We start from the raw sequence: 105,070 nt of genomic DNA, 5'->3' as shown, positions 1-105,070 counted from the left end.
AATTTGGTTATATGGTTACCACCCAGCATAGTAAATGGCTTCCTGGTGTACAGGAAACTATTTGGATTGTCACTTAGTGTAGAGTCACCCATAGAGAGAAGGAAGAGAAAAGAAAGACTGAAGAAGAAGGATGGAAAGAAGAAAGGACAGGGCAGGCACCCGAGAGCAGCTGTACATCGAGTGAGTGGATGTTGAGCGCCCCCTAATAATACATTTATGAATCAACAATTCCTACCATTCAAAACATGTATAGTATAGAATATGGTTTCCTTTCATCCTTTCCTATCAAGTTTCATGCTGCCTGGTGTTCCTTCTTACCTCTGTATTTCCTTTTTTGGCTGGAGGGTTTAGTGGGTGAGGGGGAGCCTTCCGCTCTCCTGTCCTTGCCTTTGACAGACAGAAGAGTTACATTAGTTTTTGTGTAGCAAACAGACTCAGAAGAACCAACTGATCTGTTGCTGTTTGCTTTCCTTTTTACTCCCTCTACCCTCATGGACATGGACACAAGGTCATAATGTATATTGCTATGAAATTATCATTATCAGTGTCCAGGCATCCTGGAATTTTGAATATATTCTTCAATCACCTGAAAAATTTTAATATTAATGTACATTGCTAATTCTTAATACAATTGTTATGTACAGCTTAACTCATGTATGATGAGTGAATGTGTACAGTACAATACAGTGTTTTATTTATGTGTGCAGTGTATTTAATTTACATATAAAAATATTGTTTTACATAATACAGTAGACCTATGCCAGCAGAGGCCGCCAGACTTCCATCGGCTATAGTGAACAAAGTGTATTAATCAGGCGCATCCATCCATCATCTAATCCCACGTCGCCCCATAAGGAGCGTAGAAGCCTGGGGCTAGACAAGTTGGTCCTGATGTTTAAGATGAGAGTGACCAGCCTCACTCATCCTTGAGTGGCATTACTTGAACAATAAACCCCAACAGGCTCAATCCGATTGGAGCACTTTAATTACGTACTTAACCGTCAGGTGCCATAATTTGGTTATATGGTTACCACCCAGCATAGTAAATGGTTTCCTGGTGTACAGGAAATCATTGGCTTGTTGCTCAGTGTAGAGTCACTCATAGGCAGAAGGAAGAGGAATGAATAAAGGAAAGAAAGGCAGAAGAGGGATTGTAAAGTCACCCATAGGCATAAGAAAGAGGAAAGAATGAAGGCAAGAAGACAGAAGAGGAAGGATGGAAGAGAGGAAAGGGCAGACACCTAAACAGCACTACATCGAGTGAGTGGATAGTAAGTGTCCCATCTACCACTCAAGCAGTGGATAGTAATACATGTGTTTCCAATCCTTTTTGCTCTAACATGGCCTGAAGTTGCCTTATCCCCATTGTGATGGCTGAGTTCTAATAAAAGACTATAGTAATACTGTTGTGAAGAAGTTAAATGACAATGATGTGAAATAAATTACAAAAGGGCAAAGTTATGGGCTAAGATGTGTAAAATGGGTATAGTTTTCCTTTTTAGTTCTAGAACATGTTATTTTACTCATTTATTTTCTAACATGTGCCAGAAATCCCACCTTACAGAGGAACCATCAGATATAACAGCTTTATTGGATCAGGCTTCCCTCCAGTTAATCCGATATAGCAAGGGTCTGCTGCATGATTATAGCATATCACATGTTTGTGGGGTAGGTTTTAACCATCATGTGTAAAGCATTGCTTTTCTTGTTCAGAGCTGTCTTACATAGGCATCAGTGTTAGAACTATAAACGGTACCTAGATATTTTAACTCTTAGGTGATAATTATCTCAGTTACTGACTTTATTCTTGTTAATGCTACACACACACACACACACACACACACACACACACACACACACACACACATATATATATATATATATATATACACACACACACACATATATATATATATATATATATACACACACACACACATATATATATATATATATATATATATATATATATATATACACACACGAGGTGCCACCCAAAAGTTCCAGTACAGTAATTTGAACAGGGAGCCAACTGTTTGCAGTTTTGCCTTTTGCCACTAGGAGGAGTCAGCAGCACCCCTTGTGCGTCAGTGTGGCCCCGGCTGTGTCTGTGAGTGGATGTGTTGTTGAGCTACACGTACTATTGTAACGTGGTGTGTAGGAGGTTTGGCAGTTTTGCAATGGCGGACCAATGGCACAGCAATATCAAGTCGCTGTTGATCGCTTTCTTTGATATCCAAGGGATTGTTCACAAGGAATTCGTCCCACCCAGTCGATCTGTCAGCAGAAAGTTTTACTGTGAAGTTTTGCAGCTTCTGAGGGAGAACATCCACTGCAAACGTCCAGAACAGTGGAAGAACAAGGACCGAGTCCTGCATCGTGACAACGCCTCCGCCCACACATCAATTGTTGTCCGGCAGTTCCTGGCTTCCACTAACACGGGAGTCATTTCCCATGCACCCTATTCGCCTGACCTTGCCCCCTGTGACTTTTTCCTGTTTCCCAAGCTGAAATTATGACTGAAAGGACGTCGATTTGACTCGGTCAAAGAGATCCAAACAGAATCGCAGGAGATGCTCAAGACCATCACACCTGAAGCCTTCCAGGGATGCATGGACTCATGGAAAAAACACTGAGACCACTGTTTACATGCCCAAGAGGACTACTTCGAAGGCAACTGTGAGAACTATGAGGTAAGGTTACTTATTGTCCTACAATATTCAAATTACTGGAACTTTTGGGTAGCACCACATATATATATATATATATATATATATATATATATATATATATATATATATATATTTACATATATATATGTATACACGTATATATATATATATATATATATATATATATATATATATATATATATATATATATATATATACAGTATATATATATACTTGTGTATATATATACGTGTATATATATATATGGAGCCTCTGTGGTACAGTGGTAAAGTGTGCGTTTTCATACACTGAAGAACGAGGGTTCGTGCCCCGCCAGGGTAGTAAACTTTGGGAGTGTTCTTCTGGTCATGTACTGCATTGGCGGACACAAGGGGTGCTGTGGTTGAACCAGTTATAAAGTATGCTTGCACCCAGTCGGCTTGCGCGGGCCAATTACACTTGGTTCACAGACTACACACACATCCAAAGCCACGCCAACACTACAATCACACTTACAAGCACTTCTCACCCTACATACGATCTTTACCAGACAGCCTAAGCCACTTGGTAGAAATACATTGGCTGTGTCGTCCCCACTTCGGTCAGGTTAGGCCGGTCCTGCAGTGGATACTCAAACGGCTGATGATGATGATGATATTTACACACACAGGTGTACCCTGATGTACGAAACCCCTAGATGTGATACCCCGGCTTAGCGATGGGGGTAGAAATACTACCATACCCCGCTTGACTATGGCTGCGCCCCGGTTTATCAATGTGCCCTCCAAGGTCTCTTCCACAGGCAATGGGCCAAACTTTTAAATCATGTGCGTTCCCACGGCCAGCTGAGCTCGCCTGCCTCCCAAGATGCACAGAAACGCTCACGCAGCCCCCACAGCCATTGGTCACCCCGCACTCACCTATATCGTTCTTCTCGCACCGGCCATCTTTGAATGAAGAACTGTCTTACACTCATCCACCCCTCATCATGTTGCATCACCAGTGTTACACAAGTCGCTATCATAGTGCATCGTAACTGTACGAGCAGTGATATTAATCATGTGTGAAGTGCAGTGTTTTGTGAATTTTAGCTTAAATAAGTGTGATCATGTCTGGTAAGGGTACTGCACGTGGTGGTGCTAGTGAAGGCCGTAGTCGGGGTGGTAAGCGGACAGCTAGTGTTGGTGCTGGTGATATTCCCGCAAAGCATGTTAGTAAAACTGTGTCTCTGGAAGGAAAGTTAGATATTCTTAAGCTTCATGACAGTGGCAAGGGTGCGTGTGCCATTGCCTTGGCTGTCCACCTGGCCCAGTTGACTGTCTCCTCTATTATCAAGAAGGGGAGGCCATCAAGGCTGCCGCTGGGGAGATTGTTACTTTATCCGCCTCCCGTATCACCCGCCATAGGGAGCCTGCAATGGACGAGCTGGAGTCGATGCTGCGCACGTGGGTGGAGGACCAGAACAGGAGGAAGGCACCCATGAGTCAGGCTATCATGTGCACCAAGGCTCTCTCACTGTGGGAGGAAATAAGGTGAGGTGGAATCTTGATGATAGCGAAACATTTAATGCTAGCCATGGGTGGTTTGATCGCTTCGAGAGGCACGCAAGCCTGCACCATGTGAAGACATATGGTGAGGCAGTGAGAGCGGATACGGCGGCGGGAGCGGCATTTCCCTACGAGCTGAAGAGCATCATCACGGAGAGTGGCTACAGTGCGAAGCAGGTTTGAATTTTGACAAGACTGGACCCTTTTGGAAGAGAATGTCCTCAAAAACATTCCTTGCAACAGAGGGGAAGTCTATGCCAGGGTTCAAGGCCTCTAAGGACTGGCTTACACTGCTGATGGGGTTCAATGCTGAGGGCAACCTCAAGTTCAAGTCGTTGCTGGTTTACCACTCCGAGAACCCCAGGGCTCTGGTGGGGTATGTGAAGGAGAATTTAGGGGTGATTTGGAAGTCTAACCGGAAGGCCTGCCTGACATCCGACATCTGTTCTTTTTATTTTCACTCACACCTCTCTTGTGTCCTCAAGAGGTATGCCTCCAGGGAGAAGTTAGCCAACAGATTTCTCGTGGTAGTAGACAATGCACTTAGCCACCCCCCCCCCTGCAATGGACTGGGCAAGCAACATAGGTGTGGTGTTCCTGCCCCCCAACACCACGTCCTTGTTGCAACCCGTGGACCAGGGGGTGATCGTGATGTTTAAGGCATGTTACCTCCATCACACTATGCAGCAATTGGTGCGAGCCTGTGACAGCGATGACAAGACAACATTGCAAACGTTCTGGAAAGGCTATAATATACGCTACACCATAGAGAACGTTACTGCTGCTTGGCGGGAAGTAAGCCAGCCCACCATGAACGGTGCATGACGGAAGCTGTGGCCGGAATGCGTTCACTCCTTCACCGGCTCCCCCTAGGGTGTGTAAGCACCGCTGGTGCAACATGTGCGGCAGGCAATTGCTCACACGAGGCAGGCTCGGGGAGGTCGACGAGGAGGACGTGGAGGAGGTCCTGGAAAGCCACAGGGAGGAGCTCAGCAATGTACTCCTCAATATGGAGATTCAGTGGATGCTCCAGGAGGCACAGGAGGAGAAGGTTGTCCTGAAGTGCTAGCCCTCAGTATGAAAATTCTGAGGGAGATGGTGACCAAGGTGGATGAGGTCATTGTGCTTGTGTGCACGCATGACACCCTTCCTGGACAAAGCAGGGATGCATCTGATTGACTGGAGGAGGGGAATATAGTGTACAAGACGATGCTGGAGGAAAAGAAGAGGGCAGCCAGGCAGACTACTATCACTGCCTTCTTCAAACAGTCCCGCATCATGCCAGTGACTCACAGAGGATCTCCCCAGCCCTCAACCAGTAGAGCATCTCCCCAGCCATCGACCAGCAGAGACACACCCAGGGCCTCCTCCCATCGAGGACATGCTTGGCCCCTAGTGCTGGACCTCACCTCCAGCCAATCCCTGTCTTCTGTTTTACCTGTGTCTCCACTGCAGCACTCCGCCATTCTGTTGTTGCCTTCCTCGCCCCAGCTTCCATCTCCTACACCACTTCAGCCTCTGCCATGGTCTCCCCCACCATCACGTGAGCCACCGCATCTGTCTTCCTCGCCACCTCACCGGTCATCGCAGCTGTCTCCCTCACCACCTCCTCTGTCATTGCATCGCATTCCGTCGCCACCCGAAGAACCATTGCATCGCACCTCATCGCCACCACCTGAGTCATTGCATCGCACTCCATCACCACCCCCCAGAGCCAGTGCATCAGTCTCCCGCTACCATCACCCCACCTAGCCAGGCTTCCCGCCACTTCCCCCCTCTGACCTTCTCCTGGAGATGGGGTTTGAGGGCTTTGAGGAGGATGAGTGAGTGCTAGGTAGCACTACGTGTCCCCTAGCCTCGGGGGGGATAGCAAAGATGACGACCAGGACCGGACATGGACTTACAAGAAGTAAGTGATGAGACGTGTTTGATATTTTCTGACCTATTTTTTTTTTTTTTTCCAGATTTTATTTGTTGGTTTTAGTGATTTATTTACAGGTGTTAGGCTTAAGTTAGCCTCTTTTACAGTTGTTAGGCCATTTAGATTGACTTTAAACTTGTTTTTGGCCTCATTTGGGTGGGTTTAGGACTTGGTTGGTGGGGGGAATCCGAGGCTGAAAAATGCATCCCCATATTTTATATGTTAAATCAACCTTGATATACGATACATCGCCTGGTGATGGGTTTTTACCAAACCAAATGCATCGTTAAACTGGGCTATACCTGTACAAACATTTCTTTCAGTGCTTTGCCTGAATGTGGGTATAAGTAGGGGGTAATGTATGTGGGGTACAGTGGTAAGAAGAGTAAAAGTGAGGGTGTCGTGGATTTCGGGTTTAAATATTCCTGCCCACGACAGCACATTTTTTGTAAATAGTTTTTTTTACTTATAATTGGGTAAAATATTATTTATCACTAGAGATAAATCTGGTCATGGAGAGAACAACGTATTTAGTTATATTCATTGGGTATGTTGTTTCATTTGATTTACTTCGTGCACGAAGCTGATTAGTTCTTTCCTTGCCACCAGCTAGTACAGACGTGCCTTAAGCATTCTCCAAGAATTATCCATTTCTCTCTGCATTTATTACCGTCAACACCACAGCTAAGTACTCAGCATATTTATTAGGCCTAGCATATTTATACAGAGTACTGATTAAAACGCCATATTCACATACCGTATATTATAATGGTGAGTTGTTGTTTTGCTTTATGTTAGTTTACAATTAAGACCCCCTACAGTGATAATAACTAACAGAGGGTTTTGGAAAGTTGCCAGAACACACTGTACCATTATACATGCAAGCATATTGTTTGAGTGACAGGTTTGACTAGCACGGTCCTTGTCCAGTCCCTATTGTCCGCATTGCTCAGTGATTGAGTGTGTATACAGTATATCAAATAAAAAATCAAGAAGAAGGAAATACCGCGGGACGTGTAGCCTCACTCACCCTCGGACTCCACCCGTGCTGGTCCCTATGTGCAACCCTCCAGGCAGTGACTCTTCTTTCTCAAAGTATCGCCCGACGGAAGTGATTGACCTGCTCCAGCCATGAGTTACATGGGCTTCTCCTTGGCCTCCTTCCCCCTGGTTCAACTCGTTCAGAGACCACCCTACCACCCTGTGAGCGGGATCAGCCCCAGGAAAGCTGGCCATGTGCCCATATAGCTGGAGTTGGCGTTGACGCATCATGTGGGTAATAGGCCTCCATTCAGTCTCACAGAGTAGTCGCTCATTACGCATCCAGTTGTACCAGCGATATCCAATAATCCTGTGAGGACACTTAGTACCAAAGGAGTCAATTTGCTGCTTCAAGTCACTGTTTACTGTCCATGTCTCACAGCCATAAATTAAGACAGGGAGCACCAGTGCCTTGAAGATGCGAACTTTCGTCCCTCTACTCAAATAATGACAGTGCCCAATACCCGAATTGAGTGAATCCATAACCCTATAGGCCAGACCAATGTGACAAGAGATCTCCCTGCCTAATCTGCCACTATTATGGACCACACCACTAAGATAAGTGAATTCTTCCAAGCCTTCTATATCCTCACCACATGCTTGGACAGACTGAACTGCTTTGTCCAACTAGCCACCAAATGCCTGGACCTTGGTCTTGGCCCAAGAGACCTTTAATCCCAATGCCTTCGCATTCTCGTGAAATTCCTCGAGGGCACTCAGTAGTATCTCCAGCAGCTCTGCTAGGATAACTGCATCATCAGCAAAATCAAGGTAGGGAACCCTGAAACTGCCAATTGATACCCCACAATGACTTTGACTCACAGCCCAGTCCAGTACCCAATCCATATGTGCTGGGAAGTGCGGGGGTAGGGACACATCTCTGTCTTACACCAGAATGTACTGGGAAGAAGTCGGATATTCCCACCCCCCCATACTTGACAGCACTCTCAGTGTTTGAGTTTGAGCAAGCAGTCAGTCAGATTATCCCTGCTGGGATCCCACGGAATTGCAGGTGTGTATGTGTGTGTGTGTCTGTCTATCTATAAATCTCTCTATGTATATATATATCTCTGTCTATATGTATAGATATATAGATATATATACATATACAAGTGCTCGTGGGCCCTTCGGGCCACTCGCACTTGCTCTTGCGGAGGGCTTTCGCGCTGCTATGGCTAAAGCAAAAAATTCTACAGAGATCCTATGCTGGGCACTGGGAGCGGCGTTCTTTGGTCAAAATGTGATCGCTCATTAAATATAATAAAAGTTTTTCAATCGTGATGGGACCAAATTTTTTCACATCAGCGATTTTTTTTGTGATTTTTGTGCCGATTTTGGTGCGATTTGAATGTGTAGTTTCGGCTGCCCAAAGTACACACACACACACACACACACACACACACACACACAGCTAGTGCTATAGTATATTAGGTACAATACCAACACCAAGGGGAGACCACAGGGAGGCGCAGAAAGGGCCCAAGCAAACGGGCATACGTCCTCTGCCACCATGCGCCTCTCTTCCCCTCAACGGAGCCCGTGGGAGGTACGTCACTCCGCTGCACTACTCTATACCCAGACCAGCACTCATCAGGATCTGGGTGGGACTTGTGTAACCACAGTCCCAAGCAGGACCGCAGCGATGCCCACCGTGCTCGTCGGGGGAAGGACGTCCACCGTGCTCGTTGGGTAAAGGACGCCCACCGTGCTCCTTTTGCCTACTGCCCCCTGTAGGACCGCGACAACGCCCACCATGCTCATCAGGAAGGGAAAGGCCACCGTGCTTCCCTCACCTGCAGCTCCCGCTGGGAGCAGGACTGCGGTGACACCCACTGTGTGCGCCGGGGAGAGGACGCCCATTGTGCTCCTCTCACATTTAGTCCCAGGGCATAGTAGAACCGCGGCGGTGCCTACCGTGGCCACTGGGAAGGGAATGCTCACCGTGCTTCCCTTGTCTGCCAACCCTGTGGCACCCGCCAAGGGTCACGCCCCTTGCTCGCCTCACTCCTCCAGAGGCCAAGCGGGATGCCCCTCCCACTTTCTCCACACCCCGAGGGGCAGAGCCAGCTCCCCAGCAGAGTTGCTGTTGGAAAGGCTCTGGAGCAGCCCTGTAGTGAGCCTGGGGGTACGCTCACTGCAACCAGCACCCCTACGTTGCCCATTGCTGTTGGACTCCTGGGGAAGGAGAAGCCACAGGCAGCCCCTGTCAGACTACCGACAAAGGCAAGACTGCAGCCCCCAGTCACCAAGGCACGCCCCCAGGACTCCTGGCTGAGACCTCCCCAGACCAACTGGCAAGCCATCCTCCACCAAGGGTAGGCACAAGGCAGCACACCTACTCGCTCTATTCGGCCCCAGCCCCAAGGGCTGATGCACCTACAGAGGCCCCTGCAATGAAAGGCTTCCCTCTACACTGCTCAGCGGCCCCCAGCTGACGATCTGGCGTACAACAGTGGTCCTGCACCCCTACAGAGAGCGCACATCTGACGAGACCCCTCCTACACCTGGGCGTCACCTACAGTTACCCTATCGCCCTTAGTCATCCTTGTGTCTGCCATAGTGTGTGTAATCCACCACATTGTATTGTGCCCAGCTACTGTGTTCTTTATGGTAAAATACGTGTAAGATTGGTTAGCCTGTGTTTTTGAGCCCTGTTCCTCTGGTTGTGTGCTCTGGACCCAGCCTTGGAAAGAACCCAAATCAGACCCTCGTACTCAGACAGCAAGGAGTTGAACTCTGAGTACGTGGCATAACAGTATTTGTGCAGGTTCATAATAACTAATTAAGTGAAGATGTGAATACTGTACATTCATATATTTTGTGTTACGTGTGTACAAGTAGTTTTATATATGGAAATTAATATACCGTGTGTTTTTTATATCAGCAAAGGGAACACTTGGTAAGAAGTGGATTACAAAGGATACTAAAGCAATCTGGAGGTCAGAAAGGTGATTCAGCATTTGATCTATGCAGTAGGTCAGTAGAGATGTGCTGAAGTGGTATAGAATTCCTATCTTGGAGCAGTGATAGACAAGATATGATGTGTACTACAGAAAGTCCTCATCATCAGTGATATTTATGTTCTCAGATATCACTACTTTTTTCATACAACTGGCATTGTTGTGCTACCCCAGGCTGTTTGACTGAGAAGACCCATCAACATCTGGCAAGCATTCACCTATGCAGGGCCGTCCCATGCAGTGAACCAATGTTCCCCTGCAGTTGACAGCGCTTTGTTTGCCTTAGCTAGGTACGGAGATTAGTGTCGAGGTTTGGTTCCTGAGTGGACGCCATAGTTGTGTCCCCACCCAGTTAACCCACGGGCTGTGGCTAGGGGCTTTGCAAACATTTTCTCCCATGGTGCATAAGTTTCCTTTTCAACCGGTTCTGGGTAGAAGTCATCATTCTGTTTTTTACCATATTCTTATCTTTTAGCACCTTCTAAAGGTATCTTTCCAAAATATGATGCCTGTTATGCCACGTACTCAGAGTTCAACTCCTTGCTCTCTGAGTACGAGGGTCTGATTTGGGTTCTTTCCAAGGCTGGGTCCAGAGCACGCAACCAGAGGAACAGGGCTCAAAAACACAGGCTAACCAATCTTACACGTATTTTACCATAAAGAACACAGTAGCTGGGCACAATACAATGTGGTGGATTACACACACTATGGCAGACACAAGGATGACTAAGGGTGATAGGGTAATTGTAGGTGGCACCCAGGCGTGGGAGGGGTCCCATCATGTGTGCGCTCTCTGTAGGGGCGCGGGACCACTGTCGGATGCCAGAATGTCGGGTGAGGGCTTCTGGGCAGCGTAGAGGGAGGCTTTTCACTGGAGGGGCCTCCATAGGTGCATCAGCCCTCAGGGCTGGGGCCGAAAAGAGCAAGTAGGTGCGCTGCTTTGCACCTACCCTTGGTGGAGGACGGCTTTCCGGCTGGTCTGGGGAGGTCTTGGCTGAGAGTCCTGGGGGTGTGCCTTGGTGACTGGGGGGCTGCGGTCTTGCCTTCGTCAGGAATCCGACAGGGGCTGCCTGCAGCTTCTCCTTCCCCAGGGGTCCGACAGCATCGGTTGACATAGGAGTGCTGGTTGCAGTGAGCATACCCCCAGGCTCACTATAGGGCCACTCCAGAGCCTTTCCAACAGCCACTCTGCTGGGGAGGTGGCTCTGCCCCTTGGGGTGTGGGGAGAGTGGGAGGGGCATCCCGCTAGGCCTCTGGAGGAGTGAGACGAGCGAGGGGCGTGACCCTTGGTGGGTGCCACAGAGTTGGCAGATGAGGGAAGCACGGTGGGTGTTCCCTCCCCGATGGGCACGGTCGGTGCCGCCACGGTTCTGCTTTGCCCTGGGACTAAAGGTGAGAGGAGCACTGTGGGCGTCCTCTCCCCGGCGAGCACGGTGGGCGTCACTGTGGTCCTGCTTCCTGTGGGGGCTGCAGACGAGGGAAGCACAGTGGATGTTCCCTCCCCAATGAACACGGTGAGCATCGTCGCAGTACTACAGGCAGCAGTAGGTGAAAGGAGCACGGTGGGCATCCTTTCCCTGACGAGCACGGTGGGTGTCCTTCCCCAACGAGCATGGCGGGTGTCGTCATGGCCCTGCTCCCAGTGGGGGCTGCAGGTGAGTGAAGCAAGGTGGACATTCTCTCCCCAACGAGCACGGTGGGCGTCGTTGCAGTCCTACAGGGGGCAGTAGGCAAGAGGAGCACGGTGGGCATCCTCTCCCCAACGAGCACGGTGGGCGTTGCCATGGTCCTGCTTCCTGTGGGGGCTGCAGACGAGGGAAACACGGTGGGTGTTCCCTCACTGACGAGCACGGTGGGCGTCGTTGCAGTCCTACAGGGGGCAGTAGGTGAAAGGAACATGGTAGGCGTCCTTTCCCTGATGAGCATGGTGGACGCTGCCGCGGTCCTACTTGGGAAGTCTGTTGGTACACAGATCCCGTCCCGATCCTGGTGGGCGCTGGTCCAGGTAGAGGGTAATGCAGCAGGGTGACATACCTTTCGTGGATTCCGTTAAGGGGAAGAGGGGCGCATGATGGTTGGGGACGTATGCCCGTCTTGCTCAGGCTCTTATTGTGCCTCTCTGTGGTCTCCCCTTGGTATTTCAATGCCATAATACAAGGTAATCTGTACATACAGTAGTTGCATCACTGCCATCTGCTCGCCTTCATAGCTGACGTAAGGAACCTCAGCCCATTCCTTGACACTGATTTAGATGTTTACTTACTTTAGGCTACACTTTTTTGCTATTACTTGTTTTATTTTGCTGGATCATCATTTAAGCCTAAACGAGCTTGACCCATAAATAGATACAACTCCTGAGCGGAACTCAGGGATATACGTCCGACTCGTGTGTTGTCTCCCGTGTGTGTGGTATATGATGTGTATAGTGTATGATGCATATGGTATGTATATTGTATGATGCATATGGTGTGTGTAGTACATGATGCATATGGTATGTATGGTATATGATGCATATGGTGTGTGGTGTATGATGCATATGGTGTGTGGTGGATGATGCATATGGTGTGGTGAATGATGCGTATGGTGAGTGGTGTATGGTGCACATGGTGCCTGATACACATGGTGCACTATATGGTGTATGATGCGTACGGTGTGAGTGGTGTATGGTGCATATGGTGCCTGATGCACATGGTGTATTTTATGGTTTATGGTGCCTGATGTTCATGGTATACTGTGTGGTGTGTGGTGCATGATGCACATGGTGCACTGTGTGATGTGCGGTGCATGATGCACATGGGGCACTGTGTGATGTACAGTATGATGTACGGTGCATGATGCACATGGTGCACTGTGTGATGTACAGTATGATGTACGGTGCATGATGCACATGGTGCACTGTGTGATGTGTGGTGCATGATGCACATGGTGCACTGTGTGATGTTTGGTTCATGATGCACATGGGGCACTATGTGATGTACAGTATGATGTACGGTGCATGATGCACATGGGACATTGTGTGATGTATGGTGTCTGATGCACAAGGGGTATTGTGTGATGTATGATGTACGGTGCCTGATGCACATGGTACACTGTGTGATGTGTGGTGCCTGATGCATATGGTGCACTGTGTGATGTGTGGTGTCTGATGCTTATGGGGCATTGTGTGATGTATGACATATGGTGCGCTGCGTGCAAGGTGTAGGTGATGTGGCCTAGTGTTTGATATTTTTATAATGTGCATTGTGTGTATGGTGTATAACGTGTATATGATGTACAGTTCGTATGGTGTATGGTAAGCATGGCATATAGTGTACATTGTAAAGTATGTGAAATGACAACATCCAACAGCAGCACGACACCCCCAGGGGGCGACAACAGAGGGTTAGTCGGAGCGAAGGAGACGTCCGTGCAATATGGGCGCAGGTCCCTAGTAGCCATGCACCCCTACTCCCTGAAACCGGACCGAACCGAACACCTCAGCCCAGGCGCATTACCCTCTCGCCAGCCCAACCTGCATCAGGATCAGAGTGGAGCTGAACCTTACACTCCATACAGCGCCCCAGCAATGGCCTCCAGCCACTCTCACCAGGAGATGGCCTCCAGCCGCACCCCCGTAGGACGTCCTCCTGCTGCTCATACCAGAAGACGGCATCCTGCCTCTCGTACCAGGAGATGGCCTCCAGTGGCTCCACCTGGACCACACACTCCACCTGCAGGGGCTGTGACAGCCTCCAGCTGCACACGGGGGAAGAAGGGTACGTCCCCGTTCCACCTGCAGGAGACACGGAGGGCACGACACCGGCGACGGCCTCCTGCCGCTCCTGCAGACGAGAGACGGTCTCCAGCCGCTCCACGCCCACGTCGCCCTTCATACAGGACTCAGGCAACGGCCTCCAGCTGAGCCCCGTCTGCGGTCCCGCCAGGAAGTCGGGCCCTGGCGACGGCCTCCTGCCGACCAACAGGGTTGGGATGGCCTCCAGCCGCCCTCCTCCTGTTGCCCAAGGGACCTCGGCGACAGCCTCCTGCCGCACCAGGGAGGGTAGCTACCAAAGCCCCTCGCCCCTGTGACTTCACAACGTCTCTTCCCCCTACAGCTGTAGCAGAGTCTAGTGTGGCAATCCCCAGACGGAGAGTGACCCGATCGCGGACTGGTGGCGAGGCACTGTATTATCCCCAGGGCTGTTCTCCCTGCAACCGGTGCTAGAAAACGACCTGCCCCTGATGGCCCCCTCCCTGGGACAACGCCACAGCCCTGCCCTGACAGTGGGACACCAGGAAGGGGACCGCAGTCTCCGGGATCCTGACGGCGCCCCCAGCACCCTGGGGCAAAGCCTCCCCAGTTCCCACCTCAAACGACATCGCTCTACCACCAGGCGTATACGGGAACACCTGGGGAAGCTGTTTGGCCCATGTCCTGTGTGCCAGACCTCTGTCTACCGCCCCCAACACGAGGGGCCCCTCACCACGCCCAACCCGAAGGAGACGACCCTCACCCTTGTCCAGGACTAAGTGACTAAGGTGTGTGTATGCGAATAAGTGACTTATAGTGTCGAACAGTGCCAAGTGGACAGACGTGAGAACTCCCATTCAGTGCAATAGGGACAAGCCATCTGTAATCTCTTTCTTTCCCCCGTCCCCTTGTGATAGTGCCAGCCTATCGTGCAACTTAGCTCTCCCATCCCCACTCCCACCCCCAGTGACCAGACTCACACTCAGTAAGACTCTTAGAACGAATGTTTAACAGTGAATCAAGGAACTCCCACAGAACCGGGAGCCACCAAAGCGAGAGACTGTGCGAGGGAATATCTATAAATCTAACCCCCCCCCCAGCATAAAGCACTGAGTTAGAGACAGTGATCTATCCCCACACGCACTCACCCTGATATAATAATACCGATTGTCTCTCATATCCTATGCGATACGCTCAAACTGATCAGCAGTCCAAGGATTGATGTAACATAAATATTGTGAGACTGTCTGCCGTTCTTGTAATTTAAAATAGGTGAATACACGTGTAGGTTGTTGCCCGGAGTTATTATGACCTGTTCCTCTTATGTTTGTGTTCTAGACCCAGTCTAGAAAAGGACCCAGCTACAAGCCAGGTATTTCTAGGACGAGAAGCTGACCTAAAAACACCCAGCATAACAGTGTGTATGGTAGGTGTATATCGTGTATTGTGCATATGGTGTATATTCTGTAGTGTGCATAGCATGGACGGTGAGCAACAATAGTCGTGTCGCAGTTTTGTCCGAAGATTAAATGTAACTCGTGAAACATCATGCACCTTCTGTATGACAGCCCGTCAGCTTATGTTTTCGTCAAATTTCACGACACGACTATTGGCGCTCACTGTACATATCGTTTGTGTATTTAGTGCACGTAATGTGTACAAAACACATATGGCATATAGTATATGTGTAAACAGGTATAGCACGTGTATGGAATGAAATCAGTAGCAATAGTTACACATACTACTGATTTGGCTGTGACGATGGTGCCCGTCTTAGGGGTGTTGCTGTGGCAGTTGCTGCACATTTTGTCTTGTGTCAACAAGGTAACTCCGGTTGATGAGCGTATAATGCTGGTGAGACTGAAACACTCCTTGGGCTTCATCTCTGTTATTGCAGTGTACGTACCAACTGAAATGAGTGATCTTGAAGAGAAAGAGCTATTCTGCACTAAACTTTGACTCTGTTGTGGGACAGTGCCCCTCATGGGATACATTCCTGGTCTTGAGTGACTTTAATGCAGTTACTGGCACTGACAGGGAGAGCTTAAGGGATTGTATACGTCCCCATGGCTCTGGAATCAGGAATTCCAATAATTCTAACTTGGATTTTGCAAAATCCCGTAAGTTAAGAATTGCTGCACCCGGAGGGGTTGCTATGGAGATTGATCACATTCTTGTTAGTACTCGCTGGAGGATCCTTCAGAACTGCAGGGTTTTCAAGAGTGCAGAGTTCTTTGCAACTATCACAGGCTTGTTGTTGTTACTCTACAACTACAAATCAAAACTCAGATTCTCAATATGCCACCAAAAAAGGTTCCATCTTGAGAAACTCGGGGGCGAGGAGTGTGCATATGAGTATGCAGTGGCAATCTCAAATCGGTTTGAAGTGCTCAGTACTGTTGAGGATCCTGTTGAACGATGGGATACCTTTAAGCGTGCTACCCTGGCAGCAGCTGATGAGTGTACTGGAGACCGCCTGAGATCAAGGAGGGGATTCTTCTTGAGGAAAATCTGACCACAATTGAGGAAAGTTGTGCTACCAGGTTGGCTGGGGATCGGGAACAGCACAAACTTCTATTTCGTAAAGCACGAGTTTCTCTGAGAAGGGAAATCGCTGAGGTGGAAGGCTATTTTCACGCAAATGACCTTGCGACCCACCTACTGAGCCCTGAAGAAGCTCCACTCAGACCCAGCTCTCAGGTTAACTCTGTTCGGACAGCATATGAACGGCTCATGTCGGGGGTATTTGAGCATAGAGTTCGTTGGGCTGAGTATTTTGAGCAGCTCTATATGGCTGAACCTCCCAGTGGAGAGCTTCCGTCGGCTGATGTACAACTTTGACTGCTGTCCCACCAATTGACGAAGCCGTGCCTTCTCTAGTTGAAATCAAGAAGGCAGTGGCTAGGCTGAAAAGTGGTAGAGCAGCGGGTGTTTGTGACATCCCAGCAGAAATTATCAAAGCCTGGGGCAAAGCCATGATCAGGGAGTTACATACACTCACTGAAGCTGTTTGGCAGACTGGCATCATTCCTCCTGACTGGACAAAGGGTTTGGTTACCCCTATCTGGAAACGAAAAGGAGACCAGCGTGACTGTAGTAACTACTGCGGCATTACAGCGCTCAATGTACCAGACTAAGTTCTTGCTCACATTCTCCTGATACGTATCCGGGCTGTGTTGTTGGTTTCGTACCATGTGTCTGACCAATAACATAGTGGTGTACTCCATTCCATGTGCAGTATGTGATAAGGTATACATAGGTGAAACAGTGCGTGATATAGAAGAGAGAATAAAAGAGCACAAAATATGCAATGAGCCGGCACAACACCAGCAACACATGTGTAGCTCACAGATTTAATACAGGTCATGTAATGATATTGGGAATGCAAAAATTTTGTACAAGGAAGCAGACTTAAAAAGACGCAGGTGTCTTGAGGCAGCTGTAATAGCACGTTCCAATACTGCTGAACAGAATAGTGGATCTTATCACCTATCAAATTCTGTTGCCAAATATATTGTCAGTAGGAAATCTTCCTCACACCATCCCCTCCTAAACTCAAAACATCACCCTTCCTTCCATCTAGACCCCTCCCCATCCGTCTCCATCCCTCTTCACCCAGCTTTCAGCTTCTTACACACACACGCACACACACACACAAAACCGTGCTGTTATCGGCAATCCCTTTCCCCTGTGACCTCAGTTTCCACATCTGAACCGTTCCTTCCCTCTCCCAAAGGACTTCCCACTTCACCTGTCCCTCGTTTTTCTTTTCTTTTCGTCCTTGTGCCGAGATCTATAATACTTTTCCCCCTGGGATCTCACCTTCCTTACCCCACGTGCCCCTTCCACCCCCCTGCCAGTACCTCTATCCCCCTCATACTCCACTGCCTTCTGCTATATAGTGTATAAGGGAAATATGGTGTTTATTCAGCAATTGTATTCTGAGAAAGCCGTGAGGCAAAACGTCAATACATACTGTCCCACATTGGTGTTTCTTTCTCCAATTTGTATACAAACATTGACTCCAAATTACCTTTGGGGAATACACCCAATTTTGTTGCTGACCCATGTTCTTTTGGCGCCAAAAGGCTCTTTGTCTATTTGAACCTTGCCTGAATTAGACCAAATAACATTATGCATGTGGCAGTTGGCAGTTTCTGAAGATACTCTTCAGAGAGCCATCTAGTCCACCACTCTCCTTTAGGAGCAGTGGCAGAAGGTTATTTGCCAGATGGCAGCACACAGCTTCATATTCATCGCCCTCTAGAACTTTGAACCAACTTTCTGAGAGGATGACTGGCCCAACTGTCCTAGCTCCTCAAGAGTTTTCAAGAAAGAATTAATCAGAGTCCTTCCACGACCTTGGCATTTTCCAGCTCCTTGTTAATTCTGTCCAGCACCCTTCATGCCAAGATACTATCATCTGGCTATGACTGGAATCCAAGCATCCTTGATCAACTGTTCCACTGGCGCAGATTTATTCCAATCCCACGGGGTGGGGAGTGGGGGGTTATAACTGAGAAGAAGGGCAACAGACAAACAAGTTGCACATAAGTGTAATGATTAGCATGCAGTTATGGGTGAAGAGGTTCACATTAAAGGTAATTTAAGTGACTAGCCAGTGTTGTTTTGCCATATCACTGTGACTTTGTTTAACTACGGCAATCTGTGGATATGGAAGCCTAACTTTTGGTCATCATCATCCGGACCTCCTTTCCCACCCTAGGGCAGGGTGAGGAGAAGCACGTCCAGACAGTCAAAGTTTGCCCAATCCAATGGGCCACGCTTCCATTCACTCATCACTCAAGCCCCCGGAATCCTGGCTGTATCTGATATGCCAAAACATTCACCATATTCTGTAGCTTCACATAAACGTATCCGATAGAGTCAACTTTTGGTACAGTATGGATACTATAGCTCTGCAAGAACTAAATCCTTCAAACCTTTGGATGGAGACTTTTTTCTTCAAGAACTTGCCACAGTCTACCATAATATAATAAAAAGTTACTAATCATGGCATAAACAGCAGTACATACTAAGAAATGAAAGGGACGTATGCAGGAAAGTATCATAAGTGTGGCATTCTTACAAACATTAAAAAGTTTATTTGTGTCCATATCCTGACCCAGGAATATAATACATTTTGTATTCTAGAGATCACAGCTGCCTGAACCATAAATTAATAATCTCATCACTCACTTGGCTAACTGAAATGCCTAAGTTCTTTTAGCAAAATAAATAGCCACATAGTCCCTACCATCCTTTTTTGGGTGCAGGGAACCTAGACTGAGCTACCATTGTCCAGAACATTTTAGGGAAGAAGACCAACCTATGCACATGGTTGTATAAAAAAAAAAAAAATAAAAAAAAATAAATAAAAAGTCTGGGAGATTCGAACCGTTGCATATAAGGCACGGTCGTCACTCTGACTCATGTACTATAGACCACCAGGCACCTTACTACAGTATATTTACAAGTATTTAACAGTAAACTGATCAGGAGCTCACACTGTACACAGGATGAAATATTTCAGACACGCAAGTGCACTAACATGTTGGGTAATACAGTAGGTCATACTGTAAGCACACACTTTCATGTAACTGATGCAACAAATCAGCTCTTGAATGTAAAACTGATCACAATACTTCCTGACATTCCCTGTGCAAATACAGGAAACAAGCTAATATTAAGATCTGGGAAGAACTAATGTCCCATATTGTAATATTTTTTTGTCATCAGCCAAAAAATATTATCATGAAATAGTTTCGTTTAGCAATATATCCACACTGTGCTCAAGGCACATTATCACAGTTCACATTTTACTTGAAAAAGCTGGAATATTGGCAGTTGACTGGATTATTAAGCACATGACTCACTGCACTGGGTCAAGATGGAATGTTCATCACTGCATGGCTCATGCTTAAATAATACTGTACAGCATTCAACAACAGTTTGAGTCCTAGATCTGACCTAGTTTTGTTATAATTGTAATACATATTCCCATCCTGTCACCAGTACACAGAAATGTTCCTTGTAGTATATTACATTCCTGAGAACAAAACTATGACTAGATCTACATTTTAACAAGAAAACACAACTCACATAATTATGTTTAACAATGAGGTCAACAGAGTGAAGTATATTCCATATAATTCGATTCTTATAAGCCAGTGTTTATTAGCCTTCCTTGCACTGCTTGGCCCTGATGGTATGAAGAGGAAATATACCTCCTTACCAAATCAATTATCATGCCTGGACAGGAAACAACGGACTAGCTAATGTTACACACTGGTGTTTGTTAGCCACACAGAGCAACACTGGCGGTGATGACAGAGTATAAATTGGTCTGATTCACAGAGTTGAAATTATTAGTCACCTTCTTTGAGTCAGAGTGAGCTGTGTGGATGGTGGACAAGATGGAAATCATTTTGCTAGTACAGCTATCAAGCTGCAAGTTAACACTGTTTGTTGACAAAAACTTTGTCAAGTAATACACTCAAACATCGATTAATGCGGCACTGGGTAACACAGTTTTGAAGTTAAGTGGCCGCCTACTCTGTGACTATGCTCAAGTAACATGGAGCTTGTTTCAAAGTTATGCAGTTCATTCCCATGCAGTGACATCACACGTTCAGCTTGCTGCGATTGGCTACTCAGGAACAAGCAGACCATAGTGTGGCCATCATTCCAAGTGGAGTTAGGGCATAGACAGACATGTTTAATGCCAGGATCAATGCCCACCAACAGCAGCTCAAAATCCAATTTCTTCAAGTCAGACAGCAAACACCTCCACAACAGGAAGAACTCCGATGACTCTGACCCTGGCGATATCTCTGAACCAGATGATGAGATCAATTCTATTGTCTCGGCTCTGGACTTTAAAAGATTTGACTTGGATGATGAAGGAAGGGGTGCAGGAGCAACAAGACCTCAACAGTAACTGCAACATCAGTGGTGGGGGTGGGGGGGAGAGTATCGGGGAGATAGGCAACATCATTATACCAGTAAGCAGCCTAACTCTGGTGACTGTTGTGTTAATGTTTTATAATTCTCATGCGTTGTTATAGTGATTACATGATGATGGGTGTCGGTCAAGGTCATTTATGTGAGGCAGGGTGGTCAGAAAGGGTAAAAGTGGGACTTTTGGAAAGTGTCAAGACTGGGTTGTGCAAGTACATATGTAAACATGTTGTCTGAGTGACACAGTTTTTAGTACCGCGGTCCATGTCTGGGCAATACAGTATTTACCACGTTAATCGAGGTTTGAGCGTACAGAGAAATGCACCGGCAAAATTACAATGGTGCTGATCTACTTAGATTATTTTTCACAAGCCTTGTACTACAAACTCTTAGAACTGAAAATATATTTGATATACAAGGAATCATGTTTCCATTTGGCTCAATGTTAAAATTTGTTGTTCATTCTTAAAATATAACTTAAATTCACAGAGGTTGACTCCCTGAGAGATACTTACTGACTAAACCTGTTTCTGAGTTAACATATGCCATGTATACTGTACAGTACTGTAAATAACAAATGATTTTCACATCCTTTCAGTAAAACTATTTTCTACTGTATAGTACTTGGCATTTTTAGCATTAAACTGTCATTTGAATTCTTAACCATATTCCAGCACTGAAATATTATAGAAGTACTAGACTAGAATATTATTGTAGTACAGTTATGAGATGACTAACTGTATTGCTGCCACACTGTCTTACTAAAACAATATTGTTCAAAATAGTGAAGCAAGGTCTGGTTGTGGCTGCCATTTACTTTCATTATGCAAGTCTCTCATTTTGTACTGAAATCACACATCATTACAAGCTACACCAAACACTAGGGGTCATTTACTTCTCAGCAGCCCAAGCACGTATCTGCCAGAGTAATATTCAACAATGGTAAAGAAGCAAATAATAAAACTTGATTCTGCACAAGGTTTTGTAAATACAATATTCTCTTAAACCATGTTCCTGTACACTGTACTGCATAAAGTCTTGGTCAAAGTTGCAGCTTCTGAGGTATGGCAATTAATCCTCTCATGGCCCAAACAACTGTCTTCTACTACAGCTAACTCCATATGATTTTATTCAACTGAGTCACAGGATTCTGTGAGTTATTACTATTACCATTAACTTTTTCAAGGTCCAGAAGAGCTCCCCTATTACAGGTAATTCCATATTATTTTCCTGATCTGAGTGAGCCACTGGAGAGTGAGAGTTACTACTGTCACAAGTAACCCTTTCATAGTCCAAACAATTCTCATACTCTATTCCAGCTAATGCCAGATGATTTTACTCAACCAAAAGTGAGTCACAGGAGCCTGTTAATTTCAGTGTAAACTTCTGATAACCATGTAAGAGAAGGCTATGAAGCATTTATTCACATTTGATTTCTCAGTGCCTTACCTACCCTGTAACACAACCCAACACGTCTTTTACATTTCATGCGATGATAATAATGTATCAGTATTATCCCGTAGAAACTTTCTTGATATACATTTGGTCAATTACTCATATGGAATGTTTATATAGTACTGTACAAGTTCAGTACAGGTTTCCATATAATAGTTAACACAATAAAACTCACAATTTCAAGTTATAGCTTTTCACAGAAAGGATATTCTGATGTGAGCAACAGATACCCCTACTATGTACAAGTATATATTACATTATACTCGAAGAAGGGATAAAATGGACTAGCCTTCTTACTTATAAATTATTGCTGAACAGTTGGTGTAGTGACATACTTTGACTAACATCAAAATAATTATATATACATATATATTAAGCCTCACCCAAAAACTTTAGTATAATATTGCAGTAATCAATATACATCATGGTGTACCTTTGAGCAAGCCCCAGAATTCGACAGTGCTTCAGTATTCACAACCACATGACAGAAGTGGTCTTTCCACTGTTAGGTCTGTCAATAATTTCACCCAAACAGCACAAACAACACTCATTTTATAACAAATATAGCTGTTCTGTAAGTTCACTAGTTCTTACTGTAACTTCCATAACTGCACGGATAAGAAACTAACACTTAGTGCAGTTATCATTATTAACCTGCTTAGCCCAGGAATGTCTTTCTCATTTCATCTGACAATTTTATTCAGCTTAGGACAGATTTCTTCAACAGGAAGGATCACGTACAACATTACCCCTCTCAGGGTTTTCATACATGTTACTCATGTATGATCAATTTCTCTCACTCCTAATGCAGTTTTTCATCATATATATTATTCATGTATGATCAATTTCTCGTGATGGGGTTTTTCATAAGCATTAAAAGTATATGATCTTCCATGGCAAGTATGAACTCACTTCATATTTTATCATCAATAACGATTAATAAAATACCATGTGCATTCACACTTACTTAGTATTGCTACACCTGGCAGTGCAGCACAATAACAGTCTGTGCAAAGGAGGATGTTTAGAACTATGTCAGGAGGATGGAGAGGATGGGTGGGAGGGTACCAAACATATTTTGAGTAATGAAAGCAAAACTACCAGGCACGTTAATAACAGTCTGGCCCTGAACCCTAACAGGATTCATAAATCCCTCCAATAAGAGAAGCCTTTCCTAAATTTAATAAAATTGTCTGGTTAGAGCAAGACTAGTCTAAAAAGGACGTCACCCGGATGGAAGAGGTTAAATATGGTGAGAGAGTGGCTGACAGGTGTACTGCACACAATCACAACACGCTTCTTGTTCCCTAACATCACACACTGCACTTCACTACTTCCAACATATATTAATAATCTGCTTTCCCTGTGAAGCATGTATTTCACTACCAGACATACAGTATTGTGATTTCCATGATACACCTCTGTAAAGATTACTTGAGGAAAGCTGTGTACTGTTCACACTCTGGCATACAGCCATGCACATGATATACAGTACTCTGTGATGTAAACCCCCTTTATAATAACCTCAATTTACCAAGGTTCAGCTTTACAGGACTCTTTATGTCAACCAAACAATTTCAAGCATCAAAAAAGGTTTTGTGCATATGGCTGACTAAGTGACTGACTGACTGACTGACAATGTGATGGCTTTGCACACTGCAAAATGTGCACATAGAAAATAAAAACATGTGAATGCTTACAGTACTGTAAACTAACTAACAAACTAGGGTAAGTAGGCTCTAAAGCCAACCTGGGTTTGTAAATTATGACGACTACTGAAATAAGACTTAATGGAACTTTCAAATTAAATGGTCCATGATCCACTGTCCCCTCCAGTTCATTATAATGAGGGTTTACTGTAATGTAATAACCTCTTTCCACTTTATATACAGAGTTGCTCTATTATTATGATGCAGATTTTTGCAAAGTTTTCCTAGTTAACAATACACAAACTTTACAGAAAGTTTAAACACTGTCTGGCTGTACTGGGGAAAAACTGGGACTACCAATGCTGAGGCACTTGTATAACCAAGTGACTTACTATACATGTAGTAATATTCTGATAGTCACAATATGCCTGACTAAAAGAAAGGGGACACTTAATATAAAGCACCTTTACAATGGACAACCTTAATTATCCTCCTAAGAATACAATCTGTTACATGTTATGGTGTCCTGTCAATGTACTATATACTTAGAGCATCTAATCACAGCCACATTTTGATAACTTAATACTACAGCAGTAAGTGTCTAAGTGTGTAAGAAAGTCAGAGAAAGGCACTAACACACCAAACCGTCACCATTGGAATACATTTGTGTACCTGACGTCATCTTAAAAGCGGTACCAGTTAACTCAAAACTCCCTACCACTGCATCATCCACATCAAATTAAGGAACAGAACACACATATACTGTGTATATACATGCATATATATTATATGCATATATATATATATATATATATATATATATATATATATTTACACACAGTAGGTATGCACAGTACGTGAGCTCACAGTACGCAAATCGCATAGTATGTGAGGACCTATTTTTTATCAAATTTTAGTGTATTATTTAATAGTACGTGAATTGAACTCATAACAGGCAAGACGGCAATGAAGAGTCGCCCAAATCCGGGGTTACCTCAAGCACACAACATTGCCACCCCAAGACACGCCAATGGTTGATTACGCTCCACCTAGCACCAGTGATGGAGAGTGGAGACTTGTCGATAATGGGGATTGGCCAGGTACTGTATGCCCCAGATAAATTCAAGGAAGAATTCAAGGACATCGAACACTGTCAGGTGCGAGTGGAGGAAGTGATGACTTCACTGGACAGAACCTTCCTCTACTACACAGACAGGCACAACCAGGAAGTAAACAGAAGGACGCAAACCCTCATCACCCATTACCTGCAGCCTCAAGAAAGTGAGGAATCATTCTCTTCAACATCAGAAAAGCCATATCCTGGAGAGGATCAAGAGGATGATGCGATGTCTGAGGTGTCAGAAATAGACTGTGATGGGTTTATGAACAAAGTGAGTGCATTAGCTAGTGAAAGTGTCGAAAATGCTGGTGATGAGAGTGGTGAGGAAGATGGTGTGTCGGGTGGTGTGTCAGGTGGTTTGTCAGGTGGTGTGTTGGGTGGTGTGGCAGGTGGTGCAGGAGGTGCACGCTAGGTGCTCACCCTGCCTCAGAACCCCTTCTTACGTCTATCAAGCCTGTTGTCCTCTTGGGTTAAGGTGAGCAGCCATAATCTTGTTGGTATATTTAAGCCACATCCTTGTTGATTTAGCAAAGCAATAATCTTGTTGGTTTACTTTATCTCAGGTAATACGTCTTAGATAGTTCCCCTGTACAGTACAATACTTAGGTCTGAAAGAAGTCTCAAGGGTCACCAATGAAGGGGGGTGCTGCCCATATGTAATTTTTCCCATGAGTACATGTATTCACAGTACGTGGAATCCTAGTACACGACCTCCTCTGCCGTCCATAAACTCATGTACTGTGCGTACCTACTGTGTGTGTGTATATATACAGTATATATATATATATATATATATATATATATATATATATATATTATATAATTACTGGCATTAGAGCAGATTACTTCAATTATCACTATATCTTTATAATCAACAAAATAGTGCCCTGCTGTTGTCATATTAAAGTGTAAACAACAGGTTAAAAAAAAAAAAAATCTGATACATCATTTGCCTATAATGGAAACTAATATGAAATATCTATCATAACTTCTCCATGCAACCAATTTACAGTTTCATGCAATGCTTTACTAACCCTTTTAGGGCAAGGAGCTGCCTTTAGTGAAATAAAATCGAACTCTTTTAAAGTTTCCCAGCCATCTCAGAGGTGAAGCAAAGCTGAACTCTCCCTGATTTACTGGTAACTATAACAACTTCCCTGCTACTAGGCACTTGATGTTGAGGATCATGGTATTTTCTTTTCATTATCAATATTCAAACAGGTGTTTGCACACACACTGGATCCAGTATATACTGTACTACTGTATACTACACCCTGGTATGTGCTCTCACAGAAAGCCTAGTGTATACAGCATATAAACTTATTTGTATACAACTGCCTTTACCTTCATTTTAAAATGGAGGGCACACAGTCTTTTATATTCCCTGAAACATTGTATCAAACGGCCACAATCATCCCACAAATGTCAGTACAGCACCTCCATGAATTTCTTGGGTAGTACAGAAGAAATCTGAGAATTTCTGCAGAGTCTGGTTAACAGTATCTTGCCTAGTACACAAAATAAGAAGGAAATGAGGCAAACAGGTGTGATTGCTGAGAAACTCTTGCTCTTCTGAAGGTCCTCTGCTTGCTCATTCCAAATCACTGGCCACTCTGACAAAATAAAGGCACTGGTAAGTTTTACAAGCATATGACAACAAATGCTAACACAATAAATCACCATTAACCTCACCAAACGCCATCCTTGTATAAAAAGATATCTGTTTGGGTGGCCCATACAGGGAGAAATAAAAATAAACCAATAATATTTCATATAGTAATTTTCTAAAATTTAAAAAATTATATATTTTTTACTTACTATACAATACAGTACATATAATATATACACAGTATGCACAATATGTGAATGTTTTTTGGCGGATCCGATAGACCCACGATTCCTGGGGCTTGAATGATGAGTGAATGGAAGCATGGCCCATTGGATTGGGCAAATTTGGGCTGTCTGGACATGCTACTCCTCACCCTGCCCTAGGGTGGGAAAGGAGCTCCAGATGATGATGATGATGATGATGATGATGATGATGATGATGATGATGATGCCCAATATGTAGTACTGCATTAAACAAATTATTCTACTGTTTCTGTTCCCAATGCAATAGTATCACAAGTATATATATATATATATTTATTACGAAGGGAAGACAGTGTAGATCACATATTCATTCTTAGGTATTTAGTTGAAAAGTTTCTAGAGAAGGGAAAGAAGTTGTATGCGGCTTTCATGGATGTGGAGAAAGCATATGATAGATGGATAGACAAGGACTGTGCAAAATATTAAGATTATATAGGGTAAATGGGAAGCTGCTGAATGCTGTGAAGAGTATGTATGATGGTGCTAAGGCTGCAGTGCGTGTGGACAGTGAACTAAGTGAATTTTTCTACTTGAAGGTTGGATTGAAACAGGGGTGTGTCATATCCCCATGGTTGTTCAGTATGTATATGGATGGGGTTATAATGGAGATACAAGGTAGGACAGTGGATGTCGGAGCAGCCCTAATGAGAGAGGGCAGTGTCTGGAAGCTCCCTGTACTGTTGTTTCCAGATGATACTGTGTTGTTAAATGAAGACAAAGGGGAGCTGCAAGGCTTGGTGAAAGAGTTTGGGAGTGTGTGTAAGAAATGGAATCTAAAGGTAAATGTAGGGAAGAGTAAAATTATGGTCTTTGAGAGAAATGAAGTCACAGAATGTACAGTGAGGTTGGATGAGGAGGAAATGGAAAATGTGAGTATGTTTAAGTACTTGGGTAGTGTGAAGAGTAAGGATGGAAGTTTAGAGGGTGAAGTGCTTGAAAGGGTACAACAAGGAAGACAGGTTGCTGGTTCTTTGAAAACAGTGATATGAAACAAGGAAGTGAGCATGAATGTGAAAGAGTTGCTGCATGACAGTATTGTGATACCAACTCTAACGTATGGAAGTGAAGCTTGGACGTTGTTGGAGGGACACAAGTCAAGAGTGAGGGCAGTGGAAATGAGTTATTTGAGAGGAGCCTGTGGAGTCACATGGAGAGACAGACTGACAAATGAGGAAGAGAAGGAGCATTGTGATGTGGATGTGATAGGACGCGTTAGGAAAAACGCATCGAGGTGGTTTGGCCATATGGAAAGGATGGAGAGTGAGATACTGATGAGGAGAGTGTGTGGGTGAAGTGGAGAAAGGAGGGGAGAGGGAGGGAAAGGCCAAGGATGAGATAGAGGTGTGGGGTGGAGAGGAAGTCATCTCGCCTAAAGTGCGCCTTTGCAAAGTGCGTCTCACTTATGTACAACGGGGGCCTGACAATAATTAATTATTTGGAAAGTGCATTTGCCACTTGCAGTGTGCGACGGGCATGAAAAATTTAAGCAAATATGGTATTCTCTCACGACTCGCGAGCATAATTTGTAGCATGCGATGGGTAAGGGTGGGGCTGGCGAGTATGTGTGGTGGAGTGCAGCTGGTGTGTGAGTGGTGGCCACAACAGCAGGATGATGACGTAATGTCTGTAGTGTCTGACCTGAACTCTGAGGGTTTCCTGGAGCAGCAACAGGCAGCACTTAACCTAGTGCAAACTAAGAGGTGCATCCATAAAACTGGCCACACAATATTGTGCTTTAAGAGCATTCATTAATCACCGGTGCAATTGTCACCAGGGTTGCCATTTGGTATTTTTCATTACCAAATGTGAGGCAATTTGGTAATGAAAAAATCGATCGGTAATCATCCAGAATGATTAATTACCAAAAATTCGATAGGTAATGATTCAGAATGATTAATTACCAAAAATATGATCGCTAATGATTCAGAATGATTCATAACCAAAAAGATATTTCACATGTATGGGTGTACCAAGGGTGGAGATGGTGGATTATCTTTTTTTTTTTTTCTTTTCATGTAAGAAAGAAAGAACCAAAGGCTGAGGCAACAAACTGTTCTTTCAAAAAATATATATACAGTACTCGTCAGAAGTATTCAGCGTTGTCTGCCGGGCGCACAATACTTATGGCCCAAAAAGAATCACCCATTTTTGGGGGCAAGAATTGAGCCACAAGTTTGAGCTCCGAGCATGACGTCACGGTAGCCTGAGGCCTTCCGACGCGCTGGTTGGTTCCCGCCTCAGTCGCCCACGGGCTGCCTGAGAGAGAGGAACTCCGCCGAGTGTCCCCCTCAAATTGCGCCATTTTTTACCGAGCGTCCCGCAGTGTTTTGGCCTTCAAAACTTTGTTATGGCACCTACCCGTGAACTATCGAGTGAAATCATATCCTAGATCATTGCTCTAAAGGAGGCAGGCCACCAGACAAAGGAAATTAGTGAATTGGTTGGTGTGGCACGATCAACAGTGCGTCGTTGGTGTGCGCGGTTTCGGGAGGAAAACAGTGGTGAAGTTCCCACAAAGAAACCGAGGTCTGGTAGGCCTAGGAAAACTTCCCCAAGGTCTGTTAATGTTTTAAAACGTGCAGTGGAGTTTAATCCTCATGTGAGTGCAAGGAAAATTAAGGAGAGCAACCCGGAAGTGTTTGGTGAGGTGTCAGTGAGAACAGTGTCTCGTAGGGTGCATGAGCTTGGTTACACAAGTCACAGGCCTGTGAAAAAGCCTCTTCTCTCTAGCAGCCAGAGAATTCGTAGGCTTGCCTTTGCTAATAAATATCTAAACTGGGGTGAGGAGCAATGGTTGTCAGTGTTGTGGTCTGATGAGGCAACGTTTAGTGTTACCTGTAACAGAGGAGCATGCAAAGGTAGTGACCCACTTGACCCACGGTATGTAGAAAGCACAGTTAAACATCCTGATTCACTCATGGTATGGGGTTGTTTCTCAGGGAAGGGTTTGGGGAAGCTTGTTGTACTTCCCAAGAACCTCAGAGTGAATCAGGATGTTTACCTGGAGCTTCTGTGTAATCATTTACCAGACTCCTTCGAGCTAACAGGTGCACGAGTGTTTCAGCAGGACGGTGCACCTGCTCACAAGGCCAAATCGGTCACCAATTGGCTTCGTGACTGCGAGGTATCATTCATGACAGACTGGCCAGGAAATAGCCCAGACCTCAACCCGATTGAAAACCTCTGGTACCTCGTAAAGAAGAGTCTCCAAGGGAAGGACGTGAGCTCTTTGCCTAAGCTGGAAGCCGCCATTCGTGACTCCTGGGACAAAATACCCCTCCAGCACCTCAGGAGCCTCGCCCTTTCACTTCCAAGACGTCTCAGGTCCGTGAAGAAATGTAAAGGCTACCCTACGAAGCACTAAAGGTAAATAAAATGCATTACATATTTATATGTTTTTTCAATGTTGAAAGGTTTGTTTCTCGGGAGGGACGCAGGGCGCTCCATACTTCTGACGAGCACTGTATATATGTATAAAAGAGAGCCCAAAACCCCTCCAGTAGTGATGACGATGAAAGTGCAGAACAGCTGTTGAGTGTTTTGATTCAGTTTACGGGGTTCGGGTTCGGCTGTCACAACAATAATTCGCATTATGTACCCTCTGTCCTGTGCTTGTAAGGTCTTGAATTTTCATAATAAATATACAGTACTGTATTACTCATGCATGTTTCTATTGTAGGTTTTCCTTTTGCATTTTAGTCAGGGGTAGGTATTGGTGAATCAGTATATGAAAATTTAGGATGTGTCGCCAATAATGCCATTTTAACATGGGATCCTATGCTTTGCAAAGTGCGAATTTTTAATGTGCGACGTGCTGTGTCACCCATATTCACTCACTTTACACTGGATGACTGTATATGAGAGAGGGGGGTGTGAGCTGGAAGCAGGGCAGTGAAATGGAGGGGGACAGAGTGACATGGAGGCAATTTGTCTGTGGTCATCCCTTACAGGATTAAGGCATCTGGTGATAGATAGACTGACAGACAGATAGACAGACAGCCAAATACACACATACACACACACACACACACAAGGGAAAAAGAAAGTCAGAGACATGTTATTACTGAGAATTTAGGACTTCTGTCTTCTTTCCTTGATTCTTTCCTCATCCTTCTGCCTACAGGTGATTTTACATTCCCACTTCTGTCTTTCTTTCCTTCATTCTTTCCTCTTCCTTCTGCCTGTGGGTGACTCTACACTAACCGACAAGCCAAATGGTTTCCTGTACACCAGGAAACCATTTACTGCGCAGGGTGGTAACCATATAACCAAATTTTGGCGCCTGGTGGTTTAGTGGGTAATTACAGCGCTCCAATCGGATTGAGCCAGTGAAGGTTTATATTGCAAGGGGTGGTTGGGGTTTATTGCTCATGTAATGCCACTCAGGGATGAGTGAGGCTGGTCACTCTTATCTTAAATGTCAGGACCAACTTGTCTAGCCCTGGGCTCCTATGCTCCTGAAGGGGCAACGTAGGATTGGATGATGGATGGATACCTATTTACATATACTGTAGATCATGTTTAAATGAACTTTAGATTTTGGCTGCATACCTGCCCTTGGGGTGGTAGGTGGGGGCACTAATCATTTACTCACCTGATGTTGTGCTGCCTATTTATTTCTTTATAGCTGTCATCCCTCCTCTCTTCCTATTTCTCTATCCTTCCTGTCAGTAATTATTACTTTTCTTTCAACTTCAGATGGCTCTACTCTGAGTGACAAGCCAAATGGGTTTCCTGTAACTCCGGAAACCATTTACAATGCTGGGTGGTAATCATATAGCCATATAATAGGGTGATGTGCAGCCTGCTGTGGTGCCCCTGTTAAATGGATGGAGATGCAACTGCTGCATCAACACTGGAACCAAACCTCCACACTAATCCCCACGACTCACTGTGTGAAGCATGGCATTATCATCACTATCCCTAAACCCAACAAAGACCCCACGTTACCTTCCTCACACTGCGCCATCACACTCCTCTGCACCCCATCTAAAGTCACTGAACGACTGGTACTACAACTATTCACACCTCACATTCCCCTAGCCCAATCACAACATGGCTTTAGGCCACTACACTCCACAAACACCCTTCTTACAAACCTTAAACAGAGAGTTTTTGATGGCATAAATTCAGCCAGGCCACCACACAGAACACTCCTAGTCACATTAGACATCAGCAAAGCTTTTGATGCCATCCTGCACCACAACCTCACAAACAAAATACTTAACACAAACATGCACAATAACACAAAAAGATGGTTGGCAAACTACTTAGCAGGCAGATGTGCACATGTAACATTTGCCGGTCAGTCTTCTAACATCAGAAACTTCGCAAATGGCATCCCCCAAGGATCTGTTTTGTACCCTACACTCTTTAACCTATACATGCACAACATATCCACACACCACAGATACACATAGCTTCCTATGCAGATGATATTTATAACACTTACGTGTACGCACCAAAATGCAAACACAGCTGCACACATCCTCCAACCTTGCCTCAACACGCTACACGAATGGTTCACCACAAACAGGCTCAAAATAGCCCCAGCCAAATCTACAGCGACCCTTCTCACAAACTGGACAGCAGAACAGTCACATCCCACATCTCACCATAAACAACACTCCCCTACCACACACACACACACACACACACACACACACACACACACACACACACACACACACACACACACACACACACACACACACACACACACACACACACACACACACACACACACACACACACACACACACACACACACACACACACACACACACACACACACACACACACACACACACACACACACACACACACACACACACACACACACACACACACACACACACACACACACACACACACACACACACACACACACACACACACACACACACACACACACACACACACACACACACACACACACACACACACACACACACACACACACACACACACACACACACACACACACACACACACACACACACACACACACACACACACACACACACACACACACACACACACACACACACACACACACACACACACACACACACACACACACACACACACACACACACACACACACACACACACACACATGCAAAATCCATGGCATAACATACAATACATCAATGTCATTTACACAACACATCACAATCATTAAGAATAAGATAACACCAAGACTCAATGCCTTGAGGTCACTTGCCCATACAACATTCGGACACAACAAAGAAACCACCACCACAGTATACAAACTACATACATTCAGTAATGAATTATGCAAGCCCTGCCTCAGCTTCTAACCTCACCAAAACACACTATAACACTCTACACACCATACAGAACAAGGCCCTAAAAATAATCACAGGCTGCACAGCTACTACACCCACAGACCACCTACATCAAGAAACCAAAGTCCTCAAAGTCAAGGATCACCTAGACATGAGAGGCACACAGTTTCTTGCTGCAGCCTCCACAAACCCACAACATCCACTACTGTACATGGCAGCACATCCACCCACACCAAGGAACATCAAAACAACACCCAGCACACGATACCATACACAAATACTGTCATCTCTCCCCCCTCAGACCAGCTTCCAGAAGCATATCCACACTCAGATCACTCGCTGCTCCATTCAGTCACTTAAAGACAACATACAGCTACATGCACGGCCTCCTGACATCCACCCTTCTGAATCCTATCTCCCTCATGAGGACAGGGTCCACCTGGCCAGACTGAGATGTGGGCACCATCCAGCCCTCTTAAGCTACCAGAAGAGGCTGGATGACTCCGTCGCTGATGCCTGTCCAGGATGTAACACAGCACCCCATACTATTAAGCACATCATGAAAGACTGCATTGCACACAATTACCTATGCCAACAACACAACATACACTCTTTGAGAGCTCTGTGGGAAAGCCCAGCCTCAGCCATGGCCTTCCTAAGGGACTCGGGGCTGTTCGGCCAGACTGCCTAGGGAACAACTATTACTACTACTACTACTACTATAGTCTCACCAATCTTAAACCAAGGTTTGGGTGGGGTCTGGCGCTGGGTGCAGCCATGCCATACTTCCTAAATGAGCGATGAGTAGATTCTGTTATATATGTAATAGGCATCACAGATAGGTACACACATACTAATACAATATAAACGTAAGTATTCTAGCATATCAAAGGAAGGTAAACTTGTAATGCATATGGCTCTTGTACATCAATAAAGAAACGTGGCATACATATTTTACAGTGTTGCTGAAAAATATGTAGTTACTTTTACCGACTTTCACGGTAGTTCTAAGTTGGGTAAGTAATGTAACAATTACGTTTATAATATAATTTGAAGGAATCAGTAGAACATACGCTATTTTCTTAATAGAAATAAATAAGTTAAAACACTCACGAGCGGCAACACCAGGCCCATACTGGGAGTTAATCCATTGGAGGGAGATTTAAGCTTCTGTCAGGTGCTTCCACTATTCACTTTCTATGTTGATGCAGACACAATGGCAGCAACGCCAACTCGCTCGCATCTACATAGTCAAGCCAAAGAAATGGCCTTCAACGTAAGCCAGTATTTTCTGCAGGAGAAGCAGTACGGAGGAATTTTCGATGACGTTTCAAGGGCAATTCATCGAACAGCTGCAGCAACAGGACTTAGCAAGAGCAGGATTGAAGCAATACTCAGAGAAGCAAGAGATAATGAAGAAAACAACTCTCCAGAGTTTACGTCTCCCAAGAAAAGGCAACGTGTAAAACCAATTGCAGACTTTTTTGATAACTTCAATGAAGATGTGTTACGCAGAACTGTTTTAAATTTCTATGACAGAAAAGAAATCCCTACCCTTGAAAAAATCCACGCAGAAATGAAGAGTAACCTTTCTTACCCCGGCGGCCGTGAAACTTTAAGAGAAGTTATGAAGAAAATAGGATTTCGGTACGCAAGCGTTGATGGACGGAAATTTCTAATGGAACGCAGCGACGTAACCTCTACAAGGTGCAAGTGTTTGAAAGAAATGAAGGCACTTACAAGCTCTGACAAGACTATCGTCTACTTAGATGAAACTTGGATAAATCAGAACCACACAGTTTCTAAGTGCTGGGTAGACAGCACCTCAGGAAAAGCCGAGGGAGTGCGGGTACTGACAGGGAAAGGTGGTCGCTGGATTATTCTGCACGCCGGAACCAAAAATGGATTTGTTCCCGAAACTGCCCTGATATTCCAAGCAAAAAATGTCGGGGATTACCACGATCAGATGAATGCCGAGACATTCGAGAAGTGGTTTCAGGTACAACTGTTACCTAACATTCCTCCCTCTTCAGTTATTGTGATGGATAATGCATCCTATCACTCAAGGAAAAAGCATAAACCACCAACAGGTTCCAACAATAAAGCAACGATAATAGAATGGCTGGAGAAGAAGGGGATAACAGTACCAGAGGGTCTCCTGAAAGTGGAACTTATGGAACTTGTGACTCGCCACATCACTGCTGCCGATACAAATTACGTCATCGACAATACTGCCTCAGAGCACGGCCATCGAGTTGTACGCCTGCCTCCTTATCACTGCCAGTATAACCCAATAGAACTCATATGGGCTCACCTTAAAGGCTATGTATCAAAAAGGAATACATTCCGGAATGCTGAAATGAAGCCACTTATTCATGAGGCAATTGAGAAAATTACATCTGAAAACTGGAGAAATGCCGTTATACACGCAGAACAAATTCAAACAGATGATGCAAAAAGAGATGTGGCAATTGATAATTTCATTGATTCTTTCACTATCACTCTCACCTCTTCTGATGAGGAGGATTCATGATAATTTCTTAAATGCTGTAAGAGAAGAGGAATAGGCCTATCGGGGAAACCTCTTAAAAAAAAAAAAAAAAAACGCGCCGTGACTTTTACCTCTTGGGTGGTGTGGAAAGAAAGTCTAAGTTTTAATATGTAGAGTGTAATTTAAAGGCTATAACCAGGTAAAAAATTATAAATTATATGAGAGAGAGAGAATGCGACTTTTAAATTCATTATTTTGGTTATATTTATAACTTAAACTAGTTTGTCTTTACACACATACACATACACATACACAAACACACACACACACACACACACACACAGAAGTGGGTGAAGTCATGTCAGGCCAGGTGGCGAGATGTTAGCAGACGAACTCTAACGATGTCAGGTCAGCCACTAGCCAATGAGAGTATAGGAAACAAGGCAACGCTGTGCGCCGGGAAATCCCCGGCTAGACTCCACCCAAACCTTGGTTTTAGATTGGTGAGACTATACACGCTGTGCGAGGAGCTGTCAACTGCATGGGAACATAGTTCACTTCATGAGATACCCCTGCAAGGGAGGCTGCTTTGCTTGTGGTTCATGGGTCTGCTCAGTCAGACAGACTGCAATAGCACAACAGTCTGCCCTTGGCTACCTAGGAAGCAACTGCCTAGCTGTTTTTTGCTGCAGTTATGCATATTTGTTTTTAGGGATTCTGTTGATAAGGAGGTCTCAGTACAGTCAGGCCTCGTCACACTGTACATCTGCTCATTTCATTCATTCATTCATCATCCAATCCTACGTTTCCCCATGAGAAGTGTAGAAACCCGGGGCTAGGCAAGTTGGTCCTGACATTTAAGATGAGAGTGACCAGCCTCACTCATCCCTGAGAGGCAATAAGTGAGCAATAAACCCCATCCATCCCTTGAATATAAACCTTCACCGGCTCAATCCAATTGGAGTGTTGTAATTACCCACTAAACCATCAGGCGCCAAAATTTGGTTATATGGTTACAACCCAGCATAATAAATGGATTCCTGGTGTACAGGAAACCATTTGGCTTGGTAGAGTCACCCACAGGCAGAAGGAAGAGGAAAGAATGAAGGAAAGAAAGACAGATGTGGGAGTATCAAGTCACCCGCAGGCAGAAGGATGAGGAAAGAATGAAGGAAAGAAAGACAGAAGAGGATGGAGGGAAGGTTGTGATAAACTGCCAGAACTACGAATAAAATGTTATCCCCAATTTTGTTAACATCATCATCATCTGGACCTCCTTTCCCACACTAGGGCAAGGAGTCGAGTAGCAACGTCCAGACAGCCAAAGTTTGCCCAGTTCAATGGGCCATGCTTCCACTCACTCATCATTCAAGCCTTCAAAATCCTGGTTCCTTCTGATAGGCCCAAAAAAATTTCACCATGTTCTGTAGCTTCACAAATACCTATCTGACAAAGCCAATCCAAACACAGTCACATTAAAAAGGGGTACTAAATCCCTGGTCGTACACTTCTCTGCACAAAATTCATCCAGCCAGCTCAATCACTTGTCTGTCCCTTAGCCTCACCGACTTCCATACCTCTCTTCCTCATACCCTCATCCACCACATCCCTTCACCTTCTTCTTGGCCTACCTCGCCTCCTCCCTCCTTCATATTAGCTCAGATGTACCTTTATCACCACTCTATTGTCATCCATTCTCTCCACATGACCATACCATCCTAGTACACTCTCTTCAATTCAAGCGTCCACAGACTTCCTCATTCCACATCTTTCACGAATCACGTTGTTCCATATCCTATCCACTCTCTGTAATCCACATACATTTCCTCAGTATTCTCATCTCCACTGCTCTTACTCTTGACTTTTCATTTTCATGCCACATCATAGGCACATTCGTATGTTAAAGTTGTCACTAACACACCTTCATGTAAGCCTCCCACAGCTGCAACACTCAAGCCTCTGTTTCTTATCAGGGCCTTCATAGCACCAGCTACCTTCCTTCCTTATGTCACTCTACTATCCACTTCTTTTGCAAATTTTCCACTCTTTTCTATCACTGTACCCAGGTATTTAAACTCTCTCACCAATTCCTGTCTCTCTCCATTCACTGTAACATCACACTGAGAGTCACCTTCTCTCTCAATATCCATCACTTTACTCTTTTCTACATTTACTCTAGAGGCACGACACTTGCAAACATCTACAAAATTCTGCACCAGTTTACCAAATTCTTGTCCGGTATTTGTACGTAGCACTGCATCATCAGCATACAACAAATTTAAGATATTCCATTCATTACCAACGCCATCCCTCTCTCCATTACTCGTGTATTTACTTCTCTCATCACCCCATCCATATATACCGGTATATATACTGAACAACCATGGGAACATCACACACCCTTGTCGTACACTCACACTGATCGTGAACCATTCACTTAAATGCCCATTTACCCTTACACATGCCTCACTACCATCATAAAAACTCTTTGACAGCACCTAACAGCTTACCATCTACACCGTACATGTGCAAAACTATCCATAATCCTTCTCTGTCTACTTTGTCGTATGCTTTTTCCAGAACCATAAATGCCATAAACACCTTATAGCCCTTCTCACAAGCCTTCTCCACTATCCGTGGTGAAAAACTGTAATCATGAATTCACCAGAACAATAATTCTGGTGGCCGCGAACTACAATCCTGTGCGTACACAGTGCCTCACATGCAAGACTAGTCAACTATTTTAGCCAATATGGACACCAAGCGTTTACATTTGCTGTGATTGTTCCACTTCATGAGTTCAAGGTCACTGAAACATCGCTGCTATTATCAAATAACTGTGCAAATGCATAACAATTTGTGCAGTGTGCAATAGTATGTGAAGTGATAACTTTTTGTGTATAAACTTGTAACTTGGATATCATGTCTCACGTGTGTACATGATGCCTCCTGCACAAGCTGACAGTCAACTGTTTGAGCCAAGATGGTTGTCTAGTGTTTACATTCTCTAAGATCATCTCTCTTTCCTACCAGTTCGTACATGCAAGACTACTGAAACACCAATGCTATCGCCAAATAACAGGGCAAGTGCATAATAAATAGTGCAGTGTGCAACATTAAGTGAAGTGATAACTTTCTTGATGTGAAATACAAAAACTTGTGACTTGGAAATCATGTCTGCCAAGGGCAAGCCCACGAGGGTAAGATTTTTGCCTAGATTTTAGGTTATGTGACCATAAGCCCCCCTCCCAATCCTCCCTGAACCCACGTTATATCAGTCTTGCTATACAATAAATCACTATGTGATGGGGTTTTCACTTGACATACCTCACTGTATAGCATGGGGTGACTGTACTGTGCTAAAAATTTAGTTTATGTCTACTGATGCTGATGTAGTACATCCTGGGGGGATTCCTACCAAAAACCATTTATAAAAAGTTGTGTCATTTCTAAGGTGAATGTCTAGGCCTTGGTTATCAGTCCAAAAAGTGGATAATTAAGGTGAGGGTCATTTAAGGCTATGTGATGCAGACGAAATGAGCTAGGCATAGTGATGAAGTGCATGGGATGAAGTGATGAAGTGTGGGGGATTAAGTGATGAAATTAAATAAGACTGAGTGAGATGTAATGATGAATCAAGATGAAGTAAAGTGAGTATGATGAAGTTTGTACAAAGAGTTAAAGGTACAGAGAGTGACACCTTACCTGTGTGGATGTTGTGACATACATGAGCCCCTGTAGTGATGACGCAGTACCAGAGGCCTGGAGGGGCAGTGACAGGGGCACCCCCACCACCTCCTCACCCAGCTGTACCATACTCTCACCACTTCGTACCTGGAGGACACAATGCACTCTGCATTAACCCTCTCACTACATTGAAATTTATTTTTAAAAACCAATGATCACGGTAACATGTGCACAACATTTTACCTGTTGACAGCTCTTCATGCATCACAATGTCAAGCTATAACTTTGCTCAGTTCTCATACCCAGAGGCCTCCATGCAGAACTCTATCACTCCACTTCCAGTCTGCTTCTAGATCCGAGGAATATGTGGGGTGAGGTTATAAACAGAGTTAACTAGAGTAAATGCACCAGTTCCATTATCTCAACAAAAGATTAAAGTTTGCTAAGACTGTTTAAAACCTCTCAACTCTCAAAGGGCTTCCAAACACATAATGTGTATATATGTGTGTGCATATATATATATATATATATAGTAATCCCTCCACTATCCGATGTAACAGAGCCAAAGGCATGTCCGGATAGTGATCCTGTCCGGATATTGAGCCCCAGCCTCCTGGACTTGTACCTAACTCAGAAAAACACCTATACAACTCCCTCTGGACATGCATTGCACCTATTTAAGACCCAAATCACACCAATAAGGGACATAAAAGACTGAAATAAATGCAAAAGAACCATAAAATGAGGTTTTAGAGGTGACTTTATACAATATTAAACATTCTGGGTACTTACAAGAAGTCCCTGGCTCCTGGACTGGTTTGAATTGCCAGCTTGCAGTCCACAGTTAATCCTTTGAACTCTAAATTCTAATTTCTTAACACTGCACAAAACTGTAAATTCCCATGTGTTCTAGTGGCGAGGTATTGCAGTTTATTCACTGTTTACTCACAAAAAACGAGCACCTGTGGCTTGCAGTGCTATAAGCATCTGCTCTTGATCGGAGTTAGGCTGTGACTGTTGATGATAGCAGTGTAACAGAGTTGCCAGATCGCAATGGCCACATTACCAAACTCCTCAATTTTCATCACCATTTTTAACTTTCATTACCAAATTCGTAAAGCTAGCATCTATTCTTCACTAATTATATACACAAGTGGAAATACATGTAATCACTCTTCTCATAATTAACAGCATGTTGATTATTATCACACTATTTAGGCTACCAAATTAATCAGAGAGAGCAAACAATCCACCATCTCCATCCTGTGTATCCTCATACATGTGAAAAATCCGTTTGGTATTGTATTATTCTAATTCATTACCAAACGAAGTTTTCATTACCAAATTGGCCCACATTTGGTAATGAAAAATACCAAATGGCAACCCTGACAGGGGAGGGGGGAGGGGGGAGGAAGGAAGGGGTGAAGGGACCATGGTGTAACAGCTGTTCAGCGCCACGCGGCAATTTCAAATTACGGGTGGGAAAAAAGTCGGATTCTTTTCGAATTTTTTGCTGTTTTTGGCCCATTTTGGGAATATCAGATCCCGGGACGAAAATATCCAGTTATTGGGGATGTCCGGAAAATGGGCATCCAGATATTACAGGGATTATATATATCCCCCCTGGGGGTAGGTTTTTTTTTTTCAAGAATACTCTCCCAGTATCCCTGCTTGTTGTAAAAGGCGACTAAAAGGGTTGGTGGAGGGTTAGTGCCCCTCCCCGGAAAACAATTAACTAAAAAGACAAACAATAAGCCTCGGACAAGGACTGACCAAAAGATGACGACCAAGGACTGGACAAAGGACATGGTAATTGGAATGTGGAATGTAAGGGGAGCGAAAGATGAGGTGAAAGAGAGAGAGATTGTCCAGGTGCTTAAGGGTGCAAAAGTTGATGTATGCAGAATAACTGAAATGAAATGGAGAGGTGAAATTGTTAGAGAGTGGGAGTATGGATGGGGTATATGTGCAGGAGTAGGTGAGAATGAGAGGGCAAAAGAAGGAGTATGTATAGTTTTGAGTAAAAGATAGAAGAAGAGCATAAGAGAGTATGGATCAGTTGAGTCAAGGATTGTGTGGGTAAGATTGAAGGTTGGAGTACAAATGTGGGCGATTGTGTGTGTGTATGCACCATCGCAAAATCGTGCAAGCAGAGTGAGAGAAGAGTTTTCGACAAATGTGGAAGTGTGCATGGAAAAGTTTGAAAGGAATGAGAGAGTGTTTTTGATCGGTGATATGAATGGTAAAGTAGGGAATGTGTAGGTGGATGGAACAGTTGGTGAGTGGGGTGTGCCTGCTGAGATAGATGAAAATGGCAGTGCGTTAGTGGACATTTGTGCTGGGAGGGGGTTGGTGATAGCCAATACCCTCTTCAGGCACAAAATGATCCACAGGTATACATGGCGAGTGATGAGAAGGGTGGGTGGTGAAATGAATGAAAGGAAGGCAATGATTGATTATGCATGTGTGGATGAAAGGATGCGAAGATGTGTAATGGATGCAAGAGCTTATAGAGGTTGGGGGAGTGGACTTTCTGACCACTACTTGGTGGTGGCCAGAATAAAGATCCAATTAGGATGGAGAAATAGAAGAAGGGAAGGATGGGAAAATGGAGTATTTGTAAGGAGAGTGGAAAGGTTACAAGAGGATGAGAAAAAGACAGAATATAAGAGGGAAGTGGAGGAACGATCAGGCAAATATGAACTGGAGCAGATGGGGGACGTGGAAGGTGTGTGCAGGATATTTACAGAAGAAATATGTGCAGCATGTGATGTGGTGTGTGGGGTGAAGAGAAGACGGAAGGTGTGCAAGGAACAGTGTGGTGGAATGAAGAGGTGAGACAGGCTGTGGCACAAAAGAAGAAAGCATACAATGAATGGATGAGAAATAGAGGCGTGGAAGAAGTTGAGAGGTGGAAGAGAGAGTTATATGTAGAAAGAAAGAGAGAGGTGAAAAGATTAGTAAGAGAGAGTAAGAAGAGAGCAGATGAGGAATTTGGAAGGAACCTGAGTGCAAGGTGGAGGGACTGTAAGAAAATGTTCTGGAAAGAGGTGAAAAGAGTAAGGCAGGGTGGAAGTGAAGTTAGCAGAGGGGTGAAAGATAAAAATGATGGATTACTAGTGGAAAAGGGAGAAAAAGTGAGCAGATGGAGAGAACACTTTAAGGAATTGTTGAACATACAGGATGGAAGTAATGCGAGTATAAGTGGCTGGGGAATGGCTGGGAGAGGGAGGGAGGTGAGAAGACAGGAAGAAGTCAGTAGGATAGAAGTTGTGGAAGCAATGAAGAAAGTTAAATTGGGGAAAGCCCCAGGAATTGATGGAGTGTGTGGTGAAATGCTGAAGTATGGAGGAGAGATAGTAGTAGAATGGACGTGGAAAATGTGCAGATTGGCCTGGGAGGAAGGTAGAGTCCCAGAGCATTGGAAGTCTATCTATCTATCTATAGCCCGACGCCCTAATCCCGCAAAGGGTGGCCGCAGACAAAACGCCTCCAAGTCACTCTGTCACCCACCATTTGACTACCCTCCCCCCAACTCACCCCCCCCTCCCTCATATACCTCTCAACTCCATTCCTCCACCTCATTCTCGGTCTACCCCTCCCTCTCTCTCCCTCCACCTCACCTACATACACCCTCTTAATCAGTCTTTCATTCTCCATTCTCTCCACATGTCCAAACCACCTCAGTGTATTTCTCCTAATCTTCTCAACCACATCCACATCTATCCCACAACGTTCCTTCACTTCTTCATTCGTCAACCTGTCCCTCCACGTCACTCCACATGCTCCTCTCAAGTAACTCATTTCCACTGCTCTCACTCTTGACTTGTTCCCCTCTTGCAAGGTCCACGCCTCGCTTCCATACGTCAGGGTAGGGATCACAATACCATCATGCAGTGACTTCTTAACTTCCATACTCACCTCCCTATTTCTCATCACTGCTTTCAGTGTACCAACAACCTTCCTTCCCTGCTGTACCCTTTCACGTACTTCATCCCCCAAAGTTCCATCCTTACTCATCACACTACCCAAGTACTTGAATGCACTCACATTCTCCATATCCTCACCATCCAACCTCAATGCACACTCTGTGACTTCATTCCTCTCAAACACCATAACTTTACTTTTGTTCACATTAACTTTCAGCTTCCTCCTCCTACACACTGTCCGAAATTCATTCACCAAACCTTGCAACTCCCATTCATCTTCACTCAACAATACTGTATCATCAGCAAACAGCAACACCGGAAGCTTCCAAATCTCACCCTCATTCATTAGGGCCACCCCCACATCCACTGCCCTACCTTGCACCTCCTTTACAACCCCATCCATATATATATTAAACAGCCATGGAGACATCACAACCTTGTTTCAGTCCCACATTGAGATCAAAGAACTCACTCAGCTTACCATCCACTCGCACCGCAGCCCTAGCTCCCTCGTACATACTCTTCACAGCACTCAACAATTTCCCCTTCACTCCATATATTCTTAATACCTTCCACATACCTTGCCTATCTATTCTGTCATAAGCTTTCTCCAAGTCCATGAAGGCAGCATACACATTCCTTCCCTTCTCTAGATACTTCTCCACTAAACATCTTAGAACAAATATCTGATCTACACACCCTTTTCCCTTCCTAAATCCCCCTTGTTCTTCTCCAACTAGCTCCTCTGTCATATGCCTAACCCTATCAATGAGTATTCTACCATATATTTTACCAGTCACACTAAGAAGGCAAATACCCCTATGGTTACCACATACTTCTCTCTCCCCTTTTCCTTTGTACAGAGGAACAATTATACCTGATTTCCAGTCCTCTGGAACCTTTCCCTCTTCCCAGGCCAATCTACACAACTTCCATATCCACTCCACAACAATCTCACCCCCATACCTAAGCATTTCACCATACACTCCATCAATTCCTGGGGCCTTTCCCAGTTTAATCTTCTTCATCGCTTCCACCACTTCCGCCCTACTGATCTCTTCCTCCCTCCTCTCATCTCTTCTTCTCCCAGCCATTCCCCAACCACTTACACTCACACTGCTCTCACTCTCTACATTCAACAAATCCTCAAAGTGCTCCTTCCATCTCCTCAATTTCTCTCTCTTCTCCACCAGCAATCTATTATTCCTATCTTTCACTCCCCTATTATTTCCCCTTTCACACTGCCTTACTTTCTTTACCTCCTTCCAAAACAGTTTCTTACTCTCCCTCCATTTCACACTCAGATTCCTCCCAAACTCTTCATCCTCTTTCTTCTTACTCTCCTTCACCAGTCTCTTAACCTCCCTTCTCCTGCTCACATATACCTCTCTCTTCTCTCTCTCATCTTCTCCCCTACCTCTACTCGCCAACCATTGGAAGTCAGGTATAATTATTCCCTTGTACAAAGGAAAAGGGGAAAAAGAAGTGTGTGGTAATTATAGGGGCATCTGTCTTCTTAGTATAACAGGAAAAGTGTATGGTAGGATTCTTATTAACAGAGTTAGAGAAAGAACAGAGGAATTAGTTGGAGAAGAACAAGGAGGCTTTAGGAAGGGAAGAGGTTGTGTAGATCAGATATTCATTCTTAGATCTTTAGTGGAAAAGTTTATAGAGAAGGGAAAGAAGTTGTATGCAGCTTTCATGGATTTGGAGAAAGCATATGACAGGGTGGATAGACATGGATTGTGGAAAGTATTAAGAATATATGGAGTAGATGGGAAGTTGTTGAATACTGTGAAGAGTATGTATGATGGTGCTAAGGCTGCAGTGCGTGTGGATGGTGAACTGAGTGAATTTTTCTCTTTGAAGGTTGGGTTGAAACAGGGATGTCATGTCTCCATGGTTGTTCAATGTGTACATGGATGGGGTAATAAAAGAGGTACAAGGTAGGGTAGTGGATGTTGGAGTGGCCCTGGTGAGAGAGGGTAGTGTCTGGAAACTCCATGTACTGTTGTTTGCAGATGATACTATGTTGTTGAGTGAAGATGAAGGAGAGCTGCAAGGCTTGGTGGATAAGTTTGAGAGAGTGTGCAAGAAATGGAATCTAAAGGTGAATGTAGGGAAGAGTAATGTGATGGTCTTTGAAAGAGGTGAAGTCAGTGAATGTACAGCAAGGTTGGATGGTGAGGAACTGAAAAATGTGAGTACGTTTAAGTACTTGGGTAGTGTGATGAGTAAGGATGGAGGTTTGGAGGGTGAAGTGCTTGAAAGGGTACAGCAGGGAAGAAAGGTTGCTGGTTCCTTGAAAGCAGTGATAAGAAGCAGGGAAGTGAGCATGGAAGTGAAAAAGTTACTACATGACAGTATTGTGATACCAACTCTAACGTATGGAAGTGAAGCTTGGACGTTGCTGGAAGGACACAAGTAAAGAGTGAGAGCAGTGGAAATGAGTTATTTAAGAGGAGCCTGTGGAGTCACATGGAGAGACAGGCTGACAAATGAGGTTATAAAGGAGCGTTGTGGTGTGGATGTGGATGTGATAGGAAGCGTTAGGAGGAATACACTGAGGTGGTTTAGCCATGTGGAGAGGATGGAGGGTGAAAGACTGACGAAGAGAGTGTCTATGAATGAGGTGGAGGGGGGACGAGGGAGGGGGAGACCGAGGATGAGATGGAGGGATGGGGTGGAGAGGTATATGAGAGAGGGGGGTGTGAGTTGGGAGCAGGGCAGTGAAATGGCAGGGGACAGGGCGACGTGGAGGCGATTTGTTTGTGGCCACCCAGAACGGGATTGAGGCGTCTGGCAATAGATAGATAGATAGATATACAGGTATACCCTGGTTTAACAATGCAATTGGTTAGGTAAAAACCTATCGTTAGGCAGGGCATCGCATACTGGAGTAGTTTTAACACGTAAACAAAGTAATGGGTTGCATTTTTCAGCCTTGGGTTTCCCCTCTAACCAAGTCCAAAACTCACCCAAATGAGCCCAAAAACAAGTTTAAAGCCAATCTAAATGGCCTAACAGCTATAAAAGAAGCTAGCCTGAGCCTAACATCTGTAAATAATTCAATAAAACCAACAAATAAAATCTGAAAATCATCAAATATAGGTCTGGAAAAAATCATGCTTACTAAACTGTATCCCAAAATGACAATGTTCACCCCACCAATGGCTAAAACACATTAATCTAAGTCTAAAAACTTATTATAAATCCACCTAAACACACAATTTTAGTCTAAAATATCATCAACGTCAGTAAAAAAAAAATCAAAACCCATTGTTAAACCAGGGTTTGGCCATCGTTAGGCAGGGTATGGTGGTATTTCTACCCCCATTGTTAAGCTGGGGTATCGCATCTAGGGGTATTGTATATCGGGGTATTACTGTATTTATGTATATAAACACGAGTATATATGTATGTATGTATGTATATATATATATATATAGTAATCCCTCCACTATCCGATGTAACAGAGCCAAAGGCATGTCCGGAAAGTAGTCCCGTCCGGATAGTGGGTCCTAGCCTCCTGGACTTGTACTTATGGACCCTAATGTACCCTGACTCAGAAAAATACCTGTACATCTCCCTACTGGACATGCATAGCACCTATTTAAGACCCAATTCACACCAATAACGGACATAAAAGAATTAAATAAATGCAAAAGAACCAGCGAATGAGGTATTAAAGGTGAGTATATACAATATTAAACATTCTGGGTACTTACAACAAGTCCCTGGCTCCTGGACTGGTTACCTAAGGACTTTAACCTAGCCTAACTCAGAAAAACACCTCCCTACTGAACATGCCTAGCACCTAAGACCCTATTCACACTAATAAGGGACATAAAAGAGTGAAATGAGGTTTGAGAGGTAAGTATGGAAAATATAGTACAGTATGACATTCTGGGTACTTACAACAAGTCCTTGGCCATCTCGATGAATAACCCGGCTCCTCTCAGACTCTGACAGTAAAAAGGAGTACCTGAAGCACCTGCAGTACAGTGTACATGAAGTCTTGCACTGAACTTAGTCATTTGCACTCATAAATCCATTTTCTTAACACTACACACTCTAATCTAATTTGCGCTCCATTGTACCTTAATGAAATAAGTGTTGCACTCTGCACTTAAGTCTTTGCACTCATAAATCCATTTTCTTAACACTACACACTCGTCTAATCTGCGCTCCATTGAATGTCCATACAATCAGTGTTGCACTCTGTTCTTAAGTCTTTGCACTCAGAATTCTAATTTCTTAACACTGAGCACTGTTTTTTTCACTGCACAACATTGTAAATTCCCGTGTGGTCTAGTGGAAAGTTCTTGCTGTCTATTCACTGTCAGAGTCTGAGAGTAGCTGATGCAGGTGGCCTAGGGGTGCGTCACTGGGACGTGGTGATGGACTACCCACTGCAGACGACTCTGAAGACAGGCGCAAACTCACGACCAGTGGCGACTCCACTGTGCCTGATGTGCTGGGCTGTAGCTCGGAGGATGAGGGCCTGTCTTGGGGAAGCAATGGTGTGAAGCCAGGGCTGGGCACAGCAGGGGTCAAGGGTCTGAAAAAGCTGTCAATGGTTGATTGATGCAAGGAACGACGATTTTGACAATTAATGATGCACTGCCTGAAAGCGTGCACTTCCTCCACAAGTCCCAAGGGCCCCATCTCCCTGTCGCAGTCCAGGTGTTCCAGGTAGTTGAGAACGAACTCTACGTGTTCCAGGAGTGCGCTCAGCTTGGGGATGGCTGGAATAGTGTCACGCTGAGAGGAGTCCACATCATCGTCGCCGTCCTTGTCCGAATCTTCAAGTTGGGTACTGACACCTGCAACTGAAGATGCAATCTCGGTATCAGACATGGTCTGATACCCAGGATCGCCCTCGTCATCATCCAACCACTCACGCACGTCGTCCACATCAACATCGTCGCCATGCGCACGTAGACGTGCATGGAAATCCCCCACGTCAAAACCTAGGAAACTGTGCTCCACATCCGTTCCAAGAAGCAGATGAGACCAACCATTTTCTAGAGTCTTAACAGGGATTTCCTTCAATGCACTGGCCCAGTTGTAGATTGCAGACTTGATGATGGTGTGGCGAATGTTTTCCAAAGTCCGCTGGCCTCACGTGTCCCGTCCCTCCCTGCGCTCATCCTCGTCCTCGAGAACAACCATCACCTTGTCCAAAAACTTCCTTCGGTACAGCCTCTTCCTTGCCACAATTACTCCTTGGTCAATTCGTTGGATGAGAGCAGTCATATTAGGTGGCATAAACATGCACCTAATGCGCCCATTCTCAGCCACCAAGTCCTTGTCGCACGGGTGGGCAGGTGCATTATCCAACAGAAGGAGGGCCTTTACCTGGTCGCACGGGATTCCCAGTGTCTTCGTATGGTAACTGATGACCTCCTTGACGAAATGGCGGTGGAACCAGTCTTTGAAGATCTGGGCAGTGAACCATGCCTTCACAGAATGGTACCAAACGACAGGAAGGGCATCCATCACTCCATGAAGACACTGAGGCTGCTTTGAGCAGCCAACAATAACGGGCTTGAGCCGGTGCATGCCATTAGCATTGGCACCACACAAGGCAGATATCCATAGCTTGCAGAGCTTGCGGCCAGGTACACACTTCCCCGTATCGTTGGCTAGAGTGTTCGTTGGCAAAGAACGATAGAATAAACCAGTTTCTTCAGCGTTGTAGACTTGATCGAGAGTGAGGCCCTCCCTGTCGATCAAGCCCTTCACCTTGTGCCGAAATTCCTCTACTCCATCCTCATTGGCATCCAAAGCTTCGCCATGAGACTTATGGTTGGTAAGGCCATGTCGTAACTTGAACTCAAAGAGCCAACCCTCGGATGCCTTGAAATCTGGGGCGTTGTGAATCCTTAAGAACTTCTCAGCAGCAGTCTTCAGCTCCGTGCCATGCACCAGCACACCAGCAGCACGTTGCTGCCAATTCCAAATCAACGTGGAGCGGTCGACTTCAGCATACCGGGGAGTAAACATCATCTTCCTCTCCACGTTGCATTTGTTCTTCGACGAGAAGTCAGCCATGTACTACATGAGTTTGTCACGGGATCTCTTGATATCAAACAAAGTAGATCAGGGCCAGGTGGAATTCACGGAGGATGCGTGAGGTTGACTATCCCACGTCCATCTTGTCCAAAATCTCCCTATTCTTCTCCAGAGTCAAAACCACTCTCTTCCTCTTCTCAGGCGGTGGGGCCATCATCACACACACAAAGAAGAGGCAGGAGACCAGCAGGAGAGCCTGCAGCAGGTAGGGCACCACCACAAAAGCGAGCACGTGGGCGGCCACGATGAAGAGCGTGCACTCACAACAAGAGACTGGCGGTAAGTGGGGAGAATGCAGGAGCGCTCTAACGGACGACAGAGGAACTATGCACCAAAACACAGCTTGTCCGCGCCGCGCGCACCAAGTTCAAATTCAGAGGGGAAAAAATGTCAGATTTTTTCTAATTTTTTGCAAATTTGGGGCAATTTTGGGAATAATAAATCCCGGGACCAAAATGTCCGGTAAGTGGGATGTCCGGAAAGTGGGCGTCTGAATAGTACAGGGATTACTGTATATATATATATATATATATATATATATATATACAGGTCTCCCTTGTTTTACGATTAGTATGCGTTCCTAGAAAGGCAATCGTAAACCGAAATATCGTAAAGCGAAATTAAGGTTTAATGGGAAAAATAGGGATCAGTTCCTGGACTCTTGTATAAGGAACCCAAGACCCATACAAGTAATCTAATATGCAATAATAATGATGATGCTTTATGTATTGTAGTGCATCTGAATCACATATGTATGTACATTTGCAAACATAAAGACATGAAATAGCAAAAACAACATGAAATACAGCTGTACAGTACTGTAATGTACTGTTATGTACCCTCCTACCGTACTGTAGCTCCGTCCACCCTTAGTTGGTCCCCCCCCCGAGGCTGGAGGACGTAATGCCTTAATGTCTCCTCCGATGCCAGGAGACATCCTGGGCCAAAGCCCATCACTCGTCAACACAAGAGGTGGAGAGGGAGGAAGCAGGGGTGGTGCAGGTTTGGGTGGCAGGGGTGCATGAATCAGGAGAATGAGAGGTGGTGGAGGTGGAGGTTTGGGCAACTCTCAGCTGATCTGCCTGTGAGCATGGGATTTCCACATGTCCAGTCGTAAATGCGAGGGAGCTCAATTGTAAAATGAACACTTGGTACTAAAGAATAAGGATCATAAATGCGAAATATCGTAAAACGATACAGCCTAAAAAGAGGGAGACCTGTGTATATATATATATATATATATATATATATATATATATATATATATATACATACTGTATATATATATATATATATATATACATACTGTATATATATATATATATATATATACATACTGTATATATATATATATATACATACTGTATATATATATATATATATATATATATACATACTGTATATATATATATATATATATATATATATACAGTATATATATATACATACTGTATATATATAGTGGATGTTCGGGTATTGGGCGTTCGGATATTAGAGGGATTACTACTGTATATATATATATATATATATATATATATATATATATATATATATATATATATATATATACACAGTAGTAATCCCTCTAATATCCGAATGCCCAATACCCGAACATCCCCACTAACCGGACATAATCATCCCGGGATCCAATATTCCCAAAATGGTCCGAAAACCGCAAAAAAATTGGAAAAAAAAAACTATTTTTTCCCGCCCGTAATTTGAACTTGGCGCACGGGGCGCGGGACAGCTTTGTTGTGGCGCGTCATTCCTCCGACGTCCGCTAGAGCGCCCCTGCATCCTCCCCACTTTCTGCCTGTCTCTCGTCGCGAGTGAACGCTCGTCATCATGGCTGCCCACGTGCTCGGTTTTGTGGTGGTGCCTTACCTGCTGCAGGCACTCCTGCTGCTCTCGTGCCTCTCCTTCGTGTGTGTGATGATGGCCCCGCCGCCTGAGAAGAGGAAGAGAGTGATGTTGACTCTGGAGAAGAAACGGGAGATATTGGAGAAAGTAGATGCGGGGTGGTCTTCTTCCCGCATCCTCCGCGAATTCAACCTGGCCCGATCTACTTTGATATTAAGAGATCCCGAGACAAACTCATGCAGTACACGGCTGACTTCTTGTCGAGAAGCAAATGCAACGTGGAGAGGAAGGTGATGTTTACTCCCAAGTTTGCTGAAGACGACCGCTCCACGTTGATTTGGTATCGACAGCAACGTGCTGCTGGTGTGATGGTACGTGGTACGGAGCTGAAGGCTGCTGCTGAGAAGTTCGCCAAGCTTCACGGCACCCTAGACTTCAAGGCATCCGAGGGTTGGCTCTTCGCATTTAAGTTATGGCATGGCCTTACCAACCGTAAGGCTCGTGGCGAAGCTTTGGACACTAATGAGGATGGAGTTGACGAGTTTCAGCACAAAGTGAAGGGCTTGATCGACAGGGAGGGCCTCACTCTCAGTCAAGTCTACAATGCTGACGAAACTGGTTTATTCTATCGTTCTTTGCCAACGAACACTCTAGCTGAGGAGATGGAGAAGCGTGTACCTGGCTGCAAGCTCTCCAAGGAACGGATATCTGCTTTGTGTTGTGCCAATGCTAACAGCATGCACTGGCTTAAGCCCGTTATTGTTGGCTGCGCAAAGCAGCCTCGGTATCTTTGTGGGGTGATGGATGTCCTTCCTGTCGTCTGGTACCATTCCTTGAAGGCATGGTTCACAGCTCAGATCTTCAAAGACTGGTTCCACCGCCATTTCGTCAAGGAGGTCATCCATTACCAGACAGAGAAACTGGGAATCCCACGCGACCAGGTAAAGGCCCTCCTTCTCCTCGATAATGCACCTGCCCACACGTGCGACAAGGAGTTGGTGGCTGAGAATGGCCGCAATAGGTGCATGTTTCTGCCACCTAATACTACTGCTCTCATTCAACCAATGGACCAAGGAGTGATCGTGGCAAAGAAGTGCCTATACCGACGGAAGTTCCTGGACGAGGTGATGGTTGTTCTCGAGGACGAGGATGAGAGCAGGGAGGGACAGGACACGCAAGGCCAGAGGACTTTGGAAAACCTTCGCTGCTACAACATCAAGTCTGCAATCTACAACTGGGCCAGTGCATAGAAGGAAATCCCTGTCAAGACTCTAGAAAATGGTTGGTCTCATCTGCTTCTCGGAACGGATGTGGAGTACTGATTTCCTAGGTTTTGATGTGGATGACTTCCATGCACATCTACGTACGCATGGCAACGATGTTGATGTGGACGACGTGAGTGAGTGATTGGATGACGACGAGGGCGATCCTGGGTATCAGACCCTGTCTGATATCGAAATTGCATCTTCAGTTGCAGGTGTCAGTACCCAGCTTGAAGATTCCGACGAGGACGGCGACGATGATGCAGACTCCTCTCAGCAGGACAGAACACCAGCCATCCCCAAGCTGAGTGCACTCCGGGAACACGTAGAGTTCGTTCTGGACTACCTGGAACACCCGGACTGCGACAGGGAGATGGGACCCTTGGGACTTGTGGAGGAAGTGCGTGCTTTCAGGCAACGCATCATTAATCGTCAGAATCGTCGTTCCTTGCGTCAATCAATGATTGACAGTTTTTTCAGGCCCATGACCCCCGCTGTGCCCAGCCCTGGCTCCACTCCGTTGCCTCCCCAAGACAGGCCCTCATGCTCCGAGCCACAGCCCAGCATATCAGCCACAGTGTAGTCACCGCTCAACGTGAGTTTGCGTCTGTCTTCAGAGTCGTCTGCAGTGGGTAGTCCATCACCACGACCCAGCGACACACCCCTAGGTCACCTGCCAGCGATACTCTCAGACTCTGACAGTGAATAGACGCCAAGAACTTCTCCACTAGACCACATGGGAATTTACAGTGTTGTGCAGTGAAAAAAAACAGTGCATTGTGTTAAGGATTTACAGTTGTGAATGAAAAGACAAACAATTTTTGGACTAAATTTAACATAAATAGACTTGTGTGTTTTTGGTTTAGAAAATGGTTTTAAGAGTGAAAAGACTTAAAGTGCAGGGTGCAACACTTATTAAGTTACAATGGAGCATAAGTTAGACAAGAGTGCGCACTGTGAAGAGAATGGACTTCTGAGTGCAAATGGCTAAGTTCAGTGCAAGACTTCATGAACTGTGTACTGCAAGTGCTTCAGGAAATCCTTCTTACTGTCAGAGTCTGAGAGGAGGTGGTTTTTCATCGAGATGGCCATGGACTTGCTGTAAGTAGGCAGAATGTTTCATACTGTACTCTACTGTATTTTCCATACTATACTTACCTCAAACACCTCATTTCACTCTTTTATGTCCCTTATTGGTATGAATATGCTGTGTCTTAGGTGCTATGCATGTGCAGTAGGGAGGTGTTTTTCTGAGTTAGGCTAGGTTAGGGTCCATAACTACTAGTCCAGGAGCCAGGGACTTGTAAGTACCCAGAAAGTTGAATATTGTATGAACCTACCTCAAAAACCTCATTTTATGCTTCTTTTGCATTTATTTCAGTCTTTTATGTCCCTTATTGGTGTGATTTGGGTCTTAAATAGGTGCTATGCATGTCCAGAGGGAGTTGTATAGGTGTTTTTCTGAGTTAGGGTCCATAAGTACAAGTCCATAAGCTGGGGCCCACTATCCGGACAGGACCACTATCCGGACCTGCCTATGGCTCTATTACATCGGATATTGGAGGGATTACTGTATATACAGGCAGTCCCCAACTTATGAAAATAATTGGTTCTTAAAGGTCTTTTGTACATCATTTTTATCATAGGTCCATCTCTCATTCTTATACTCTCTCTCTCTCTCTCTCTCTCTCTCTCTCTCTCCATCCCATCCCTAATCCCGCAATTACAAAGGACACAAAGTTCTTTCCCTCTACTCCATCTCCTTTATACTCCATACCAACTTCTGTGCTATCTCCCCCCCCATCTCTCTCTCTCTCTCTCTCTCTCTCCCTCAGCACCCAGATTAACCCCTAGGATAGGCAATTTGATCGACCGAACTTCCCTTAAAACCTGTACATGGAGCCGATTTTTTTACTCTTACAGAAGTAAAAAGCTTTATGCCCAAGGTTTAGAGCTTGAATTTACACACCTTATGCCGCAAACCAAAGCATTCTAGACCAACTGGTTACTGAGCCATAGCCTGTCAAAGATTGTCAAAAACTGACACTGGCAACCCTTGCATACAGGCAGAGAGAAAAAAAATTGCACTGACATTAATTTTGGTATTACAGAATGAAAGATCTTGATTTTACACACCAGAAAATGTATATATCATTCTCATATGTCAAATGATTACCACGTAACCACAGCAAGCAAGTAGCTGGAGGTGGAGGGAGTACAAAGGGGTGGAGGGGGGAGAATGAGGGAGGAAGGTGGAGGAAGGACGGTGAGGGGAGTGTGGCATGGAAAAATCAACTTTATAGAGTTGGCAGGAGGAGCTGTGAGTCCAGTCACAAGCGAGGGAGGGGAAGAGGGAACAAAAGGTTTGGGGTAGAGGTAGGTAGCGAGAGGGCGGTGGGGGAATCACCCCCCCCCCTTGGATCCTCCCCCCTCCCTTCTCAGGATTTAGTTCTAATTGGTTTACATCGATATACGTCACAATCGGGCCAAAGCCTAGTGTCTGCAGTTTTTTATAAAGGCTCCTCTATTGGTCCTATTAGGCATCAAGCGAAATTCTGGAAAAGGACTGATCAATCCTATTAGTACTTTAGAGGTTAAAGCTCATTATTGTCTCCACTCCTCCACTTATCCCCTACCCTTCCCTGAACTGTATTTATCACCTCACCTCCTTGTCAGTGTCTTCACCTGACCCCATCCTTCCTTGCTATGACTGACCTGCCACACACAACACAAACAAAAATATGCACAAACACACACACACTATCTATCTATCTATTGCCAGATGCCTTAATCCCGTTTGGGGTGGCCACAAACAAATCGCCTCCACGTCGCCCTATCCCCCGCCATTTCACTGCCCTGCTCCCAACTCACACCTCCCTCTCTCATATACCTCTCCAACCCATCCCTCCATCTCATCCTTGGCCTCCCTCTCTCTCTTCCCCCCTCCACCTCACTCACATACACTCTCTTCGTCAGTCTTTCACCCTCCATCCTCTCCACATGGCCAAACCACCCCAGTGTGTTCCTCATAACGTTTCCTATCACATCCACATCCACACCACAATGCTCCTTTATATCCTCATTCATCAGCCTGTCTCTCCATGTGACTCCACAGGCTCCTCTTAAATAACTCACTTCCACTGCTCTCACTCTTGACTTGTGTCCTTCCAACAACGTCCAAGCTTCACGTCCATACGTTAGAGTTGGTATCACAATACTGTCATGTAGTAACTTTTTCACTTCCATGCTCACTTCCCTGTTTCTTATCACTGCTTTCAAAGAACACACAAACACACACACAATTATTTTTGTATCTAAGGTTTTATTGTAAGTTGATCCTTCCTAAGTAGGGGTCTGACTGTATATCCAACAGTCCCCTGAGGTAGGATTTCAAGCACATGTTTGAAAATAAATGCGTACAACAGCATATTCTTGAACTAAATATGAAAACTATGCCCATTTTACACTAAGTTCACCCTTAATTTCACCCTTTTGCAGTTTATTTCACATTCCTGTCATTGCACTTCTTAATGAAACACATGCACTGTGACACATTGTGCCCAATTTAACACACGTTATTCATTGTGGACGACAGAGGTCCAGTGACTTCACAGTGTCCATTAAATCTGATATCTGGTCTATCAAGCTATATTAAATCAAGGTTTTACTGTTTAGAAGAACTACGCCATTGACAGAGGGGCAGACCAAGGAAGACATGGGACAGGGTGGTGTGTACTGATCTCAGTTTCTGAGCTTTAACTAGTGACCTGATGCAGAACACAGTGAGGCTGAGTGCTATCAGATGAGCCCATTTGACCTACACTACAAGGAAAACACATGCAAAACCCAAAATGATGATGATGATGTTATGCATACTATACCTTTTTCTCCATTATTTTGGTTAATGTTGTTAAAGTACCGTATATGTTCAGCATTGCTGGTGCATGCACACTACACTTTAAAATCATTTTCTCACATAGTTGCACTTGGCATTTTCCCCATATAATGAGCTGTGCTACAATATATCACAAAAAACTTTGATAACATGAGTGATCACTTCTAAAATTCTATCTCATCTACAGCCAGATGCCTTAATCTTGGAGGGGCTGGACATGAACAAATTGTCTAAATGTTGCTCTGTCCTCTCCTAGCAGGTTGCCATCCCTGCAACTCACACTACTCTCAGTCATATACCTCTCCATTTCATCCTTGGTCTCCATCTCCTCTATTTTCCCTCCACCTCACTCACATACTCTTCTAGTCAATCTCTCATTCTCCAGTCACCCCACATGGCCAAACTGCCTCAATGTAGTCAGCACACTCCAGCACATCCACATTAACACCACAGCTCTCACTTTGTCTGTCTATCCACATAATGCCACATGTTCCTTTCAGGTAACTTATTTCCACTCTTCTCATGCCTTGTGTCTTCGTACAAAGTTCAAGCTTCAATTCCATACATTCGTATGGAGATATTACTATTGCCATGCAATTACTTCTTTGTTTTCATGCTCACCTCCCAACATAACTGTAATTTTTCTTTCCTACAGTACCCTTCTCACATTAAAATGTGGCTAACATCAGGGTATGTTATCATGTATTAGTCTGAGTTAGTTAAAATTTACAGTGCAAATAAAAAAACACAAATGTTGTCAAAGTGAATAAAACTGTTTTGATAAGATGATATACAAGAATGTGAATCTTGGTGTCCCACCTGAGACAGAACAGAAGAATCAACTGCGTAGATATACTGGTCTGCCATTATGATTTGGCCTGGCACTGGCGTCTGCAATAAAGGATCGTAAAGTTACATGAAGCCCAATGATGGAGTAGGGTGGTAAAAGAGTGGCTTGGAATACTGGTAAGTAGTGAAGGGTGGTGAGTGGTGATCCATGGAATATTTCTGCATTGCACTAGTTGGCTTGGCTCACATATGCATGACATACACAGACACTAGTTTTAAATTTAAGTCATATTTTATGGGTCCTGAAAGACAAATCATCCATGAAGCCAAGAGACAACAATTTGTCACCAAAGAAGTGACCAATCCCCAGCCATTGCTTTGCACAATGATATAGTATCTCGTGAGAAATCTGTGAGTTGGAGAGTATTGATGTGTGATGGTAAGGAGGCACTTTTTGAGGTCATCCTACATGAACTAAGGGATTCATGGTTGGGCACCAGATTCTGTTGGTACTCCTAACTTTAGTCTCAGAGCACTTTAAGGTCTGCCTACTGCCTGATACTGCATTCTGTGAAGAGAATTCTTGACAAAAAGGACTGCTCCGCATTTGTGTTCTTACACGGTAATGACCCCTCCTCCCACAACAGAAATCCCTCATAACCCCCCCATCCTATCCCTTAAATTCAATAGTTGTGGTTGATATTGTTATTGCTCAACCCCAGCCATGCCTGTCCCAACAGACCCATTGACTGCAGGTAAATAGCTGCCTTTATGAGGTTGTCTTTTACATTTCCTAACTGTTGATGTGCATGTGGCATGTGTTGTATACTGCACTCAACCCAAATCTAAGCTGGTTATTGAGAAGGGTTGAATGATGTCCTGATCTAAGCCCAGCTAGGTGAGCTGAATCAGCTCTATCTATGGATACCTTTGATGGGTGGATTTCAGGAAAGGGGCTTGTGGTAAAGTTTCATTTTGCACCATATCGTTTAGAAAGACTCCAACATGCTTGTATGCATAGGCCTTGCCACCCAAAGGAAGCTCTCCATGCTGCTTGATCTCTGACAGCACCCCCATTCACCTCCCGCTCTGAGGCCACACCCCACAACCTTGTTCCAGGTCTTCTCTGGTCTATTCTAATCAAGGTTCTGTACTGCCCTGCATGTGAAATGAGTACATAGGTGTTGCTAGTGTTGAAGTGTTTGGTGGAAGGATGTTGGAAGGATGTTGTTGAAGAGGGTCTGATAATGTTTGTGTGCTGACTTTTTTGTGTCTTGTTGTGTTGTGTGACATAGCAGTGTTGTATGTTAGCACAGATATTTCCTAACATGGAAGATTTTGGTTTCTAAGTGTACTATAAGCTTTGTGAGATGTGCTGGAACAGCCACTAAGGATGCATAAGGCATTGTTCTGTATGGTGTGCTAGGTGTTATAGTAGGTGTTTGATAGGATGGGGGCCTGCAAAGGGCATCACTGACCTAATATATAGTTTATAGGGAGTGTTTCTTTTTGTTACCCCATGTCTGTATCTATAATCTCCCTGGGTGTGGTGAGTCTGATGGTGCACTGCCGCTTAATGTCTTGGATGTGGTCCTTGAAGGTGAATCCAGCCATGTCACTTCAAGGATCTTAGTGAAGGGTGCATGTGTGGCACAGGTACAGTAAAAGTCCTCCAGTCTGACCACCAATAATTCAAATGTCCCAATACTCCGAATTTTTCAAGGTGAAAATTTTTGAATTTTTCTGGCCTTCTTTCAAAATTTTCTGAGTTTTATCTAAGGATTTATCTGGCTTGGACTTGCTCTTAGCGTTTGATGTGCCTGCCTGCAACTATTCATTTTCATTTACAATTCTATGGATTTCCAGTGAGTAAAACAATAACCCATATCATTTGAAGTGTTTGTTTAATGATCATGTACATATTTCTAATGTTTTCAGAAGTCCCTCTCAATAGTCCACAAAAACCAGTAGTCCAAAAGACCCTCAGTCCTCTGCCATTCGGATTACAAGACTTTTGCTGTACATTGTTAACTCTTACACACTGGGTCCTCCCAAGCAACGGGGTGGCGCCGCCCAGGCAGCTCTGGATCCCATCACTCAATGCAACTACTCTTGTGCCATTGTTTAAATGCTTGTCCAGGATTTTCCCCCACCCTTTCCCTCTCCTACAATCAGATAACACAGCACAGTGCATCACTTGACTCTATTAGTTACTTTCCCATCACCACAAGTGATTGTTGTTTTGGAGCAATTTGGCACATTGTCCGAACCCTTGTCCGCTTGGCCAGGCCATGCAATGTCTAAGCCTGCAAAACACTGCACAAAGTGCTACTTTATCATACACTGGACAAACTCTAGTACGTGATGCGTTAGTAAAAACGATAATGATGCTCGTGAAACAGTAACAACAGTGTCACTGGTGAAATGATAATGATAGTAATGTTTGTGAAATATATGAATGACATTTGTGTTGTTTTTACAAGAGTGATGTTTGCATTATATTTACAACAGTGATGTTTCTAAAATATTTATAACTGTTACGTTTGTCTAGTATTTACGAGTGATGTTTATGAAATAATTATGGTGGTGACAAGTGATGTGTTTTCACGAAAGGGAAAGGATTGGTGAAACACTTATGATAGTGACCTCTGTGTTACATTTACGATGTAGAAGTTTCTGAATCATTTACAATGTTGCGGTCTCTGAAGCATTTATGCCAGTGACAAGTGATGTGTTTTCATGAAAGACAAAGTGATTTGTGCAATATTTATCCCAACAGTGATGGCTTGGAAAACAGTCAGCTGGTCATTATTTCAGTCAGTGTCATCTCAGTAAAAATGAAGCTTATGACAGCAAAAATTGTGCGGAAGTGAGGCCTTCGGAAATCTTACGACAGTGACACGTGCATGAAATTGTAAATACCATGTATAAGTAACTGTATATAATAACTACACACAGAAAATAAGTGAATTAGTCATAAGTGAAAGGAAGTAAAAATCAGTGATTAGAAAGTATGAATTTACAGTAGTTTCGTATGCCTCTGTGCAATAAGGAAGAGAACGGGATACTTCTACAGAAAAACTGGTCAGGGAATATTTTCCCTAGTAATACACATGATCATTCATGTTGTTTGTTTACAGCAGCACACATCTCAGTGCACAGGGACAGCATGGCAGCATAGAAAAAGGGAAATGTTCCCCCAAGCTAGACCTTATTAGATCATAATAGCCCTGCTAGGTAACAAGAGGGCACTACTCCTCCTGGCATGGCAGCTACCGGGCATGGCTTGAACTCATGACCCCCTGGTCCTGAGTCTGACACTCTATTACTAAGCTACCCTACTCTCATGGCAGCATGGCACAACGGGTGGGGGGGGGGGTGTAACCATGAGCTAAGGCACCAAGGTGTTGAGACATGACTCAAGACATCAGCAGAAGTAGGTAGGGAGTCCTGAGAATGACTAGGGCTTTGCACATGGTGGACAAGGATGTGAAGCATGGGCTGGCTTGGCTCTCTCTCTCTCTCTCTCTCTCTCTCTTACACACACACACACACACACACACACACACACACACACACACAGAGGCCGTAGCCGGGCACACCTATCTGAATGCAGGCCTGCCAAAAGCCAAAAATTGCCTCCAATCAACTTGTCCTCACTCCAAAACACCATCACCTAGCAACCTGGGGATACCTGCACTAGAAAGTGAAAGACTTAATGAGCAAAAGAAGCATTACTTGAATTTCCAATGTGGTAGTTATGGTTGCTAAGCCAGGAGTGTGTGTAACAGAGTCATTATGTGAAAACTGTCTGAAAGCTGCGAGGAAGCAGTGCAAAAAATGTCCCGAACCTAAGGGTTAAGTGTGATGTTAAAGGTGTACCTATGCTCTCATGATTGGTGCTGGTAATGAGTGTAGTGGTAAATTTGGCTGGGGCAATGCCAGCCTGTTGTCCTTGACCCATGCCTCAAGTGTTATGGTAGTCTTGCTCCAGTGTGTAGGCTGTATAAGTGATGTGGTGTGTGGACGTTAAGGTAATGCCATCTGTATGTGAGGCAATGTTTGTGGGTAGTTGGACTGGAGTGTCATGCATGTACTGGCCGAAAAGTGTGGGTGAAGGAATGGACTCCTGTGGAACTCCATTAGGGAAGTTTTGTGTCCGTGATGACTTGCCTGTAAGTGTAACATGTGCTTGTCTGCCAGATAAGCAGCTGACATGCCAATATATGATGTTCTCCAAGTTTGTGTTGTAGATTTTGGTGGTTAGTTTGCAGCAAGGATGGCAGCTGAGGCTTTACTTGCATCTACTCTCCATATGTTAGTCTAAAGGATCCTTCACAAGGTGATGTTATCTTGGGATGAGAGAAAAATACAATTCCTGTCTGGAAACCAAACTTCTTCATCCTACCCTGCATTTTGTGAGGAAGACCCTGATCTAACCTAGCAGAAAGCCATCTCCCGTGTAGGAGCAGCTGTTCTCTATACTATTTTCTTTCTAACTTAGTAGTGGTTAATGCAAACTGGAGAATGGCCAGTCCACTTACAAGGTCAAGCACAATGTCTATAAAAAAGTACCCTTACTTTTTCTGTCTTTACAATTTGAAACAACAGGTGAGATTATGAAAATATTTTGAATTAGCTTCATATGCATATGTCTGTTATTTCTATTAGTACTGCACAATGGAACTTTACTTAACATGTAAAACACACTTTACATTCAGAAGTAAGTGTCCTACAAGAAAGAAATTTAAAAAATGCAAACAGCAACAGTACTCACTGAAAATATAAGAGTCGGGACACTTTTTTTAGGCACTGTATCACAAATATTTCATCTCTTCCTCCACTGTATCTCTTACTTCACTGTATGTTGAAGGGACATTACAGTAAACAGATCTGACAATGATTATGCAATTTAGGAGGACTTACTTAAAGGCAACAAAGGACTGGCTCCTGCTGTTACAGTTGGCTATTACTAATACCAATGTTGGGTTAATACAGGGTTAGCTGTTACTGTTACCAATGTAGGGGGTATGAAAGGGCTGCTGTTACTGTTACCAGTGTGGACTGACCTGAACTGCAACAGCATTGAGGAAGTCTGAGTGGTTTGGACTCTCAACCGTGAAGGTGCCACTGTTTACATCAATGTTTACCACATGTGGTGCTGCAGGGGGTGTCAGATCACTAAGTATGGCCTGCACAGGGGAGTCACAACTGTTAGCATCATCAAACTTTAAATTATTAAAGATATTCACACTACTAGTATCAACATATTTCACATTACTTGACATGGTCAAAGCACTATGGTTCGTTCACCTTAACCTGGTGGAATATTTGTCTTTTTGCAGCTCATTTATTGCAGGTCTATGGCTGAATAAGACACTACTGCATCTGTACATCCTTTCCATAGCACTTTTTAAGAACAGCCCTGTATGTCACTGTAAATCTCCTTACAGCTCGGCATTCAAGATGAAGACAAGGCAATTTTAGGCCAAGTTAAAGGCAACAGAAAATAGCATCAACACAATTCAAACAAGCAAGGAGAAATCAGAAAATGCATCACCTACATCTTGAACACATTCTAAGGCCAACCTCACTCTGCCCTGTGGCTTTCACTTTCAACCAGCTGTTCTCAAACTTGAAAATTACTTCAATCTTGCTTTGATCCTTCCAACAAGTTTGATCTAAATTGGATCAAAAATGTTAGCTGACCCTGCACTGCGACCCAGAACTATGACCTATTATTTTGAAAATAAAATGAATTACTTAATCTCTGACTGAACTTGAACCCTTCCACCAAGTCTGGTCCTAATTCAATTCAATTATTTGGGTTAAAGGGCCAAATTCGAGAACCTGTCCTACGAATTTTACCCTTGACCAATTGCTCTCAAAACTGAATCACTTCATCTTTCTCTGAGCCTCATCCCTACTCCCAAGTTAGATCTTAATCAGATCAAAACTGTTGCAGCTGACCTTTCCTATGGTACTGACTATTTTTTAGTCAAAATTCAGTCACTAGTTTCTCTGCTTTTCCCCAGCCATCATTCTAACCTGGGTACCATTTCATCAAATAGTTTTCCATAATCTTGCTAGGAGACAAATAGGCAGAAAGACAAACCATACAATTTGCATAACCCTCTGTGCTACATGCACCTGTGTAATTACTGTATTACATATATTCCCTGCATTGCCACCAACACACTTCACATTATAACAGTCTGCCCTCACTTGGATGAGTGCAGACCAAATGCTACTTTACATAAAGCAACACTGAGCCCTTCACTCTAGTAATAGAAGGATACATTTTTCATTTATCAGGTCACCATCACACAATTTTGTTCATGTTTGGGGAAAATTTTCAAGCTGAAGAGGTTTGATACAGCCATCATTAATCCCTAAATGGCTCAAATAAAAGCATCAGGAGGTCTCAAAAATAGAATTTAAAAATATATCACCACACTGCAAAAATATTTTCACAATTAGCAACAACTACTGTACAGGAAAAATGTACCCAGCTCGAAGTTATACCTTCTCATTCCTTCCCCTCACTTTGAATGAGGACAACACAAAAAAACAATTTTCCAAAGATTTTACCCACATCACTTTCTTTTTTTATAGAAAAATAAGGTCAAGATAATGACTACTCAAAGCAAGCTCAAGATGTGTTTCCCAGTATTTATAGACATCACATTTTTAGAGCACTGCTGAGTTAGGGCAGTGGAAAAAATTACAGTACCCCAGCTGGGCTTTTGGTGTGGTTTCCTCATATTTATGTTCACCATTTTTTGCTACAAAATAAGCTTAGAGTAATGACTGCTCACATCAGGCTTATGTTGTGGTTTCCTAATAGGTATGACGGAGTATGCTGCCTGTCTCATGCGCTTGGCATCCGCTCGGCTGTGTTCTGCCACATGAGCCAGGTAATTGTCTCGCTTCACCGTCTTGAAGGAGCACACCCCACATGTGAACATGATCCCATCGAGTTGAGCTGATGAGTAAAAAACATGGAACTAGTTAGTGAACAAACAACGCGCGCACATACCTGCGCACGCACACACACACACACACACACACACACACACACACACACACACACGTTTACATACATAAATGAAGACATGTTAAGAAAGATAATAACATCATTCATCAGACCAACCCTGGAGTATGCATCAGTAGTCTGGAGTTCTCATCTCAAAAAACATAGACAAGATTGAAAAAGTTCAAAGGGCCGCTACAAGATGGATACCAAGCTTAAGGGATCTAAGCTATGAAGAAAGACTAAATAAACTGAAACTACCAACACTAGAGGAGAGAAGGAAAAGAGGTGACATGATTATGCTATATAAATGCACATCAGGGAAGGAGAAAATAGACATAAATGATTACTTAACGTATGGGGAAGCATCTGCAAGAGGACACTGCAAAAAACTGCATAAAAATAGAGGTGATAAAGAGGTAAGGAAATTTAGTTTCCCAAATAGAGCAATTGATCAGTGGAATGCACTACCGAATGAAATAGTGTGTGCCAAAACAATTCACAAATTTAAGGATATGTACGATAAATATGGTTTAAGACACAGGACAGTACGAGCTTGACTCATTCCTGTAAAGATACAATTAGGTAAGTGCACGCACACATACATACACACACACACACACACACACACACACACACACACACACACACACACACACATGTATGAGCATGCACATTCATCACATGCCTGTGTGTGCACACACAAATGTGCACACATACAACATGCACACATATCATATGCCTGTATGAGCACACACACACATAAGGAAATTTAGTTTCCCAAATAGGGCAACTGATCAGTGGAATGCACTACTGAATGAAATAATGTGTGCCAAAGCAATTCATAAATTTAAGGATATGTACAATAAAAATGGTTTAAGACAGGGGACAGTATGAGCCTGACTCACTCCTGTAAAGATACGATTAGGTAAGAACAATTAGGTAAGAACACACACACACACACAGACACACACATATATATATATATATATATATATATATATATATATATATTTGAGCAAGCAAAAGCAAAGAAGTGCAGTCCAAAGAAAGTACAGTGCTCCCTCCATGTTCGTGGGTTCGCTATTCGCGGATTCACACATTCACTGATTTTTTTCCTTATGGTGCAAAGGCGGCCGCAAAAGAAGTTTCATGGCATCACTCTACATATTCATACTCCGTTTCAGCCTGTTGTTCCTGCCACCACCACCACACTACGGCGTCACCCATGCTCCATGTTGCCCATCCTGCGTGCCCCTCAGCCTGCATCCCAACTCTGTCTCAGTCGTTTGCCTGCCTATGCAAAACTTTCCACGAGTGAATTTTGTGCCCTAAACGTTAGGTAATTGCACTCTCACATTTTCTAAATGATATATGTGCAGTGCTGTGCTATCTGTTGAGTGAAATATCGCCCAACTTTGTGATACGCGGTATTTAACGAGGAAAACAGTGAAAGCAATTTTCCCTGTTGTGTCTTTGTTTGAATACCAAGCAAGCATGGGGCCTAAGTGTGGTGCATCGCCTGGTACTGAGCACACCACTACGCGCTCAAAGATAATGAGCCTTGAGCAGAAGGTGAAATAACTCGATAAGTGCAAGGAGGGTATGAGCTATGCCGCTGTAGAAAAACTGTTTAATGTGAACAAGAGCACGGTGTGTTACATAGTGAAAAGTGAAGACAAAATCCGGCAGGCACTAGCATCCACTGCCCCACCCTCAGCCAAGCAAGTGTTGGTGGTGAGAGACACTGCCATGTCTAAGATGGAAATGGCATTGTATCTAGGGATTCAAGATCAAACTAAAAAAGGGCATCCCATAGATAGCAATGCCATAAGTAAAAAGGCAAAGTCTTTGTATGAAAGGATGACCATACCCGACCCCATCACCCCAAGCTCCAGAGCTGACCCTAGACCTGCTGCCCATCCAGAATTTGATACCAGTGAAGGTTGGTTTGACAAATTTAAGCACTGTTTCTCCCTACACAACCTGAAAATAACGGAGGACAGTAGGTTGGCTGACCACGTGTCAGCAGCACCATTTCCCACCACACTGAAGAAAATCATCGAGGAGCAGGGTTACCTTCCTGGGCAGGTTTGGAACACGGACGAAACAGGACTTTATTGAAAAAAGATGACGGATAGGACCTTTGTTGCAAAGGAGGAGAGGAGGGCACCAGGATTCAAATGACTGATGCACCTTACTTCTTTGTGCAAATGCTGCCGGCTACATGATAAAACCAGGGTTTATTTATAACGCCACCAACCCCAGGGCACTGAAATGGTGGAACAAGAACCTACTGCCAGTGTTCTGGATGCATAATAAGAAAGCCTGGGCCACCAGCAGCATCTTTATGGAACGGGTCCACCAGTGTCTCCTGATGGAGGTGTGGACCTTCAGGAGAAGGGGCTACCTTGTAAATTCCTGCTGATCCTGGACAACACACCAGGCCACCTTCAGTCCATCAAGGCAATGTTTGATGATATGGAGGTTGTGTTTTTGCCGCCGAACACAACCTCCCTCATACTGCCCCTCAACCAGGGTGTAACTGCCGCCTTCATGGACAAGTATACCCGGAGGAGTATGCAGAGGCTCCATTCTGCATTAGACGCCAACCCCAACCTTACCATTATGGAGTACTGGAAGGGGTTCACCATCGCTGACTGTCTCACGGTGGTGCAGGACTGCCTTAAGGGCAAGCGCCCTGAGACAGTCAATGCTTGTTGGTAAGCTCTGTGGCCGGAGTGTGGCTGGGATTTTGCTGGATTTTCACCTGAGGAGCAGGTGAACCTGGCCATAAAAAAGATGGTGGAGCTGGCAATGAATGTTGGTGGTGAAAGGTTCAAGGATACGGAGGAGGGGGAGGTGAGGGAGCTGGTCAAGGCACATGCCGTGCCTCTCACCAACGAGGAGTTGGTGGAGATCGTGCGGTCGGTGGGTGAAAAGGAGGAGGAAGAAGAAGAGCAAGGTGACGATGCACAGCCGCCGCAAGCCCTAGCCTTAGAGAACCTGGCTGAAATAATGAGGATTGCTAATCACCTTAAGCAATTCGTCTATGACACAGACCATTGATGGTGAGTGCACTAAAAGTGATGGACAACATTGACGAGGTGATGACCCCCTACAAGACCCTGCTTGACGATATAAAGCACAAGCGGTCACAGTTGCCTATCACCATTTTCTTCCAGCAACCTGCTGCTGCCACTGCCACCCCAGAGTCATCCTCCTCATCTTCCCCCACAATCAGTCCTCCAGCCCTTCCTGTGCCTGAACCTGAACTCAAGGTTGACCCTGACGACACTGATGACCCACCACCACTTGGCGGTGACGTTAGAAGTGGTGACGAGGGTGGGTCTAAGCACAAGTAGACCCATCATGCCATGCAGTGACAGTCTCTGCATCATCTCATCCAGTCATTTGTCATCGGTAACTGCATGGCTAATCATCTTCAAGTCATCATTGTCATGTTCATCATCATCATCATCACAAGTCATCAGGGATTGTCTGCCATGGCCTAAGGGACAGTGGTAAGTACCCAACAGTAAACTAAGATTTTAATGGCTCTAAGGGACAGTGGTAAGTACCCAACAGTAAACTAAGATTTTAATGGCTAATTGTAAGATGTGTACGTAAATTACAGAACAGTTTACGGTATAGCTGATGACCGATGCTTGGGTAGTTACTATTTATGACATTTTAAGGTGCTTTCAGGTTCCAGAAATGCTTTATTAGGTAAGTTTATGTGTAGACTTGCTCTCGAGTGTTTTTTTGCGGGTCTAGGGGCTTTTCACTGGGGGGGGGGGAGGCACCAAACATTCATGGAAATTTTCCATTCATGGGGGTCTGCATCCCCTAACCCCCACAAATACAGAGGGAGGACTGTACTGTATTCTTATTGACATATTGTATAGCCCTGTGCATGAACAGGAAGTAGGTGTTTCTTCACTGCCAGTGCTAGAATGTCTGTAGTTTGATGGTACAGATAATTCCTATCTATCTATTGCCAGATGCCTTAATCCCGTACGGGGTGGCCACAAACAAATCGCCTCCACGTCGCCCTGTCCCCCGCCATTTCACTGCCCTGCTCCCAACTCACACCCCCTTCTCTCATATACCTCTCCACTCCATCCCTCCATCTCATCCTCGGCCTCCCCCTCCCTCTCCCCCCCCTCCACCTCACTCACATGCACTCTCCTCATCAGTCTCTCACCCTCCATCCTCTCCACATGGCCAAACCACCTCAGTGTGTTCCTCCTAATGCTTCCTATCACATCCACATCCACACCACAACACTCCTTTATATCCTCATTTGTCAGCCTGTCTCTCCATGTGACTCTACAGACTCCTCTTAAATAACTCATTTCCACTGCTCTCACTCTTGACTTGAGTCCTTCCAACAACATCCAAGCTTCACTTCCATACATTAGAGTTGGTATCACAATACTGTCATGTAGTAACTTTTTCACTTCCGTGCTCACTTCCCTGTTTCTTATCATTGCTTTCAAGGAACCAGCAACCTTTCTTCCTTGTTGTACCCTTTCAAGTACTTCACCCTCCAAACTTCCAGCCTTACTCATCACACTCCCCAAGTACTTAAACGTACTCACATTTTCCATTTCCTCACCATCCAACCTCACTATACATTCACTGACTTCATCTCTCTCAAAGACCATCACTTTACTCTTCCCTACATTCACCTTTAGATTCTGTTTCTTACACACTCTCACAAACTCATCCACCAAGCCTTGCAGCTCCCTTTCGTCTTCACTTAACAACACAGTATCATCTGCAAACAACAGTACAGGGAGTTTCCAAACACCGCCCTCTCTCACTAGGGCCACTCCAACATCCAATGCCCTACCTTGTGTCTCTTTTATAACCCCATCCATAAACAGATTGAACAACCATGGAGACATGACACATCCCTGTTTCAACCCAACCTTCAAAGAAAATTCACTCAGTTCACCATCAACACGCACTGCAGCCTTAGCACCATCATACATACTCTTCACAGCATTCAACAACTTTCCATCTACTCCATATATTCTTAATACTTTCCACAATCCTTGTCTATCCACCCTGTCATATGCTTTCTCCAAATCCATGAAGGCTGCATACAACTTCTTTCCCTTCTCTAGAAACTTTTGCACTAAAGATCTAAGAATGAATATCTGATTTACACAACCTCTTCCCTTCCTAAAGCCTCCCTGTTCTTCTCCAACTGATCATTCATCATCATCATCTGGACCTCCTTTCCTACCCAAGGGCAGGGTGAGGAGTAGCTATGTCCAGAAAGCACAAACTTGCCCAATCCAAATAGGCCACACTTCCATTCACTCATCATTCAAGCCCCTGGAATCCTGGCTCCACCGGATACGCCAAAAAACATTCACCACATTCTGCAGCTTCACACAAACGTATCCGGTTGAGACAATCCGGATGCTGCCATGCTCACAAGGGGTGCCAAAATCCCTGATCATGCTTTTCTCCTCACAACATTCATCCAGCCAGCTCAATCTCTTGTCAGTTCCCTAGCCTCACCAACTTCCAAACCTCTTTTACTCAAACACTCATCCACCATGCCTCTCCACCTTCTCCTTGGCCTACCTTGCCTCCTCCCTCCTTCAAATTCGCTCAGGTAAACTTTTTCACCACTCTATTGTTATCCATTCTTTTCACATGACCATACCATCTCAGGACACTCTGCGATTCTGGTGTCCACCAACTTCCTCACTCCACACCTTTCACAAATCATACTATTTCATATCCTATCCACCCTCTGTACTCCACATACATTCCTTAATAGTCTCATCTCCACTGCTCTTACTCTTGACTTTTCATTTGCATGCCATACCATTGTCTCACACCCATATGTTTGAGTTGGCACTAACACTCCCTCATGTAAGCCTCATGCAGCTGCAACACTCAAGCCTCTGTTTCTTATCAAGGCCTTCATTGCACCAGCTACTTTTCTTCCTTGCGTCACTCTACTTTCCACTTCTTTTGCACATTTTCCTCTCTTTTCTATCACTGTACCCAAGTATTTGAACTCTCTCATCAATTCCAGTCTCTCTCCATTCACTGTGACATCACACAGGGATTCACCTTCTCTCTCTAGAACCATCATTTTACTCTTCTCTACATTTACTCTCAAGGCATGATGCTCACAGACATCAGCAAAACTCTGCACCAGCCTACCAAGTTCCTGTTTGGTACTTGCAAGCAGTACTGCCTCATCAGCAATCAACAAATTTGAGATATTCCACCCATCACCATTCATTAACAACGCCATCCCTCTCTCCATTACTCGTGTTTTCACTTCTCTCATCACCCCATCCATATATATATATTGAACAACCATGGGGACATCACACAACCTTGTCGCACACCCGCTAATTCCTCTGTTATTTCCCTAACTCTGTCAGTAAGTATCCTACCATACACCTTTCCTATTACACTAAGAAGACAATGCCTCTATGATTACCACACACTTCTTTTTCCCCTTTTCTTTTGTACAGTATCCTCGCATCCAACATGGTAATATTGTCATGCACAGGTCCCGTGTTGGACCAAAAACCTGTTGGACAAACAACAGAGCTTATGGGGAAAAATGAATTATGTTAGCAACCCTAGGAAAAGTCACCCTAAATACCTACCATATACCTATACATATATTGATACTACTGTAATTATAATAAATGGTGCTGTACTATGAATGATAACTAACCTTTTAGGATAGTGTTGGTGGGCTTGCTGGGAATGGAAGGTGGTGTCCGAGGCTGTAGGTAGTCCTCCTGGGTCCCCGGAGGATGGCTGCTGGCGCCACTAGCAGGTAATGGCAGCTGCTCCTCCTCAACCTCCCTCATAAATTTTTCAAAATTCCTCTCCCCTTACTTCTTTCTCTCGATGATTTCTAGCTTGGTGGCCTGAGGGAGGTACCGCCGTTTCTTGGGGTTTTAAGAAGGCTTCCTAGGCATTGTAAGCAGGGTAAAATGCAGTGGCATGGGCAGAAAATGCAGGGAGAGAAGAGCACTGTCCAATGCGAATTGTGTGACTGAGTGGCGCTGTGGAGGGAGAAATTTAAACAAAACATCACGTGAAAGCAGAAGCGATTTTAACTGGGCGACGTCACGATCACGTCACAATAGCAGGCGGGGGAGGCTACTTGATCGGAAGTTTTGATTGGCTGTCAGCGTCACGAGAACGTCCAGTATGACCGTGTTGGACCGAGGGTGATCGTGCTTAAGGTGAACTCTGCGCATTTCGCCCACTTCTCGGAGCTCCGTCCGTGTTATGCTAACGCACCCGAGTTACAGTTATTAAATCGTATTAAATCGTACTAATTTTTTGCTCTCTGTGCTGGACGCGAATCGTGTTGGACAAACGCGTGCTGGACGCGAGGGTACTGTACAAGGGAATAATTATACCTGACTTCCAATCCTCTGGGACTCTACCTTCCTCCCAGGCCAATCTGCACATCTTCCACATCCATTCTACTACTATCTCTCCCCCATGCTTCAGCATTTCACCACACACTCAATCAATTCCTGGGGCTTTCCCCAATTTGACTTTCTTCATTGCTTCCACAACTTCTATCCTACTGATTTCTTCCTGTCTTCTCACCTCCCTCCTTCCTAAACCACAGAATACGTACTGTACTTGGATAGAGTGTCTGAGACAAGCATCACAATATTTGTTTAACCTGGGTAGTGCTGTATGCTGGGTGAAATGTCTCAGTTTGACTCCAAAGAGAAAATGTAGTCTAGTGAAAAATGGATGATTCTGCTTGGCAACACCCACAATACATAAGTTTTTTTGTATCTTTTCTACCGAAGTAGCTGATATATTAAATGGAAAATGAAATTACAGTACTGTGCTGTACAAGAATACTGTACCATGTTTTACTATTATTGTCATTTGGGTCATATACAAATAATAATAATAATAATAGTAAGGAAAAAAATTGAACTTACAATATGTACTCACCAAGGCCAGGGTGTTTGTCTTTGAGATGAACCTTAAATGTGGTGGACTGAATGGACGCATAGTCACAGTAAGGACAACGGTATGGCCTCACCCCCGTGTGCTGCATTTTGTGCCGTCGCAATGAGTTGTGGTCTGATGTGCGGTACTTGCACTTCTCACATGCAAAGGGTTTCTCTCCTGACACAATAATAAATTAAAGTCAGCATGTATAACTCACAGCAGGAATTTCAATAACTATGGTAACATAAACACTGCATGTTATAACTGTAATCTCATAAAACAATGAAGGCAAACCTTGGGTACAAAAACATCATTATCTATCTATCTATCTATTGCCAGATGCCATAATCCCGTAAGGGGTGGCTGTTAGTCTTTGTTAGTTGTTTCACGGGGAGGGGCACTAACCCTCCGCCAACCCACTTGCTGACACGTAGGGAACATGTATGGGTTGGTTATATGGTTACCACCCAGCGTTGTAAATGATTTCCTGGCTTACAGGAAACCACTAGGCTTGTCACTCAATGTAAAGCCACCTGAAATGGAAAGAGAAGTAATATAATGCGACAGGAATGATGGGCGAAATAGGAAGAGAAGAGGGCAGACACGGAAAAAAGAGTGATAATGGTGAAGGCAGAAGTAAGCAGCACAACAAGTGACTGGATGATGGTGAGAAATAGGAAGAGAGGGGACAGACAAAAAAAAGAGTGATAAGGGTGAAGGAAGAAGTAGGCAGCACTACATCAAGTGAGTGGATGATGGTCGCCACCACCTACCACCAACGTCATTATCATCCTACCTAAATTTCCTGTGTTTAGATGGGGTGGGAAAATCTGTAGCAGGACACCTAGATATCCATGATAACAATAATCAAAGGAAAAATGAAATCTCAGACACAATCCTCCCCTTTCCCATGCTGCTGCAACAACAACACTACTTGTCACATCAGTGAATGGAAGTGTGACTTCCTATATTCCTGCACTAAAACACGGAGGGAATTTTCCAGTCCCAACCTCCTGCCTCATAAGTCAATGTTTATGATACAAAGAATATGCAGGTAGTATTTTATCTCCTATTCACTCATTATAAAATATGATTTGGTACCTCTTTGTTACCACCCTTCTTCCATTTCTGGAAACGCCTTCTTTTCTCCTTAACTGCAGCTTCTGCACCCTCATTCCACCACCAGGTTATTTTATGTCTTGGTGGGCCTCTTGTTCAACCACATACTGCATCAGTAACTCTCAAGAGATTGTTCTTAAGAGCTCTGTACTGTTCATTAATGCCTCAGTTTATTAAATGATTTCCTGGAAAATCATTTGGCTTGTTACTCAATGTAGAGTCACCCTGGAGTAGCCTTACACTGAGTGAGTAGATGATGGGCACCCTTATCCACAAGAATATATGAAAACAATTAATCAATACAGATGACAGTAATGACAGGATATGTATACTGTATATCGTACCTGTGTGCTGCCTCATATGCATCTTGAGTGTTGAGCGTGAGGCAGTGGAGTAGCCACAGTAATTACACAGGAAAGGCTTCACCTTCTTGTGAACTGACTCTTGGTGGTTCCGTAACATACGCTTGTCTGAGAATGGTCGCTGACAGATCTCACACTGGTGCTGGGGGGCATCATTTTTTTTCATGTGTAAAGCCTGTTCAATGAGAACAAAACTAGAGCCATGTTACAAACACACTTAAATAGACTAAACATACCTATATTGTACTTAGAGATTACAAAACCAACACAACTAAAGAGTATATAGTCTTAAATGTCGGGACCAACTGCTTAGCCCCGGGCTCCTACGCTCCTCATGGGGCAATGTAGGATTGGATGATGGATGGATGGATGGATGAAAATCATGAACAAATCAAAATAAATCCAGCTGGTACCAGTGAACACAAACATTTTAAAGATTTCTAGTGCCTGCAGTATCTTCCACAGCATAGCTTCTGAAACCAACAGGAGCTTTCACACTCTCCTTAAAGTTGCCAATCTTCACCTGATGTCTTAATTTGAAAAATAAAAATGTGGTCAACTAAATTAGTTTTGTGTTTCCTTCATCACTTTGTTCGTAAGTATAATTTTATGAACATATTTACTCAGTAAAATGAAGAAGAGAAGCTTCAGTATGATACAGCTGAAGGGAGTCACTAAACTAATTAAATTCACCATCTAAGCCTCCAGCCAAATATATTTTGTGGCTTAAAACTGATTACTTATATGCCCAGTCATGTCTTTCAATATAGTGTTAATCAAGTAACACTTTCAGACATTCATGTCTGTATATAATACTAACATGAAGTTGTCTGGCTGCAAAATATTTAGAGGAATCAGATGAAGATTGTATGCACACGCCCACGCCAAATTTTTTTGTTGTCTTCCTGGAAACATTGGTACAGTACTTGGGAAATCGGTCAGCCGCTTCGTCTTCGCATGATTTCGGCTACATAAAGTGTGCCTTTTTTATAATGTTTAGTTGGTATTTTCTCTTCAGCATTTGTCAGATGAAACATTAATCTCTTTGATAACTAGATGATAAGTACAGTATTTCAAATTAAACATGCAGTGAGACTTCTAATAATATGTGATGAATGCTAACAGACATTTGTCATTTTAAGCATTCTAGTGACTGTCCTGCAGTATTTTATTTTAGTAAATCATATACAGAAAACTTATATAATAACCAATGATTACAGTATTGAAGAATTTACATACTCATCACTAAATATTAAGGAACGGATGTTAGAAGATATATGACAGTGTGAGCTGGGAGTAGTTGACTGAGTTTCTAATTAAATTACCCAGCAATTATTGGCAACTACTGAGTTTGTGAATGTGCCCATTGCAACAGCTACATTTCCAAGTTGCTGTAACGAAAATTTTTCTGACAGGACATAGTAATCGCTGCATGTCTACCCTATACAGCAGTACACAAAGATGAGATACCTTACACCACTATGGTGCTTCTGTCATAGGCAGATCCACTCCAAGCACTGTAAACTCTTCCTTTGCTCTTTTCACCTTAATGTGGTCCAGGTTTTCATCCATTTGCAGCTTATTTCATGTATATGAATGACAGTAAAAGACAATACCTGTACTATGGCACTACATCATTTTTACAGTAGCTACTGGTGGCTAGCATCATATTCTGGTGTCAGTCTACTGTTACACATCAGCACTGAAGAGACGGCAAATTTAGGCAAACTTTTTAAAGTGAAAAGAGCATACGTGATGCCAACCTTTAACAGATCCTCCATGAACTGCATTTCAAAACAAAAATACAAATCACACAAAATGAATCTTTCAGTCTCTTTTTTTTTTTTTTTTTTTCTTACTACCACTGGATGAAATTTTACTGAACTTAGAAGAGCTCAATAAGAGAGAAATTAATAAATACCATATCTAACACCACCAATTCAAAAAAATTTATGTAACATTGAATAAAATGATCTGGAAACAACAAAAATAAAACAAAATATGTCATGGGACAGAAGTGATGGAGTTACGAGTCTGCAGTTATCAGGCGAGTGGTGGATGCAACACAGCAGCAGTAGTTCAGTTGGTGTTTCCTCTAGGGAATGTAAGTCACTGTTGTAAGTCCCCTTTCTTCACATACTTTTCTGCTACTGCCATCAGTAAATTGAAGACAAATTTGCTTCTAAAGTTCTACTGCTATCTATGAAGCTACAGAAGCACTGTATGGCAATTTCCTTGAATTTACAGTCGTAATAATATGAACAAAACTAAGATATTTTGAGAAAATCCCTTTCATGTCTCCATCAAGCAAAAAACATCGCAGCTGTTCCCACACTCAGTGAGAGACATGTTGGGTCTCCATGCTAAGTAATATGAGTTCCTTACCCTTACACAGTACTCCCCCTCCCCCCCCCCCAAAAAAAAAAAACATTCACCTGTTGCTAATCCTACCTTGGTGTATTCTGCTCCCTAAGCGTGAAAGGATGATCAACTATACAGTAATCCTTTGGTTTTTGTGCATACCTGGCACCACGCCTGGTGCTTAATAATGAAACTGCGCAATAATGAAAGCACATCATCATCATTATCATCATCCGGACCTCCTTTCCCACCCTAGGGTGAGGTGAGGAAAAGCAATGTCCAGACAGCCCAAATTGGCCCGATCCAATGGGCCACGCTTCACTTATTCATGCCCCCAGAATCCTGGCTCTAACTGATATGCCAGTAACTTTCACCACATTCTGTAGCTTCACATACGCATATCCACGAGAGTCAATCCGGACGCTGTCACGTTAAAAAGGGATGCCAAATCCCTGATCATGCACTTCTCACAACATTCATCCAGCCAGCTTGATCTCTTGTCGGTCCCCTAGCCTCACCGACTTCCATACCTCTCTTCCTCACACACTCATCCACCATATCCCTCCACCTTCTCCTTGGCCTAGCTTGCCTCCCTCCCCCTCCTCCAAATTCGCTCAGATATACATTTTTCACCACTCAATTGTTATCCATTCTCTCAACATGACCATACCATCTCAGTATACTCTCTTTGATTCTGGTGTACACAGACTTCCTCACTCCGTATCTTTCACGAATCACATTATTTTGTATCCTATCCACTCTCTGTACTTCACATACATTCCTCAGCAATCCTATCTCCACTGCTCTCATTCTTGACTTTTCATTTTCATGCCACACCACAGCCTCACATCCATATGTTAAAGTCGGCACTAACACTCCTTCATATAAGCACTGTGCAGCTGCAAAACCAGCCTGTTTCTTATCAAGGCCTTCATAGCACCAGCTACCTTCCTTCCCTGTGTCACTCTACTTTCCACTTCTTTTGCACATTTTCCTTTCTTCTATCACTGTACTCAGGTATTTGAACTCTCTCACCAATTTCAGTCTCTCTCCATTCACTGTAACATCACACTGGGTGTCACCTTCTCTCTCGATTACCATCACTTTATTCTACATTTACTCTCAAGGCACGATGCTCACAGACATCAGCAAAACTCTGCACTAACCTACTGAGCTCTTGTCCGGTATTTGCAAGTAGTACTGCATCATCAGCATACAACAAACCTGAGATACTCCATCCATCACCATTCATTACCAACGCCATCCCTTTCTCCATTACTCGTGCCTTTACTTCTCTCATCACCCCATCCATATATATATATACACTGAACAACCTTGGAGACATCACACAACCTTGGTGCATGCCCACACTGATTGTGAACCACTCACTTAGATGCCCATTTACCCTTACACATGCCTCACTACCATCATAAAAACTCTTGATTGCACCTAACAGCTTACCATCTACACTGTACAAGTGCAAAACCTTCCACAATCCTTCTCTGTTTACTTTGTCATACACTTTTTCCAGATCCATAAATGCCATAAACACCTTGTAGTCCTTCTTACAAGCTTTCTCCACTATCTGTCTCACTGCAAATACTTGATCCACACATCCTCTGCCACTTCTAGAGCCACCCTATTCATCACTCACTAGGACTTCTATCTCTCTCACTTTCCCTATAATAAGTCTTCCATACACAGTACCTTCCCCACAACACTCAATAAACTTATGCCACAATAATTCTTGCACTCACTTCGCTCACCTTTATTTTTGTACAGGGGTACAACCACAGCCTTTTTTCACTCTGTTGACAAAGTTTCACTTATCCATGTCTTCTTACATATGTCCAAGAAGTACTTCATTCCACTCTCACCACTATAATTAATCATCTCTGCATATCCCTCATCAACCCCAGCTGCTTTCCCATTTTTCAGCCGCTTCATGAGGTTCTTCACCTGTGTGACTGTCTTATTTCCTGGCACTGCAGTCCTTCTCTGTGCACCCCCAAAAATCATGTTTAAAGCTGCTCTGCTCTCTCTATTCCCATTCATCAGGCTTTCAAAATATTCTTTCCATCTGGTCCTTACTTCATCCCCATGGGTTAATAATCTATCACTTACATCCTTCACACTCTCATATTTCTTTCCACTGTCACTTCTACATTTCCGCACCTCTTTCCAGAATAACTTCCTATTTTCAGAGTAGTTTGCATTTATTTTCCTCCTAGATCACCAGAGGAGTGAGGTGGACCAGGAGAGACAAAAGCAATCAGAGAGAAAGACTGATAGTCAAGCAGCTGAGGATCAAAGAAATGGCAGAGGAATACAGGACCAAAGTAGGGGAGGAGGTGGAATCAGTGAAGTGGAATGAAATGGATCTGGACAGCCTGTGGAATGCATATAGGGACTGCTTAGTTAGGAACGCTAAAGCAGTGTGTGGTGTGGCAAGAGTAACAGAACAGGGGTTCAATTGAAATAAGAACTGGTAAACCTATATTTTCCTCTTTATGACAATTTAGGTCCACTATATACATACATAAATACACTCTCATCTTAAATCACTCTCATCTTAAATGTCAGGACCAACTGCCTAGCCCCGGGCTTCTACGCTCCTCATGGGGCAACGTAGGATTGGATGATGGATGGATAGATGGATGAATACTGTTATGGTATCAGAAATATACACAGGCATGGTTAACAGAAAATGATGAAATGGGCACAATAAGGAAGAAATATACCAGACAGAGACCTGAAATGGACTTGAGGTAAGGAGTTGAGAGTTAGTGGTCTCCACCACCTCAGATTAACATCTTGAGTAGGGCCTATTTTTGAATCTCTCAGGGCCATCAGAAACCATAGATTCTGCACCACCATTTTCAGCAGATACCAGCTCATGCATGAGATAATTTTTTTTAGCCGAGAAATGCATGAAAACAGCAGGAATGCAGATTTTCATCTAGCAGTAATAATGAAAACCGTTATAACCAAGGGATCTCTGTTTTAGACTTGGGTTATGTACTACCGAAAAATACATTCACTACTCTCTACTCTTCCAGGGACTCCTATGGGCCCAGGCCCTGGTGTTTTAGTACCATCAACACCCTCCTCTCTTGGCCCCTGATTGTCAGCACTCACCTTGTGGTTGCGCAGTTGTTTTGGTGTCTTGAAACGCTTCCCACAGGTGTCGCACAGGGATGGACGTTCGTCACTGTGGATCTTGTGGTGAACATTCATTAACTTGCTGTAGCTGAAGAAACAGAAAAAGAGTATATATACCATGTTAGGAGTACCCTGAGATGGTTTAGCCACATGGAGCAAATGGAGAAAGACTGAAGAGAAGTGTATGTGAGTAAGGTAGAGAGGGAGATAAAGGATTAGCTGGAGGGCCAGGGTGGAGAGTTACGTGAATAACTGGTACAAGATGGATAGGAGGCTGCCTAATGACAGACGACTGGGCAACATGGAGGCAGTTTATTATTCTGATCACCCCATCTACGATTAAGATATCTGGTTATGTCGTTTAGTTTCGTTTTGTTTATAAAGGCTCCAATATGCTTGCATGCATTGGCCTTGGTCACCTAATGGCATCTCTCCATGATGCTCAATCTCTGGCAGCCTCCCAATCCAGTCCCTTACTCCTGAGGTCACACTCAAAGACCTTGTCCCAGGTCTTTTTCAGTCTACCTCTCACAACCCTATCCCTAATATCATTTTGTTTATAAAGGCTCCAACATGCTTGCATGCATCAGCCTTGGTCACCTAATGGTGTCTCTCCATGCTGTTCAATCTCTGGCAGCCTCCCAATCCAGTCCCTTACCCCTGAGGTCACACTCAATGACCTTGTCCCAGGTCTTTTTCAGTCTACCTCTTGCAACCCTATCCCTAACGTTAACACTTCTCACTTTCTGCACCCAACTGTCAACCCCTATCCTCTCCACACGCCCAAACCATCTCAATCTACCTCTCCCCATCACAACACCAATACACTCCAGTCCCATCCTCCCTCTTAACTCTTTTAACATAAACCTAGCCCCCCAGGTCTCACATTCAAGGACACACTGCACATCCACCTAATCCCTGTCATTTCAGTATGTTTGAGCCAGAAAATATCCTAATCCTTTACTGCCCAGGTCTCACTACCTTACGGCATTACACTACAAACACATGCCACATACAAAGATCCCTTAGCATGGAGGAAGAGCCCTCTCAATGCCTGGAGAGGCAACAGCTCCCTGAACTTCTTGCAACCACTTCTCACTCCAGCCACAGAGCAAGCTCCTGTCCCACCTCCGGCACATAACATGTCTCCCAATTAACAAGATTCTTCCACACACTTCAGAGGCTCACCAGCAAGATCAATCCTTTCACACCTGACAATCTCCACATGCTCTCCCCGACACACCACACACATGAAATTAGCGTTATTTTGCAGTCTACCTCTGCTACCACTACATCTCTTATGTACCCATACATCACAGACACTGCATAAGATGGAATTACTTCCCACATCCTTAAGGCAAACTGTATATGGTCACTTTCCCTCTTCTTTGACAGTACCACCACCAACCCATGATATCATCACCTTTGTTTTATCTGCATTTATGCTCTAGCCCTTGTGCTCCATACCACCTCTCCACTTCCTAAATCTTTTCTCCGCTTCCCTTTCATTCTCTGCAATCAACACCAAGTCATCGGCGTACAACATCTCCCATGGGAGTCCATTTCTGAAGTCACGTGAAAGGGCTTCATGAACCACGATAAACAACAAGGGGCTCAAGACTGACACTTAATGCACACCAACATTCACAGAAAACTCATCACTCAAATCTCCATTCACTCTCATCTGGGTGCGAGCACCCACATAGTAGCCATAACCATTCTAGTCAGCCACTACTCAATCCTAGCCTTTCTCATTGCCCACTTCACCATCTCCCTTGGGACTCTGTCAAAGGACTCCCCACCCCCAAAAGGCTCCCTTTTCAATCCTATATATTTTTCTTGAAGCTGTCAGAGAATGAATATGGCATCACTGATTCCTTTGCTTGACATAAACCAAAACCGAATCTCATTAATATTCACTCCTTCCTTTATCATACCTTCCATACTCCTCATAAAATATCGAGATTGTTTGGGCATTGTCCCTCACGGGAGTTCCCCCGGCTGCCTCTCTGCCAAACCTGTATTAACACACACCTCTCTGTCTCATGTCAGCTAATTACTACTTCTAAATGAAATTTATTTACAGTATATATATATTTAATTCTCTAATAAGACTATATAGTGTTATAAATGTCTACTTTTTAAAATAATAACAATGATATTTTATAAATACCACAATACTTAGCAACGTTGCTTTCCGATGCCGTCATGCTTGTAGGGTGAGTCAGCGAGGGTGGGTCAGGTGACACAGTCAGACTGACCGTGTAAATCCACAGGTCACTTCCTCTCAGGCCGCCACCCAAGATGGAAGCTCCTACCCCTGCTACTCGCCCTCGTCTGCTCCACAGTTGAGTAAAAGAACTTATTTACAGCGTAAATAAGTACTTCTTAGAAGACAAACAGAGGACCTATAAATGATCCTTCAAAAGCTGTTGCCCGAACAGCAAAAGCCACAGGTAGACAGACAGAGTCAGGAGGCTTTTCCTCAATTTCTAATAATTCATAAAACTGTAAAGACTTTTTATAGAAATAAATCTACATAAAATGTAGATTTTATCCAGAGAGAGAGAGAGAGAGAGAGAGAGAGAGGTGGTGTGCTATGAGCGAGGGTTGTCCCTTGCATTTTGTCTCTAATCCGATAATTTGCGCAGTACAATGTTTGGCAGCGCCGTGGGCCGGGGAGTCCCCGTGAGGGACAAAGCCCAAACGATCTTGATATTTTAGAAGGAGCATAGGACTTTCTCCATTACCTTCATTATCTGGTCCAGAAGTTTTAAGTCTCTATAATTTCCTCTTTCTTGGGCATCATCCTTCCACTTGTACACATTTACAATCATGTTCTTCAACCAGTCATCTGGGACAACATACCGGTACTCATATATATCTGAATTTATCAAATCAGTAACTAAACCCACTCCTATCTTTATTAGGCCTTCAGCATTTCAGCAGTCAACCAAGACAGACCTGCAGCTTTTCCCAACCGCATCCTGCACATTACCCTGCCCACATAAGCAAAATCAATCAAAGATCAGGGACCAGACACTGGATCCACTGACTCCAAATGTTCTCAGTTCCAGTGAACTCCTCATTCAGCAAACAATTATATTGCTTTCTCCAGGCATCATTAATATCCTTAGTGATCACCACTACCTTTCCTTCATTATATGTCACACACTGTTCACCTGTGACATTCCTGTTTACCCTCTTCATCTGATTTGCCACCATAAATACCACATTCTTCCTTTCAGCACTATTTAGATTATACAGTAAAAGTCACTAGGACTAGGATTATGCCCTGTATACAGTACCTCCTTTCTAGCCCTACACTTGGCAGCCAAGTTAATAAAAAAAAATAATAATAGCTGGCTCATTGTATCTTTATATTTAAATATTATATGTTGCATTATACATCCTAAATACCTAAAATATGACCTCAGAATGAAAGCACAGCTATGTGAAACCTGGCTTTAATCTTGAGTAAGGAAAAGCATGTATGGTACAGCACAAACCTATATGATTTGTAGTCACACTTGTCACATTTGTGCAGTTCCATGTCAATGAGATGCTGCCGCCACAGATGCAGTGCCAAATCCCGCCAACTCTGGAACTTGGTGGCATAGCACTCTTGGCACTGCAGCATGGAGTTGACGTGGCACTTCCGGTGATAGGCAATGTTGCTCTCACTCTTCAACCTCAGCCCACATCCATTCACATCACAACGGATACCCAGTGAGTCATCCTGTGCAGTTCCCTTGCTAGTCTTTTTTTTATTTGGTGTGGGTGGTGTGGTCTTGGACACCACAGGTCTGGTTGGTCGTTTCTGTGGCTGTTTGACATTGCCGCTGTCAGTGGTGGTACTGCTGTCATTGGTGTCTTCATCCAGCACCTCCTGGTCACTTTCAGGGCTGGCTGTTTGACCTGCCTCACTGGGAACCTTTGGTGTGAAATCTTCCTCTTCATCCCTATTAATCAGCCGCCCCTCAAACAGTCCAACATCTTTAGGCTCGCTTTTTATGAATATCCCAATTCTGCCTGATGAATCTTCCACTTCCTTTTTGATGAAGCAGTTCTTTGCCTGGTCTGACTCAGGACTTGGACTATCTTCTTGGTTATCTTTGTGCTTATTTGTTCCCTCTCTTGCTCTAGTGACCCGTCTGGTCTCGGGTGCAGCACTGGCTCCCTCCGTCTGGTTGTCACCCTTGGGAACCAAAACTTTGACTCTCTTAGATGTGGGTGTGGATGCTGGTTCATCCTCTGACTCATCTGTGTCTGACAAGTATTGACTATGGCGCTCCTTCATGTGGCTCACCATCTCACTCTTGTCTTGGCTCAAGAAGGAACACAGGCGACATTTAAAACATGCCACTTGTTGGACAAGTAGCTCATTCTTCCTGAACATCTCTTTCCTTTTTTCACTTTGACCTTGAGAAACTTTGGTTTGAGCCTGAGCATGAGATTTCTTAGAACTAGCACAAGCTCTATCCTGGGATGCTGATGAAGAATGACCCAGCAAAGACTGAGAACTATCGGATGTGCTTGGTACACTGGTCTCCTTTGGCACATCATCAAGTAACAACTTTGAAGCGTCTGAAAATTCAACCTGGACTGGATCACTTAACTTGGGAGATTCAATATCCATGGTAAGCTGTTTAATATCATCATTATCACACTTTGTGGTAGCTGCTTTGAGGGCACTAGTGAAGGTCAAGTCAGATGAAGTGCTAGATGTAGACTTCTTTGAAGTACCAGGTTTCTCTGGCGAATATGCAAAGGTACCTGCCCCAGTGCTAAGTGACACTTCAGATTCAGACAGACTGCTCATATCTATGCACATGTTGGAGTTTTCAAGAAACTGATCAAGGTCTGCTGTCGTTGCTAAATTGGAAAGAAGGGTGGGCAGGTGTGGCTGAGTAGAGGTACAGCTCTTGCTGCCTGACACTCCACTCACCATGAAGTCTGCAGTGATGTTAGGAAGGCTAAAGCTTGGGAGGGGAGGGGAGGGCAAGTCCTGCAAAGGTGCCGAGTCTCCAATGCCAGTGACTAGAGAAGCTTCTGCTGTTAGGCCGCTTGTGTTGTTGTGAAGTTCCTCTCCAGATGCAGCTGAAAGTGTGGCACCAAGGCTAAGGTCACTCTCATCGCTGCGGTGGAGCTCCGACAATAACACATCTGCAGTGTGAGACAGCCGGCTCTCGGACAGTCCTAAGAGAGGCATTCCTCCACCACCACTGCCACCAATCACATCACTACCTGGCCCTCTTGTTAGTAAGTCAGCCAAAGTCTGATGACCAGCTCTTGTGTCTGAAGCAGAGCTCTTGCCTCTTCCTAAAACCTCCTGGGCTGATGCTGAAGGTTTGGTAATGACAGTGGAGCCCAGTGAGGTTGGGGAGGAGCAGCCAGATGTCATCATCACTGAAGGAAACATAGGGTCTGTGGAAGTAATCAAACTTGATTTCATGAAGGAATTTCCCTGAAACTTGGTGAGGGAATCCAATAAAAGTCCACCTTTATTCATTCCATCTGGCAAAGTAAGTGCACTGAATGACTTTGGATTGCTAATGACTTGACTGGTTGATGGGGTGCAAGTTTTCTTGCTATTCTTTTCTACCGATGAAGCACCAACAGAGCTGCTAACCCCAGCTGTAGCACAGCTTGTTGCTGGGGTCATGTGACATACTTTCAAGGTGGAAGGTAAGACTTTCAGCACCTCTGTGCTCAAACCTTCTAACTGCTGTTCTGTCAGGTTTGTAGGGGGCAGTGATCCTGAGTACACCTGCTGCACTGCATCAATATCCCTCTGAGAAATTATCTGGCCATGAGAAACAGAATTAGGAAGCACCACAGTGGCACTGTTCACCTGAAAATTTGAAGGTAAGCCAAAAATTCCATCATTTGGCACAGAGGAAACTGCCTTTGTTACAGTTTCAGTCATTATGGAACCAGTTGTACGTACAGTGGTGGCAATGGTGCTGGGGGTTGGCGGTGAGGTGCGTGTGAGCGAGACAGGAGTACGTGAAGATGTAGTAAACACCGGATCCAGTCCATCATCCCTCTCACCCAGCCGTGGAGGTGCCGGCCATACGGTTGGAATTAGGTGAGCAATCTCAGCTGCTTTTGTCACTTGGGACGGAATGTGTGGCTTTGTGGTGTCCAGGAGTTTATTTAGCATGCGGTTGGAGGCAATCAGGGAAGAAGTAGTAGTGGCTGGAGTGGTTGTAGGGGGCTTCAGTGACAGGGACTTTATTAAGCTCTCCTGGGAGAAACCCAAAGCACTGGTGAGTGGTGCTGACAGCTGCTGTGAGGTGGCACTGATTTGTGAGATGGGAAGCTGGATTGTTGTGGAGGCCTCTGAGACTGAGGATGCTTTGACAGGCAGAGGAGCAGATGTATTTGCAGGAGTAGCAGGGTGTTCCGGCCGCCCACTAAAGCCCTCACTCAATGGCAATACTGACAGTCCTTCTAGTTCCACTGATGACTCCTGAGGGATCATGGTCTGACCTAAGTTGTTCCTTGAGGGCATTAGGACCCTCTCTACACCCAGGGCATCTAGTAGCTGAGACTGGGTAAGTGTTTGAGTGAGGGTTGAGCCAGTGTGTTGCAGTGATATAGCTGTGGTGAGCTGGTCAGCCAGTGGGAAAGTGTTTAAGGTGTGAAGCAACTGAGTCTGTGATGTGGTGGGTGGGACTTCAGTGATGGTGGCTGAGGAGGGGTGGTGGGGAAGGTCCTGAAGGCCAGAGTGCTGGCGACTCACTGACACTGGCACTGTCACCACCTCCATGCTGCCTCCTGACACCTTTGAGCTATGCTGTGATGAACAGCTCTCCATCTGAAAAAGTTAATTTGATTTATAACAACGGCAACAGCAACACAAATGTGTACGGCTTGACACAGATACAGCAGACAGATATGGATAGCTAGATAGACAGACAGATAAATAGAAAGTCAGATGCCTAATGATCCAGTGATAATGAGCTCAGACTGGATATGGCTGAGCTTTATGAACATCAGCTCAGGGCTTTTAAGAGGAGGATCGAGGTTATTCTACAACGCAAAATTGTGGCAGAGACCAAGCTGGTCTGACTCTTTTATTTTTTTGACTATGGTAAGCCAGCGTTAGTCCCATGTGCCTCAAAAAGAACAATGTATAGGAATGACTAGTTATACAGCATACATATATATATATATATATATATATATATATATATATATATATATATCCAAGGGGTGGTTGGGGTTTATTGCTAATGTAATGCCACTCAGGGATGAGTGAGGCTGGTCAATCTCATCTTAAATGTCAGGACCAACTGCCTAGCCCTGGGCTCCTATGCTCCTCATGGGGCAACATGGGATTGGATGATAGATGGATATATATATATATATATATATATATATATATATATATATATATATATATATATATATGTATATTTACTGTATATCCATCTATCATTCAGTCCTACGTTGCCCCATGAGGAGCATAGGAGCCCGGGGCTAGGCAGTTGGTCCTCACATTTAAGATGAGAGTGACCAGCCTCATTCATCCCTGAGTGGCATTATGTCATCAATAAACCCCAACCATCCCTTGGATATAAACCAGCACTGGCACAATCTGATTGGAGCGCCTTAATTACTCACTAAACCACCAGATGCCATAATTTGGTTATATGGTTGCCACCCAGTGTAGTAAATGGTTTCCTGGTGTACAGGAAACCATTTGACTTGTCACTCAGCGCAGAGTCACCCATGGGAAGAAGGAAGAGGAAAGAATGAAGGAAAGTAAGACAGAAGAGGGGGTGTAAAGTCACTGGTGGGCAGAAGGATGGGGAAAGAATGAAGGAAAGACAGAAGAGAAAGGAAGGAAGAGAGGAAAGGGCAGACACCTAAAGCAGCACTTAATCAAGTGAGTGGATGGTGAATGCCCCCAACTACCACAAAGTATATAAATATATGTATATACAGTACCCTCGCGTCCAACACGGTAATATTGTCATGCATGGGTCCCATGTTGGACCAAAAACGTGTTGGACAAACAACAGAGCTTATGGGGAAAAATGAATTATGTCAGCAAACCTAAGAAAAGTCACTCTAAATACCTACCATATACCTATACATATATTGGTACTAATGTAATTATAATAAATGGTACTGTGCTATGAATGATAACTAACCTTTTAGGATAGTGTTGGTGGGCTTGCTGGGAATGGAAGGTGGTATCCAAGGCTGTAGGAAGTCCTGCTGGGTCCCCAGAGGATGGCTGCTGGCGTCACTAGCGGGTAATGGCTTCTGCTCCTCCTCAACCTCCCTCATAAATCCTTCGAAATCACAATCAGAATCACTATCTTCGTCCACAGCCATGGAAGGTCCTACGTAAGCCTTCACTGCTGCCAGGATCTTGTCTTGGTTTTTTATTATGGTCCTCATGTTGGCTTCATTCATGTCGTAGGCCTTGGCAATGTCAACTTTCCTCTCCCCTTTCTTCTTCCTCTCGATGCTTTCTAGCTTGGTGGCCTGAGGGAGGCGCCGACGCTTCTTGGGGTTCTCAGAAGGCTTCCTAGGCATCGTGAGCAGGGTAAAATGCAGTAACAAGGGCAGAAAATAGAGCAAGAAAAAAGCACCTTCCAATGCGAATTATGCGACTGAGTGGCGCTGTGGCGGGAGAAATTTAAACAAAACATCAAGTGACAACAGAAGCATTTTTAATTGGGCGGCATCACGATCACGTCACGATAGTGGGTGGGGAAGGCTACTTGATCAGAAGTTTTCATTGGCTATCATCATCATGGGAATGTCCAGTATGACCGTGTTGAACTGGGGGTGATCGTGCTAGAGGCGAACTCTGCGGATTTCGCCCACTTCTCAGAGCTCTGTGCGTGTTATGCTAACACACTCATGTTACAGTAATCAAATCGTATTAAATAATATTAATTATTTGCTCTCCGTGCTGGACATGAATCGTGCTGGACTAACGCGTGTTGGACGCGAGGGTACTGTATATATATATATATATATATATATATATATATATATATATATATATATACTGATACCAATACCGCAAAATTGGACCAATACTGATACCGCTACCAGTGAGGGAGGGTGGTGCCTGCAGTCTGAGGGCTGTGACAGGGCCCTAAGCCGCTGATGCGAGGCTACCAACCTGTCTCATACATGTCCATGGTGGCAGATGTGGCTTATTACCAAAGAATGTACTCTATTACTACACACCATGTACTCAACACAATACGATACTAAATAATTGGATATTACCAATAATTTATTTTTCATCCCTATAAAACATACAAATTCTTTTTCACAAAATAACTTCCAGTGAGTGATATGCTACACACTAAATTCCTTTTAAGTATCGGTAGTACCAGTAGAAAATTAGCCAATACCGATTCCGATACGTTAAAAATGGGCCAATACCACCAATACCGATGCATTGGTACATGTCTAATATATATATTATATATCTTGTGGTAGGTGGGGGCACCCACCATCCACTCACTCAATGTAGTGCTGCTCTCGGGTGTATGCCCTTTCCTCTCCTTCATCCTTCTTTCCTTCCATCCTCTTCTGTCATTCTTTCCTTGTCCTTCTGCCTACGGGTGACTTTGCACTCCCTCTTTTGTCTTTCTTCCCTTCATCCTTTCCTCTTCATTCTGCCTGTGGGTGACTCTACAGTGAGTGACATGCCAAATGGTTTCCTGTACACCAGGAAACCATTTACTACACTGGGTGGTAACCATATAACCAAATTTTGGCATGTGGTGGTTTAGTGGGTAATTATTGTGCTCCAATTGGATTGAGCCGATGAAGGCTTATACCCAAGGGGTGGTTGGGGTTGACTGCTCATGTACTGCCACTCAGGGATGACTGAGACTGGTCACTCTCATCTTAAACGTCAGGATCAACTGCCAAGCCCAGGGCTCCTATGCTCCTCATGGGGCAATGTAGGATTGGATGATGGATGGATATATATATATATATATATGTACTATATATACCTATACAGTACATACCACTGAAAGGTTTACAGCAAAGTCTGGTCAACTGTGATGAAATTGTTAAGCTGGGGACAGGGCTCACCAGCAAGCACCAGACTTGAGCTCATCTAATCTTGGAATACAGTTCCTCTGTGTTACGTGCTGATGTGAAAAAGGACCAATGCTACTTAAACAGCCTTACATTTTTCATGAGACTACATACCGTATAACTTATCTGAAATATAAATATGCATGTCCTGAATGTATTTTGGACTGACTGGGGAACATTAACAAGAATACTAATTTGTGACTACAGTATATATACAATGAATGGTACAGTTGTCCAATTTCAATTAAAAAAAGAAAGAAAATGTATTGGTTAATCTCTTTGAAAGTGAAGCTGTACCACTGATATTCCAAATGATAAATGCCCTTAGGCAGTACTTCTGATTGATGTATTAAGTAAAGGACTCTGTAAGAAGACAGTTTCTTTCAGCATCCCCTTGATGAGGCCATATGCTATGAAGTACATGGTAAAGAATAAGAAGCCGTGTACTGTAAGTCTGAACTTGAAGTCAAGATAAGGTGGACTGGGAAGATCGTCAAACTAGTGTGTTAGGCATAGATGGTGTTGCAGAGAGAGTACAGACAAGGAAATTTTATTATGATCAAAGTACAGTATATAGTGCATATGTTAAGACTGGGAAGAAGCTTCCTATTATGATCAAAGTACAATATACTGTATGCCGGTATTGCATGTGCTAATGTTGGGAAGAAGCACAGTTATACTTTTAGTAATGTAGGTGTTTTTCTTTCCTTCATTCCTTCCTCTTCCTTCTGCCTATGGGTAACTCTACATTGAGTGACAAGCCAAATGGTTTCTTGCACACCATGAAACCATTTTCTATGCTGGGTGGTAACCATATGACCAAATTATGGTATCTGGTGGTTTAGTGGGTAATTAGGGCACTCCAATTGGACTGAGCCTGTGAAGGTTTACATCCATGGGGTGGCTGGGGTTTACTGCTCACATAATGCCACTCAGGGATGAGTGAGGTTGGTCACTCTCATCTTAAATGTCAGGAACAACTTGCCTAGCCCCGGGCTACTGCGCTTCTCATGGGGCAACATAGGATTGGATGATGGACGGATGGATAGGTGTTTAATGCATATGTGGATGTAGTAGTCAAGGAGCTGAAAGAGAGGTCAGCATGTACACTGATGCATGTACACTGATGATACAGTTTTAATGGCAGAGTGTGAAAATGGTTTACAAAGGCTAGTGAACGCATTCAAGTGTTTGCGTAAGAAAACTGAACAAGAAAAATTCAAAATAATGGTGTTGATAACTGAAACCAAAGAATATAACTGCATTCTGATATGCAGGGCATGAAAGGAAGTGTGGTGAACTGCAGTATACAAATGAGAGATGAGGTGCACGACAAGGTTGATACATCGTTTTCGTTTTTAAAGGCTCCAACATGTTTGCATGTGTCGGCCTTGGTCACCTAATGGCAACTCTCCACGCTGCACGATCCATTGCAGCCTCCCTGTTCAGTCCCTTAACCCTGAGGTCACACTTAATGACCTCGTCCCATGTCATTCTCGGTCTACCCCTCATAACCCCACCCCCAATATTAACACTTCTCACCTTCCTCACCCAATTATCATCCCCCATCCTCTCCACATGTCCAAACCATCTCAATCTACCTCTCCTCATCCCAACACCAATACACTCCAGTCCCATCCTACCTCTCAACTCTTCCATCGTAAACCCAGCCTCTCCAGGCCTTGCACGCAGGGATGCACTGCACATCCACCTAATCATTGTCATTTCTGTACGTCTGAGCTGGCGAATATCTTTGTCCTTCACTGCCCAGGTCTCACTACCATACAGCATTACACTCCTAACACATGCTGCATACAAAGACCCCTTAGCACGAAGGGAGAGTCCTCTCAATGTCAGGAGAGGCAAGAGCTCCCTGAACTTCTTCCAACCACTTCTCACCCTAGCCACAGAGCTAGCTCCAGCCCCACCTCCAGCACACAACATGTCTCCCAAATAACAAAACTCTTCCACACACTCAAGAGATTCACCAGCAAGTTCAATCCTTTCACGACTGACAATCTCTACCTCCTCATCCCAACACGCTGTACACATAAAACCAGCATTATCTCGCAGACTACCTCTGATATCACTACATCTCTTATGCACCCATTTATCACAAACACCGCACAAGATGGAATTACTTCCCACGCCCTTGTGGCAAACTGCACATGGCCACTCTCCCTCGTCTTTGACAGGACCGCCACCAACCCTAGATATCATCACTTTTGTTTTATCTGCATTTACCCTTAAACCCTTGTGCCCCATACCATCTCTCCACTTCCTAAACCTTTCCTCCACCTCCCTTTCGTTCTCTGCAGTCAACACCAAATCATCAGCATACAACAACTCCCACGGGAGTCCGTTTCTAAAGTCACGTGAAAGGTTTTCAAGTACCATGATAAACAACATGGGGCTCAAGACTGACCCTTGATGCACACCAACATTCACGGAAAACTCATCACTCAAATCTCCATTCACTCTTACCTGGGTGTGAGCACCCACATACATAGCCATAACCACCCTAACCAGCCACTCCTCCAAGCCAAGCTTTCTCACTGCCCACTTCACCTCTCTAGGGACTCTGTCAAAGGCCTTTTCCAAATCAACAAAAACAAAATAAAGATCCCTTCTCCTACCAATATATTTTTCCTGAAGCCGTCGAACAATGAATATAGCATCAGTGGTCCCCCTACCTGGCATAAACCCAAACTGCATCTCATCAATATTCACTCTTTCTCTAATCATACCTTCTAAAACTCTCTCCATTACCTTCATTATCTGATCTGAAAACTTTATACCTCTATAATTTCCTCTTTCCAGTGCATCACCCTTCCCTTTATACACATTTACAATTACACTCTTCAGCCAATCATCTGGGACAACACACTCATAAATAATCCTATTTATCAGGTCAGTGACTAACCTCACCCCTATATCACCTGAGGCCTTCAACATTTCGGCAGTCAACCCAGACACACCTGCTGCCTTCCCCACCTTCATCCTGCCTATTGCCTCACTCACAGTAGCAGCATCAAGCAAAGGCCAAGGGCCAGACACTGGATCTGCCGGCTCCAAACCTTCCCTGTCCCAGTCAAACTCCTCATTCAACAACCAGTTATAATGCTCTCTCCATGCATCTTTAATATCCTCACCGTTCACCACTACCCTTCCTTCATCATTCTTCACACATTGCTCACCTATAATATCCCGATTATCCCTCTTCACCTGACCTGCCACCCTAAATATCATATTTTTCCTTTCCCCATGATTTAGGTTATCAAGTAATAGTCTCTGTGACTCAGACTTTGCCCTGTATACCTCTCTTCTAGCCCTCCGCTTGGCAGCCAAATATTCCTCTTTGCTACCACCCTTCTTCCATTCCCGGAAAAGCCTTCTGTTCTCATTAACTGCAGCTTCTACACCCTCATCCCACCACCAAGTTACTTTATGTCTTGGTGGTCCTCTTGTCCAACCACATGTTACATCAGTAACTCTCAAGAAATTATTCTTGAGGGCTCTGTACTGTTCATTAATGCCTCTGTCTACAGCTCCCTGTTCAGCCACCACTCTCCTCAACTCACTATAGAAGGCATCCCTTGCTACTTGGTTTTTCAGCTTCCATATTTTCCTCCTAGGCACATAAGTCCTCTTTTTCATCCCTTGTTCTTTAAGCACCATATCACAAATCAAAAGTTTGTGCTGCTGCACACACTCCTCACTTCCTATAACTTTAACATCCCTCACTAACCTCCTATTGGCCCTCCTAACCAGAAAATAATCTATCTGACTGCTATTTCCCCCAGACTCTTACATAATTAACCTACTGTCTCTTTTCCTAAAATATGTGTTGACACAATCATGTCCATTGCCTCCCCAAACTAGAGTATCCTTTCCCCTTCTGCATTCCTCATACCATACGCACATCCCCCATGCACTCCTTCATAACCTTGTGCTGCTTCACCTACATGACCATTTAAGTCCCCTCCCAAAATCACTATCTCATCATCCCGCATACCACCCACTACATGTATTAAATCATCCCAAAATCTATCTTTCTCTGCTACATCCAATCCTGCCTGTGGAGCATATGCCGATATAATCGCAGCTATCTTTCTACCCAACAGAATTTTCACTACCAATATCCTATCGCTTACTCTCAAAACATTCATAACATATTCCACCCATTTCTCTGCAACCATCACACCAACACCTCCATATCCGTCTATCCCCCCCTGCCAAAACAACTTATAGCAACAGTCCTTCCCAACAATCTTTCTGGCTGATCCACCCCTGTACCGGACTTCCTGCAAACATGCCACATCCACCCACATCCTACTGAATGCCTCAACAACTTCCCCCGCTCTTCCCCTCAAACTTCCCACATTCCATGAACCCACCCTCATCCCCTTGGGTGATTTACTGTCCTCAGGCTTGCTTTGAAATTTATTTTGTTTTGTCATCATCAGTATTAATAAAGGGGGACAGACATAGCACAGGTCCCACTCACTGCACAGTCCCAGGTCCAGGCAGTGGATCTGGGACCCCTTGCCCACCAGCTTACCAGTGGCTGTGGTACTGGCCTCGGGGCACCCTGCCAGGACAGCTGCAAGGACACCCTCCAAGCGCGCCTTGGCACTGCAACTATCCCGCCATTATACACCCACTGATAGGGCAGCCTCCTGGGGCACTACTCCCAGGTTCGGGCCCCTCTCTATTGGGCAGAAGCGGCAGCCTGGGAACCGCAATGCCCTGTACCCTCTAGCACAGGCCCGAGCCCCATCTCGCCCTGGACTCATGATCTATGCTGGCGTAACCCCCGCCACGCCTCCCCCCAGAAGTCCCCCACTAGGTAGCGGGGGCAAAGTTTTCTGGCCACATGCCCTTGCTGGCGCCAACCCCTGTAACGTAGTGGGATACGTTGTGTGAAATGTAAAGTGCATGTGGTGTAGTGCATAGATAGTTAGAGGAAATGTTTGGGAGAGTATGCTGGTCTACTCTCCATGTTACTGTCACACTGAAAAGGTCAGCAAAGGGGGATGGTTAGATAGCTAGTGAAACAGGAGCTCCAGCTCTCCTTATCACCAGCATTCCCATTCCCCTCGGGAGTACTACCCTGTTCGGCCCATGCTATGGGCCCGTGCTACAAAAGTTTTAAATATCTGGGAGGTGTACTCTTCAAACTTAGACTATGGAATATGAAAAATTAATTCCTTTAAGAAATCTATCTGAAAGACTGCAAATTAGCTGTGTAGTAATTCTCACCTGTGAGTTGTTCATGATATCTGGAAGTGAGTTAATGACGGATGCTTGTGTGACGGTGGATAGCTGTGTTTGTAGAGGCACCTGTGTCAGTTGTGATGGAATCTGCATGTGTGCCTGACCTGGTGTGCTGGGCTGTATCTGCATTTGTGCATTTGTGTTCAAGTGTGGCTGGATACTGAGCTGTGACTGGCTCTGAACCTGTGAGTGTGCATGAGCCTGCATGAATGGCTGGGTTTGAGGTTGTATCTGTGTATGCACATGTGGCTGTGTCTGCATTTGTGACTGTGTATGTACTTGTGACTGTGTGAGCACCTGAGGGTGAGCATAGACCAGTGACTGTGCCAGGGGTCTTGGGTTCACCTGCACCATCCCATGTGACTGAGCAACAGCCAAAGAGTCCACCTGAGTCAGTGTGTGTGTCTGTCCTAATGCTTGTGGCTGAACATGTGTATTTGTGGCATTATTGTGTGTCATTGTGGCTGTCTGTGAGTGTGCTTGCACCAAGGAGTCTGCATGTAAGCATGACGACTGCAGAAAACTTGCTCCAGCTTGCTGTCGAACCACTCGCTGCGTGAGGCCAGGCTGGGTTGAGGGCAGTGTGAGGCTGGGAGCTGTGGCCTGTACTAATGTAGCCACAGTGGGCTGGACTGTTGCTGGCTGAGCATTGCTGACCCCACTGCCATGACCACTGCCACCACCCCCACCCCCACCGCCTCGGGCTTTGTATGCTCTCTGTCTGCTGTCATTGCTCATCTGAAAACAAAGATGCACTTTCAACATTGTCAATGTTTTTTACAAGGTGGATTCACTCAATACTCTGCTTGACACCTTCCCTTCAACACAGAAACACTGAATGAGTTTATGTAACAAGTTGCAGTTCATATGAGGTTACCACTGCTGTACGACCAAACGTGACACAGTCGATGAACCCAAAAAATGGAGGTTGGTCAACAGAATTTTTTCTGGCCATGGTGCTTTCAGAGCCTCTCCATGGACCACCATCATAAACTAATATTAGGAGCTTCGTGGAGAAACTCTGAAGATGCCATATATCCAAAATTCAACATTCTTCCTTTTTCTCAGTTTCAGCTTTGGTGCATCTGAAGTTACTCTGTGGAGCTCCTCACATTAACACCATTGTGAAGGAGGTGTGAGGGGGAGAGAGGAGGGAACTGCCACAAACCCTTTAACCCTATCACTATGATGAAAGAAAAGTCTGCAGGCAGTGGCACTGATATCACCAAGCAGTGGAGCTGACCAGTTGTACAAACATCCCCCATTCCCCTCCCTATCCCTTGAATGGAGGCTGGTGGACAACAGAAGGACACTATTTCCCTGCAGGCCACAGGGTTCACATTCAGATGAGTCTGCAGTTGAAACTACAGTATTAATAAAGTACTACAATGATATGTTCAGCGACACCTCCTTATGTCTGGGTGGCGTGTTAACCTAGGATTCTCTGTTGTTATATCAAATCCCAATATGCAGTTGACACAATTATAAACTTAACTTCATCCAGTTTTGATTACTCATTGTATAAACTATCTATCTATCTATCTATCTATCTATTGCCAGATGCCTCAATCCCATTTGGGGTGGCCACAAACAAATTGCCTCCAAGTCGCCCTGTCCCCCACCATTTCACTGCCCTGCTCCCAACTCACACCCCCCTCTCTCATATACCTCTCCACCCCATCCCGCCATCTCATCCTCGGCCTCCCCCTCCCTCTTCCCCCCTCCACCTCACTCACATGCACTCTCTTTGTCAGTCTTTCACCCTCCATCCTCTCCACATGGCCAAACCACCTCAGTGTGTTCCTCATAACGCTTCCTATCACATCCACATCAACACCACAACGCTCCTTTATATCCTCATTCGTCAGCCTGTCTCTCCATGTGACTCCACAGGTTCCTCTTAAATAACTATTTCCACTGCTGTCACTCTTGACTTGTGTCCTTCCAACAACGTCCAAGCTTCACTTCCTTACGTTAGAGTTGGTATCACAATACTGTCATGTAGTAACTTTTTCACTTCCATGCTCACTTCCCTGTTTCTTATCACTGCTTTCAAAGAACCAGCAACCTTTCTTCCCTGCTGTACCTTTTCAAGCACTTCACCCTCCAAACCTCTATCCTTACTCATCACACTACCCAAGTACTTAAACGTACTCACATTTTACAATTCCTCACCATTCAACCTCGCTGTACATTCACTGACTTCACCTCTCTCAAAGACCATCACTTTACTCTTCCCTACATTCACCTTTAGATTCCGTTTCTTACACACTCTCCCAAACTCATCCACCAAGCCTTGCAGCTCCCCTTCGTCTTCACTCAACAACACAGTATCATCTGCAAACAACAGTACAGGGAGTTTCCAAACACTATCCTCTCTCACCAGGGCCACTCCAACATCCACTACCCTACCTTGTACCTCTTTTATTACCCCATCCATGTACAGATTGAACAACCATGGAGACATGACACATCCCTGTTTCAACCCAACCTTCAAAGAGAAAAATTCACTTAGTTCACCATCCACACGCACTGCAGCCTTCGCACCATTGTACATACTCTTCACAGCATTCAACAACTTCCCATCTACTCCATATATTCTTAACACTTTCCACAATCCTTGTCTATCCACCCTGTCATATGCTTTCTCCAAATCCATGAAAGCTGCATACAACTTCTTTCCCTTCTCTAGAAACTTTTCCACTAAAGATCTAAGAATGAATATCTGATCTACACAACCTCTTCCCTTCCTAAAGCCTCCCTGTTCTTCTCCAACTAATTTCTCTGTTCTTTCTCTAACTCTGTCAATAAGTATCCTACCATACACTTTTCCTATTATACTAAGAAGACAAATGCCCTTATGATTACCACACACTTCTTTTTCCCCTTTTCCTTTGTACAAGGGAATAATTATACCTGACTTCCAATCCTCTGGGACTCTACCTTCCTCCCAGGCCAATCTGCACATCTTCCACATCCATTCTACTACTATCTCTCCCCCATGCTTCAGCATTTCACCACACACTCCATCAATTCCTGGGGCTTTCCCCGATTTAACTTTCTTCATTGCTTCCACAACTTCTATCCTACTGATTTCTTCCTGTCTTCTCACCTCCCTCCTTCTCCCAGCCATTCCCCAGCCACTTATACTCACATTACTTCCATTTGTCAAAATATTACCAAATATATCTGTGTAGTCTATTGCTCCCCCAATGCTTCTTCGGAACCCAGTGTATTTGATTCCATATCCACACAGTTGAGTAACCATAACCTTGCCGTTAGCACCAAAATTATCATTTTGAGTGATTTTAACATACATAATGTTGAATGGTTATTGAACTCTGCCAGGACTGATGACGCTGGTCTAGAGTGCGAGATGTTTGCAGAACCGTTTAATCTCACCCAGCTGGTAATGCAACCAACCAGAATACCTGATAATCCTAACAATAATGCCCATTTCTTGGATTTATTCTTGACAAATAATCCAGATCAATGCAGCATAGAGGTACTGTCACCACTTGGATCCTCTGACCACAATCTCGTCAAAGCCTCATTAGTTAACCTCCCCCCACACCTCCCCGTTCTGAACCTGTCAGGATGACCTGATGGCACTTTGATAGGGCAGACTGGGATGGATTTAGAAATTATCTTGCTGACATTCCATGGCAGTCTTTCTTCTCTAGTGATCCTAATTCCACCCAGTCCCACATTTGCGACAATACTAACTGGTATGGATTTATTCATACCAAGTCAACAGTTCACTAAAAGATCGAACTCTCCAAAATGGCTTGATGGCAACTGTGTCAGAGCAGCAGCCCAAAAGTCATTAACATATAACTCTTACTTTTAAAAAATCTGAATCACTCTCTCAATTCAAAATTGCTAGAAATCATGCAAAATCTGTAATAAATATAGATAAATCTAACTTTCTTCAAAAGCAAGCATCAAAACTACTTAACAACCCTAATGACAATAGAATATTTTGGTCAACTCTTAATTCTTTCAATAATCAATAATTAATGAGAGAAGAGAAGGACTTGGGAGTGCTGGTCCAGGATAATTTGTCACCTGAAAAAAACACATTAACAAGATAGAGAAATGTATAATCTCTTAACTAACATAAGAGTACTTTAGCATTTCATTACATGGATGGGATTATGAAAAAATTGATGTTGGCCATGATCCGCCCCAGGTTGGAATATGCGGTAGTAGTGTGGTCCCCACATAAAAAGAGAGATATGAGAATACAAAAACAGCAACCAAGAAGGTCCCTAGCCTGGCAGATCTGTAATACTGGGAAAGGCTGGAAAAACTGGACTTGTCTTCTTTAAAAGAAAGGAAAGGGAGGGGTGACATAATTGCAGTGTTCAGGGCCAGGATGAGAACAGAGAAAATTTACAGAGAAAATCTGTTCGTATGGGATGGGAGAGTAACAAGAGGACACAGAATGAAACTGAAAAAGCCAAGTTGCTTGAAGGATATCAAGAAATATAATTTTCCATATACAGTAGATACAAGACCTGTGGAATAGCCTAGACAAAGAGATTGTCCAGTCTAAAAACTTAAACACATTCAAAGCAAAATATGACATGGAGAAACAGAGACGGGACTCAACGAGCATAGCCCACTTCCTGTATGTCACACCTAGGTAAATTAGGTAAATGCACACACACACACACACACACACACACATATCCCTAACATCCCCCCCTCTTCTCCACTCATCCTCAATTCCCCCCCCATCTCTCCTCCACCCCCCGCCACACCCAAATACAAATGAAATGAAGTAGTACTTATTACTCCAGTCCCCATTCCTCCCTCTCCTTTGTGGAACATCCCCTTTTGGGGATGCTCATACATTGTAACTTTACTGTTGACATCATATCCTCATATAATGAACACCAGTATTTGATGACAAAGTTTACTTGTGGTCAAACACAGTAGATGATATACTGTATTACTAATACAAGGTACAGTATTTCACTGCATTTATGGCTCATGGTAAAGTACTGTTGGCTATTTTTTTACAGGATTTTCTTATGTAGGAAATATCATATGATTCTGCCTTCCAAAATATTCCATTTCCTTTCTTGCCTTTGGACCCAAGCACTTCAGAATTTAGTTTTTACTGTACTAAGAACAATGATATTTGAAACTGTGCTGCTGAACAATTTTTATCCCATAAACTCATACATTTGATCTCGGTACCGTATTTAAGATAACTAGCAATATGCGAAGAATTAGGTTACATTAATGATAAATACATTACCCAATCCCTTATTCCCAAATAAAGTGCCACAAGTTAATACAATATAGCATCTTAACCTACCTGCATGCAATTTTTAACAGTGGACCTACATACAGTACTTTACTTCCTGAAATATTACCACAATCGTCACCCTTGCTGAGTGTCCTCTAGGAAAGCTCTCACTCAACAATGTAACCTGAGAACTGCGAGTTACATTCCAGAATGCCCAGTGTTCAACTCCTGCTCACATCACGAAAGCTAAGTCACAAATCATAGTTTCTGTACTTTGTTTTGGCATGACTTGTGGTCAGCTGTTCATCTGTAAGTCAAATGGAGGCATCTAATTTAACTTATACAATAACATGGCCTCTTTCATCTCATAACCCTTAAATCAGACTCCAATAAAATTACTTTATTTTTTCTGGATTGGTGCCATGATTTGTGTTTGGGCAACATAACTTCAGATATCTGTGATCCCTAACTCAAAGCATATTACCTAAAAGTTTAGGAACATTTACTTCATTGCATTCCCTATCAGTCTTTAACCCCTCCATGCCAGGCTATTTATAGTGCCGTCATTCACTTGGTACAGGAATTTTCCTGAAAATAGCCTATTTTCAAACCTTAATATCTCAAAAACTACATCAGTCAGATAAACAAATTAAAGACCATATTACTCATCAACTTTTCTTCTTGCGAATGAAAGTATTCCTAGGTCTGTTGGTCATTGCATCTTTGAGTAATGACATGAGGAAGAGGACTAATTTTTGCCACGAGAACAGGATGTGTTCGTGCATCTGCGCGTGACACTATGGCTTTGCTCTCAACTTCTCCATTACTAAATAAACTAGACACAATGGTGTCCAAGGCACACCCTATGGCATTAGCACTGAGTCCTTTCCTAGTAACCTTGAAAAGAGACTTGGCAGGGGTGGAAGAGGCAAAGTCCACATAAGGCAGGAATGGAATTGGACGAGAAGGGTTAAGAAAAGATCGTCTTACACCTGGCAGAGTCATAGAGATGACTGAGGTATGGTTGGCTCGGCTGGTGGGGGTTCCACCTTAGCTTTTGAAAATGAGATAACATAGCAGCCACTTCAAACTGTGGTGCAAAAACAAGTATGGTTCCGACTGGCACCCAGTGCTGCCTGGCCATGGATTTCTTGACAGTTCCAACCAACATCTGGCAGTTAGGGGTTAAGGACAAAATTGAAATACCAGAAACACTGAAAATTGATTTTTTTTTTTTTTTTTATTGTGCATCACAGAGGACCTCTTGAATCCTACTGCCACAGTTGATGGGTTACATTTTAATTTACAACAAGGATTAAGAGTCATCACATTTATGACAAACATATTCTGTGGAAATAATCAACATTATCATAGTCAGGACTGAAGAATGGTGCTTTCAGTGTTAGGTTAGGACCCATTAAACCTGGTTTGCAAATAAAATGATGTTCTATAATTAATAACGTCAATATATGCACATCAACAACTTTTAGTTTATGCAGATTTAAGCAATTTATTTCATACACAATCACTGCAAATGTACTTTTTAATAATTACAGCTGTAATTAAATAGGAGCTCTATTATCACAGGTTAAAATTAGGTTTAGTTACATCTGGTTAGTTCATCTTAATGCAGATGCACTAAAAAGTTGGAAATAGAAGCTGACAAACACCTCTTTATTAATTAAAATAAAATAAATAAAAGGACTTGCAACAGGTGCTTACAGAAAATAGTGCTTCGAATTACTTAGCCTTCAGGAAGAAGCATATTTTCAGTACCGGTATCTGTTAGGCCAAGCTGGGTTTAATTCCAAAAATTTTCTTTAAACATATTGCTTGGATAATAATCTGAACTTCACAAAAGAAAAATATGGTACCACTACCATAATGAGGTAACTAGCTTTCATCTTCCCTAAAAAAAAAATGGCAATGGACCTCATTAAAAAAAATAAAATAAAAGCAAAATCAACATACTTTTATAAAGCATTTTAAATTCGGATTTTTCTTTAGCAGTGAAATTAGCCTGTTGTAATCACTAGGCTAAGACAGTTCACAAAAGCTCCAAATAATCTTCAGTTTGCTTGATGTACTAAACTGTTGCATATCTTTGGGGCCAACCATCATCATAATCATAGGTGTTCCTGGTCCTACAGAGTAAACAGCTACACCTGCCCGGAACTGCACTCTACAGCCTAGTAAGAGCAAAAGCCTGTCATCACCAACCCTATCCTTTAACCCGAGTTATTTATGTTATGCCTTTATTTCACTTCAATGTATCGATGCCATATGACGACCCTATGTTCCAAGCCTAAGGTAAGTAACTGTTGCCTGTGAGGCGTCCGGTCCATGAATGACTGTGACCAGCAAATTCGGGTGGACCCTAGCCTCGCCCAGACTCCATCTTGGCTGCACCAGCGTTGCCACGTCTGCACAATGCCACTACACTTTATGCTAATTTCCTTATTTAACAGGTACAGAGGCCACACATCACTAAAATTTACATACCAAACTCTCTTAACTATCTTGTTACGTGGACTAAACGTCATGAATCTGATGAGAGTGGTTAAATAGCAATTACAAAATTAATCTGGCGTTTCATCGGCCAGCCTCACTCGGCCCTCTGATTTTGTCACTATGAGGACCACTGGACGAGGCTAGCTGGGCACCCGACACACCTGTTACACGCCCTCCACACGCCCCTGCACGCCCACACACACCCTCTTACCTTTCCAGTCAATCCCGTAGGCCCAAATTATAAACTCCCCTGATAGGAGTCGATGCAAAGTTATAAATTCCGACTTGCCGTAGCTAGGCTTGGAGAGGGTCGGCCATTACTGAGGTAGGACGGTGCAAGGCGCGGACGCCTCGCACGCCCATTGGTCCTGCGGCCGCTCAGGTGATTCCCGCGCTGCCTTCAACTTAATAATGCTGAGGGACTCTGAACTTGTTAAGTAAAGTATGATCAGTAACTTATTCGTGTATTAAATGAATGTTAGGTCTCTTGTAGGTATTTACGAAAAGTTTTTCCTATTGAATTATTTCAGTATGTATATGTGTTAATGATACAAACTTTATAATATGATGTTTTAGTTCTTTCCCTTATTTCTTGCTTCTTGTACAATGTTTTTCTTTGGTATAACAGACTTTTTTAAAACCTTTGTTTAAGCTGTAAATTAGTGGCTTTGTTTTCATAATAAATTACTGTAAACAGGGATTTTTGCCGTGTGATCGTGGTAATCTTGCGTTATGTTGTCTGTCTCTGCAGTATTATTGTGGAGCTTTGTGAGTGCAATATGTGTTATTTTCATGTGTATGTTATAATAGGCATCTTGCTGTGATTAAGTTTGTTATTCGTGCTGTTATAGAAGGTATATGCTTCTTGCTACGTAGACTTTATACTGAACGCAGGAATAATAAGCACATTTTTCACTTCAGTAGCTTGTTTCGGTCTATGATAGTTGTAACTATGCCTGGCTATATACATCAAGGTAGAGTTTGCTTATCCCCATAATATTATGTAACTTAGGTTATTATAAAGGCAGTTTGAGAAACTTGCTCTGTGCTTGGGAAGATTTGTTATACTGTAGTTGATACTAGCTTATTTTACATACAGTGGTTGGTTTCATGTAAGTTGTGAAATACCCACCCGAGGAAGTGACCCCGGGGAGGGCGCGACACCAACTCCAAGAGGAGCCCACGGGGAGGCGCACCGGGGCCCTGAGCCACACCGGCCCACGTCCCCCGCTACCATATTGCCCTCTTCCACCCAGCCAGACCCGCGGGAAGTGCATCGCCCAGGTGCATTACCCTCCGACAAAGGCAGCACTCACCAGACTCGGGGTGGGTCCTGTTCTCATACAGTCCCACGTAGGCCCTCGGCGGTAGAGTCTAACGGACCTGCCACTAGAAGAGGAGGAAAGACCACCGGTCATCCCAGTTTTACGTACCCCAAGGGGAGCAGCGGCACAGTAGAGTCCACCGGACCTACTGTAGGGGAAGAGTCCATCGGATCTCCCTCTTCTGCCATCCACCTTCGGGAGCAGGGGTACTGGAACGTCCATTGAACTTCCCCCACCTGTAGTCTCAGGGAAGGGTGCAGAGCTGTGGTAGAGTCCATCGGACCTGCCATAGAGGGGGAAACCACCGGATACCCCTCGGCTGTGACTTTCCCCCGGCAGCAGGACCACAGTAGAGTCCACCAGACCTGCCACAGGAGTCAGAACATCCATCGGACTTCCTCCTCCTGCTGTCCCCGGGACAGGTGGTGTCCTGGCAAAGTCCATAGGACTTCCCGGACAGGAGGAAAGTCCACCGGACTTCCTCCACTACCCCGGGAGGAAGCCTTGATAAAGTCCACCAGACTTACCAGGTGGAAGGAGAATCCACCGAATCTCTTCCACTGGCCCAGAGTGGAGCTCCGGCAGAGTCCACCGGACCTGCCAAGCCAAGGGGAAAGACTACCGGTCTTCCCTCCTCCACTACTCTGGAGGCTCCCGCGCGCCGAGGGCGTTGTCCCTGGCTCGGCCCATCCCTCCAGAGGTTGTTCTCGATGCCCCTCATGCTCCTCCTGTACCACTAAGGGTGGAGATTGCTGCCCTACAGAGTTCCTGCTGGAGAACGTCTGGAATGGACCTGTTGTGAGCCTGGGTATCCTGTCCCTGCAGCCAAGCCCTTGATGCCCCCAGCAGCTGTCGAACTCCCCAGGGGTGAGCAGCCGCAGACGACTCCTGACGGCCTCCCCCTCCTGATGAGACTGCAGCCCCCGACCCTCAAGGGGTGCCCCGACGACCCCAGGCCTGGACCAACCTGGACTCTCCACCAAGACTTCCACCACAGCCAAGGGCAAGCGCCGAGCAGCACGCTTACTGGCCCTATTTGGCTTCAGTCCCAAGAGCCACCACACCCCTAAGGCCCCCACCAGGAAAGGGCCTCCCACGATGCCACCCTTTAGCCTACACCGGAGGCCCGACTACGCAGCCCGTGGCCAGCACCTCTCCCGAGAGCGCACCCTTGACAGCCCCCTCCCAAACCTGGCCACCACCTGCACCTACCTGTGATCTAGACTCCGTTTCACTTGTGTACCATATAGTGTTGTATTGTGTTCTATGTATTGTGCAAGTCCACTGTATTTTTGTAAGGTAATATACGTGTAAGATTGATTAGCCTGTCTTTGAGCACTATTCCTTTGTTGCATG

The 105,070-nt window shown here is 44.2% G+C and overlaps 2 protein-coding genes across 2 annotated transcripts; one reads left to right on the top strand and one right to left on the bottom strand.

Moving 5' to 3' along the window:
• The first annotated feature begins 15,632 nt into the window (after nucleotides 1-15,632).
• LOC145406020 (uncharacterized) lies at nucleotides 15,633-16,386 on the top strand. The gene is made up of 2 exons (XM_080277207.1): nucleotides 15,633-15,725; nucleotides 15,847-16,386. Exons 1-2 carry the CDS (start codon nucleotides 15,633-15,635, stop codon nucleotides 16,384-16,386), a joined length of 633 nt encoding a protein of 210 aa, XP_080133333.1.
• Nucleotides 16,387-26,197: 9,811 nt separating this feature from the next.
• On the bottom strand, nucleotides 26,198-103,626 carry LOC145406019 (uncharacterized). The gene is made up of 11 exons (XM_080277206.1): nucleotides 103,522-103,626; nucleotides 94,604-95,356; nucleotides 82,759-86,072; nucleotides 79,226-79,337; nucleotides 73,709-73,901; nucleotides 72,246-72,422; nucleotides 64,048-64,214; nucleotides 62,299-62,421; nucleotides 57,260-57,331; nucleotides 39,435-39,563; nucleotides 26,198-26,668 (listed from the first exon to the last, which is right to left on the bottom strand). Exons 1-11 carry the CDS (start codon nucleotides 103,624-103,626, stop codon nucleotides 26,657-26,659), a joined length of 5,157 nt encoding a protein of 1,718 aa, XP_080133332.1. The 3' UTR covers nucleotides 26,198-26,656.
• Between the last annotated feature and the right edge of the window lie 1,444 nt (nucleotides 103,627-105,070).

The sequence above is a fragment of the Coenobita brevimanus genome, chromosome 69 (assembly GCF_032717465.1).
Source record: "Coenobita brevimanus isolate Jiangsu-jjx chromosome 69, ASM3271746v2, whole genome shotgun sequence".
Classification (NCBI taxonomy): Eukaryota; Metazoa; Arthropoda; class Malacostraca; order Decapoda; family Coenobitidae; genus Coenobita; species Coenobita brevimanus.
The sequence above is the reverse complement of the archived record's forward strand: the minus strand, read 5'-3'. Positions and strand labels throughout refer to the sequence as shown.

Bases quoted from the DNA above. Each gene is read 5' to 3' on its own strand.
- LOC145406020 (XM_080277207.1), top strand. From the start codon at position 15,633: ATGGTGCCCGTCTTAGGGGTGTTGCTGTGGCAGTTGCTGCACATTTTG. The intron at 15,726-15,846 runs GTGAGACTGAAA...GTTGTGGGACAG, and splicing joins TTGATGAGCGTATAATGCTG to TGCCCCTCATGGGATACATT.
- LOC145406019 (XM_080277206.1), bottom strand. From the start codon at position 103,626: ATGGTAGCGGGGGACGTGGGCCGGTGTGGCTCAGGGCCCCGGTGCGCC. The intron at 86,073-94,603 runs GTGAGAATTACT...TAACTTTTTCAG, and splicing joins ATATCATGAACAACTCACAG to ATGGAGAGCTGTTCATCACA. The intron at 62,422-64,047 runs GTGAGCAGTCAT...TCCCCTGTGCAG, and splicing joins AACCACAACATAAGCCTGAT to GCCATACTTAGTGATCTGAC.